This window comes from Periophthalmus magnuspinnatus, chromosome 16, assembly GCF_009829125.3.
Source record: "Periophthalmus magnuspinnatus isolate fPerMag1 chromosome 16, fPerMag1.2.pri, whole genome shotgun sequence".
NCBI lineage: Eukaryota > Metazoa > Chordata > Actinopteri > Gobiiformes > Gobiidae > Periophthalmus > Periophthalmus magnuspinnatus.
Genome location: NC_047141.1, coordinates 16268058 through 16412236, shown reverse-complemented (window position 1 = coordinate 16412236; position 144179 = coordinate 16268058). Strand labels below are relative to the sequence as shown.

Sequence of the window (144179 nt, the reverse complement as noted above, 5' to 3'; positions counted from 1 at the left end):
GTGCCCATCACAGCTCTCACTCTGCAGCCAATATCCCCCCTGTCAGTCAGTTATAGTCCGGACCACGCAGGCCAGCTTGTTTGTAAATCTCCTTTGTGGTTTTTTAATATAGTTTTTCAGAGCTGCCTGTGAAATCGGCTCAAATTGGAGTCCAAAGACAGCGCCTCCTGAGCTGGAGTAAGCGGATGGAAATTTGGATTTTGAATAATTTATTTCTTTAAAAAATTGAATTGAAATGAAAAACATCAACATCTCCATTGATCATAATAATAAGAGGATCTGGAATATGTTGAGGCAAACCAAGCACAATTTTTTATAAAAATATCAGTAATAACATTATTATTATTATTATTATTATTATTATTATTATTATTGTTGTTATTATTATTATTGTTATTATTATTATAGTTGATATTATTTTTTATTAGTATTATTTGTAGTATTATTAGTATTATGATTATATTTTATTACATATTTTATATAAATTAAATAATTATTCAAGACCAAAAAATGTTGCCTCTGTCTTTTATTATTACCTAGAATAAGTAGAGTATTTTTAAAAAAAGTAAGTTTATTTTATATTTATTTATTTTACAAATCCTTTCAGTTCAGTATAAACTTTAAATAAGTTAAATAACAAAAATGTAAATTATATATATATATATATATATATATATATATATATATATATATATATATATATATATATATATATATATATATAATTTGTTAATTTGAAGTGAAAAAAATGGTTTATTCTTCAGTGAAACTACAACAAAAATACACTAAATGTGCCAAATACGATCTAATGGTCATATTTTGAAGAGCGTGTTCATCCAGCCGTGCCCCACAAGTATAGCCTTGTTTCTCTGTCTTCACATGTATATATGTCTCCTTACCACATGAGTGATAGAGGATCGATGCAGTCAGAGTCAGGTGGCGTGGCTGTGATTGATGTAAATAAAATGAGCTGCCATTAGAAAAAAAAAAAAAACAACAACGTGGAGGCCCCTTCACCCCCCATCATCATTGGGGCTTTCCTCTCTCAGTAGGCCCGGGACAGTGTGCGGAGTCAGCAGGCTGTCAGGGCTGAGGGATGGACAGCTCCAGTGGGACGAGGGGGCGTGGTGGGGGGGGGTTAGGGGAAGGGAGTTTGAGTGGGGTGAGACTGGGAGAGAGAGAGGAGTGAGCTTGGGTGTGGCTTGGTGGAGGAGTGTGGTAGCCGACAGACGAGAGATGGATTAAATGTAAGTTTCTATAAAGGGACTATGCAATTATACATATCGTTTTCTGATGATTAATTCATACGTTTACTTTACATTTACTTATTTATATTCAGTTTATTCACTTTTTTTATTCTGCAGGGTTGCCAAACAGTTAGCTAATAGGATAGATTTGTTACTGTCATTCTTTCACTTGTTTTATGTAATGAGACAAGGGCTAAGCTAATTTTAGAAAGCTACCAGGCTACAATTTTTACATTTATGTCTGATGAAAAATCCCGACTAGTTTAGATTCCATTTTATTTCTCCCAAATTCTCAAATAAAAAGATGTCAGAAATTACCTTTCATCCATGATACCTGGTGTAATTGTAAACTAAAAACCATTTACTCAGCCAATTATCTCTGTCAAAGTAAATGAACCTCTTTTCGATCTTGCGCATTTATCCGAGTGTGAGTGTTTGTGCAGCACGTTGCAGGTGTCAGACGCTTTAGTGAGAAAGTGTAATAAAAGCTTGTTGAGGAGGGATTAGATTTCTCCACCAGGGATCGGAGGAGGGATATTACTGTAGCAGACAGGTGCGCTTTGCCTCAGTCCTCTGCTGCAGGCTCCTTTTGAATAACTCTGCTCCTTATTAAACCAAGGAGACACAAATCTGCTTATAGACCGCAGCAGTTTGATACGCAGACACTTTTTTCATATAGGCTTTTTACGTATATTTGTTATACGTATGGCAATAACAGGATGTACACATGTACTGCTTTAGGACCTTCATTACAAAGTAGTGTTACCAGTTGTGGCAGTAACAGCAGCAGAAGTACTAGGTGTTATAGTACAGATGTCATACACAGAAAGCTATTGATTACATGCTATTTTCAATCCAAAATTAACATACAGTACAGTAATTATGATTGTATTTTAATCTAATACCTCTGAACTTAAAGGAACTGTCTGTAGGCTGCGCTTGTACAGGTTTAAAGGAACTGTACATGCTCTCAGTGTTCTATAAAAGATATTACAAGCACAACTGATCTTGTGTTGCCAGTGCCTCCAAGTTTATTTCATTCTCAGTATATAGACCGCACGTAATGCAACAGCAGAGGCTTGCACTGATTTATGATTTGCTGCAGGTCCCGTGGTTTAGGTAGTGAGGATTTAGATCAGAGCGAGTCCTTCTAGGTCTAAACCAACTGGATCATGTGAGTTTCATTCTGCTTTGTGATGGATAATTGTCTTGAGAACCTAAAACACCAAGTTATTACATATGGTTCCTTTAATAATTTATATTCACAACTCGCTAATTATGTTAACAAAAAATAATTTCCCACAAAAATGTTATAGCAAACTCAGTAATTAGCCCAATGTAAGTAGCATTTATAATAGTGAAGTAAGTATGGTACTGAAGCTTTCACCCAAGAATATAAATACTGCTCCATCTCCATCCTCCTGGCCATTTGTGCCCCTTTAAAACTATATTCTTCACATTGTATTAACCAACATGCAGGCTTTTCTGACTTTGTTCTCGTCGTTTCACACAAACCCTCACCATATGTGTCCAGCTGTCCCCAGCAGTCTTCCCAAAGTCATGGTGTAAGCAGAATATGGTGATGAATGAGGAGAGGATAGAGCAGGCCCAGAGCTGTCCGAACTGTCAAAGGCTAGACTGGTTTCCCCACAAAACACGATTCAATCACAGGACAAGATGGAACTGAGGGGGAGAGCTGGGGGTGGAGAGCAGGAACGGTGGTGGTAGTACTGGTAGTGGTAGTGGTGGTAATAGTAGTGGTAGTGGTAGTGGTGGTAATAGTAGTGGTGGTAGTAGTGGTGGTAGTAATAGTGATGATTGTAGTAGTAGTAGTGTTGGTAGTGGTAGTAGTAGTGGTGGTGGTGGTAGTAGTAGAAGTAGTGTTGGTAGTGGTAGTGGTAGTAGTGCTGGTAGTAGTAGTTTGGAAAACCTATTTGTTCAGGTTTATATTTTCAATACTGCAAATGTTGTTATTATTACAACACTTTACAACTACACTATTTACAGCATTAATAAAACATGAACAAATAGTTTATTAAGAATGATTCAACCTTATCTTAGGGTCAACCAAGCCTGAATAATTTGAATTATAAACTATTCAGATCAAATAAATAACAATATATTTTTCAGAAGATGTGTTATATGGAATAATTTAACTATTTCTCACACTTCTAATCATGGTAGTAAGTATAGAAATATTATAGAAGTACAATCTAGTGATAATTAAGGACTAGTTTAAATGGTATCTGACATAAACCGCACCATATAAAATTAGCTGTGGAGATGAAACAGATATGATAGAATTATACAAGGAGCGGTATAAAAGTAGTATTAAGAGTAGCATTACTTCGGCACAAAGACACCAGACTGTTTTTTTCACAAATACATTTCAATCCAAAGTTGACAGACAGGCCCTCTATAGCGCTGTATTTGGGAGATTGGCTAGAGCAGGCAGCAGACATGGAGCTGTCAGCAGGTGGACATCAGCAGCTCAGAAATGGGAACGTCTAAATTTAACCGAGCTAAGAATACTTTTGGAAATGCAATTGTTTAAATGGGTTCTGACAGATGCTTTGGTCCGATCCTCAAATAACAGGCCGGATCTCTGTCTTTAAAGTAGTATAGTGTGAAATAAAACTGACTGTTTCTGCCTAATGTGTATAAAAAAGCATTGAAAATAGCACTCTCTCTTACTAAATGTAGATTTTTATTGTAACTAGCACTGCAAATCATATTTTGAATAAGTTAAATGTAAAATGCACATGAAGCGATTTTAGTAAAACATAGAAATGGAAGGTAAAAATAATATAAAGTAAATATATATATATATGACCATGTAAGACTTGACCATACGTGAAACTTAAATAAGGTATTATTTATATAAAGCTACTTTTTTTAATTCAATTGTGTGTGCTGGTAAAAATGCCGTGAAAATTATTATAGTAAACATGGTTATTGAGACGTGTTTCATCAAAATCTTCACAATATATTATTTTTTGTTTACTCTCCTTTAATAATGCATAAGGTTTTGTGAAAGCTTATGAATGCCCTTCGTCAGGTTCTTTACGATAACAGGGTAATGATGGTTTAAAATATCCGTGTTTATGATCAGTTTGAAGGTTACCCCCCAAATGTTCCCAGTCCATCAGCTGTAACAGTGCACACCTGGGTCTAAAGCAGGATGAGTGCAGAGATTGACCCGGCTCAGCGCTGCCTCGTGTGGGGAGCCAGGGAGATTTGTAAAGCTGCAGGAAAGCCGTCAGATCAATTCTGACATTTAGACCCAAACCAGAGGAAACACTGAGAGAGGGAACAGTGTGAGGGGAGACAATGCAGACCTGTGTGTGCCATTGACTCTTGGATATATCTAGTTATTTATGACTAAGACTATATGGCTTAACATGAAGGCAAAGCCGAAGAGCCCAAGTTAACTAAAGCAAATTGATGAAAGCTGTGTTTCAGATTAAAATGTAATGAAATGTAGTCGTTCAAATAGCTTATTCACACCAAATTTGTTCTCAGTATAACACAGATTTGAAGAGGTAGGTTTTTTTTTTTTTCTTCAAAAAACTTTGTGTGAGAGTGAGTAGCGTTAGTGCCTGGGCGTGCTGCTGCAGACGTGTGCTGTCCATTATGTGCGCTGACATTCTTTGTGAAGGACACTGGCATGGGGCCAGGCCTCACTTGGCCGGCCCAGCCGTTTAATTGAAAGCGTAAAAGAAGTTTCTTTGGGCACAAAAGCCCTTATGTGGGCTTTGTCGCAATTAGATTGAGCAGAAAGGCCCTGAACCTGATAAAGGGGATTAGGACAAATGTCTTGTGGATATAATGTGGAGTGTGGAGGACGTGTTAGAAAAGGCTGAGCCGGCGTGGAGCGGCTGACAGCCCCACACAACAGTGATTAATGCAGCGGTCAAAAGCCCAGCTTAAAACCCCATTTCACAACAAGAGCCTTTTCTGTACTGTTAACTCTGCTCTCATACAGTACCGTTTCTGTACTGTTAACTCTGCTCTTATACAGAACCTGAGCACAGGCCTCCAGAGACACCACCACACAGGTCTAACAGCTTAACTTACTTTAGGTCTAACTTCAGGACATTTAAAACAGTATCTTTGTTCTCTTTGCTTTAGATGAAGACTGGTTTTAGACAAACATTTAGCTCTGTTTGTATTCATAATGTTCCAAATGCTTAAGTATTAACACAATGTTAACAGAATTTAATTGTTACATTTGTCATTGGTGCCTTGACACACTGAATGTGTCTTTTACCTTCAGACTTAGTCTACCTTCCCATCTCCTTCCTCACATTCTTCTCCCACAATGCCTTTGGACAGCACAAGACACTATCTAAGAGTGAGTGTGACATGAACCCACTTTACCTCGACACACTTTCCTCACTGTGGGCTGTTTCAAGGTATACTCAGCTTATTCTCAGCTCCATCACGGCCCTGTCCTCGATACAAGCACCTGAAAATATCCAACCCAACGGAGCACACTATGCCTATGTCACATCTCAGTACTTTTGCATAATATTACAATACTCAACAACTTATAAACTTGTATGATTTCTTAAACTGCATATTTTGTTGAAAAAATTTGTCATTTCTAACCTGAATGCAATGCTCCTCTGCTGTCTTGTTTTTTGCAGGTTATGTCAGGGTGTGTCACTCTTGATGCTGAGCTCTGAATGTCGCTGATGTGGCCACACTGCCCTCTGGGTGATGGTACAAGAACTGCATGCACAAACTGTACTGTGCAAAGTAACTATGCTATAAGAATACCATTGTTTTAAATCAAACAGCAGGTATGTAATTTGTTTTGTGTGTGCTGATGTTCCTGAGCCTATTACCAGACTGCATTCATGTCTGTTTTACTTAAATGTTTATCATTCTTTCATTTTATTTTTGCTATATTTGAGCAAAAAAAGTATTTGTTTAATCATGGCATTGCAACTTTTTCATCAAATGTATTAACAGCATTTTGCAGGTGTATATAGTTCTTTGTAATGTCTCGGGTGATTGGGTGAGGCGGGTCAGCTGGTGTTGTGAATCAGGCCGCTGCACATTCACACACGGCTTCTTCATAACACCAGGGTCTCTCCACACCACGCACTGCTCACAGAGGATGAATAAATGTAAATGTTATATTTAGAAAGTGATGATGTCATACTCCTAAATCGGGAGTAAGGGACAGTTTTTCCTATTACATTTTACTTTGACATGAAATATCTAAAAGGTGAATTCACAAATGTTGAACTTGATAATTTGTATTAATGACTAGACCCCAGACTCACTATATCATGATAATAATCTGCATTTTAACAATATTAATTTTAGCTTTTATTTGCCTGTAGAATGTTGTGACGTCAACAGAAACCCAGCAATACAACTGTACATTTTTATAGCCGTTATATGGATGTTAAAACAGCTAAACTACATCTATAAATGTTCATATGCATGTTTATACAAAATAAATTTCAATAAAATGTATGAAAATAATATATGTGTTTGGTCTGTTATTAACACTCCCCAAATGACAGATTCACACTGGTTTTGTTGCATTGTTCTGTATTTAGGACATTTAGAATAGGCATCCATTGTGTACTTCATGCTAAATATAACTGTTTGCATTTGAAAAACAAACCTGGTATAGAAATGAAATAGTCTTTTGAAAATCAGTAGCAGATTCATCAGATATTATGTTGAGATGTTGAGATATCGAGGTTCCTGCCAGGAAGCATCACACACTCTTTTTGATCTGGGCTACCTCATGTAGGTAGGCGATGAATAACTTGGTTCCCTCGATATAGTTGTATCTGAAATCAAAAGAAACTGTGTTAATAATGTGTTTCTGCTATGTATAAAAAGACAAATTTGCCTTTTAGGAAATATTTACAAGACACATTTATGTAGAAAGTCAGTTCATGTCAGTCATAAGATGGCATACTATTTACAACACTTTTACATTTATCTGTTTTTCTCACAAACAAGGATCAACTATAGGTTAGTTTTTCTTTTCCTCAGTTCAATGGGATGGTAAAGGCTCTGTGGTAAGAGTGCTCGGCAAGACAAGCCAGTGGTTACAATGCATGTGTCTTATGCATTTCTATTAACAACTAAATAAACAAAGAACACTGACAATTTCTTAAACACAGTCTACGTTTCAGATTAACAACATCTGTAGGCAAAAGTGAGGGTGAAAATGGAAGAAATTGGACTTATGGTCAAAAATTTAAATTGAGAAGGTTTGGCAAATGATAAACACTCAGATACTTGTAAGTGATACCAGAGGCTTTAAGGCATTTATAATTTGCCTACTTAATAGAAAATTAACCTAAATTAAACATTAATCACCTTTGATGTATGAAAAATCATGCTATTTAGGCTTTACAGGACAATAGATTACTGAAAGTTGAGTTTACAGTGGCGTTTTATTGTACCTAAAACATCACATCCTTCACCACAAATTATAATTTTTGTGAAGCTCAATTACAATTTTGAGGCAAAAATGTATATATCTAAATTTTCTATCTTTTTATTTGTGAAACAAATGAACTGACACATTAACTAAGACAAATTGTTGCTTATTTTTTGTCATAAAGATTTAAAACCCTCAGCATTTAGATCTGATGTCAGTTAGTCGTTAAAACAGCATATGGTCTATTTCAATTTGCCTCCGAGCGGCTCCATGCTGGAATTTGATTGTGATGATATAGCATTTTAAGGGGTCTATCAACATTTGAGGTTGGCTGTTGTGAAGGTCGAATTGTGAAAATGAACATCGATGAACATTTGCGTAAATCTTGGGATGGTTAGCACTGCACCTGCTCATCTTCTCGTTCTGGGAGTGCAGGCCGTCGTCAAATCCTCCGATGGGCAGCATGATGATGCTTTTCCCTGTCACATCCTGGAACGTGCGAGCAACGGGGATGGTCCCGCCCTCACGGATCAGGTCTGGGTCCACGTTAAAAACTGGAGAGAAGATATACTTAAAAACTACTATCAAGAATTGACAAGCAAAATAAACATAATAATTGATATAGAGCAGTGGTTTGCAAACTGTGCTATGTGAGCTTGTTCTGGAGGTACACGGACTCCTCATCAGTTCTAGTGGTAACCTAAAGGTGCACTGTGTAACTTTTCCAGTAAAGGGTCTCTTACCTGCTTGTGTCCATAGAGATATTGTTTATCTGGAAAGCTTCAATGTATCATTCTCACATTTATTCATTCACATGTGCTTCTCTTGCTCAAAAATAACTTGAAAACCACATGTTCGCCTCTCCACAGACCTAACCTGTAACTTTGCCTCGTCACATACTTGTATCCATGGAGAAAGGTAAGTTTATGCCATACTGTGAAACATTCAAGGCAAAGCAATAATATCTCCAAGAAGATGACGAACCCTCCACCAGAAAAGTCTCAGTAATTAGCGGTGTAGTTCATACTGGTGGTGTATTTTATTGTTTGTCTGGAATATTCCTAAGTATGGCATTATTATTGTACCTATTTTGCATGTATTAATTTGCATGTGCTTTTATTGCTCAAAAGTAGCTTGAAAAACATTCTTACTGTGAGCGGTGTAGCTTTTCCACAGATCTAACCTGCAACTTTGCCTCATCACATGCTTGTAATGTATGTTTAATGCCATACTGTGAAACATTCAAGGCAGAACAGAAAAGTTACATAACGCACCTTCAAGTTAGTCTTAGTAATCAGTGGCGTGGTCCATATTTCTGACCTGGTTTGTCCCTATTTTAGACGTGTTATCCAACTGTTATAATTGGATCAAGTCTAAATGTTTTGTTAAATGGTTATTGGGGTGAAAAGTTTGAGAACAACCGACATAGGACACATAACGGCTTTAGAGTGATTGTAAAATTGAGCTCTTTGGCCGGTGATATGGAATGATGGTGCATATAAAAAGGGTGTTTTAATGCTAAGATATAAAATAAATATTATGATATATTAGTACAAGCTGTGCAACTTAGCTTTGCATAATAGGGAGCATACACCGTTCTGAAGCTGCGACCTTGTGGGAAATATCTTTAATGTTTGTAATTAAACTGCAGCATAAAAACCATGTGATGTGAACCTCTTTTGACTGCAGCTTTCCCAGCCTGATACAGCTCGTGTTTAGTGTCAGCAAGCCAAGGCTTAGCTCCAATCACCATGGTGACCTTCAGCTTGTTAGGACTCTTCCTCTTGGCAAACACAGAGTGGAGGTAGTCTGTCACCTACAACATAATCACAACATGAAATTTATGTGAGAGAAAATAACAACTCAACCATTATTCCTGTATTTCCTATCTTGTCCAAACCTCCTGTTACTTCGCCGTTGTTATGGGCTAACCACGTAACCAAGCTATGTCGCTGTATTAATCAATGCACACTCTCTCTCCTACTACAATCTCTAAAGTAGGGTTGTCAGAAGTATTACAAATCTGATACTGATTGATACCAAAACTAGTATCAAAGCTAGATACTCATTTGCGCAGGTATCAATACTGAGAAAGTCACATTCACAGCACAGAAATAATGATTTAGAGCTGTATCAGAGCAAGTATAAGACCACATAGACTAGAATACACCTATGGACTACTATGGAACCTACTTGTACGACTGAGCGATTACACAGATATATGGCGACATGGTAACATAAGTGAACGTACTATTATTTAATGTTGAAAATTACATTCTCTTGTTTAGATAAAGAGTGTTTTATAGTATCATCATGGAATCAATTTTTATTGAGTATATTTCTTAGTATAGAAATCGAGTTTGAAATTTTAGTATCAGGACAGCACTACTCTCTAGAGCAGTAGTGTCCAAACTTTTTTTCATTAAGGCTCACATATAAAAACACAGACAAAGCTGAGGGCCGACTGAGGGCCATAGACTGGTCGCCAATACAGTGAATACTTCAAATCTGTGTTATTATTACAAGTTAGACTGAACCACTAGACCTTTATTCATGCTTACATCCTCAATGGGACACATTAAATATTTGATATGGGCTTGTTAAAATAGATTTTCAGAAATTTACAGTTAAAAAAGTACTGTTTAAGGTAATATAGGCCAATTCACCTGGAAGCTTGAGGGCCAAGAAAAATTGGCCCGGGCCATAGTTTGGGCATACCTGCTCTAGAGCAACTAGAAAACATGCACAATGGGTAAAACCTTCCAGCTAAGGTAATCCTGACCGAGTGTTGCTTAAGATCTGGAGATGGGTCCCCTGCATCACCCACTGCTCCTGACACATTGCCCCAGTGGCACTGAAGGATGGGTCAAATGCACAAATGTACAAACTTCCCTACTGTTTGAGCTTCTCCTTGTTTAAATAAAGTAGTATGAAAGTGACCTGCTTCTTGACAACGGCAGGATCCATGTCAGGGACTTGTCTGATTGAAAATTTTGCCGTGACTTTAGCGGGAATGACAGTTTTTGTGCCAGGGTCAGAGAAGGCGCCCTCAATCCCGTGGATGCTGACTGTCGGGTGGCGCCACCTGTGGGCCAATAAATCTACCTAAAAACAGAAAAAATAAAACAAAGTAATCATCAACAAAAGACAAAGACAAAATATTATGGCCAGGAAACCTAAACACAAATGACTTATGCATTAAAACGGAATAAAAAGCAACATCGCAACATAACCTGTGATAGAAGCAAGATAATTGATACAAGTGAACAGCATTCTTGAAACAGGGTAATGTCTCTTACTAAATGGTTAAGATGCCATAGATAGATCACTACAACACAGAATTCTGACAAATAGCGTTGTTGAATTCTATTAGGGTTTCATATTTTATCATATTTAGATTATCAGTCTTATTTCTTGTTTCAGTATACGGTTTAATTGAAGATAAAATATAGTAGGGATGCACGATAATAACAGCCCCGGGTCAGAGGCAGAGAGCAGAGGACGCACATCCCCGGGTCAGAGAGCAGAGGACGCACACATGGAGCAGCTGGGTCAGTGGCTGCTTTGAGCTTGTGTCACTCAAAGTCCATCTCGTGTTAAAGCAGACCACAGTAGACCTGCCCCGTTCCCTCTGTGCTGCACAAAGCATGCATGAAACCCAGAGCAACCCAGAGAATATGGCTTATCTGAAGAATATTGTTAATAATAAGGAAAATCACAAAATAAGACAGCGTTTACATTGTGGGAAGAAGAATTAATGCAGAACTGTATGAAACATTACAAGGACATAGGAAGTCTATAATGAATTTATATTGAGCTTATGAGCAAAATACAACCCAGTACTGTTACTTCATATTTGTAAATGTCTTGTACTTATTATATGTTTTCCTACTATCGATTGAAAATTCCATTATCGTGCATCACTAAACTATAGTAAGGGCTGATATCGGTCATTTGTGCAGCCCAGACACCTTAATGTGCGAAAACTCAATTGAAATTTTAATTGAAATTTGAACTGAAATGTAACTAAATTATAAAAATGAAAGAAAGCATTGCAAATATTAAATAAAATAACCAAGTCTAGCTCAATATCTGGAGATGGGTCCCCTGCGGTTTCTTTACGAGGGCAGGGTCCATGTCAGAGACTTGTTTGATTGAAAACTTGCCCGTGACTAGCAGGGATGACAGTTTTTATTGGGATATAGGCCATCTGGGCAGCTCGGAGTCTGAATTTGAATTTTGAACTGAAAATGAACTCAATTATAGAAGTGAAAGAAAGCATTGGGAAGCGGAATAATAAAATGCATTCTTTTCTGCTTTCAAAATTGTAATTCAGGCACAATTTCAGTTATATTATATGCAGTTTGTAGTAACACAGATATCATACTCACCTTATTATTGTACATGAGGTGGCTGACTCCTATCTTGCTCTTGTAGTGGTCAAAGTCAAACTGGATGTCCTGGTACATTTTCCACTCCTCGTCTGTGAGAGGGGCCACAGCCTCCCTTATCCCCGGAATGAGGATTTTACCACTGGGGCTGATCAAAGTGTCTGCAGCGGGAAGTCAGGATAAAAACAGTTCATTTTTTTGTACTTTGCATAATTAACGTAAGATTAAGATTTGTTAGATTTATGAGATTAGGTTTCCAAAATTAACTTGGAGCGAAGGAGGGCATAGCTTTTTGGATAAGACCCCCACCTACGCAGAGTGGAGCTGAAGGGATTAAGGATTATTAAAGAGTTTGGTAAGTGTGTTGGCCTAATATGTGTTCATTTAATTCCTCTGCTTTTCCGAGTGGCTCCGACTCCCTGCCACGCATCAGATTAGGTTAGGAAGCATAGAGGGATGTAGTAGTTTTAGTGCCAAGTTTGAGGTACAGGGTAAAATCAAATTGGGTTTTTGAATGGAAAAAAGATTTAGAATTTGCGAGGTTTTATTTGGCTTTCGTGAGAGGAGAAGACAATTATTGTCTTCATCAAAGTTCTAACAAAATTTCTAACTGCTAATTGGAGCTGAGTTCAACACTTTGGAGAAATTGAGAAAGATAATTTTTTTTATGTTACATAGCAAAGATTTATTTTCAGGAAATTGAACACCATTTTGTTTTTACTAATAAAAATCTGCATATATGAGGAAAAAACTGTTTTTATTTATTGTTATATTGCCCAGACTTGCTCTACCTCATTAACTACTACTGTTACAACTAATGAGATTGCAAGTACCACTACAATTGACAAGTCCGCATTGATATCTCTGGAGGAATATGCATCTCTGTGATTGGCTAATCCACCTGTCAATCACACCCATCTGAACGCGGGAAAATGCAACGATGACCAGACTCACATCTTTGTAAAGTATTGGACAAGTGTATATTCTGTATCTTCTCGTGTGTTGCATTTTCTGCCATACTTAGCCAACTTATTATTGAAATACTAACGTCTACCTCATTCATTAACTTGTATAATTTCTTTGGTTTATTCTTAAAGGGTCATGGGTGATACGGGGTACAACCTGGACACTAATAATAAGACACAGCTTTAAAATAAATTAATTGTACTAGGAGAGTCTTTATGACAAAATCAATGGTCAGTCTCACCTAAAATGCCAATAAGATCGATCATTGGCTCTATAACGGTTCCTCCGTACACTCCAGAGTGCAGGTCCTGTCTCGGTCCCTCAACCTGCACCAAAAACAACCTCACAGTGAACCGTCCAGACTGATTTTATAAATAGAATTATGAATTATTTTCACTCTTTCGTCTGACCTCTGCAAAGAAGTAGCAGTTCCCCCTGGTTCCGTATGTGAGCGCTGGTCTTTTGCTGAGCCATCCGCAGTCCGAGATGACGATGAAGTCCACGTCGCTGAAGAAAGTGTCTCTCTGAGCTAGAATCATAGCGTCCAGACCGTTGGATCCGGTCTCCTCCATGCCTTCGATCACAAATTTCACATTCACCGGCAACTCCTAAAAACAGCAGGATTTCATTAGATTGTATGGTCCTTTCAGCTACTGTGATACTGCACCATAGCACATCTGTCCGGGATAATGTTATGCAGCTGCTTATAGTTGTCTAATATCTGCCTACTATTTGCTTTTTTGTCACTCTTCAAAACATACCATAATACAGAATCAAGAGTGGGATAGTGTCAGGCAGTTGGTTTCCCATGATTCTTAGCAACAATGTGCTTGATTGGATGAAAAGAAGGTGACCCTGTCCGTAGGTTCAGTACTAAAAGGTTTTTATTCTGCACTCTTCTGTTTTAATGTTAATTTTATGATGATTAATTGTGATTATTTATGTTTTGATTTTTGTGATTTGAATGTCCTTCTTTTTCTGTAAAGCACATTGAACTACTTTGTGTATGAATTGTGCTATACAAATAAACTTGCCTTGCCTAATTATTACCCAAGAAAATACTACATAAAATGAATAGATTATATTTTACTGTCAGTTCTTTTTTTTTTTTTCTATTTAGCTGCTGCGATGTAAAGAGCATTTATCTTGACAAGAATAAATAAAAAATCAGGTACAGATTTAAGATATAGATTTGTCTGTATTAAGATATTTATGTGGATTTTTAAAAATGTATTTATTTTGTCCAGTTGACAGATTTTACTTTGGCTTTTATTATGTATCAGACCTGGACGACTGAGGGATTACACAGACATCTTTGCGTGTGCGTGTTAACATTTTTGCCTGTGCATAAAAGACAACACATAGAGCTAAACATTTGTGAAAAAGTAATATAGCTAATATCTTTTGTACATAGCTTGTTTTTACACAACTAATTGTTAGAGAAATAAGACTATAGTATCACTGTTCATTGTAAAACCATTATTCATTTTCTGAATAGACCTCATGAAAGAGTGATTTATGCAGTATTGCTCTGCATTGTAATTTTTCAATTTTGTAGTTTCTCACCATATTGAGGGCCTGGTAAGCCTCCACAGCATGGATCCAGGCCAAAACGGGAGCTTTGTTGTCTGAGGCTCCTCTTCCATACAGGTTACCTACAGGTAGAAACACATCATCATACATTATTATTAATTTCTAGTTACACAGTTGCTTAACAAATAGGTGCTGTACTAATTTAGTTCTTTACTATTTTAATACCAGTAACATTTAGAAAGGCAAACTAAGTAAAGTGTATTTTCCCAAGAACACAACAACAGTAGTCTATTGCTGGAAGGTAGGAGAGATTGAACAACCTAATTTTATGCTAGAGTCTAATCATTTCTAACAACTAAATCACTGCTTTTATGCCCAAATACGTGTAGGTTTTGAATAGGTTTTCCAAACTTACAACATTATTATAGGAATATTTTAGGCTCCAAATGGCAGCCATTTTCACCATATTTGCTTTTCTAGTGCTATAATGTCATATTGGATAATGTCATAGAGAGGTTTAGCATTAAAAGTGGTCTTGAGCTTAAGGCATATTTTAGTGCCAGTATCTCAAAAGAGGCTCATACTTTTATACATGACATTTTCAAATGTGAAATGTGATATAAAATATGACAACCATTATGGCTGCCATAAATCAAATAGTGATGGCATCTCTATTGAGTGAGGGAGCAGGAGGAGGCATGAAATTGTGGCTATTTTTGATTCATCTCCATTTGAACATCTTCCCTCTGTGTTACTGAAATATTTACAAACTGATGAGTAGAATTACAATTTGTACTCAGTGAATGTAATTTGTTGATATCACTAGACAATTACTATACATTTCTGGTACAGTGTGTTGATCTATTTGTTTGTTTTTTTTCTTCTGTTTGTAACTAGATCAGTGTCTCTCATACATTTTACACCAGATACCATTAAAAAAAGATTGGGCTTTCAGAGATCTACCACCAAATCTAAATCAAGTATAGAACAGGCTTTTTCCAGGTGTAATCTAAGGCCAAACCAGGTCTAAAATCAGACTAAATCATTTCACTGAACTAGTCCGTGTTGTTCCTATCATATATAGTGTGAAATGATAGTTGCAGAGTTGTTACCGTCAATCTCGGTGAGGTTGTAGGGTTCAGTTCTCCAGCCATCCTCGAGCTTGGCTGGTTGGACGTCCACATGTCCATAGATGCACACAGTGTGTTTCTGAGAGTCGTTCCCAAAATGAGCTGTCACCACTTTGGGCAGAGCTAGAGGCTGACCACCAGGGAGCTGCGGTAAACAAAGGCTTGAGGTTTAGACAGCTGCTTAATATTAAAGGCATTTCTATACCATTGCAGAGGAGTGTATGGTAAGAGAAACCACCTCAGATGCTTTGAACAAACATAAAGAACATATCTTATTTTTAAAACTTTGAAAGAGAAGAAAAAAAATACACATAGTTAATATAGGACCATTTTTGATAAATTTACCCAAAATGTATGTTTTGAAATGACTACAAACGTAATTACTGTATGCAGCACTAGAACTACTCTGCATAATAAAAGTGTAATAAGGAAAAAAATATCAATAGAAGTTATTTTTAGACATCCACAACAGTTTTTTTTTTACTACTAACTCATAATTTATAAAGGAGCAGTGTAATTACAGTAAAGCTTCATGTCTTTCCTTTAAGCAGTTGGTTGGCCTAAACAAAATATTTGATTTAAGGTTGATGTTAAAAGTGCAACTATCAGTCTATGTCTACTCAAAATGTATTTAAAAAAAAAAAAAAAAAAGCGCAAGTAAAATCTGTGTGTTTGGTACAGCAGGAAAACATCACCACACACAAAACTACCTTAACCCTGACATTATAAGGTCAGAAATTGTTGTTTTTACTTTTCAGTCTTCCAGATATATCTGTTTGTATTGTATCCACTAATTACCGGCGTGAAACTGCAGAGGGCGCCTTGTTCTTTGACCCCAAAACACACATACGTCTAATGATTTTGGAAATGGCTTTGATGTGGGTCTATAATGAGCAGCCTGCTTTAATCTGGATGCCTCTGCCAGCTTTTTGAAGTTGCCACCGCTGTCCTCCCCGTGCATGCTTTACCTTAGCCTACAGTGAGTAAAGGGAGGATATATGTTCCAATTACGCCCATGGGTGGGATGGGGGGGGTGGGGGTGGGGGGGAATACTGACTTCTTGTTCTCCAATGTCCACCATCACCACATTGCCTCCCATCTCCCTCAGTTTTTCAGCAGTTACATCCATCATTCGGTGCAGATCAGGCCTTTTTAGGATGTTGCTGGAGTCACTCTCAATAGCTACCCAGTCCCGCAGAGCCTAGAAACATACATTTATCAAATATACATCAAAAACAAATCAGACAGTTTTAACCAATATGCCTGAAGTCAAGTTCATTTCAGGACATGTCTGGAAGAAGCTTTGTTATAGCTCCACTACTGCTGCATTTTATTTGAGAGGCACATGTGTCTTCAAAAGTGGAGAAGAGATCAACATTGCCCTCATGTGGTAAATTTTGATAAGGCTCAGTGTAGACAGTATTCTTTGGTCTATGTGCATTCTTGTTGTTTTTATAATCACAACTAACACTTATCTTGAATATTATTACTAGGCAATCTACTATGCCAAAATGGTGAAAAGAAAACGTCATTATGTCCTAGAAACTACATCTGATATATGGAATTTTAAGCCCCTTTGTAAGTAATCCCTAAAGGCATGTACCAGTATTTGCATTGCTACAAATTTGCACATTATCATCTGGAAAACTAAACTCTTGAGGACAATATTATACGATATTATACAACAATATTATAAGTTATTTCAGAACTTATAAACCCTAAAATTTCGAGTCTCATTTAAAGGAATCAGATTTCTTTGCGTTACCTCGACATATTCTTCCTGATGGCTGTCTATGTACAGTGCCAGATCTGAGTACTGGAAAGCATCAACAAAAGAGAGGACCAACAGGAGAGAGGCCACACAGAGGAGAGCCATCTGGAGACAAAGTCATACAGAGGATTACAGTACAAGGATTTGATTAATGACAACAACTGCAAAAGAATTGGCAAGTACAACTAATTAACCAGAAGAAGAGATCCTAATTTAATACTATGCTTTTCCTCAGTATCAAGTAGCCTAACAGATATGCTCAGTAATAAAAAGTATTAATGATTAGTTGGTAAAAAAGTAACAGAACAATGTAACTAATGTAATGTAATACTTCACCTTGAGTTGTGTCTTGATGTGACAGTTTCCACACTCAGGAAAACTGTGTTCCTCGTTTGTTCCTCGGGGCCTTATAAGCTCTCCCTACCTCCCCTCTTGTACGGGTCACTTGGTCAAAAATTTCTGGGCCAATGCCAAAAGGGCTGACCATTAAAGTTTACTGAACTTGCTATAGATAAAAAGAGTCCAGCGTTTTCTGACGAAACACCCAAACTCTATATCTGGACTCTTACCCCCAAAAGCCAATATAGTATGCTACTTGTGTAACACTGTAGGCTCTAAGACAAATCCCCTGTTGTGAGGAACAGAATTGTTCTTGTAGTATTTTCAGCTGGCCCAAAGTCATTTATAATGTAAACAAATGAAAAACAGCAAGGGACATGTCGATGGAAGTGCATCCTGGTGGAGGTTTGTGGGGTAGGGTCCTCTGGGTGGAGGTCTGCAGCCAGACTCTCTTGCGGCTGAGAATTCCCACAGAAACTAAGTGCATCAGCTGAATGCACTTAGTTTCTGAGTTTTTGAGATTGTGGATTATTGTTGCACACAGGGATGTACACATTAACAAGGATAGAAGAAAGCCTGAACCTTTTACCGGACTTACAAAGCTCCAGATTGACGATAGAAATGGATTTCTGCAGCTAAGCGGGCTAACAGCTATTCAAACTGGACATTAATTAAGTTATGAATGTTTGTTTTTTTGTTTTGTTTTTTTAACCATAGTCTCATAACGATTCAATAACTGTATGTTTGTGTATTGTCGATTAGCATTGTAGTCTGTTAATTAGACAGGGTAGTTTAAAGAGAAACAATACAAATTCTTTTTGCTGAACACTAATCATTTTCTTAACATTATTTGACTGCTTAGAAATGTTGATTGTAGAAAATAAAATCACAAACTAAAGCTAAATCAATGTTTTTTGTTTGTTTATTACATTGACATGATTGACATGACATTACTCGGCTACAACATCAGTTAGTTAGAGCACATCAGTTTCACACACTTAAAACTGTCAGTATTAGTAAACTTTATAGGTAAATGGCTTTATAATATATATTTTTCATAAACATCTACAGGGAACCTTTTTGATTATATAAGGTGAATTGTAAACCAAATGTCCCGATATTACAGAATTATGGCAAAATCTATGCTTAAATCACACCTGTGGCAAGGGCCACTAATGTTTAAAATTAGTTTAGATAAATCATTGTCTTTGATTTCATTTAATGACAAAAAAGTCTAAGAGCAGACTTGGTGCCATTCTTCTTCTTCTTTCACTTTCGGCAGGCTAGACGCCTCCAGGCATATTACTTCCTTTCTTTGGGTGATTTTAGTGCTGCAGTAGTGAAGATCAGCTCAAATCGGAAATTAGTGGTAAATAAATTCCAAAGCTGATGCCGTGACTTCATCTATATGATTGTCTGGACCAAGAAGAGTCTTTAATGAGATTTTTGTTATTCCGAGTTCAGTTAATCTTTTGTAGAGGCAGCCTTTTTCTACTTTATAGATTGTGCATTCTATTAAGACCTACCGTCTTCTCTCTCCCACAAGACCAAACCACTTGCTTTTTTCCAGTCAAGGCCAGGTCAGGAGCCAGGCCACAGTGGCCCAGTCTCAGCTTTGTATGACTTGCTCTATTTCTTTCCCAGCTGATGTCCCCCCCTTTACATGTTCCTGAAGTGAAAGAGAGTGATAGTATCTCCCTCTCCTTTCTGTGTCCCACCTTTTCTGCCACTGATGTAACATCTTCCGTGTTACCACAATCTTGCTTTAAAGCTTGGCAACTGAATGTGCAACCTCATTGCCAGCCACTCCGACAGTGCTATCATATAGCTCTTTTGACTGGAATACAAATTTCAAAGGTCAGGTCAGGCAGAACACGCTGCACTCCTGTCTGCAGAGCCATTAGAGCAGAAGCTGAATCAGAACAAATTAAAGCCTGCTGAGGTCCAATTTTGCCCACACATTCTAATACAAGACTGGAACTTTAGTGGTAAATACAGACACATTATCTGGAAGCAGGTAGCCTTGGCTCAAGCCAACCTCAGGAATGTGCACAGCAAAAACAGCTCTGATGTTGTTAGGATCAGAGCTGCTTTTGCTGTGTGCATCAGTATATCAGTATAAGTGCCCATCCCAGTGTTTTGGTTACTTCTTTGACCACATATATTGGGCTTTGCTTCTCCTTGAGGATGTTCAGTCTATTTCTGGATCTGGGGGCAATCATGGAGGAACAGGAACAGGGCCACACCACTCTTGGAGACATATCCAAACCAAATTCAGGGGACTCAGCCCATGCCCTTTTAACAAACGTCCTTCTCCTCCTCCCCCTCTGTCTCCCAACTCTCCTCCAGCAGATGCTTCACAGGGTTACACTGTTCCTGGCTCTGCATTCTTCCAGCATGCAGAAGGCTTAGCTTTTCTCGTCTCAGACTCAGGGGCATCGATACACAGATGCACTCCCATATGCTAAACATTCACAGTCAAGCAAAAGAACAAACCATTACTTGATATATCATTAGTGGTGTTTTTATCTGCACCCCAACTGCTTCCTGAAGGCAACGCATTACATTTACAATTTTATCAAATTTATTTAGGGTCTTATCTACGTGACCTTTCTATGTTAACCTTTCATCAAAGTGGACCCCTAAGAATTTGAAGGTTTTTGCTCTTTCTGGTGTTTTATTATACAAACTTAAACCTATAGAAGCAACTTTATATGGTTATTACCATATGAACTTTTTAAATCATTAACGTAATCCAGGTTAATGAGGGCACTCACTTGGTCTAACACCTCCTTTTACAGAGCATTCCCAAATTTCAACAAAATTGGACAGTGATCACTCCCTATTGCACATGCATCTGAGACAGGGCCGAGTCAATACATGAAAGCCTACATGTTTGGATGACAAATCTTCAAACATACAATCCATTACAATCCATAAAATCCTCAACAACCTCTCCATTAAGGTCTCGCTCACTACTATCACAGAGCGGGTTATGTGCGTTAAAATTTCCCACCTACAACAGTGATGCTCCTACTGACTGCATTATTTTATCTAAGTGCTAATGTTAAGGTGCAAACATGGATTATAGAAATTTACTACACTAACTTTACCCTGTGCACCCAAACCCTTACTGCTACACACTCCGATATTTAGGGATGACCTTTGGTATTGAACCTCTTCTCTAATAAATATTGCACATCCTCCTCCAGGCCTATCGACACAGCCTAGCCTTTCACTTTTATAACCAAGCATCACAAAATCCAGGCATGGTTTTAGCCACATCTCTTGCACACATATTAAATCGGGTGCGTGTTCAAACTCATCTACATATTTTTTAAGCTCTTGTCCATTTGCCATAAGGCTACGGGCATTCCACTGTAAGACGTGGAACTTTTAAGCTAAACCTACCTTAAATCTTCAGCACTTATATATCAGTCCCATGTTAGTGTTGATGATGTTATTCTCTATCTTCTAGAGTGGATAGCGTTAAGGTCTTTGTGAGGATATCGTTCTTTGATTTCTCCAGTGCCTTTAATACATTTCAGCCCTTTCTAATGAATGAGTGACTGCTCAGGGTGGCTGTAAGCTCCTCCATTGTCTCCTGGATCACTAACCCAGGCAAACCATCTGCTGCTTAACGTTGACAAGACCAAGGAGCTGGTCTGACGAGATAGACATCAGGAGGATGAGGACACAAGTGGAGCTCGTCACCATCCAGGGCCATGAGGTGGAAATGGTGGACTGCTACAAGTAGTTACTGGAGATCTTCTACCAGTCTGTGATGGCCAGCTCCCTGTACTTTGCAATGCTCTGCTGGGGTAGCAACACCAGCAAAATGGACATTGGGCAGATTGACAAACTGATCCATAAAGCTGGTCATCATGGACACTCTTGCTCACCCACTGTACCAGTCATAAAGGGACAGAGGAGCTCATTCTCCAACAGGCTCCTCCGACTTTGCTCAAACAGTGAAAGATACAGGACTACATTCATATCACACTCCATACAACTGTGCAACAACTCACTCTTATGTAATAGATAACCCATGTCAATCACCATTTCATCTTTGCACTGTTTCTCCTTATCCACCTCAAGATATATTTTGTAATGACTATATTTCTATATGTTAATTTTTACTTGTACATATACAATATAATTTTGCCTGACTTGACACCAGTCTCTTGCTATGTCTGCTACTTATAATTTACCATTTTTATTTTTACTCTTTGATATATTATATTATATTGTGATGTGTGAGCTACTGTGTCCAAATAATTTCCCTTGTGGATCAAATTTTTTTTAAGTCTAAGTCCTGACAACCTCTGCGTAAGAGACTTCTCAAAATTATCCACTTGTTGAGCTTGGATAAGGGCCACACTTCCTCTATATGCTGTCACACGGTTGCCCTCATAGCTGCAGCATTTTACATCGATATTTGTACATTCTGATTGATCATGGCCCTCACCACTTCCCCACCACCCCATCTCTCCTCACCCCTGCACACTGCTGGAACATGCCCATACCTCTGGCATTTATAACAGCAAAGATGAGGACGCATGTATGGTTTAACCAGATAAGCCATGAATCCCAGATAGTGTCATAGTTCATCATAGTTTCATCTTTAAAGATAATGAACACCGTGGTACTACTCTCTTCAACTCCCTTTTTCCGGGTCTTAAACCTCAACAGCTCCTACTTTCAGTTTTTTCTAAGTAAATGTCCCTCAGAAATGTCAGAAGCATAAATGACTCCTTTAGAGCCTTGATCAGACTCAAAACTTCTTGGACAGTTTGTTTATCCAACTCACTCAGCTTTCATTCTCTGGGCTTCAATACGTTCCCATTTGACAGCATTTTAGCATGTCCCCAATTTTGTCACAATCTCTGAGGATAGCTTGAGCAGGTTAGGGACTTTAACATCATCACAGAACCTCAAGATAACTTTGAATTCTGCCTCATCTAGTCTCACCATTTGGAGACCTTAATGTACAGTTTTCACATAAACATTACACACGTGGACTAGCGGTTTAGAATTACCACTGGACACAACTTCCTGTATCCACAATGCTTCATTACTCCCACTGCTAACTTGGCATCTCTGTCCAATTTAGTGTTGTAGGTGCAGGAGCTCTATGCTATTTACGCCTTATATATAGGTCTATACTGACAGTTAATTATCAGTTTTTTTGTCTGTGACATTTTTTAAACTGCTATTTAACATACACAAGCAGAGCAATGACAACACAAAGTAGGTTCATTTCAAACTAGAAATAAAATCTATTGATGATTAAATGAATGACTAGGTAATAAATTAAGGAAATAGCTAATAGAAAGTGTTGTTAAGTCATTATAAACAAATGAATAATGCTGAGGGACATGTCGATGGAGGTCTGTCCTAGTGGAGATTTGTGGGGTGGGATCCTCTGAGTGGAGGTCTGCAGTCAGACTCTCTTGAAATTTTTACCCTCACCACTTAAGTTAAATTCATTAATGGTCCTTTAAAAACTGTCTTACTGTGATAGACAGGAGAATCCTATCTTATTTTAGTGTATATGTGTATATTTTAATAATTCAATATTTTCTTTTCAAATTAGTTTTAAACTAAAATATAGAAAACTCACTTGCAACGTAGGAAGCCCTTACAGTGCGCAGATATTTTATTAACTAACGTTATATTGATTTGATAAACATTGCGTTTCATCCACGGTGTCATCCCAGTCGCTAGGGGGCAGTGTCGCCAAAACGTAATTACTGAACTTGCACAAAAAAAAAAAAAAAACCCAAACATTTTTTATTTTATTTCAGAGCTTTTGAATGTATCTCTTGCTTGTTGGTGTCATTTGTAATTATGACAATGACAATAATAACATATTGTTGCTTTAAAATTTATCTCGAAGAGCGCTATGTTTTTACGCGGGAGGTCAAAGGTTACAAAACAAAATGGCGAGTCCCCTTGTAGCTGCAGTCACATCGCTCTAAGCAGCCGAGAGGAGGTTTTCTCCTGTTTAGATGTTCTGTTGTTATAGCAGAGTGATCATTTGGATAACATTTTCTACCTAATCGTCTTCGGCCTTATTGGTCTTGACGTTAATATTCGTGCGTTAGATGCAGTGGAAAACATAATGAATGAATGTGTCTGGATACGATGCTTTGACACTAACTGACTTCTGCTCCATTTCCTAGTTTTAAACTTCTTCTCTTCACGGAACATTTGTCTACATTTTAGCGTTTGCATTTAGATGTTTCTGCAGCTGTAATAAAGATAGTTTGTTCGTTTTACTGGAGTGAGCAAGCGAGTATCCTGTAGCGTTTTGGAGAAGTCTGCGGAGCTGTGTTATGGCTTTGTGAAACTTCAATCAAAACACCGGTGAAGATGAACAGGAAAAAGGATAAAGGATTTGAAAGCCCTCGTCCCTTTAAATTATAAGTATTTTTATCTCTTCATGTCCATTAATTAACATGCTATGTATTCTTATAACGCAGCTCATTGACCAATTGTAACAAACCGTACATTACCATACTGTATTTACAGCTGCAAATGTATGAACGAATGAAATCTTGCTTTTGGTGTCATGCATAAAAGGGTTAGAATAATTCTTAGAAGAAAAACTTGGAAAAATGTTCACAAACCATAATTGTATTACTTCTAATACGTTTTATGCTCCCTCTGATTATCAAATTAGTGACATAACCATTTTGCATTATTTTATACGACTCATCAGGTGGTGTGCATCAACAACATCAACTTCCAGAGGAAATCTGTCATTGTGAGTGCAATATAGTGCTTTTATATGTATTACAATGGTATTGCTATTGGCTCATCCTATGTAAAGTAATAATATGATCCCCAGACAGATTTTTTTGCAGTTGTTTAATGTACTGGAATGATCCTTCATTATATTGGTTATCACATTGTCATTCAGTTGTACTTACTTGTGTCTTGCAGGGCTATGTAGAGCTGACCATTTTCCCCACAGTGGTGAATCTCAACAGGATCAAGCTCAACAGTAAACAATGCCGTATTTACCGAGTCAGAGTCAATGATCTGGAGGCTCCTTTTATTTACAACGACCCCACGCTCGAAGTCTGTCACCATGAGTCCAAGCAGTACGTTTATCTTTTATGCATGCTTTCTGTTACTGTCTCTTACCCCATAACGGCACCATACAATTTTTCTCTGTGCATTTGTATATGTAGGAGGAACCTAAATTACTTCTCAAGTGCGTATACAGCGGCAGTGAGTGCAGTGGACCCTGATGCTGGTCACGGGGAGCTGGTCATCAAAGTTCCGTCTGAGCTCTGGAAACAAGGAGATGGTCAGTGATGTGTATATACACACATAAATGTTACTGGATGTGTCTACAGAACAAAGTTAAGCTAAATACTGAAACCTTAGCCTTGTGAAGTTTATATTTATTGATTTATGTAGCCCAATGTGCTGTTAAGCAGAATACAAAGTATTACATAAAAACAATATGCCTAGGTATTTCAAGTGACACATGTTTTGTTATATTGTTCTAGATTTGAAGGTTTTAAAGGTCTACATAGAATTCTCCCTGGATCAGCCTAAAGGAGGACTACACTTTGTTGTCCCTGATGTGGAGGGGAGCATGGCTGAGAGGGCAGCTCATGTATTTTCATTTGGATACCAGAATTCCACCAGGTGCGTTTCAATTTGCAATGATGATTTGCCAATGATATCAAAGTTGTTGTACACATTTTAGCTTGTGCACTATATTTTGTTGTGAGAGCATTCGTAAATGGTTACATTTTAGTTATCTATATTCCAGATTAATACCTTTTATAACAACAGTTTATTTGAGACATGTTATATATGTATTTCATCTCCAGATTTTGGTTCCCCTGTGTGGACTCTTACTCTGAGCTGTGCACCTGGAAGCTGGAATTCACTGTTGATGCCTCTATGGTGGCTGTTTCCTGTGGAGAATTGGTGGAAACCATCTACACACATGACATGAGAAAGAAGACTTTCCACTACGTCTTGCCCATCCCCACTGCAGCCCCTAACATCTCTCTTGCTGTGGGACCTTTTGAAATCCTGGTTGACCCTTATATGCATGAGGTTAGTATTGATGACCAATAGGATGTTCTAGCATCATTGTACAATGTGAAAAAATACGTATTATATACAGTACAATATTGAACCCCATACCCTAACCTAGTAGCTTTGTTTTTAATTGTAACACATTCTTTACAAGTTTATGGTGATTCAGACCTTTGACCACTAGGTGGCCATAAAGTCTTGGCTACAATGATCATGAGATGGATTCTGTCTGTTTTGTCTTTTGCTATATACTATATTAATTTTATTCATAACAAATAAGTATCAACCTCAAATTGTGTTTTATATATACACATTTATTTTGAATATCATGCACCAAATACCACAAACTAGAACTATTAACAACATATCACACATAAAATAATATAAAAGTCATTTTATAAACACTGCAACAGTGTTCTGTATTGAAGTCTTATGTGTCGTTCTTCACAAGTTCCTAGTTTACCAATTTTGTTCTCTGACAATTGCAATAAAAAATAAACTGCAATAAAACTTATTCTGATTCTTATTCTTCTAGGTGACCCATTTCTGCCTGCCTCAGTTGTTGCCTCTGCTCAAACACTCCATGTCGTACCTTCATGAGATTTTTGAGTTTTATGAAGAAATCCTGACCTGTCGCTACCCGTACGCCTGCTTTAAGACAGTCTTTGTAGATGAGGCTTATGTGGAAGTGTCCTCCTATGCCTCAATGAGCATTTTCAGGTAAAGAAGAACACGTTTGTGACTTGCATTAAACAATATACATATACACTGCCTGGCCAAAAAAAGTTGCCACCAAAAAAAAAAAAGACGATAGACGATACTCTAATATTTCGTTGAACCGTGTTTAGCTTTGATCACGACATGCATTCGCTGTGGTTTCGATAAGCTTCTGCAATACCACAAGATTTATTTCCATCCAGTGTTGCATTAATTTTTCACCAAGATCTTGCAACGATGATGGTGGAGTCTGACCGCTGCACAAAGCCTTCTCCAGCACATCCCAAAGATTCTCAATGGGGTTAAGGTCTGGACTCTGTGGTGGACAATCCATGTGTGAAAATGATGTCTCATGCTCCCTGAACCACTCTTTCACAATTTGAGCCTGATGAATCCTGGCATTGTCATCTTGGAATATGCTCGTGCCATCAGGGAAGAAGAAAATCCATTGATGGAATAACCTGGTCATTCAGTATATTCAGGTAGTCAGCTGAACTCATTCTTTGAGCACAGACTGTTGCTGAACCTAGACCTGACCAACTGCAGCAGGCTAGTACCTATTTGCTTAGTTAAATCTAGGTGGCAACTTTTTTTTTGGCCAGGCAGTGTACATGTTATACAATACATTTCAATGATGTACGCAAATGAATGAACAAATTATCTCTCTATGAAAAGAGGTAGTGATCTCTTTTAATGCTCAGTGTTTGTACTTTAGTACCAACTTGCTCCACAGTGCCATGATCATTGACCAGACCCCTTTGACCCGTCGCTGTTTGGCCCAGGCTTTGGCTCAGCAGTTCTTTGGTTGCTTCATCTCCAGGATGTCTTGGTGAGCTCAACATTTCATTTCCATCAATAAAACTTCAGGTGAAGGTTTCAGGAAGAAAAAATGTAATTTATTTTTAGTAAAGCATTGACTGTTGCTAAAACTAGGTTCAGGCCAAATTTCTCAGCCACTATTACTTATAATCATATATCTTAGTGTTGCTTCTGCAATTTGCCCATTGTGCCACTGTCACTACCTAAATCTAGAAATATCTCATTCAGAAACAAAGCAGGTATAGTACTTGTATGACATCATTGTTTACATAGCTGTTACTGCTGCCCTGCACTAACCACAGTACTGAAACACCAGTTATTTTAGTGGTTATTCACCAAAATATGCGTGACTCATACCTTACTTTTTAGTAGGCATTTCCTAACTTAAAAGCACGTTTAATAGCTCAGAAAATTGCGTAATTTCTGTATGTTTTTTTGCCAATTTGTTCTGTCAAAATAAACAAAAGCAATTTCAGTGAACCTGCTGACTGACGGTGAAGTAACCATTTGGGATGTTTTTGTGGGAAAGAAAGCTCTCATCTCATTGCATATTACTAGATCAGTATTATTAGATTGTCTATTTATTTATTTATTTTATTATTAAAGTCAGGTAAACTAGCTCTAGCACAATTTGTTTATTACCAAACATTTCTAGGCACAAACTTCATTTCTGTGATGTCTGGAAACTACTTCTTTTACAAGTGAAAAGATGTAGATGAACTGAAAATGAAATAATTACTGGTGTGAATCATGCTTACCACTCATAGAGAACCATTTCGACTTTGAGAACTTTCATTGGCCTTAAATTTTTCACAGTGTTACAGCATTTGGCCCGCGGTTGTTGTGTATAAAGCAGGTGATGAGAGATTTACAACAAGGCTAACCTCATTTATTAGGTCAGAGTCAGGAGCTAGGCCAACTCTGGACTACTGGCCTAATATACCTAAAGCGTAGCACTACCACTTTGAAGCTCTAAATAATTGTAAGAAAAAGTTGACATAAAATTTTAATTTGCTAAAAATGAAGAATTTTAGACAAGATACTCCCAAATGATTACATTTAGAGACCAAATTTCATTGCAAATGTGTTTATTCTCGTCGTCTGTTTTGGTGAGGTAAATTATGTAATGGCATGCCTTGCTATTACATAATATATATATGACTTGAGTTGTTTCACCACTTAACATTTGAAAATACTATTAAGCTAAACCTAAAATACCCTAAACAATAAACATATATTGACCTGTCTGTGAACCGCTTCAAGTAGAAGAAAGTAGAAATACCAAGATGCATTATTCATATGTGTTTTAATTATTATATTGCTCAAATGCATATTAGTCCACCTTACCTCATTCTCACGCTGCTCATACAACAGTTAAGAAATTGAACAAGATGCCCAGCATTTTGTGCCTCTGCTCTCTGACCTCCAAACTCTCTTCAGATGTGGGGCCTTGTTTTGTTGAGGACCTAAGGTTGTGTCAGAAAAGACCCCACTAACGTCCCTGTTCTTTGATTCTGAAGGAAGCGTGGCGCTGTCTGCGAGCAATTAATCAGAGAAAGGGGCGAGTGGGGGTTGTAATTGAAAACAGGTTGCTGCCAGGAGTGTGTCTTGACCATAAACGACAACACCAAGAAGATCTGCTCTTTTTCAGACTTTATACATAGGCCACACTTTCAATTCAGCCTTATGTTTGGCTGTATTGTCCAGGACATTTGCAAAGCTGAGAATGGTATAGTGCTAAAATCTACAAAGTATATTTAAACCTTTTGGATTTCTTCTTAAGTGTGAAAGATTTTTTTAATTGTATTTTTTGTGATACTTAGTGATACTGAAATTGCGTTTTTTTATATTGCCCAAATAATTGCAGATCTAGCAATTTACCATTTCGCCTTGTGGTATATTGGCACAATATAGATATTTGTTCTAATGAGTGTTATTGTCCACTAAAAGAAATTCACTAAAAGTGTTCTGCCAATCGATTAGCCAACTAAAAAGTAAAAGCTCTCAAAACTGTTACATATCTCTATGTATCTGACCCAAACTGCACTCACAAGATTACACCTGCACAGGGGTTCATGCAAAAACAACTATTTAAATGTACAAGGAAATGGATTTATATTTAAAAACGGCAGATTAAAGTCACTACCAAATCTTCAGGTAACTCACTCACTAATGTCCTCTTATGCTGTTGTCTTATATACATCGTTATTTTTATTTATTTATTTATTTTTCAATTAGTTGGCTAATACAAATTTTGGTCAACTAAGACTCCATTGACCATTCAAGCGACTAATTGACTAAGGGACTACAGCCCCAGTTCTAATATAAGATTTTATCATTTTGTTACATATAACACCTTCATTTAGTAGTGATATGGTCAGCTATATGCCTGTGCGGTCTTGGAATAGGCCTGGCTTTCAAATATATTATTGAGAAAGGTATATGAATCCTCACTTGTGTGTTTTTGAATGACGAGGTAAAGTACAGTTTTGTTGACAAGAAAGAACCAAAATCGTTCTTCTCAAAACATCTTCACAGCACACTCAGCTTAAGCCATGCACAAAACCACAAAAGCTTTGGGAGATTTAGGGAACTGTCTGCTGTAAACCCACCAATGTTGATTATTCTGCTACCGTTTTACAACCTGATTACTTAAAAAGCTGTATTGAGATGCAGTGCCAAATTTCTTGCAAGAAATTATCCATTAATGCAAAATATTACAGAGCAAACCACATATTCACTCACATATTCCTCTTATGAATATTCACATATTCATAAGAGGTCATAGCAGTACAAGCAATGTTTTTTTGAGTGGCTTGATGTCTTTGTGAACTGTGGGTGGCATTGAATACTAAACTAAGCGTAAATCATTATCATGTTTTATAGCAGCATAAATGAAAGTGTGGGCTGCCTAACATCTTGTGTTTCCTGGTTTTGAAGGGCTGATGAGTGGGTGCTGAAGGGCATCTCCGGGTACATCTACGGCTTGTACCTGAAGAAGACCTTTGGAGTCAACGAGTACAGGCACTGGATCAAACAGGTAACTCACACATATGAAAAAGCTGTGTTTTTTACAGTAATTCTTAGACATTGTTACTACTACTGCTAAAGAATTTATATCAACTTTTAATTCTATGCTATTTACAGTGTTTGTGCACTTTCATTTTTTGAGATATGCAAATTTTTGTTGTTGTTTGAAAACTTGAATAAAATGATAATGGTGCAAACAATGGCCATATACTCTAGACAAAATTGACATCTGAAACGAATGGCAATAGCAGACTTTGAAAAATTTAAAAATGAATATAAATGTTGGGAAAAAGCTGTACTTAAAGGCACTGTATTCAGCACATGATCTGCGTCTCACAATCACTGGTAGTAAGGATTCAAATTTTAGATTTAAACAAACTGCATAACAAAACAAACTAATGTGAGGCTCATTCTGCTTTCTCATCGAATAATTGATTTGAGAAATTAAAAGTTTGTTTACTTTGTATCTGGGAACACAGTTAGGTCATGTTTATGGAATTGAAAATGAAAATCTTACATACATTTCCTTTTGTGTTTTTGTTTTCAAGGAGTTGGACAGGATTATTGAATATGAGCTGAAGATGGGAGGTGTTCTGTTGCACCCGACATTTGGGGGAGGCAAAGAGAAAGACAAGTAATAATACACTTCATTACTTTTACTCTATGTACACTAAACAAAATTTTGACTTTCTTGTTTATTCTCTTGTAGTCCGACCCCCCACCTTCACTTCTCTATCAAACATCCACACACACTGTCGTGGGAGTATTTCAAAATGTTTCAGTGTAAAGCCCACCTTGTGATGAGGTTAATAGAAAACCGCATCAGCATGGAATTTATGTTACAGGTATTACTAAGATAATGTATTAGAGACTTTAGATCTTTTTAATCCAACAGATGTATTCACCAACTGTATTTTATAGGTCTTCAACAAGCTCTTGAGTTTGGCTAGTACAGCATCCTCACAGAAATACCAGAGTCACATGTGGAGCCAAATGCTTTTATCCACCCATGCCTTTCTCAAATCCATCTCTAACGTCTCGGGCAAAGACATTGGACCCCTCATCAAACAATGGGTGTATCCTTTGAAACTTGAGTATGCATAGATTAAACATATTGCTTGTATAATGCCCCAAATATGATGATTAGACATATCCCAAGTCCCAGTCAACAGTACTGGTAACAATCGCTTGCTTCGAACATAGACGATATATTTAAGCCTGTTTTTTACCAATTTTTTGGACATTTTTGCCTTAACTTTGTGGTGTTCAGGGACCAGAGCAGTGTGGTAAAATTCTTTGGCAGTTTTGCCTTCAACAGGAAGAGAAACGTTTTGGAGCTGGAGATCCGTCAAGACTACACATCGTCAGGAACTCAGAAATATGTGGTGAGTGCTGAGAAGAGTATTTTGTCTTACTAATATTTTTGTACATGTGGAAGATTCAGAACATTCAGTTTCTTGCATCAGTTTCCTTTAAATGCCCTTTTGTGTTTTTTGTGTTGTTTTGCCATAGGGTCCCATTAAGGTGACTGTGCAGGAATTAGATGGTTCCTTCAACCACACACTGCAGATAGAAGAGAACAGTCTCAAGCATGACATCCCCTGCCACTCCAAGAGCAGAAGGTGCGCACATACAAACCACATAACATCTTCTTTACATATTAAAGTAATTAAAGGAAATAATGTCACATTTGGATTTGGTTTCTACAGGAACAAGAAGAAAAAGATCCCTTTGATGAATGGAGAAGAAGTGGACATGGACTTGTCTGCTATGGAGTAAGTACGAGGAGGTTTTGCAAAGTCAAACAACAAAATGTATGATGAAACCTCGCTTAATCTATCATACAGTTGTGCTCTTGAGCAAAACACTGCCATGGATTTTCTGTAGAATCAAGAAGTGCATCAGGTTTGAACACTTGACACCTCAAGTGTGTGGTTGAAAGGGAGATATCATTTCAAACTAGCCTGACAAGTGTTAATGTTTTTTTGTTTTTTGTTTTTTTTTCTTTTCTTTCAGTGCTGACTCCCCTCTCCTGTGGATTCGCATTGATCCAGACATGTCCATTTTGAGGAAGGTGGAGTTTGAACAAGCAGACTTCATGTGGCAGTACCAGCTCCGATATGAGAGGGACGTAGTGGCACAGGTGGGATATTTGCTGTACTGCTATTGCAGTTTTTTAAAAAACTGATTTTTAATGCCCATTAAATGATTACAATGTCAAAATATTCTATAAGCCTTAAGTGTTTTGGGGAAATGGGGAAAGTTACTATGAAATAACTTGCTAATTAATACAAATGAACATGTTCAATATCAGTGTTATGTGAACCTGAAAAATCCAACACTGACCAATTTGATGTTTTTAGGTTGAGTCTATTGTTGCATTGGAGAAGTTTCCGACTCCGGCCTCCAGACTAGCTTTGACGGACATCTTGGAACAGGACCAGTGCTTCTACAAAGTCCGCATGCAAGCCTGTTTTTGCCTGTCCAAGGTACATTTATTAGTATGCTCATGGTCCTGCAGCTGTACAGATCTATACACTTATATTTTGTTAAGTTTTTAGGAACCCAGCACTTTTGCACCTATGTCCTTGGGCAAATCACTGTATCCCATGCCTACATTAGAAACTGTTTACACAAATCACATTTTTTTAATTGATGAATTAATATTTTTTTACATATAACTTATACTGAATTTTTCAAGGTCATACTAGATAAATAGGAAGGGAGGAGTGGGAATTTGTATCTTGGCAGACAGGTGGAGCTGTGAAGAATAATCTGCATGGATTAGTATATGCAGGGAAGTTGAGGAAGAGGAAGTGAGGCCTAAGGGCGGTTGTGTGAGTTTTGGGAGGTCTGGTGAATGATGTATGGAGAGAGAGAGTGGTAGAGGAGTCCAGTTTGGGGGCTTCACACAGCTGTGCAAAAGTATGACTTGATTAATTTGTGATACTGACTTCATCTGATGTCACATTTACCAGCAGAGTAGACCAACCATACAAACATATAATCTTCAAGCATGAGTCAATTTTTTACCATTTTATTTAACTTTATTCTTTATTTCAGACACAGAGGTTATTTGGTCCATAATTAAGAAAAGACAGTCAAATTATTCCATAAAATTAATGAATGTATTTCATTTCTTGTCATAAAAATAAGTTCAGTATTTCCCTCCAATTAGGCTCAGACTCTGGTGGCTCAGGTTTTTTGTAATTTGTAATGTAAACAGCTAGCTAAAATATTCAGGGACTGAATGAATACTCTCCTAGTAAGTAAAGAATAAAATAATTAAGTAATCAACCATGGGTGAGTCTGACTAAAAGCCAAAAAACAAAGGTATTATATAAGGAAACTGCAGGGATAAAAACATTCTTTATGGCTCGCCCACCAGTTAACCCTTGGTGTACTGAACCCTCAGTAATCCTATTCTGGGACTTAAAGAATTTTTCTCTTCTCGTGATTGTCTGGATTTTGGCCTGTTCCAGTTTTAACCCCCCCTGGATTTCCGCTATTTCGACTTCCACCTGAATCAATATTTTCACAACATGATAAACTGTGAGCTGGTCGCAATGGCAGCACTTCACTGTTTCACTGAGTTGCTGTGTTTGGCCGCTGAGCCTTCGACAGACTCCCTCCGTAATGGCCTTTGGTATAAACTACACATACAGGCTCCATTCGCATAAACAAGGACTCGCATACTCTGGCGTGACCACAAAATGAAATATGACTTCAACCCTCACGGACCATGCGCTATGATTGGCCAGGACAGACTAAATTTGCTTGTTATTGGTAGGAACTGTGGAGTATAGCCTAAAGGGAGGAACACATCACATTCATGTTCAGAAGTCATGATGAACACACACATGCAAAAACATCCCGGCGTGCATGCCCCCCTCTGTTTACCTTCCCAAATGACTACATCCTGTGGCGCTGACCCTTGGCCCCAGTATTACCACATTTGCATAAATCTCCAATATCCTGCGTAGGACCAAAGGCTGCTGGAGCCGCCGGTCGAATACCTGTGTAAAGACAGTGTTGTGATTAGTGTTGTGTTCATCATAAACCATAGGAAGGGCGGTGCTCAGAATATGTTTTCTAACAAGGCAAACTTTAATATGTTCTAATCCTGGATATGTCACATGACTTGTTCCAGCTCTGGACTGCATTTGGTGGACTTTTATCATTCATATCATTTTTTTTTTTTATAAATATATTGGATTATTGTCCTTTTATAAATGAATATAGATTCATGAGATGCTATATTGATATTACTTATTTAGGTTTAATAATACATTTTTAATGCAGAGACACAATTATCTTGGACCTATGCACATAGTAATTAGTACTGTGTATCTTTAAATCTGTCTAAAAATGACCAAACTTCTTTGTCATACATTTTTTCTAATTACAGATTGCAAATTCTATGATGAGCACGTGGCAGGGTCCTCCAGCGATGAAGTCCTTGTTTACCAGGATGTTCTGCTGCAAGAGCTGCCCGAACATCGTAAAAACTAACAACTTCATCAACTTTCAGAGCTACTTCCTGCAAAAGGTACATCCCACAGACCAATGAATTGGCACGCGCAGACAGGGCACTTTACACCGCAGGCTTTTTCCACTTGGACGACGTGGCATGACACTTTCTTTCATGTCTGGTTCAGCATTATTTTGGAGACATTTGTGGAATGTAATGATTTGGATTTAAACAAATAAACTTGATTTAAAGAATGTCTATTTGATGTGCCAAAAATTCATTTTTATTTAGATTTTATCAAATTTTTTAAGTATTTGTTATAATGTCTATAATGTAACTTAAGACATTTACTTGTTCTGAAAGTCCACACAGTAATTGGGCATATCCACTCAGAGTAGTGGATGGGGAGAAGTGTATTGGAGCATAAAATGCCCAATACAACAATGCCCCGTATTAGTAATTTGATGTTCAAATTTATATACTGTATTATTTTTAGTAAAAACCTTTTTTTTGTAAACACCTATATTAGTGATTTATTATTACCTTTAAGTGTTTAACCTAATACTATAATGTGACTTTTTTCAGACAATGCCTGTTGCCATGGCTTTACTCAGAGATGTCCAAAACCTCTGTCCTAAAGATGTCCTCAACTTCATACTCGACCTTATAAAGTACAATGACAACAGAAAGAACAAAGTAAATACCTTTTTTTTTTTACATATACCTCTTTATTTACACCTACTTACAATACACATTTGACTATATAGCATGCAGAATTTCAAGTTATGCTGTGTGATCACAATGCTAGAGTCCTTTGTGTCAAACATTTGTCTTTTGTTGCAGTTTTCAGATAACTATTACCGAGCCGATCTGATTAAAGCTCTGACTAACTCACTCACACCAGCCATCAGCATCAACAATGAGGCCCGGACAGTTGTCAGTCTGAATCCTGACGTCCGCCTCATTTTGGAAGAAATCACACGGTTCCTGAACATGGAGAAACTGCTGCCCAGCTTCAGAAACACCATCACTGTCAGGTACAAGATTCTGCAGTGAAATGATGTCTTCTCTTTAATTGGACTAACTATATTTTTGGTTTGTGTTGTCCAGTTGTCTTCGAGCGATTCGCGAGCTGCAGAAAAATGGTCATATTCCCAGTGACCCATCTCTGTTTAAGTCCTACGCTCAGTACGGACACTTTGTGGATGTTCGGGTGGCTGCACTGGATGCTCTCATAGACTATACAAGAGGTTTGACATTTTACACTGATGGCAGCTGCATCTTTTGCATTGTAACTTTTCTGGTTACAGTCTATTTGTCTCCATTGAGATGTTATTGCTTCACCTGGGATGTTCCACAGACATTAAGCCTATCTGGCATTTATTCAATTACAGGTGCTTTTATTGCTACAAAAGCATGCATTCTCACTGTGAACGGGGTCACCTCTCCACAGATCTGACCTGTAACTTGGTGGTGTCACCTGCAACTTGTCTACATTGGGGCACATATATTTAATGCCAAACTGTGGAACAATCCAGGCAAAGCAATACAATCTTTGTAGAGACAAGCAGGTGGCAGACTCTCCACTCAAAAGAATACATAACGCAACATGCATCAACATTTTAATGGTTATAGTTTATAGAAATTACTTGCTGTCTTATTGTCTTTTAGTTGAGCAGAGTGCAACAGAACTGCAGTGGCTGCTTGACATGGTTCAAAATGATCCAGTCCATTATGTCAGGTCAGTACTATATTATAAAGATCACTGAGTTTGCTGCCTTTTTCCCATCTCCCTGATTTTTTACATCACGTTTGTCTTTCCGTACTGTATTAGCTCAAACATACTATGCTCATAGACTCATTTACTTGTAGCATGTTGCTGTTTTAACTCCCGTTGTCCTGCTTCATTCAGACACAGAATTTTGGGGATGCTGTGTAAAAACCCACCTTTCACCAGAACGTCAGACTCAATCCTGTGCAACGAAGCTTTGGTCGACCAGCTTTGGAAACTCATGAACTCTGGTGAGGCAGTCAAATCCTCTAAATAATTTTACCGGCATACCATTATTCTTATGCTTTCTGAACACTGTTCAGTTAGCCAAGTCAAGGCACTTTATTTATATAGCACAAATCAAAACAACAAAAGTACTTCACCACAAATACACCAAAGAAGCCACACCCATGAGGCAAGACATTTTCAAAGTAGTAGCACTTGTTAAAAGCCAGATCATAAAGGTGAGTCTTTAATAGTTTTATAATGATCAATGGACTTGGCATTCTTTATATACATTTTAGATTAAGAGATAATTCTAAACTTTAGGAGCTTTGACAGAGACAGTAAAATAAATTGTATGTAAATAAAAGACCCATATCCCGCATATTAAAATATTGTCAATTAATGAGTGAATTTTAACACTCCATAAAGAGTTTTCACACCTGAATTGCAAACTAAGTATTATACCTGGATAAAAAAAACTTTATTTGGCTCCAGAAAGTACTGTTGCTTATGGTCAGTAAAATAAACCATGTGTCAGGATTCTTTTCTGCAGTCAGTGGAGCCTAAACCAAATGTGGCACATCATTATATGTCCTGGCTTTATAGAGCTGGTCATCTTGGCTCGATACTCCTGGTTTGGTCATAGTGGCTTCTGCAGGCTGCACGCTTCGCTCAAAATCCAACAAATGAACTAAAGGTTTTGGCGAGATGTGCATCTTTGTTTATTTAACTCTCATAATTACAGCTTTGTTTTTCCTCGTGGCTCATTAAAAAGTACTAATACTCAAAGCACTGTGCAGGATTCAACCACAAATTGGCAAACGAGCTACACGCAGGGATAGTGGTCAATTCATGCACATTCATCAGTTCTAACCATAGACTTTTTCAGCTTAATTCAATTTATCAGAAAATGTGCCTTTTATACTTTTGGTTCAAACTAAATAATAATTTGGTTTTTAACTCTTCTTCTAAGATTTAAATGTTATCTTCTCAATAACGCAAGAAGGCCTTTGGTTGAGGTGGAAGTCATGTCAAGTAAACCACAAAGCTGTTGAACAACCTGATACACTGCTAGGTCACAACTGGTAAATACAGTTATCATGCTACAATGTCAGATTACTTTTATGAATGCAAAGTTATTGGTTTAACATAAGGCTAACAGAAAACTCTAAGATCTCTATTATATTCATTTCATACAGTATATGGCAGTACTAGTGTGTGGTAGAAGCATTGGTGTCTGAAAGTACAGTTTAATTTAGCATGATTCGATGATGAGAAGAACCTTTTTAAGTTTATGAGCTTTTTCATTTAGGCATAGATCTATATAACTTTCTGGTGGAGGGTCAGGGTCTGTCACCGACTTGTCTACATGTAGTGTTATTGCTGGAATATTCCACAGTTTGTCATTAAACGTCTGCATTTATTCAATTACCGTTGTTTAAATTGGAGATTCATCATTGGCTAGCATTGGTTTGGTGATATTTACCATGCCACAACTTGTACATTGCCTTTTTAAAATACATTAAATGATTTGTTTAACTGCAATAGAATTATTTCTGCACTTTCCCAACCCTCATATGTAACCACCAAGGTTCATTTTATTGCCTGGATTTTTCCATTGACAGGGTCTTGCTCCCCATTGTCTACTCATGTTTCACTTTCTTATACTGGGGGTCTTAGGTGTCTCTGTTGGCCTCTCATTCGCTCTGCCAATTTAAATAAGGTTACAACAATACAATATGTTCACTTTACAAAGTTAGGGGATAAATAACTCTTGCGGCAACATTCTTACTGTATCGATTTGACAAGGACAAAAGATAAACTAATTAAGTTGAACTCAATTGTTGCAGATGTCAGTTTATATGTATGGGCCCCCAGTGTTGTAGCCTTAAATAGCATGCTAAAATAGTTATTATATTCATTTCTCTGTTAACCACAACCCCCCATGTGTTAAACAGACATACGCTAGCACTGGATGAAGTTTCAACCAATTCAAGGTCAATGCATTTAAGATCCATAGAGTTTGCATGAAGCCAAAGCCACACAGTCTGTTGCCCCCCATGTTAGCCCCAAACCAATGACATACACTCTCTAACTCATTACCAACTCAAATAACCTGACATTTAATACCACAATGGCACACAGAGCTGCTTATCTTCTTGTATTTATCCTTCCTCACAATGGCTGAGGGATTGTAAAAACTAAACATGTGGTTATTGGCTTGTTCGGTTCTTGTATCTTACTCTTCCTGCGTTTTTCCTAGCCATTCATTTTGGTTTTTGTCTACATCAATTCTTATGTTACTCTATTCCTTTTACAGTTAGCAAATCAAAATCAGTATCTTGATTGAATACACGCTTAAGTTTTATAGTGACTCAAATGCCATATCTCTGTGTTTATTTAATTTTGAGGGTGTCTTTCACAACGCAAAAAAGTAGATTCCACTGACGAGCAGAATTTTTTGCCTTAAAATTAAAGAGACCCTATAATCTATTGAGTTGACTGCACACTGCACTGTGGTTTATCAAATCACTGGTCATCAGCTCTTCATATTAAAACTTAATAAATATGTAGTTGTATACGCTTCTGTAAGTATAAAGTTTTTGAGAAATTTTAGCACTTAAAGAAGCTGTTACAGATTTTTACTGCCTTAAAAACATGAAAAACAGATGTAGTTCATTTTAAAAGGTTTGCTGTGGTCCAAAGCTATTCCTCACTTATCTTTTATATTCTGAGCATCCTAATTTTTTACTACGAGTTTATAAATTGCTTTTACAATGGAGCGGAGTGGAGCAAGAGTTTTGCTGTGGTGATAAAGTGATCAACAACTAGCAAGCAAACAGTGTATTTCCCGATATCGGACAATAAAATGCTTTATAATTAGATGCAGACTTTATTTTGACCGCAATAGCTATACGATTTTTCTGTCGTGGAGCAAGACAAATTTTCCTAAAATACATGGGGGGAAAAAAAAATCTGGTACTGGCCCATTAATGCAATTGGTGGAAGATAAAAAGTCACATATGTTGGTTTATATACAATACGTCACAACACACTGAAACAAAAAACTGAAATTATCTTTTTACTTTTTCTTATTAACATCTATGTAGTTTTTTTCTTGTCTTTACATTATTATATTCTGTGTTGTTCCATTTTCAGGTACATCCCATGACTGGAGGCAACGCTGTGACGCGGTTAACCTCTATTACACTTTGTTTGGTCTGACTCGCCCCTCGTGCCTGCCTCTGCCAGAACTGGGCCTTGTGTTGAACCTGAAGGAGAAGAAAGCCGTCCTGAACCCCACCATCAAACCTGAGCTGGGTGGAGCCACCGTCATAGACACGCCCGCTAGCATCGGTATCCATGGAGTTGGCATGAGCTATACTGCTGTAAGTGTACATGTCCAAGTGTGGACATATAGATTTTATTACTACAAGTTAAAAGACAAACTATGTGAGTCACTCAAAACTTTAACAGGGTATCATAGTGGTACACAGTGACGATACTGTGAAAATGTGTTTATTGCACATGATAACCTCATAATAATGTAAAACCACTTGTACATGAAACATGAAAGTTTCTCTTCTAGTTCTAGTCTTAATAATGTGAAAAACAAAACAAGCAAAAGAGGCTAGCACTGACATCTACAGCGTCTGCATGAGTCACACCATTCACCGTTTGCTTAGTAAAAGTTTATTGCGCCGTCAGATTACCATAGTGTGAATTTCATGATCTACAAGGCCCAAATGTAAATTATAAAACAGTATAAACATAATTTTGAATGACATCACAGAGGCACTCAAGTTTCATTGGTTTGAGAGTCAGAGGTGATGTAAGGAGGTCTCTGCCTGGTGGTCTATGTTTTCTGGTGCTAGATTGTGCATTAAGACGCATAGATGGCACGCTGATATATAATCTTGGGTTTCCCACTGCTGCCAATTCTATTTGGCTGGACCTGTTTCACATTGCATCACTGTAAAAGTTATCTCACCGGTTGTGATTTTGGGCAGACTGCCAGAAATTTCATGCTGTGAGTTTCTCATATGTCTATCCAGCTGTGTACTAGTATTTACAACTTTAATGCCTGCTCCTGTCATACTGTATTAGACGAGCCAGAATGAGTTATATTTGTCATAGTTTTTGCATTGAGTTTGAGGATATATCAAAACCAAACTGATTACATTCATCTTAGATAATTTAATCTAACTGCTAAAAATGACACTTAGATTAGTTTTTGTGTGTGTATTCCAGGTGGATGAGGAGCCTGACCCGGTGTCATTGGGTGTGTGTGGAGTAGGGCAGCCCCCTCCTGGCCTGAAGAGAAAGGCCGAGACCCCTCTAGGCTCACCCCCCGAGCCCGGACAAGTACTGCAGCCACAGGATGATGACACTAGAGGAGGACGCTTCAAAATCAGGGTAAAACACATGTCTGAGTCATGCCAAATGTTAACAAAAAATTCAATGTTATTGATTTGGTTGTATTTTTTTATTTATTACCGGTAGATTAACTGCCAACTACAGCCCAAAATGACAATAAAAAGGATGCAATATAGTGTTAGGGTTATAGTTGTGATAAATTGTGCATGATTTGTTGGCAGTCAATGAAAAAGACAAAGAAAGAAAATATGTTGCCTTCAAGTGTTGATTATATGATTATATTTTAGTGAGTGAGCTTAAGCTTTGGTTTCAAATTTGTTTGAAAAAAATGTTGGTATTTCTTTTAAGTTCAATGCAATGGAGGATGAAGATATTGACATGGAGACTGTTCATGACAGCCAGGCTTTTATTCATCAACATCTAAATCTGTTGGAGAGACCTTCTACACCAGGTAAATAAAATTCATTCACTATTTAAAGGTACAGTATGTAACCTTTTGAATGTGGCACCTCACCTGCTTGACTTATGCCTATTCATGTAAACCACCATTTTATCACCTACCCAGGAAAAGAACCTCCATCAGTGGAACAATCCATGCTGTCGATGCCCGCCACGCCCGCTCCCATCTTCTCCAAAGAGACTACCTCCTCCTCCTCGAAGCACGTGGGCGATCATGGGCACCACCATCACCACCACCATCACGAACATAAGAAAAAGAAGAAGAAACACAAACACAAGCATAAACATAAGCACAAACACGAGAGTAAGGACAAGGACAAAGACCGGGACAATGCACACATCTACAGTAACAGCCCGGCCAGTGGACGCTCCCTTCGATCGCCTTCGCTGTCCGACTGAAGAGGGTTAGGAAAATGAGGGCTTTAATAATCCATTGTGAGTATTTAGAACATAATGGTGACATGGCAAGAGTAAATAACATGTTTTGCCATGTAGAAAGTCCTTCAGTGCTTTGTATTCAGCAATATCCAAGTATGACTAATAGATTCCAAATGGCCAGCTTTGATATAAAAATAACTGAGTACGGTACATTTCTGCGGCTTCAGGACCCCACAATTGTTAAATTACTGTGAATGGGAAAGTGGATGTTAATTTTAGACTGTTTCTGAATGCAATTTAGAGTCATTCTGTCTAGTAATACCATAGCACAACAAAGCTGCCTCTGGATGTTGTTCGAAATGTATACCTTCTAATGTAACTTACAAAGTTAAAAAGAAAATAGTAAAATAGGAGAACAGCTATATTGGTTCAAAAATTCAAGACTGAAAATCTTTGTACAAGACAAACTGAAACCCTAGCCTGTAAAAATCTTAAAAATATGCAAACTTCGTAAAGGGCCTGTATTACTCTGTCTTCTGATTTATGTTATAATGTAATTTCCTCATCAAAAACATACATGGAGATTTGTTTTGTTTCATTAACACACAAACCTTGGATATTTAGACTTCTCTTAGTTCTCTCAAACATAAAAAACACTGGAGCACGTCCTGTATTACCACATATACTGTTTTTAAACTTCATACGCCTTTCCTGGAGTCATTTGGATGATTTCATCTTTGAAAATGCCAAAACTAAATGAACAAAAGGTAAAAGGTAGCTATTAACTTGAAAAATACCGCTTCATGACATCACAAAGTGGTACAGAGCAGCCTAATAATACAGGATTACTCAAATATGTGTGAATGAAACAATATACAAATACGAGTATGTTTTTGATGAGGTAACAACATTATAGGACCTTTAAATTATTTGTTGTGGATACCCTGTTAAACACCCTCATAAAAACCTTAAAATCTAATCTCAAAATCTGGTTTGTGCATTTCACCAAAAAGCTGCTTCGCCACCCCAAAACATCTGTATTTGTGTGTATAATAGCAGGTGAGATGTGATGTTGTTTGGACATATGTTAGCGGCAGGTGCGAGCAGACTACAGCCAACCCCTTGTGATGCCATCAGGAGCACGCCGTAATACATGTCTGACCAGGGCCCCACAAATGCCTACCTAAAACTGAGACTGCAGTGTTAAAAAGGTAAAAACTCACTCACATACATGCAGTTGACGCTTGGCCATTGGAGTTTGTGCACTTTTAACACCGCTTCCAGGCTGTCTGAGGTATTCTGACCACACTGGCCTCTGTCCACACACGGGCTGGTTTTATAGCGCCCCCCCTCAGCGTAGAGACCACTCCAAGTCCCGCGTCACCAGAACCATAGTCCCTGCCGACGTTCCGTGGTCTGAGGGAAATGATGGATTGCAGTTTGAAACATTATGTCTGAACTGGACTGTACCTGAAGTTTCTGCTAAAGACATTTCCTTCCCCTTTAGATCACTGTACTTTTCAAATGAGTCATATGTGGTTTTATTAATACTCTGCCATATTGTTGATTAAAGAGATTTTTGTACTTAGAATTGTTTCAAATGTTCTTTCATTTGTTTTTTCAGTAGACTCCTAATTTGCTTTGGCGTCACTGCAAATGATGGCAAGGTTTGAAGCTATGACCACAGCTTTTAATGGTCTCCAGCTAAATAAGCCAGAATATATACTGCAGGAATAAAATAAAAACGCAAATGACTGTCGACAATATACTTTTATTAATTTAAATAGATTATAATGTGAATGCATGTTATGGCTTCCCTATTTCTAACCAAACTCTTAAGTCTGCATGTTGTGGAGATGCAATACTGACAGCACTCCAAGATCAGAAAGGATGGAAACCTATATATATTATTCCTTGTATGATTTGTACTAATGCAGAATGTGATCGCTACATAATGCATTTCGTCCTTGCAGGCATTACATTTGCATAAATCTTTATAAAAGTTACATGATGCGGTGTCGTGATATACAGGAGTTCTGTATATTTTAGACGTGGTTAACCAATGGGCTCAATAACCAGCCTTGGACTGCTCTGTCAAACCACGCCAGCCTTCACTTCCATTACTTTTGTTTTTATTATTCCTCCGTGTTCAAACGCGTGTGAGTGTTGAAAATTAAGACTAAATCCCTCCTCCGAGCCAACACCAATAAGAATGCCGTGCGCTTTTCGAAGTCGCCTCCCCCTGTGCTCTGTCGTACCTCCGCAGCGGTGGTCCCCCCTCTGTCCCAGTCAGCATCACTCACTCTCGGACCTATAGCACCGGAATCCGCACAGAACCGACCCGGGACTATGTTGCTACAAAAACTGGTACAGTACGATTTTATTTGACCATATTAGTTAACGACTGCGTAAATTTTGTGCGTAAAACGTGCGTAAAAGCAGCCAATTTCATTATTATTCATTCTTAGGTGATTATAATGTTACTATTAAGCTTTCTTTTTTCCGGATATCCCCTCCTCCTTCCTTTCCCTGCTGCTGTGCATTTGCAGAACAATTGTGGATTCATTTGAAACTGCAAACTGATTCGTCAAAGTCAACGATTGTTATGCGCTCCCGGGTGGTCTCTTGTCGCTTTGAACGGCACATGTTCCCAAACTAACGCAATTCACTTACACAAAAACTTTCTTTAAATTAGAACATCTATTATGGTCTTTGGACGTGATAGTTGTAAGATACATTATATTATGCTATTAATAATCACGTGATCTTTCCACTTTTTGGGATATTTTCTAGCTCTTATGGATCCTTTCTTTCGTTTGCGGCTCTGAAGTTACTTTGGGATTTGTGTATGACCGGCCAAGACGCTCAGGAGAGGATTCATCTCGGGCTGACTGTGAGTACAACGTGAACTTAACTGGCTACTGACAAAAACTGTCCTCAAATAACTTGACCCCAAAGCACCTTAGTGCCATAAAATGTCCTTGGAAACGCACTTAGCAACCAGCTGCGTCTCCAGCTGTTTTTGGCATTCCTGTACTTGGCATTTTTGTAACAGTGTGGTGTATTTACAAGAATAAAGAGCCATTTTCTGATCCTTTCCTCAATTTAAAGATTTTCGGATTATTTATTGGCTACTACTAGTATGTCATATTGCAAGAAAAGCCCTGTGTTTTTACAGCATTTCTTCTAGTCACAGTCACATTTGGATTTATTATTCTGGCTTGTGAGCCGCCCACATTTGAAACATATTTTTGTGAGTTACCGGTAGTTACAAAGTTCTTCATAGTAATCCACACTGGAGTCATGTAACTGAGGAAACAAAGGCATGTTTTTACCATTTTCCACAATAACAATCCAGTACTACTCACATTCTTCAGCAAGTACATATTTAACATTTTTGACCCAATCATATCCGTCGTCTCAAGCATGCTCTGAGTTAGTTTTGCAACCTGTATGTGTAAAAACAACAGTCTTCATAGCTATTAGAATCAGAAAAGCTCAGATATGACTCTGCAAGAGCAAGCTGGCAACTCTCACCTTGCATACCACTGCCAGATAGGATTGCTTACTCATTTGCAGCCATGTGGGGACAGCAAGACATTCATTACCATTATAAGTACTATTATAAGATATAATTTAGTATTTGAAGCTCAATTTATAGAGCTGCTAGACTATACTTGATCTTTAAGTTACAGGTTTAAGCAGGTTTGGGCACCTGTACTTTGCAAGTTGGGTAGATGCCTTGGCCTGTGCTCTAACATTTGGAAAATGAAAAATATAGACCCATTATGCTTCTTGTGCATCAGTAAAGGGCAGTAGTAACATAAAAATTTTAAATTTTTTTTGTCAAAAGTTTAAGTCAAATTTTATGAAAAAAATAAATAAAAATGCTCTAAATTAACCAAATAAACATTTAACCCTAGTGTTGACAGTGCTAGTGCGTCTTATTATTGACTCAAGGCAGAGCAGCAGCGAAAATACAGCCCCTCATCCAATCAGAAGTACCCAGCTACAGTGACTTGTTGTACCCCCCCACCTCCTCTCCTCCTCTGGCTCAAACTCATTTCAAATGCGCTGGCAGCCTCTTCACATAGAAAATAAGCCTAGCAAATAAACTAGCAAATTCACTAGCCGACCATGTGGAAACTCCGATCTCATCTAATTACATGTAACTTGTGTTTTGAGGAGCAATTTTCTGCAGCGATTTTGGACGTGTCGCTTCAGTTGACATTGATGTGATTGATTGCACCTGAAGCTCACACGGGGTTAAACTTTGCTCCAAAAAATCGCCACTTGTTTTTTGGCTTGAGTGTTGGATATGGAGCACTGCGAAAGGCATGTCCTACACATAGTTGGCCAAGATACATCCGTGCCAGTCCAAAATACACTTCAGCAAGCCCGCAATCCAGCCAGTGGACGAGGGAGTACCACAGTGAACATGCATGTTGTAAATGTGAGCAGCTTTCACACATTACGGTTATATTTAGTCTTTTTTACCAGACTACCTTTAAAGCCAACAACAAATTATTGATTTTATTTGGTCTGAAATCAAGAATTCAAGTAATGGAATAACATGTCAAAAATTGTCTTAGCATTTATAGTAATGCCAAGTTATGACTCAGTTTAAGTCAATAAAGACTACAACTTTGCTGGCAATGACTACTGTATTGTACCAAATTGAGTTTATGTTTTACAATGATATAAAAAAAAATAATATGATTTCTACTTAAGATTGAACCAGTCTAGGCTTAAATACAACTCACATTGTCTTCTCTCCAAATAGTAAGTAGAAAACATATTGTCCTCATAAGGAAAGAACGATAGACTATCCAGCTACAGAACTATAGGCATGGTTTAGATTGCTATTTAGATTGGATACACTTAGATTTATATTATTTTCAAACAATAATTCAGTTCATTTGTTTGTCTTTAAAGGTTAACATTATCCACTTTTCATTTACCGCAATGTAAACTCCTTCTTAATACCTCATTTCACCATAAATGTTTTAATTATCACAGCCATTGCCTAGCCTGTGTTGACACTCATACCAAAATCCCAACCCACACCCAGGCTAACATCGCGAGCCTATAACCCCACTTCGAATGAGCCCATTGATGCTAAGTGACGTTTTGACACACACTGTTCTACCCGCTGTGCCAGTGGGCTTTGCAGCATAAATAATATTAAAGAGTCCACACCTCAGTGCCCTCATATAGAGCAGCATATGTGTCCGCACAGGAACTGCTGGCATCCTCTGGTTTTCTCAAGCTTGTTTTTTTCACTCGGCCAGTTAGACAAGGAGCGTGTTGTAGTGAAAAGTTCAATCCGTCTCGTGCTCAGATGTGCAGGATGTCTTCAGTTAAAGCTGGGCCCTGGTGCTTGCACACATGGGGGGCCGTGCCAGAATGGGTCTGTCTGTTTCCCGACTCCTCTGCAGGGACAAAAGAGGCATAGTTGTGTATTAGTGTAACTGGAGCATCCTGTAGTGAGCGAACATTAGCATGAGAAGATCCCACCCGCAGATTTGGGTTTGGGTTTGTTACGCTTATTAACAGCTCACCGGCTCATACTGTAGATCAGATTGCTCTCGTTTTGTGCAATCTGCCCACCATAAAGCCAGACTCTGTTGGCAGTCTATGCACTGGGTTGGTGTAATGCTTTCATTTCCTTTGTGGAACTCAGAGTAGTGGTTACATTCACTACCTTTACTTTTTATATTATTACTGAGCCAATGGTTGAAATGACACAGTGTCCTCACATGTACTGCTCATGTCTTGATAATCATTGCCAGATGGAGTTTGTTGCTGCTCCAAAATCTTTTTTTTTTTTTTTAAATAATAGTGCTTACGTGTTTTAGTCTAGAACACGTGCCAAACTCAAGGCCCGCGGGCCAAATGTGGCCCTCCACATCATTTTATGTGGCCCTCGACAGGATAAATTAAAAGGTGTGATGATCTTAAAATCTCATTTTATCAGGAGATACACAGTTACACAGACATATTTTTACATCTAGGCAAATACATATGTAATATTTATAACTTGAATAAGTCATAAATACAAAAACAGTTAATTAACAAGTTAAAAATTAGTTAGATTTATTTTACATCTGGCCCTTTGAGAGCAGCCATTTTGCTGATGTGGCCCTCGGTGAAAATGTGTTTGACACCCCTGGTCTAGAAGATTTTCCTTTTGGTACAGTTTATCAGATGTATAATTAAGTGAAGTAGTTACTTAGGGGAGGGGTTCCTTCTGTATCCCAAATGTTATTGCAATCCTTTACTGTGTCCTTAAGAACGATACTTCACCTCATTTGAAGAAATACTCACCAGCATTCATTGGTAAACACATACATTTCAAATTAGTTTCAGTTTTTACACAAGTGCACTCCAAAAAAAAAAACAACCCAAAAAAAACAAAAAACAAGACAATGTATGGTTTCCTTTCATCAGTTGTTGTATTGCTCCCTCCTCACTCTAATTCTAACTGTCCCACAGCGCGGACATCTCCCTACAACCCCTCCTCTGGCTCCTGTAAGAATCGCTGTTTTGAGCTGGTGGAGTTGGACCCTCCGAACTGTCGCTGTGATAACCTCTGTAAGACCTACCACAGCTGCTGCTCTGATTTCGACCAGCTCTGCCTCAGAACAGGTGAGAAACACAGTACAATTCTGACCAGCACCCCACCCCAGTTTTAAACTCTGAGCAGTTTAGAGTTATGTGATTCATATCAGTGAGCCCACAATCTCTTCCGTACCCACATTTTGTATTTGTACAATGTGTGAAGAATTTGTCTGTCTTATTTATTTGATTGGGGCAGTTTATGTTACTGTAATGAACATAGCTCTGTAGTAGTAATGTAATGTATCTATGAGCTTATCTTGATCCATTATCCCGCCTTCACTCGCACAAACAGACTGTCAAACACCAGTGTACATGGACAATGAAGGGAAGGTGGGTAAGGAGTTTTGCTCAAGGACACAACAACCATGTGTACTAGAGCAGTGTTTTTCAAACTGATGGTATTTGGAGAGCTCTTCATCCATCCATCCATCCATTTTCTTCCGCTTATCCGGGGCCGGGTCGCGGGGGCAGCAGTCTAAGCAGGGACTCCCAGACTTCCCTCACCCCGGACACGTCCTCCAGCTCCTCCGGTGGGACCCCAAGGCGTTCCCAGGCCAGCCGAGAGACATAGTCCCTCCAGCGTGTCCTGGGTCTTCCCCGGGGCCTCCTCCCGGTGGGACATGCCCAGAATACCTCCCTAGGGAAGCGTCCAGGAGGCATCCTGAGCAGATGCCCGAGCCACCTCGGTATTTGGAGAGCTCTTCAGTTTATGGATTTGGCAAATGTATTCAATTTTATCAGCTTTTTGGGCCTTTAGTTGATAATAATTTTGGAAATGATGTAGTCCACTTTTAGACCTGGTTTAGCCCTAGATTAGACCTGGAGTAGTCCTATTGCACATCTGATTTTACTTTGTGCAAACCAAATATTTTCTTTTGTGGTACCTGGGGTGAAAATTTTGAGAGCTACTGCACTAAAGCCACTGCTGCCCCGCTACTGTACCTGGTATTTCCAGTGGTCTCCTATCCAATTTCAGCTGTTGAATCTTTAATATATATTTTGAACTCCTGCACACAATATTACCGTATGCCATTTCCTTCTCAATCTACTTGTACAGTATAAAATCATTTTTCATAAGCTTTTTATTATTCTAATTTTTCACCGCTGCATGTCCTTGTCCCTCAGTGTTGATCTGTCAGCACTTCCCTCCTGCTATTCCCAGTGTTGGTGGTCTGAGCCTGGTGGTCTATGGCTTACCACTGCTTTGCCACTCTCTCCCCTTCTCTCCCCAAAACCATGTTAGACCCATATTTGGTTTTACCCTGACACTGAATCTTGTGCAGTTATCTCAAATGACCTTTTTGAATAAATGTTTTACCATATACCAGATATAATCATTTATTCCCGCAGTGAAGCCTATAGCAAGTGGTCAATGGAGACGCCAAACCACTAGCATTAAACTATCAAATCTAATTTATGTACGTGTGGTTGAACTATTGAAAAATGATCCAGTTGACATGAATTGGGAACACAATACATCGTGACTGTGGATGTTTGTGGTTGTTAATATTTATTTATTGAACTTGATGACATTTTGCAGAGGGAGGATATGAGTGCAGTAAAGACCGCTGTGGAGAGACGCGGAATGAACAACATGCCTGCCACTGCTCTGATGACTGCTTAGCCAAAGGAGACTGCTGTACCAACTATAAGGCACTGTGCAGAGGTCAGCTACTCTTCTGATTTTAACAATGCACTAAATGTTTGATATTTGAAACCTGCATGTTCTGAGTCACTGTTTGGGTATAAGTCATATTTTTTAATTGTGCAAATGACTTTTTTCATCCATGGAACTGGCATTAAATCTATTTAGCTTATATTCATTCAATGTAGGTGTTTTTATTGTAGGAATGCAACAATATAATAATATATAATAATGTAATATAATATTTAATCGTTCACAATACACATTACAGTACAATACACAGTAGTATCCAGTGTGTTAATCCTGACATACTCTTGCAGATACATGAAGAAAACAGCTCCATAAAGGCCTAACTGCTCAATTTAAGCACTAAACAAATAGTGAAATTAAATAAAAAGATATGTTTATTAATAATTACGATGAGAATAACAGATTAAGCTTTTATATTTGTTCTTTTGATCAATATCATGAGAAAACTATATCATTGCATCCCTATTTTATTGCTTTTTAACCTGAATAACATGCCTTTTTACTTATCGCACTTGTAATTATTACAGATTTTGGTATCAGTGAACTTTTGATGCAATAACTCATTCATCCAGGAGTGGCCCATAATGGAGGCAGTCATCTGGACAAGGTTTTAGTGCGTTCACAACAGTTTAGTACTGATGTAGACTTGGCTTGGTCCTGTTCTAGTCCTGGTATAATCCTGGTTCAGTTCAGGTTTGGTTTTGTACTTAGTTCAAATTCCAACTTTAATATGGTGTGTGTGGGTGTAAATGTCACTGCACCCTTAAGCTCAAGACAGTTCAACTTCCACACAATTTTTTTTCTCTCAATTCTCAAAAGCTAGGTTGTGTTTTTACTCTAAGGATAGATTTTTAACACAAATTAATTCCATTATTTTATTTTACATTTTTGTCCCATCTTCTAATGTCAAGTTAGTATCTTGGGCCTTTTTTGATTTTTAAATTATGCAGACAAAAACATACTCTTTTGTTTTTACAGGCCAATCATAGTTTTAGTAATCTTTAAATTTTTTAGGAGACACATTGTGGCTGCAAGATGACTGTGAGGAGATTAAAAGTCCTGAATGTCCAGCTGGGTACGTTCACATTTGACTAGGTGCAAATGATACATGTTTAAATTCATTTGTAATATGGTTTGTTTGTGCAGGTTTATGCGTCCTCCGCTCATTATGCTGTCAATGGATGGATTCAGAGCGTCATACATGAAGAGAGGGAGCGCTGTCATACCCAATATTGAGAAACTGAGTAAGAACACATTACAGATTGACATTATTATTTATTTGACATTTATATTAATTCTAAATACTGTATTTCTTTCTAGGGACTTGTGGAACACATGCCCCTTACATGAGACCAGTTTACCCGACCAAAACCTTCCCAAACCTGTACTCCCTAGCCACTGTAAGCCATTGTATTTTAACAGCACATTTTAACAGCACATTTGACCGTTAGAGAGGGTTAAACAAAGACATAGTATTCATATACATGCACATAAGACCTATGAGATTCAAAATGTGTTATATTGTGTTGTATGAAGCATTTGCAAGATCCACTTCATACAACACACATTTTGGAAGGGATTCATTAAAAAAGGTAAAAATACTATGATTATAAATTGTATTACAAATATTCACTTGTCTCTAGGGCCTGTATCCAGAGTCCCACGGTATAGTTGGTAACTCCATGTACGACCCTGTGTTTGATGCCACTTTCAATCTGAGGAGCCGAGAGAAGCTGAATCATCGCTGGTGGGGAGGGCAGCCTGTGAGTACAATACGGAATAGGCCTTGTTAATAGACTACTACTACTACCAAGCATTAATAATTGACTTTGTTATTTAAAGAAGACATACTATCCAACCCTCTCGAGATGTATTTAGACTTGTTCATTTGAGTAATCATTATTCTCCTTCGTTCATGGTGCCATTGCTCTAAAAATTACTGTTTTTCCTCTACCTCCCACACACGCCCCCTGCTCTGTACTAACTTCATTTTCAGATAGATTTTTTTCTTCAAAACATGGGATAAAGCATAAAGCAAAAAGTCCATTGCTTGCTACTGCGAATTGTAGCTATCTGTAGGCGGGCCTGGCAGCATGGTTTGGCAGTGTGGCACCCGCTGTAATTTAAAGCAGACCTATTTTGCGAAATTTTGTTTTTAGAGCTTTTAACCAAATTATAGTTGTTTCCTTTTCTCATTTATCCTCTTGCAGTTGTATTTAGCATGAATTTGTGCATGTTTGAGTAATCTTTATACTCCTGTTTACGCCATAGCTCCAATTGTCACTGCCACCTGTACATGCCCACTGCTCTGTACCTACTTCATTCTCCTATTTGATTTTCCTAATCTGTGATACGTGTAGGATTTCGGCAATGTTGTGTTGCCATTTTTGCACAAATGAAAAAAAAATCCATGGTAGGTGCTGACAACGTTTACAGCAAAGTCATCTCCTAATGGGCATCGCAGTTTTCTAACACAGAAGTCAGCTGGCTTGTTTCTTTTATTAAGTTGTTTGTCCAAATTATAGCATTATGATCCATGGGTGTCGTAGATTATAACTTTATAGCAGACTCAAGCAGTTCTTTCTTTCTTTTTTATTAATTCTCATGTTTTAAATGTCATGATTGATATTTAAATGAGAAAAATCTGGCTGGTTATCTATTCTCTGCAAATATATCCCATAATACTCACTGTTAATCACCTTGTCCTACTGGTGCTTAATAATACATTAGCGTGGGAATTTAAATGTAGCTTTTGCTGATTTACAATTGATGTAAAAAAGAAAAAAGAAAGACTCATTTCTAGCTTGTCTTTCACTCAGTCCAGTCCTTTTCCACACACCCACATAAACCGGGAACTCCTCCTGGCTTACTGTTTTCCACAACCTTTCTGACGTTCCCGCACTTACAGTAATAATTTTGTAGAATGAGAAGTTACAATTATACATCTGTGCAAGTTGTGTTTGATAAAGTTATGTTGTTTTGCTTTAGATCTGGATAACGGCGCTGAAGCAGGGAGTCAAGGCCGCCAGCTTCTTCTGGCCAGTGTAAGTCAAAGTTTGTTTGAGTAGCTGAAAGGAGCTGCTACTGACAACATTTACAATTTCACCAAAATAATAGTAATAATATACCAAAACCACTTACCTCCATTTGACTCAATCCGTGGCACCTCCTTCTCCAGCTCACTTCGTGCTCCTTATATACAGTATTGTTAATGAAATGAGCTGCAATAAATGAACAAAACACAATTTATTTAACCCTCTACAGCTCCAGTCTTATTATAGTAAAGAAAGACATCAAAAAGTTCCCAACTAGTACATAGGAAAAGGGCACAAGATAAATATAGTGGAGTATAAAAATAATAATTACTGATTGATGCAACAAAATAATTGTTCCATCCATCATGTATCGACCGATAAGTCGATATAGTAATAAATGTGACAAATCTAGTGAGCATGTTGCCAATTAAATTCTTATTACTTGTATGCCATTTCCAAATCAACTTCAATAGGCTCAAACCACCTTAGAGCCATCGCACATAACATGACTTTAAAATAGGCTCTGTACACAGCTAATAGTCACTTTTATTAAAATAAATAACCTTTTAAAATTCAAATACATTAAAATATACACTACCCAATTATTTTTATATGTATAAGTTTATATGTTTTAGTATTTATTATGCCTCAAAATTAGCAGTACTGTTAGCATTGAGGCACAAACATTTCTCTTTCTCCTCCGGTGAAGTACTAACTTTATTTGTGTAGTTTTTAACATGCAGCTCATTGTCCACTGCCTTATCTTTAAGTATTTATTCATTTTAGCGAGACTCATATACATACAAAAACATAAAGATAAAAATGGACAGGAAGTAGTAACGCTAACAGTGAGGTTGCCAGGCAGGAAGTGTGGCTCTGCGCTTTTTGAGAGAACCGGATGTAGCCAGTCCATCTGTACATATTTACCCACAGACTGTTCACATCACCTGCACAGTACTGTTAGAATGTATCAGTATATATTATTCAATCTACAGTTCTCGTTCTATCCTGCGCATTGTCCCATAAGGCCATACACAGTGCTGTTGTACCTAGGCAGGTGTTTTCACTTACTTTTCCTTTGGCCAGAGTCTGTGTGTGGCCAGGGTTGGATTGATGGACTTGCTTTACTGGATCGCTTAATATCGGACAGTGCGCTCTTAGAATTTGAACGTAAGTTTGGCTGATCAACAAGCTTAAGAGAAAACACCTGCTGCAAATCTATATTTTTATGGTTACAGTTCTTACATTGAGCTGAAATAATTGCTCTCTGCTCCAGTGAATATCTACAAAATCAAAAGGCACAATTTTCGGACTTGAAAAATGACCAAAATGCAGTGAAGTGACAACAGTAATAATATTTTGTGCTGGAGCAGTGTGACTGGACCACCCTGTTGCACAAAATGCACAAACCTTGTACCTAGTTTAAATTATTATTAATCCAATCATAGGTAATCATAGGCTCACAGTGCTGCACTTACATTCTTTGTTTTGGTTGGTGTGAAATGGCTGACTTTGGCATCTCTCTTTCGAATTTGGAGGAGTTACCGGCAAAGAAACAAAAAGCTCTCAGTTTATCAACAAAACCCACGGGAGCGGTAGTTTACTGGCATATGCTTCAATAGTGGGAATAAGATTAGGTCATTTAGAAAGCGTCTGCAGTCATATAGAACAATTGCTTGATGGTAAACGTACATGAACAGAATATATAAACACGCTTTATCCTTCAAATGGCTTACGCTTGTTAGTACTCTCACTGTTATAGCTAATCCAGGCACCTGCAGATGTCCCGATGATCCTTGTGAACGTTTGCATTTTGAGTTCATGGTTAGAACAAAAAACATTAAGCATATGCAAAAATTGAATAAAAGCATAGGTAAGACATCTTGATTGGACTTAGAGAGTGTTGCTGTTGTGTTAAATCATATGGAACACAGGTTAGAGTCTTGATATAATTCAGGAAGTCACAACTGAAACTGTAACTAATTGAAGTGTAACTAATTGAATCATTAACGTTTGGTTGTATTTAAAAGTTGAAATAGCTAACTTATATGTGTTGTCCAATCACATGATGAGACAAATGAGATCAACTTAACTGAGTATCTCAATCCCGCACTCTTTGCTTCCTTTGCTCTCTAAAAAACAGCCAAAACACAGCCAAAACAACAATAGCCTTTATAAAAACAATCGCAACTGCAAGTACTCCAATGCGAAACAGATTTTTTAAAAGGATGTAAATGTGAGATTGGAAAAAAACAATCAAATGGCACCATAAATACGTGATCTGATATAAAATAACGTGTAAATTCTACAACTTGTTCACCACATGAGAGCATAAACAAAGCCCTTTCCCTAGCTCTAAATCATTTGGTGTGGAAGGTTTACAGTAGAACATGTCCGATCATGTTCCCACTAAAACATCATCTGACACAGAGCACCCACATTTATCAGCGGCAGTAGGAGTAGTCCGAGCACAGAGGGCTTTTGAGGCAGCCTGCTTCAGTTGTGTGCTGTGCGGCAGCGTGTGGCGTAGTGTTTTCTCTGCAGTTTGGCCTGTTTACTTTCCCCTGGACTCCTCTGTGAGCTGGGGTCGCAGACGTGCCACTGCATTCAACTTAACTGTGGTTTGCTCTGCTTACCATGCACTTGGCACCATAAGATAACATGTAAAGGGGCCTTAAGGTCAAATACGGCTACTTCAAAAAGATTTCTGAAGGTACTTTTTATGCTCCGTTTGAATAAATTGGGTCCATGACATTATAAAGCCCCCATAGTTTCAAATTTTATTATAGTATGTCACTTTCCACCCAGTGCCGTACTAACCGATTTGTTGCTTTATTTAACCATGTGATCAATTGTATGACCTAACTTCACATATTTTCACACCTGATGAAGAGTGTTTTCTATTTGAAATGCAATCAAATTGACTCATAATCATTCATCTACCGGACATACCTCAGAGATTACTTCTTTACTGCAAGATTTTTTGATGCGCACTTTTGTTCTTAAAGAGCACCTGGTACCTGCATGCTAAACCTTTGAGATTCAGAGAGCGCACCCAGCATTCTTTCATCTCTTAGTATTTTCCCCTTCACTCCAAGTCAAACTGTAGATCTTTTGCATGTCGTTCTTCTCAGCCACCAAAGTGAACAGAGGTGACTTTTTAACTTTAATAATAAAAAGGCACACTATTATTCAGCACGCAGGCACGTACGGAGTTGAAAGTCTCAAGATTATTTTATGAATAAAAACGGGTCAGCTTTGTGGATTTTCTGTTTGTTCTTTCAAACGGCAAATTCCATGTAGAGTTATAGGCTCCTGCTCTAAAATTATCACATCAAATCCTCAGCTGTTTGTGATGCAATCTATTCATTAAAGTAACATTAAACAGCCTGATCTTTTAGACCAGTAATCTAGTTCAAATTGCGACAGTGGCTTGGTTGGTAGATTGGTAAACATCATTGGTTGAGTGGTCTGATACGCTGACTCACAGGTTGGCAGTGTGATTCCAGTTCCAGCGATTCCAGATGAATGCTGTTGTTGTGTCCTTGGGCAAGACACTTAGCCCATTTTGCCCCTAGTGTCTGTGTACATTGGTGTCTGAATGTGTGTGTGAATGGGCGAGTGGTTTCCTTGATATAAAGCGCTTTGAGTGCCTTGAACGTGGAAAAGCGTTATATAAAAATGTGACCATTATTTATTTATTTATTTATTTTGGTCATCCATAACAGACTGCCCGGTTTGTTAATATTGTGTAAACTCATTGAACACCCAAAACTGAACAGCCCACTAATTGGAAAAATGTTTCTTATTATTTGGACTGAATGAGGTAGGTGTGATGCAGACAGTGTGAACATGGACATAAGCAATGTGCTGATGTGGAACTACACCCATATCCCACCTCCACCGCTCCCTGTGCCCTCCCTTGAGGCCTCACTGCTGGGTCTGATGGTTGACAGCTGTGGGCCTGGTGACAGCCAGCAGCGTGGTTGGTGGCCTGATCATAACAGCCAGTACACAAGCAACCTTTTGATGCCAAAGAACTTAAAAACCATGAGAGGTCTTTAAACCTGTTACTACTATACACACAACTCCACTTTACAAGCCTCATAAAAATCAATTTGGGTAATGACCCCTTAATTCAGGAATAGGTGAGGCTGGTTCTCAAAGTGTTGCACATGAGATTCTTTAAGGCGATTCTGCGGTTTAGTTAGGGATGGGCGATGCAGTATATTGTTCAAATTGGGTCCCCAGATATCAGTCCCATAGTGCAAATGTAGCCGATATTTGGCATATTTTTCTAATTTGTCCCACTCTTTGTGTGTCCAACAGATTTGTCTTTTTCAACAGATTCACGACTGAAATGAAAAGGGCTATTAGGTTAAAAAAAAAAAAAAAAAAAAAAGGGCTGTGTACACTAGCATGCAACAAATGGTTTAATTTAGTGATTAATGAAAAGTTAATTTGTTAAATTTACTACATTTAACATTATTTTGTAAGCCTTGCTTTCTGAAAATCATAATCAGTATTGACAAATATTATCTGTCAACCAGCAAGAGAAATATCAGATATCCGCTAAAAAAAAAATCCATATCGGATCATCTTTAGTTCTAGTCTACTTTGTTTGGATGTAACACTGGTTTAAACGTGTTATAGAACTGGTTTAGTCCTACTGCTACTTGGAAAGCTAAAGATTTTTCTGGGTTAGACAGTTAAACAGTTATGTGAAGTTGGTTGGCTCATTTGATAATTCTGTGTTTTCAGGGGCATCCCACTGGAGAGGAGGATTCTGACCATGCTGCAGTGGCTCCACCTCTCTGATGGGGAAAGGTAAACTCACTTCTCTCACTTTCTGTTTACTTTTGGTATACACTGAGTGACTCACTGCAAAAATATATAACTGCTGAATGATTTATTTGCCACACTAGAAGATGGTTAGCATGTTCAGTTAAAAAAAAAAGTGTTGCAATAATATTATAAGTTAGCACTGTGTATTAGATTGTTTTAAATGATTCCAAAAAAGGACTTAAGATATTTTAACAATACTCTGCAATTGGGACAGAGATACATTGTGTTTTAAATGTGCCTTGCCTTGTCCTTATGTAACTGTATACTTTAGTGTAGACCTTTTAATATTCCTTCCTGGACTAAATCCCTTTTAAAGCTACCATTACCATTACCATATGATTAAGTGAGATGGTTTGTAGAAAAGAAACAATTACCTTGTTTTCTTCAATTTTCATATATGTTTTAGGCCGTATGTTTATGCTATGCACTCGGAGCAACCTGACACATATGGACACAAAATGGGACCATTGAGTGCTGATGTGGGTATCACATTTTACTTTTAAAAATGGTGATTATACTGTTATTATAATTTGTAAAAACTACTATGGCATTGTGTTCTGTGCTTTATTTCAGTTGAGTAACCCACTGAGAATGATTGACCGAATCGTGGGTCAGCTCATGAATGGACTGAAACAGATGAAACTGCATCGTTGTGTAAACATCATCCTGGTGGGAGACCATGGTACAGAGTTACTAACCGTATCTTATCTGCAGGGATTGTGTTGAGAAAGTAAACGACTTTTGTCTGTCTAGTCTCTTGCTCTGCTGAGTTGGCAAAATATGACTAGATGGTGACATTTCCCCTGACTAAATCTTAAACTGTAGCAAAAGAAAAATTTAATTCTGTCAACTGGACAAATGTTTTAGAGTGAAGACGTTTTGCAGCTCATCCTAGCGGCTACTTAAGTTCTGCTCAGATTGCTGGTGGAGATGGCCTTATATCTATCTGAAGGGAAGAGCTAACTACATTGAAACTAACACACCTATTTGTATACAGTTATCACTATTGTTTTCCTTGCTTTGATTGAGGTCTGAGGATGGAGTCATAATTAGGAGATAAATGATTCCTAAGCACCCCCTCATTCCTGTTCAAAGCTGTTCAAAGACTAACAAAAATAGCTTCTTTAATTCCCCTCTCTACCCATTTCTTTGTCTATGATCTGTACCTCACTATCTTCAAAGGAGTGGGTAATGGGTTTGAGATGGAGATGGACGGCTGATTGGGGTCCTGAGTTGCTCTTGCAATGGTGTTGGTACATTCTCTTATGTAGTGGCTGTTTTGTTTCTCCAATATAATGCTCATTGTAGTCGTCACTACATTGAATGGAGTAGACCACATTGCTTTGATTGTGGCTTGGGGTTTTGTTAAACTGTAAATCATTTTGTGACTCTTTGCTCATTGCTACTTATTAATTTAGAAAAATAACACAATTATGTTGAAGTTCCACTGATTTTTCCTGATTCTTTTATAATCTATCTCTACATAAGTTCTTTCTCCCATTGTGTGAATTCAGGTATGGAGGAAGCCCACTGTGAGCGTACAGAGTTCCTCAGTAACTACATGAGTCACGTGGATGACATTATCCTCATCCCGGGGTCTTTGGGCCGGATACGCTCCCGACATCCCAACAACATCAAGTGTAAGAATCCTCTTTTATCAATATCATGTGAATATTTGTATTTCATTTTTATCTCTGCTCCCCCTTTATTTTTGTAAACTTTAGGCTTTCTCATGCGAATCATCTTTCTTAGACATTGCAAAGATTTGTATTTTTTATATTTTTTTTTGTGTATTGAGCTTGTGGCTATGAGTTGTTGCAATATACATTACATTACAATGTACATTAAAAATGCTTATCTTATATCTAGCTCAAGATCTGGAGAAGGGTCACTGGGTCAAATGTGGAGGAAGAAAAACTGTACACTATTTTCTATTTTATTAGCAATATTCAAGACATTATTGCTAATCCTGTATTATTTTTCTACAGATGACCCCAAGGCAATTGTTGCTAATCTGACCGTGAGTTAATCTAATCTAGTTCATGTCCTAATCTATCTTGCTCTTTCCCAAATGAATCCTAATAAGTGTAATTTTTTTGCAGTGTAAGAAGGCAGAGCAGCACTTTAAACCTTACTTAAAGCAGCACCTGCCTAAGAGACTGCACTACGCCAACAACCGGCGCATAGAAGACATTCATCTGCTGGTGGACAGGAAGTGGCATGTGGCCAGGTACCAAGCCAGAACTATGCATGTATAGTGTATGTGTGTATGTATATGCGGTATTGTGGACCCCAGGGTAAGGCATTAAGGAGGAATGTTATGGAAGGCCCACTATTTGCTCGGCTCAAAGAATGTGCCCATATGGGATTCTGGCTTTGTTCGCAGTAGTGCATTTTAATATAATGTTAGCGATCAGTTTTTATACTAGAGGTGTTTTTGTGCTGTACGCCTTAACAGCTATAAATGTGCACAGGGACAACACTAATATGATCACAGTGAGGATTTGAACCACCTACCCTCAGGTTAATGGGCACATTTTCATTCCAACATGCCACTAACATCTCTTATATAATATTATTTTGGGGTAAATGTGGTCAAAACAACCTGTGAAAGCATTTTTTTAATTAAGAGCAATTAGTTACTGTTAGTTAGTGTGCTTTAGGCTAGAGGACTAAGCATACTTCATTATAATTAATACCCAGGACAACAGACATAAACATGCACATATTTCCCACAGAAGCAGTTGATTCTGCTGCTTTAGAGAGATTCTGAGAAAAGCTACAATAATATTTGACCTAAAGCAATCTAAAAATGCTATCAATTCTGCTAAATATAGGATTTGACCAAAATATGCTGCTGGCTTCCACACGTGATGTTGTGAAATCTTTGCCCTAAATCTTTCACAACGCTCGTGCTGAAGCGTAAATGAGATGCTAATGTTAGTGCTGACAGCTGTTTGATGTAGAGCAGTCAGAGGTCCTCAGCGGTGATTCAGTGACAAAGTAAACCATGAAGTCACCTGGACCCACAGTCAAAACAAACTTACTCTGCTAACCGCGCCGTAGCTGCACATGGCTTTAGCTCCTCTAGCCGTGGGAGAGCTACAATCGCCAGTCTCCCAAGTTCACAAACACGTAGGCCTCAAAATGAAAGCCATCTTTGAGTGCGCTTTTCTGACGGACAGACGGGAAAATTGTTGGCACCGGAGCTGTGAGCGGTGTCAGAGTTTGCACCGTATCTTGCTTTTACATTAGGCTAGTGGACAGTGAAATAAAACACTTTAGTTGGAGCAGCTAATTTACATTTTTAACATGCTTGCGGGTTGGCCCCCTGCACGTGCGTACGCTCACACAGTGCAGACAGAGGGGCACACATCCACAAGTATCAGTAGAACTAGTGTTTGAATGGACACTTAATAAGAAATGGCTGTTTTTCAATTAGTTTCAGTGGCTGGAGGAGAGTGAAGGACTGGGTTGTCCACTGACTGCAGAGTAAACACAGACAGAATCCTGCACTTCACTTTATCTGGAGTTTAGACGGCCAACTGTCCACTCAGGGCGAGGTGGAGTGATGCAATCAGAATCATTAAAATATTAGACAACAAATATCTGTAGTGGATTGAACTAAATGCAAGTGTTAATAAAATTACACAAATATTTAGGCGCAAATTTGCCCAGATCTTCCACCAGCCATCATATCGAATATTACTGGTTTCTTTGTTGTTACTCCTTCCCACCGTGTCTTTACAGGAGGGCCCCTGAAGTGAAGCGGCACTGTGGTTTCTACGGTGATCATGGATATGACAACAAGATTAATAGTATGCAGGTACAGAGTGTTCTTAAGTCTTCAGTTTATCAACATTTAAGTCACATGTTAATTATTGTAAGTAATTGTACATTTATTTTTATCTTCAGACCATTTTCTTGGGATATGGACCCACATTTAAATTCAGAACTAAAGTCCCAGTTTTTGAAAATATTGAACTTTACAACGTCATGTGTGGTAAGTGCGTGCTTTGTTATTGTTTTGTTGATATGGAGCTCAGGATCAAACATCAAAACTTTACTTGTGATCAGATGTGCCAAGCTAGTTCTACTGATACTTGTGATTAGCAAAGAAGTAAACAAAAGAGGCATGAAACAACTTGTTAAACTGCTGGGTTTCTTCTGGTCAATACATTTATCACAGTGTCAGAATACTTTTGAATGAAAGCTATGTTTAATATTTAGCATCTTAAAATCTCAACTGGTTTAATGTAAGGCTAACTTAATATTATACGAGAAATGATAGCACAGTTCCAAGCTCTATAAGATAATTTAAATATATATCCAATTTGATGGATAATTGTGAAAATGCTTACCCATGTCATACTGTCAATAATAAATAAATTCCTTTCATTTATTTATAAGCATACAGTAAAGTAGCCAGTGTCACTGTGGTCTCTGTTTAGTTCAGATATAACTTTCACAGACAGCGATCCACTGCACCGGATTAAAACAAAATAAATAATGTCTTTCTGTAATAATAATCCCAATGTATCTTTTTATATTTAATTTGTTCATTCAGATCTACTGGGACTAAAGCCTGCCCCAAACAATGGCACCCACGGGAGCCTGAACCACCTGCTGCGTAGCCCCTCATTTAGGCCCCTGGTCCCGGAGGAGGTGTCCCGGCCCACTGCCTCTGGTCTGGTTCTGGGTGGGACAGATGACTTGGGCTGCAACTGCGATGAAAAGGTCAGCCCTGAAGACCTGCCGCCCGGGGAGCACCTGTCCCATACACATACACTAGTTTCTGCTAATGCTCATGAGGACATTATAGAGAAACTAAAGGTATCTGTGTGTCCCTGGTTTATCTGCACTCAACTTTAATGAAGAGCAATATGCAATTTAATTCATTCCCCTGAAAGATTTTAGTACAAACTGTAAATAAGTGTGGAAAGTTTAACAAGAAATTGATTCTGATGAAGTATTGTGTTCAAAGATATTTTTTTTGTTGGTTTACAATTTCAGTTAGTGTCATTGGTTTATTCCAGGTTTATTCCAGCTATAGACATTGTTACTTTGTATGTGCAGTTTATTGTTAGCCATAGTTGACAACAGCTCTGTGGTAAAGTTTAATGGTTTACTGGTGGTAGTGGTAGTATAGTATGATGGTGGTGAAAGTTAGCTGTCATCTAGTCTGTCTAAATAATGCTTTTTGATTTTGTACTCTGCCTGGCTGCTTCAATTCTGCTACAAATGTTGTTGAAATGTCTAGTCAGCATATTCTCAAACAGCTTCCTGTATAACTCCAATTGGTCCTGGTCTCAGTACAGCGCCCTCTATAGTAATTACAGTTGAATGGGATTTATTTGACACCTGTCAGAGCCCCTTAGGAACAAAGACACAGCAGTATAACAGAGCAGTGCTAGTTCTGGATGTGAGCCAGTCCTGCACACTGCTCCTCTGTACAGGGCTCTAACATGTGGTTCTGCTTTCACCCTTTAAGAACTCATGAGGGGGTAGCAGGGTATTAAGCATCAGGTTTAGTTTGGCTTTTCACAGAATTTACTTTAGTGCAGACAATACACTCAGACTATAGTCAGAACAGACCTGTTTGGCTTGAGGTGTGGGTGAAAGCATGTATTCCTTACATTCACTTAGAAAAGAATGACTGGCACTCCCACATTAAAATGTTTTATAATTATATGTTATCACATAAGGTTTGGTGTGATCCCTGTTTCATTACAAAGGAAAACAGAACACCCTTGTAATGAACAGCCTCTATTTTGTGCCCTAGTCAGAACTTCACTTCATAAAGTGAATGGGGCTAGGAGATCATTGGCTTGTTTCATTCAGCTTTCTATGCACACAAAAGCTTTGCCATTTCTTTGCTTTCTACTGGAGCCTATTCACCTTTTTAAATAATTCTATAAACCAGTGTCTACTACCTATTGTCAAATTGTAATTTTTGTCAACTGTCAGTTTCATGCAGTTTAATGTGTACTTTGAAGTGTACAAAAGTGAATAGACCTCAGCTTTGCTGTGCCATGTTTTGCTTATACATCTTGAATGTATTTGTGATTCCCGTGTGGATCTCTGGCAAGAGATTGTTTCAATCTCCAATCTCTTTGCAGTTGCGTGTAAAAAGTAGAGGCCAGAGAGGTTTGAAAGTGACCCTTGTACGAGGCTATAACCTGGAGTCACTCTGGCTCTGTCTCTTACAGAACAAAGTGGAGGAGCTAAACCAACGCCTGCGGCAAGCTATGGATGGTCAGTCTCCTGTCTGCTGTAGATACAAATATATAAACTATATTCTGAATCAGTATAACATTCTCCCAACCTTCCTGTTTTACTCTGTCCAACCTTGGGCTGTACTAACTAATACTGGGCCAATGGGACATATTACTATAACTCTACTTTTTGTATTTGATTGTCAGACAGCAGAAACCTTCCCTTTGGACGCCCTGCAGTTCTGTATCGAACCAAGTACTCCATCCTTCATCACAGTGACTACATCAGCGGATACAACGAGTTCTTGTCTATGCCTCTGTGGACTTCATACACTGTTAGCAAACAGGTTAGTGTTTTTCAAACAAATAACCAAGATACCTTTAAAACCAGAATACAACCCACACAGTGCTATAGGATAACGAATTTGTTAATCATGATCCTTACACTTTGGTGATGTGTAATGCCCTCTTCTGGCAAAAAATGTTAACTATCATAATTGCTTTTTTTGGACTGTTGACAATAGTATTTAAAAAAGATTGTTAATGGAACCTGAATATACAAAAACTGAATGTTCACTTCATTGTGCATTTTTCATGAACCTCCAGGTAGAGCTATATCCACTCCCTGATGCCTTATCCAACTGTGTGCGGCCTGATACAAGGGTCCCTCCGGCCTACAGCCAGTCCTGCACTAACTACAGAGCAGACAAGCAGATCACATATGCCTTTGTCTACCCACCACGTAAATCCATTTAAATTCCACCCAAAAAATTGCATCATTCTTGAATCTGTAATGTTTTTCCTCAGAATTATCTTTGCACATGGAGAAAAAATATGATGCGGTCCTCATCACTAATACTGTACCAATGTATCCTGCCTTTAAAAGTAAGCCTCTCTTAACTGTTGTAATGTTCAAAATGAATGCATTGTATTCTTGGGTACATTATGTGTTGTTGATTCTTTTTCCAGGAATATGGAGTTACTTCCAGAGAGCACTAGTGAAGAAGTTTGCCAATGAGAAAAATGGTGTCAATGTTCTCATTGGCCCAATATTTGACTATGACTTTGATGGGGTCAGGGACTCAACCGAAAGAATTAAAGAGTAAGAATTGTTTTTGAGAAATAACTAGAAATGCAAACCTATGCAGCTAATCCTAACTGTACATGGTTACAGTTTAAGCTACATTGTTTTTACATATGTTGCTTTACAGTTTGAATGATAATAATGACAGTGTGATTGCTTGTTTTCTGATTCAGGTTTATGACTGGAACAATCCCAGTGCCCACACATTACTTCATCGTTCTGACCAGCTGTCTGGACTTCACTCAGCCTGCAGACTCCTGCACTGGTCCACTGAGCAGTGCTGCATTCATCCTGCCACACAGGCCTAACAACGATGAGGCCTGCAATGTGAGTAACAAAGTCATAAACATATTTTCCCCATGTAAATCTGACACTGACAAAACACTTCCTAAATAAACAATCGCTGTTGTGACCTAAATCAGATTTTTACAGATCATTAACTATCACTGCTATAAAGATTCAAATGTTCTGAATAGACTCAGGTCTACTTTCAACTATAAACATTTATTTAATGTTTCTTTTACATCTTTTTGAGAATCATAATTTCTAATAAATCTTCTTGGGCACTTTCACTTGCTAAAACAAGGATGAAAGCAAGGATGGGTCAAATGCAGAGGACAATTTATAAATATAAGGTGTATTTTACAGGGACAATAAAGTACACCTTATGCCTTAATCTTAATTACATTTAAACAAACTCTTCCCACCCCCCTGCAGAGCTCAGAGGAGGAGTCCCGGTGGGTAGAGGAGCTGATGAAGATGCACACAGCTCGGGTTAGAGACGTGGAGCTCCTCACTGGTCTGGACTTGTACCGACGAACTAACCGACCATACACTGAAATTCTGTCCCTCAAGACTTACATGCACACATATGAGAGTGAGATCTAGACCAGTCATGTCTTTTGTCTTTACCGTGGTGGATTTATGTGGTACTAAAGAGGTGGTTTCATCTCCAACACACTGACTTTGCGTTTGCCCAACTGGGAACTTGAATTGTGACGTGTTTTTCTTGGATACAACTTTAAAGACCACTAAACTACAGCATCACCCACTTTACATAGTACTGTCCATAATTTGTTTATGATCATGATCATTGCACTCATTTTGTTATATCTTTGTTAAGTTTTCTAAATAACAACATTTGAGCCTCTATCTGCACATAAATGAATACATTGTTGCTCCAAAAAGGCTTTGTACATAAAAAATGGATATAGAAAGAATACCTGATAACTATTTTTATACTTTATACTTACATGGGCTGTACTGTAAATATCAGAGGTGCTTGTACTCGGTGCTTGTACATTGTTTTATTTCATCTTTCAACATGTGAAGTTTTTCAAGCTAAAAAATACAATTGAATATTTCTACCTATCCTTTTATTCTCATAGTAGCTTACATACATGGTAATGACAATTGAAATTGCACTAAAAGGTAATGACATCATATCATTTTGTTTGCCATTGTTATATTACCCACTACCAGTGAGTCAGTATGTTCAATGTATACAATAATATTGTAAATGAGTGTGTCTGTGAATGAGTGACGTTTTGAGATTTTTTTGAATGTTTTTGTGAATGAGTTTGGGATTTTTTTGTGTGCACCTGAACAATAAGGATAATGAATTAATGTTTTGTTTTGCCACCTGTGTGACTTTTATTTATGCTCCCTATACATGTCATTACAATAAAGAAGTGTTTTCTTACAGCTGTGTAGTTTGAGAACTAAATAATGACTCCACGTATATAATATTAGCCTACTGTATGGATCTTTTCTTTTTATCTTTTCTTTTTCTTTTTTTTTTTGCCATCACATGTTTATTTATTTTTTATTTTTTATTTTTTTTTACATTTGTGACACACTATATGCCAGAGCACACTAGCTGCTTAGAATCTCATACTAAAGTGATTGTACATTTCAATAGTCAATCCTGCATCATCTTGTCTAATCTGTTCTCCTCTCACTGAAAAACTATTCCTTTCACCAACACCAGATAGCAGTATTTTATTTTATTTTATTTTAAAATTAGAATAACCTGTAAGATAGGTCACATTGCAGAAGTGTAGCAGTATTTATTGTCACTAAATTAATTTCTTGTTAGCTGAAGTCAGGGGATTAAAAATAGTAGCGAATGTACTTGGCAAAGAATGTGCTGTTTTTTTTCTGACGTTGCACATTGAGAAATTTAGGCGCAAGAGCTGACGTCATGACGCTGTTTCAATTTCACTTCCTACAACAATGTTTCCAAAAGAGCAGTCTTTGCTCAGGGATATTTGTCGCTATCAGAAACATTTCAAAGACCGTGATAAACTACACGTAGAGACTTTTGACACGGGGACAATGGTAAGATTAACTTCTTTGTGTTTGACATTAGAAAGCTAATCTTATCTTTAGCCTGACTTTCTGAACAAATACTTATGAACAATACTGAACAAACATGACAAAACTGGAATCATAGCTGTTGGCTATGTGTGTCTGGTCAGATTTATTATACGTGTAAAGTGTGACTTCCACTGGGCTTAAAGGAAAAGCACTTGTGAATTATTCGTTGTTTGGAAAGTGAAATTTGGGTGTTTTGGCATGATTAATTGATTGATTGATTGATTGATTTTTTTCATTTAATTTTTTTGGCCTATTGCATTGTTGTCCATCATTGCACCCTAATGGCAACAATTTTTTCATATTTTAACTTGAACAGTATGTACACACTAATTCTTCCCCTTGATACAAACCTATACTGTTCATCTAATCAGGACTAACCACGTTACAAGATATATATATATATATAATTATTGGGTGTGTCTGAAAGCTGCATCCACATAGTTTTCTTGCTTCTGTTTAAGACATTATATTTTAATCTTGTGTTGTTGAATCAGCTATGACTCACTAACATGGGTCAGGTTGGAGAGGAGAGTCCGTCTTGCCGCAGCCTGCTGACCTATCACCGGGAGGTGCTGGTCTCCAAACTCAGGAGTATCCAGTGTGTCCTGGACAATCTGCTCAGCTCAGAGTTTCTTTGTGAAGAAGAGGTAGAGGCCGTACAGCGCACTGACACTAAACCCAACCAGGTAAGTGAAAGCGCAAACAGAGGTTTGACTAGCCTTTTGTCACTTTCTGGGAAACAGGACCAGTTCACTTAAAGGTGGGCGTGTGAATATGAGAGGATTGGTAGAAACCTAAACTGGTTTGCAACAAGTGTCAAGCTTTTAACTAACCCTAACCCTAAACATTACATCTCAAAATGGATTCCTAAGGCAAAAAAAGTTTAATGAATACTTTTACAATTATCTTGATCTATAACAGAATTAGTATAAGCTAGTAGTAGTAGTAGTAGTAGTAGTAGTAGTAGTAGTAGTAGTAGTAGTAGTATAATAACTATTAGAATTCTATTGTATAAAATCATTTACATCTTACTATTATTATTATTACTATAATAATAGTAATAGTGTTTCTGCAGTTTGCTGGCATATGAGAGTCTAGGCTGAAAACAACATGGGTACATAGGTCTACAATAATCATGCTATTCCTTGTGCAGGTGCGTAAAATCCTGGAGCTGGCGCAGTGCAAAGGGGAGCAGGCCTGTGACTTTTTGATCTACATAATTTATACAGTGGGAGATGCCTATGTCGACCTGCAGCCATGGCTCAAAGAAATCAACTATGTCCCCAGTAAAGATGTGTCTGTCCTGACAGTAGAGAACACAGACCCCAGTAAGTAGCACCGGTCACTCAATCTCTGATTCTAGGAGTTGCACTGGAATATTTGTGGAGCATTCTGGATTAGGCCTGTCACGATAATTAGACTAATGGTGCAATATATGACAGACTTTTTATGTATTATCAAAATTAAAAAAAGTGAAAAGAGAAAAAAGTAGTGAATTCATGTTACAGTAGGTTTGATCTGTGTAGATTTTTTCATACTGCTACCAACTATATATATATATATATATATATATATATATATATATATATATATATATATATATATATATATATATATATATATATATATATATATATATATATATATATATATATATATATATATAATTAAGCCCATAATGGATGAAAAATTTAACACCCCTAGTATCTCCGTATCTCCTATAATGTAATTGTTTTGAATATTTGTTCTCATTCAGTCAGCAGATATAGTGAAAAGCAGAGGCGGGAAATTGGCCGTGACACCAGCTTCATCATGTCGTACGGTCAAAGAGAAGAAACTCGCCTGGAGGAGCTTTACACCGACACCCTAATGGAACTATTTAATGGTGCCAATGAGAGTCTGGGGCTTTTAGACACTTTAGAACAACTCCTCACCGACGATGCTGTCTTCAACCCACAAGGAGAAACCATCTATGTAGTCGGTGACGCTGGTGTGGGCAAATCCATTCTTCTCCAAAAGCTGCAAAACTTGTGGTCGAAGAAGGAGCTAGTTACTGATGCCATTTTCTTGTTTAAGTTTCGTTGTAGGATGTTTAGTACTTTTAAAGACTCTGAACAGATCTCCCTTAGAGACTTGTTGTTCAAATACAATTGCTTCCCAGATCTTGACCCTGACAATGAGGTGTTTGACTATATTGTACGTTTTCCTCACAAAGTCCTCTTCACTTTTGATGGATATGATGAAATTCAAGATGATCTTGAGAGATATAACGTTCCTGAGGTGTCCTCCCCAGATGAGAAAGCCCACCCATTGCAACTACTCACAAGTTTACTCTCCGGCAAGCTACTTCAAGGCTCCCAGAAGGTACTTACAGCACGAACAGGTATCGAAATGCAACAGAAGGTAGTCAAAAAGAAAGTAATTTTACGTGGTTTTTCGCCGTCGCACCTCAAAACGTACATTCGATTACATTTTAAGGACCAAAGCCAAAGAGAACGTGTTGAAATCCAATTAGACGCTAGCCCTCATCTGTGTGGTCTTTGCTCCACACCTCTGTTCTGCTGGATTGTCTTCAAAAGCTTTACCCATCTACACACCATGCATGATAGCTTTGAGCTGCCAGAATCTTGCATAACATTAACAGATATCTTTCTCCTCCTATGCGAGATGTATTTGACTCGTTCAGCCCCGCCTCCTTTGTCCATTCAAAGGAGAAATGCCCGATGCACAGCAGAAACGTTTAAATCAGGGCTAAAACCACTTGCAGGATTCGCCAAACTAGCTCTACAAGGGTTTGATAAAGGGACTTTCTATTTCAGCCAGGACGAGTTGAGGGCTTGTGGGTTAACCGAAGAAGATGAGGCATTGGGTTTTCTTCGATCTGTTAGCGAATATGAAAACACAGAAAACCCAGCAACTTTTGAGTTCCTCCATTTGACATTACAATCTTTCCTTGTTGCATTTGGGCTAATTTTGGATGAAGATATGCCCCTAAACACTATATTAAAGTTCTTTGCAGAGTGTAGCAGGAAGAAAAAATCATCATGCCTCCCTTGTGACTTTTTTCACAATCTTTCCCCAAAGCCAAGCGGTACCAGAGGATCCCAGACCAACGAGCATCTACAATTCACAAACTTATTTCTTTGCGGTTTGCTGTCAAAACCAAAAACTAGCCTCATGGAACAACTTGTTGCTCCAAAAATGTTGAAGGAAAAACAAGCACTTCTCAAATCCTACTTGTCAACAAGTGTTAAGTCACATATACATGGCTTACCAGTCCACGAGACTGATGAAGGCAAGAAAGTCCATGTTTTGCCTAACTTTTTGTGGATGTTGAGGTGTATATATGAGACAGGGAGTAGAGACATAGCCAAAATGACAGCAAAAGGTATCACAGCTGGGTTTATCAAGCTGGGATATTGTAATGTCTATTCTGGAGACTGCACAGCTTTGAACTTTGTGTTGCAACATCGACGCAAGCTGCTTGGTCTGGATATGGACAATAACAACATTAGCGATTATGGGGTGAAGCAGCTCAGGCCGTCGCTGTCTAAGATGACCATAGTCAGGTAACAAAGCATGTGTTCTGTTTAATATGTTGTTTTGCTTTTGGCTAAAAAGTTGTTTCTTTCAGATTTTGTGTTAATTATCTATCAGACAGCAGCATTGAGGTGCTCGCAGAGGAGCTGTGCAAGTGCAAAGTTGTGGAGGTCTTGGGGTGAGTGTTTTTGAAAATTGTTTGAAAATTTGCAGTTCTCGGTCAGTATCTATTAGGGTTGTCAGAAGTATTGAAAATTAAATGCTAATCGATACTAAAACTAATATTGAAACTAGATTTGAGCAGGTATTGATACTAAAAAAGTCACGTCAGCAGGACAGAAATGAACCTTTTTTGAATAGCTTTAGAATTATTTTGAGCTGTACCAGGACAACTGATTACACAGATATAAGACCTCATGGTAATATAAAAGATTATTATTATATATTTTTTATGTTGAAATTCTACTGTCTAAATAAAGAGTGTGTTCTATTATCATTATGGTATCGGAATCATTATTGAGTATTGAGTCTATCGTGACACTAATATCTATGTTTATCTTGTATCTTATTTCAGGCTCTATAACAATTGCATAACAGATGCTGGGGCAAAACTTGTGGCAAAAATAATTGAGGAATGCCCCAAGCTGCGAATTGTTAAGTAAGTAAAAATTCAATCATTCATTTGTGTTTTACATAGTTGGTAAAACTGTTTGTTTCTGTTAGGCTTGGTAAAAACAAGATCACACCAGTGGGAGGGAGATATTTGGCCGATGCAATCAAGAAAAGCACGTCTATATTTGATGTTGGGTAAGGCAACATTATTCCATGCTATTCTCATGCATAGGTATATGAAGCCTGTAGCATCAGAAAGGGCATCTGGGAAATACCAAATATGTTAAATGGCATATTTATTATTAGCAAGTTATTATATTGATCCAAATATTTTAATACATGAAATTTATGTGTGTATTTTGTTTTATAATTTTAGGATGTGGGGAAACACTCTTGGTGACGAAGGAGCCTGTGCGTTTGCCGAAGCTTTGAGACACCATCCAAGTTTAACCAATCTCAGGTCAGCAATTTCCCCTCCACCACAACTGCAAATATTTAATACCACTACTACTACTGCTACTGCTACTACTAGTAATGCTTGTACACCTTTGAGTTAAATTTGGTTGATTTCTTATAGTCTGTCAGCCAATTGCATCTCTTCAGAGGGAGGGAAGAGTCTTGCCTCAGCTCTTAAAGACAACAGCACCCTTAGGATCTTCTGGTAAGACTGCAAGTAAAATATACTAGTCAAACAGGTTTATCTATGAACCACTGTACATCTTTGTTTGTTGGCGTAGGCTGGTGCAGAATGATTTATCAGATGACTCTGCCCAACACTGGACTGATTTGGTGCGAGCCAATACTGGACTGAAACACCTTTGGTAAATACATGTTGTGACATAAATTTTTACCGCAATATTACCGAAAGTAATATTCACAGTAGAATAAAGTAAAATGTACAGTGCCATAAAAGAAGGGTATGCAGAATGTTTTAAAAATGATCACAAATCTATCTTTGTTGGATACATAGTAACTGTTGTAGAATAAATAGTAGCCCAAGTTGAACATAAGAGGCATGACCCTGGAGGTCTAACGCAGGGGAAGTTTATTTATCATCAGTCTAGTGCAGTCCAGTCTGACCATGCTTTTGTTGTAGGGAGTATTATACCTCTGATGACTTAGGACAAGATAACAAGGAATGAGCTGGCAGTGAAAATCAAATTCTAATGTTGATTTGTTCTTTATTACAAAAACACTGTATATGATGGCTAAGCTATTGATTTGGGTCTCAAGCTAACTGTCCAACGAGAAAGACTAATGAGCCTCAGACTAAGGGTTGCCAGATTCTGCAACCATCAGAAAATAAACCAGCTCTGGCAGCCAATCATTTATCAGTGCTAGTGCAGCCTCTGAAGCTCAGTGAGTGAATTCTGGAGGTCCTAAGTTAAGTTAAAATACTTTATTGTTCCAAAGTCATGTTAGTAACACAGCTTAATATAGATATTTACATTTGTGTTTATTTTAACTTGAGTCACAACTGTAAATTAAAATAATGCTATTGAAATATCCAACAGTGGGCCAGGATCAAATCTTTTCTCATGAAGAATGCTACATGATGGGTAACTCTTGTTTGCCTTTAGGTTAATCAACAACAAGTTCACTGTGGAGGGCATCCGAAAACTGGCAGAAGCACTTCCTGAAAATAAACACCTTGAAGAAATTTGGTGAGGATTTACCCCACCCTAGTATAATCCTAGTGAAACTGTATCAGGCGTCAACTTGTCTCATTTATTACACAATTATGGAGTTATAATAAGTCTAAGATTGCCCAATTAAACTGAATGATTGTTTTGAATTGACTTTTAGACTATGCAATTAAACATTTAGTCCTAATTATTTTTGGTTGTACTAATAGTTTGTTTACTGCCTTTGTTTATGAAATGCACTATATAAATAATCAAAATTTGTTTTTTCTGTTGGTGATAGTGTAAAGGGAAACCTATTGAGTCCAGTAGAAGAGGAACAGTTTGTGGAGGAGAAGAGACTTCGCTTTCACTGATGGGGCATTGTCTTTGCTCTTACTGTGACTACATAAAACCAAGTGGGAACTGCACACACACATGTGGCATCTGACTGTTGACTTTTTTATAGAAAAGTACTAACAATGAGGAAGTGATGCCCCACACTGAAAATTGAAAACTTCCTCTATAATTAAATGAATGTGACTGTTACTATTGGTCTCGCAGGATAGTTGCAGTGTGGTTCCCTCCCCCTTATGTTACAATGGGTTGCACCATCCAAATATTTTAATGTGAATTGTGCCTAATGCTGTCTAGGATCTACCTACAGCTGACAACAATGAGCAGAAGATAACTTAACGACTATTTAGTATTCTTAGTGTAGTTTCAAAAGTGTATCTTGAGTCTAGGTAGAGATAGCATTTTAACTCTTTTCCAAAGGTACTTTTTTTTTTTACACATGGGCTGTTCGTGTTAGGATTTTGAGTGTAAAATAGATTTAGGGACTTAACTCCTTTGCAAAATGTACATTGCTAAAAATGGGATAGGGCAATGTTCAATGTTTTTGATTTGACAGGCCTCCACACCATTACTCTTGAGATGTCTTTTGGTTTGATTTGATACGTTTTCAAATGTTATAAATCAATGTATTTTTGGCATGAAACATTAATTAGTCATTTATATCACAATACTTTTTAACTTTGTTTTTAGACTATTTGTATTGTTTACTGGATTACCTACCTTTTGGAATTTTACATGTTAGTATAAGGTAACCCACAGGATACATGTAAAGTATGATATGGGACGCATTGTGTTTCGTATAATGTGACATGGATGTAAACTATTTGGAGCCAAAAAGCCCCTTTGGCAAATGTCATTATATTGGAGAGTTGTTCTATTGCATGAGGCAAAGATGTTGTGCTTTGGAACAATGTCTGAACGTATAATACATTTTTGTATTGCAAGTGTTTTGTTGACTTCTTTAGTACTCACATTTGTGATTCAATTCTGGGATTGATCAGGGTTGTTTACAACAATTTGTTTTTAATTTTTAATTGCAGTTTAAAATGGCTAAATCAAACAGTGGTCTATTAACCCTCTACAAAACAGGAAGTTGGTTGCTCTACAGAAGTTGCCAAATAGATTTGGGTTAATTTCAACATACTTGTATCATCTTAAGGGGATTTTGTAGCTGTTCCCATATCCTTGAGTGGACTTTCTCTCATGAACTTTTGACAAACTCTTTTGAGGATTTCCACATTTTAATTTTAAAATTGATTCCTGATGATGAAGTTTTATTCTTTTGATTCTGAACTTGGCTCTTACTTTCCTCCTCAAGTAGTATTAGTAATAGGATTTCCCTCAAATTCCCTCAAAGGTTATTTTTGTGATTTGTTTTTGTGAGTCTTTTCCGATGGTAAGGTAAAATTGGTCTATTCAAACAGCATTTTGACTTTCAAACATAAGCTGAACAAACAGGCACTTTCCTTTTATTACTTTTTTTGTAATTGATACTATTGATATTTTCAATTTAAACTTTGCATTCAACCAATTCATTAATTAATCTCAAAATTGTCAAAAATTGTCAAAGGACAATTTTGTTGTCAGGGCAACTGTGTATGTGTCTGAATGAGTGGCTCTACTTAACATTGAACATAACTTTGAACTATTCTTTCACTTGAATAATGATCTATCTGATCTGTTATGTCAAGCAGCTGACACAAAGAACCCAAACACCACAGGTGAATGTCATATTTCTATTAAGGCCAGAATCATTGCAAAATCTCAGAGATCACACAGGTATCAATCACCATCTTGTATTTGAAATGAAATGTAAATTTGAAATTAATAAAAGGAAATGGTACAATTTTAAATGTCATGTGAAATTGCGTCTTCCTTAGAGGTGAAATGTGACGTTCTTGTACCGCCCTCATGTGGTGAAACTGGGTATTACATGGCGTCATTACCTCAGAATAATCTTGTACTCAACCTGAAACTCAAATTAATTGCTGCTTTTTAAGTTTGTTGTTTTAACTACATTGAATGCTTAATTCATCTTTGCGAAACAAAGACAAAAACAAAAACTTGAGGCCAGTAAAAACAGATGTGGTACTTTAACTTTATGTCATACATTTCAGGGAATATTTTATGCATCACCATGGTATATTATTTGTGATGTACTTTATAACAAGTTTAAGCTTCAGATTTAAAGGTGCACTGTTTATCTTCTCCAGTGGAGTATCTGTCTCACAGAGATGGTATTGCTTTGACTGCAATGCTCTTCAATATGGCTTTAAAACCTTTTTGCATTTATTTAATTACGGGGGTGGGGAGGCGGAGGTTCACAGATCTGACCTATAACTAGGCCTAGTGAAAAAATATGTTTAATACCATACTATGGAAGATTTTAGGCAAAGCAACAATAAGTCCATGGAGACAAGGAGATGACAAACCATTCTCCAGAAAAGTTACATAGTGCACCTTTTACTAAGCTTTCCGATCTCACACCGAATTGAAGTTTATGGCAGTTTGAATGTTTATTAATTACCAGCAAATTTTGAAATGTTAAGTGATTATATTAGTAGATTATTGTACAGTGTTCGTAGCACACAAGCAGAACCCTTTTTGTTTTGTTTTTTTAAGCTGCCACACCCAAGACACTCTCATTTTCTCATCACTGTTGAAACACTGCTTGTTTGTAGCATGGTCCATTCATTTTTATTGTCTCTTGAAGGATTCTTAAAAACACTGAGCCCTAATTAATCTGAGCTTCAACATCTGTATCCATAAATAGAATGTCCTAGTCCAAGTTTATAGTCTAGTTTTGATTGATAATATAATTAGATTTTAAATTCAACACAAAAACATTGGATTCAAGTTTCATATATTTTCCACAGATCTGAAGAACAGTTTATTGCTAAACAAGACAAACATGTAAAAAAAAAACAACAACCTAAAACTAAAAAAACTAAACAAAACCAAAAAAAAAAAAAAATTGATACCTGTGGTCCCTAAAGCTGCAGGGGAATATTCACTTTATTTTCATTTATACAATTTAAGTTTAAAAAGAAACCTTGCATCTCATGGTGTGTTCAGACCAAAACAAGAAAGCCAGCATCCCTGTTTAAGTACAGTGTGGAAAATCATTTTCATAAAAATATTGTTTTACTGATTACTGCAATGTGTTAATATTAAAATGTTGTGCTTCCCTATAGATGACAAGTGGAGTTTTGTGCATTCAGTGTGTTTCTTTTATATTTACATTGCGGCAGATAATATATTGTGTGATTCATTTAAATAGAAATGTTTTCAGTTAACCTGTGTTTTTCTGTTTGTTTTTTTATAAACCTTTTTCAAATGTGGCTTTTTAATGTAAGTTATGGCTTTAAGTTTGGACCACCTCACAAAATCCTTCAGTTAAAGAAGACATATTAGGCTTTTGTCTGTTGTAAAGTTATAATCTATGGCACGTGGATCATTATTACTATTTCTGATCATGTTTTGAATGCTTGAATGACTATTTGAATATGCGTTAATCAGTCTAAATACAGCTTTGAGTGGATAAAGAAAAGTGAAAACAATTATAACATTCTGAAAACTCTAAAAACCTCTAAAAATGTGCATAATATGTCCTCTTTACTACTGTTATTGAGCATGGCAAAGGTCCACTACAACAACTATAAGCCTGAAGTGAATACAATCTGGAAAAGCCAGTGGAAAAACAAAAACGTAAGTAATAATCATAATTTTGCTAAATAAGAAATTCTCCTGATACTGTCTGTTGTTGCATATTATTTGACTTTTATCCTTTTGGCCTGAACACACCATATTTATGATGGCTGTCGGGTGAGTTTGGGTATTTTGTCCCTCCTGGGCTCAGGTAGAATGTCTTTCTTGATTGGCTACAGGCTTCTCTCTCCGGTAATGTCCACAATTCAGTTCATGATTAAAAAGCACTGATGATTGAGAATATTCACAGTCGATTGGCACCATTTTTGCAACAGTTCTTGAGGAAATGTTTAGTCTCCTTGTTTGAGTCTTTTTTGTAGCTTTTTATCTCTCAAATGCAACAATCTTTTCACTGTATGTCCATTCCCGTCCACATCCAAGCATCCCAATTTCAACAAAGGCACTGGTAGATGCTAAAAGTTGAGGGACATTCCGCACCACACCCGTCCCGCCGTGTGATTGGTCCAGCCTGCATCATGTGACCACACTGGAGGATGTGTGCAACTCAAAGACAGACGTTGAACTTTGTATCCCTGAAGATTGCTTTAAAACATGAGATTTGGCACACTGCGGTACTACATTTTTATTGGTGGAAGGGGAGAAGGGGACAGGGTTTACGGACAATCACAGTGGTCCAGCAAAGTCTCCTGGAACATTGGAGGGCAGGGCATGCTTATGGTGTGGTACCTAGAAGGATATAGAAGGTGAAATAACAGGTAATAAGCCATGTTTAATAAATAAACATTGATTCTGTAAGATACTCATACCTCATACCTGTGCAAAGAAAGCTTTAATCAGATGGATGCTCTGGACATGATCTGTTCACTTCAAACCATTCATCAATACATCTGCCACAAACAGAACAGAGAGATATGAGTTATCATAAAAAAATAAGGTTAGAGCAAATATGAAAAATGAATGCGGTCAACAATTTGAGGTAAAAAAGTTAATTTAGCAGTGATTAAAATCATTACTGTGAGCATGTCTTGTGGACATTACAGACCCCTAGTGGTTATCAAGGTTTATGCACTCCACAGGGAATTTAAATGAGGATTTTATATATTTAAATGAGGAATATAGGAATATATATATACATACATATATATACACACACACACACACACACACACACACACACACACACACACACACACACACACACACACACACACACACACCTACATATATATACACACATACACACATACATATATATATATATATACATACATATACACACACACACATATATATATATATATACACATACACACATATATATACACATATATATATACATATATATATATACATATATATATATATACACATATACACATATACATATATGTGTATGTGTATACATATACACACATATACATATACACACACACACATATATATATATATATATATATATATATATATACCATAATTTAAACTTTTTGAATCCCCACTTGGAAGATAAAAGTACAGTATGTAACTGCAGATACTTTGGAAAATTCCCCATGAAGATAGATGCATTTTATGCCATACTGTTGAATATTAGGGCCAAAGAAACAACATTTTCATTAAACAAGCGGGAGCAGTCACTCCTCCAGGCCAAATAAGAGTCAGGTTTGTGGAGATGCAAGTCCTCTCAGAGTAATACAAGTTTTTCAGTGCAATAAACACAATCAAAATGAAAAAAAAAAATGGGTAAAAGGTTACATGACTTTTAACAGACCTAGATTAAAAAACATCATCTTCACAATAAAATAACAAAAATATAATATAACCTAAACTTTTAAGCTATCCTCCTCATCCTCCTATGTTTTCCGACAACTTCAGTGTCATTTCTAGAGCACGTCGGATAGCAGCACTGAGTTTCTGTGCACTATTCCGGTCATGCACACTGATCTGCAACAGAATCAGGCCACAATCCATCAGCCATAGGGTTGTGTCTAACATTACCTTACACTAGACAAATTGCATGGGACACTATATTTGGGTCTTCCCTCGGGGGCTATACCTCTCCAAAGCAGCATTAGCTTACACACAGAATACTGAGTACACTCAACTACTCACGAGGCGTAGTGTAAGACTACTTTAGATTTTCTGAATAGACTGCACAGTGAGGGAGATCCGGTATGAAGAGATGGAAGTAGTACTGCAATTCCGTACTTCCGTATTTTTAATTTGTATATATGCAAGTTTTCATAATTCAGGTAAAAAATAACTGTAGAGTGGTATGTTTGTTGAACTCAAAATTAACCTATTACTTACCTATTGCAGACTTTACTGGTGTTACTTTTGCTACTATAACGTACTAGCCAGAGTAACATGGTCTAGTTCTTAACTGCTTCTACAATTGTTGCTACTGTTTGTGCATTATTACCACCACCACTACTGTGACTGTTACTTGAATAAAATTTTATGTTGCTTAAACTATCCATGCTTTCTCAAACAAGTAACTTATAGCATGCAGATGCTCATTTGTATACTTTTTGCGGTATATTTTGCAGCCTTAATCTCTAATTTACCCAACTGGCAAATACAGGAACTAGGTTTGCATAATTTTGCACTCTAAACAACTCCAGGATCATGAACATTTAAAAAAAGACAGAAATATGAAGATGTCTAAGCTACAGGTACAAGATATTTCTCTTTTAAAAAGTATGCTTTGTTTTCTTTTGCAGAGGACGTTCAATTATCTAAATAATTTCATTGTACAGGAACTAAATGTATAATGTATAGTTGCGAATAGTTTTTATCTTCCGCTCTGAACTACTTCACTTTAACTCTAGACTCTGGTATAAAGCCTAAGCCTGCGGTGTTTTAAATGCAGAATACAGGAGCACTGCAGCATGACTGTATGCTTGAGATAAGCCCCTGACTGCTCGCCCCTGTCCAGACTTGGCTCGTACCCTTTGTGGTAGATGCAGAGGCAGGGCAGGCGGGCGATGGTGTCCCCCTGTGTCAGCTCTTCCAGGCAGATGGCACACTCTCCTGCATCCTTGGTCAGGACGTCCTCTGTATCAAAGAACAGCACAAGAGAAAGCAACATGAATAAAAGGGAGACACAGTTGGAGACAACTGTAGTTTTACAATAATTCTCAATGGTTTGTAGTTTTGCAGTAGTTCAATCTATTGAGGATCTTGACCTGTAACAGCAAGGTCCTATTCCATGTCGGTGTTTGCATATTCTTATACTATGATGCTACTGCAATATTAAGCAAGGATTTCTACATTACGTGTCAAAAACAAGAGTGTGTCTATCCTGTGTCGATCTGTCTCAAGTCATCTCAACACAGTGGGCTCCTTTTCAGGGCCCTTGTGTGTAAATTTTGAATTTTTAAAACAGATGTGATCACATTCTTTAAAGTTCATAAAACAACTATTTACATCTAATCTTTTTACTGGTAGAGTTTAACTTCCTTTACAGTATGACATCACTCGCCCGCCTGACACACTGTGACTGCTGTCTCCTCTTGGAATCGAAGATGACAGAACTAGAAAACCACATCTCCTTACGGACTCAAACCCAGAGTCTCATGAGCAGCTCCTTGACTTGGTGACAGTGGGAAAATCTAAGTCCATGTCCATCGCCATGATGAATGAATTAGATGTGACCGTAGCTGGTGTAAATTTCATTCCTGCGGCCGTGGGATGCACCCAGTCAACCTCTATCCATGTTCAACATGATACATGGGGCTGTCATGGTGCAGCTAAACCAATGGGTCCAACTTTGTCTACTCCCTCGGACAATTGGTCCCTTGATACAATTAGTAAACAAAAGGGAAAGTTCTCATATCATCATGCAAGTCCTAATCAGAGGCAGCCATTGGAGCTGTTGAATAGTTTAACCTTCTTGACCTGAACAAGTTTCCATTTCTATCAACTCACGAGGAGTTACCATCTCCTCTTAGATCCTCGTGGAACAACACAGCGGCACCCACAGCATAACGACAACAAAATCAGAGTAATTTCCATGTCCATAAAGATACTACAAAATGTGGAAAAGAGGACAAAAGTCCTCGCTGTAACATGTGATTAATCATCAATCCCACGGGCTGAAACCAAGTGCCACCCAGGAGCTCAGGTACCACACAAACACTGTGCTCACAGATGCATTGTTCTATCGTGCATATACGATTGGTCAACATTCATATTATATATATATATATATATATATATATATATATATATATATATATATATATATATAAAGCTATTTGATATTGCTACGTGTAATTGGCTCTAGCCGATGGGTTTAAATTATTATTATTTTTTTTTTTTTTTACATTAAGCAACAGAGTGCCCAAAGGCTCATTTTTGGGCCCACTATTATTTATTAATTTGATTGGTTGCAATTTAAAAGAAAGCCTCAAACATTTATATGCAGGTGATTCTGTTTTGTATGCAAGTGATTTTAAAACTGCGGCAAGATTTTAATGAAACCCAGAATTCCCTCAAAAATTTAAATTTTTTATCATTGAATGCATATAAAGTATGAAGTAAGTGTTTTTTTTCTAAAAAACCCAAAAGTGATGTGCAAACTAAAAATCTTTATACACTAAATGATACATTGATCGAAAGAGTTGCCACCTATAAATATACGGTAATCAATTATCATTTTATTATAGATCACCTATATCCCATTAAATTGTGGAAAAGAAATTGTTCAAGCCACCTTTTTTGTACTAGATTATGGAAATGTAATACACATGTAGACTTCAGCATCTACTCTGAACCCTTTAGATACACTCTTGGTGTGGTGATAAATTTAAAACCCATCCCTGTACACTACATGAAAAGGTTATTTATTTTTAACTTGATAGACTGCTTGAATATCTCCCTTGCTTGTTGACCTTTGACATGGGAATTTTTATTCCAAGATCTCATGATTATCTTTATTTATACATGGAGAAACAAAGAATGAAATATACATGCTGCAGTTTTCACCACCAGCAGTCCAGATTTACAATAGTCATAAAGTGAGGCGTGAGATATGGATATGCTCGCTTGACCCGATCTGAGTCGCACCATTTAGGCTTATTTATTTATTGCACCGTGATGCCTCTAAACTTCCATAATGCTTTAGAGCGCTCCGCTAATGTGACGCTTTATTGCTCCAGTGGTTCTTTTATTGTTCGTGTATTCTCTGAAGATGTTTTTAGTATAATAGCTTAGTTTATGTTCTTCCAAATTGAGGATGAAAGAATGTTTCAAAGAAACTCACCCAAAATGGAGATGATTAAAGTATGACAAATAGCCACAATATTAATTTCAGTCTAATTTATTTGTATTTTTTCATTATCGCATGCTTCAAGTTTTCACTTAAAATTCAGTCATCCATTTCAGCAATCAAGTCCAACCCATTTCATTCTGTGTGAAGTGCACTGTATAGTTAGTCATTTACTTTTCTTTTTTCTATGAAGAATTATTTAATGCCATTATTCATCATTCATATCATTCTTTGATTGCAGAAGAACTGCAACAATTAAATTGCCCCAAATTATGTATACCCTAAAAATATGTGTCCCTTTTACCATTGAACTGTTTCTGACTCATTTGTAAGCTGAGAATATTTATATTATATATTTTTTTTATGTAACCTGGCGCCAGACCCTCTAAATTTGTCATTTCCCATGTGCTTCAGCCACGCTGGACACTTCAAACGATCCACCAGACCAAATCTGCCTCACCTTAGTTTTTTGATGCTCTGAGTCTCCTTTGTTCTTTGTGCTAATTCACTCCCCCTTCAGAGCTCTATCACAATGAAATTGGCGTACATTCCGTTAATGAAACAACTGCACATTGCATCAGGTTTGTGACGCTGTAGTGTATTGTTTAGTATCCTGCTTTTATATATTTATGGAAAATTGCCGTGCAGGAGAATGGCCGACATAGGCCTGTGGGCCAACCATGGACAGAATCATACTGCTAACTGCAATGAGGGTTCGAACAGGGCTTGGGAGCGATCGCAGGATTACTCAAATGTGCATGAACGACATAAAACCTCTTCCAGCATGTTTTGGATGAGGGAAAAATGTTATTACATAGTAGAAAGTGCCAGACTGAGTTTGCATAATACCCCCTCCCCTCTTTAATCATTTCAAATATTTATCTTTTAAAAGGCACTGTACCTTATTTCTTCTAGTATAATCCAAGTGAAAGCAGCTATTTGTGGAAAAAGAGGCAAACTACATAGAATTTACATGTTGGATGAGAGCCATAAGGAAGCGGTATAGAAACTGTACCCAGTTAGAGACACTGAATGAGAACCACAGGGAAACAAGTGCTCTGGGAAGAATATCTGGAAAGATTGTTTGCCTGAAACCCAGGAATCGGTACTTTAAATCATTGATATTCTCAAGATTCATGTTGACAATATTGGTCACTACTAATTCCCACACTGCATTCTCTGGCAGTCAGAGTTAAAGTGGAAGTCTATGCAGCATGAACCATCACCTGCAGCCAAACAGTGCACAGTCATTAGAGCAGGCTGGAGCTTATGTAACGGTGGATTAGCCCACATAGGCCTGGAAAAGCCAGTTATTATGGACCACTGTAGTACATGGCAGCTCAGCTGAAGAGAGAAAACATGTCTAACACAGTGACAGCGATCGGTCAGACGCAAAGGGACAGTCAAAGCCCATGGGATTTCACATAGGCCAATGGAAAAATACAGAGGAGGGATGTTCATTTTCTTTTTTTTCTGAATAATAACTGTGCCCTTGCATTCACTTAATACATCCTAGTAACTCATTTGCCGTTGCTTTAAAACAAGTCTTGTATGCTTCCTCTTTTGTCAAACTAACACATTTGATGCCTTGTTTTATTACATCCCATTGTCAAAAAAAAATTGCAGTATCTAATTCATGTGTATCATTTTAATATAAGAAATAGAGAAAAAGAAAGTATTCTATTCATCCCCTAGAAGGAGAAATTCAAGTAATGTAATATTCAATGAACAGTCTTTTTCAAAAGACGACATGGTACATGAAAGACTACTATGCTATTATAAATCTTATTGCATAAAGTTACAAGACATAGTAGCATTCGTCAATAGGCGTATGTTGCGGTGTAGAAATCTATATCAGGTATCAAGCTTTTTCCTTGAAATTCCCATCCTATCCTATTTCCTGGCAATTCAAACTTCCGTACCTTTTAATCCATATATTCACTATCTTCCGTTGTATACGTCCAAAACATCTGACTTTATCCCCATGAAACATCAGCTGTCTGTTAGATGCGTCTCGTACTTCTAAAAGAAACTGAACATTTTAAGCTGCAGATTCCAGCCTACTCACAAATTATTCATAAAATGTTTTTTTTTTTCCCCATGTGTACATATTTAGCCTAGACCAGTGTTTCTCATAGTGTGGAATGTGTACCACTGATGGTATGCAAGCTCCTTCACAAGGTCCTTGGACAGCTCTTTAGTATCTGGGTTTGCCTAGTTTTGATCTGCTTTTTAACCTAGAATAGTCCTGTTAGATACTTTATTTAGATGTGGTGGTACTCTGAATGTCAAATATTTTCTTTGGTGATACTTGGTGTGAAAAGCTTGAGAGCCACTGGCCTAGACAAAAAAGATTTAAGCACTGGTTAGTTGCTCCTCGTGAGAAGCCATAGTTCTAGATATAGTTCTATAAAGCAAAACAAATAATCTAAGTAGTTTATGTATTAAAATGCTGAGAAAAACAATGCTGCTATTAGTTATATGTTTTGATCCCCAACAGCATACTTGGAATATTTTCTATGTGCAATTTGTTTTTATAATAAAGTCAGCCAAATTAGCCTAAATAGAAACTAACTATAAGAATTTGAGCTGAAAAAAGATAATACTGCCTTACAGTGCAGCGCTTCTGTATTCACAACACAAACCCATGTGACCTGCTCTCAACTTTAGCTCCGGTTTAAATGACAAACGTTTTAGGTCCGAAGTCCTGCGTGTCACTGCCCTCCTGTTGTCATGTTGTGTACACAGACAGCTGTACAAAACATTGGATATATTTAGACACAAGAGGCCAGAGCCAGAGGGTGGAAATACACACTCTCAAGGCTGAGCCAAAGAGGGTTCACCTTCACTCATAAAACTGTAAACACATCACTGTTCTGGCCATTGTAACAGCAGAGTGAGGAAGTCTTCTACACATTTGTATAGGATAAACTGTTGGGTAACAGTGGGTTAGTGGTAAGAGCATTGGTCCTCAATCTGTTGTTGTTGCCTTAGGTGTGACAGTGAAGCATTTCCTGACCCACTGACTTTTTTAACAAATGGGAGCAAAATTCAGATGTAAATTGACAAATTATACAGTAGCTTTGAAGAGGAGTGAAAAAACCCCCGACAATTTATACTTTTGAAATGCAAATACTATTGAGGTTTTTTACTATGATTCATAATATGTATTAATGTAAAAAAAAAAAAAAATTACGTAAACAATAAATAAACAATTCCTCCTGGTTGGCATGGATTAACCCATCCTCAGTGATATAATCTTTGACAGTAAAAACACAGTTTTGCCTCTGACTGACCCCAAAGTGAACATATGGGAAGCCGGCTAAAGTTTCCAATCAGGATTATCACATGGTCTGTGGGAGCTGGTGGAACAGTTCAAACTGAAGGCATGAGCGTGATGGGAGTTAGCCTGTGTTATCGCTAATGTTTGAATAAAATGAGAAGCAGACAGCGCTACCCACCGTGAATACAAAAGAACCACTCACCTCACTGCACCTGTCTGAGCTGTTGTGTCTGTGTTTTGTAGTTTGTAGTGTGGCTATTCATTTTGACCACTTTAATTACAACCATCGATTCATCTTGATGTACAATGCATTTGATATTTGGCTCATTAATTCAGAAATCCTCCTTTGCTTTTTTGGATTAGGCACTAGGTGATGCAATTACTCATTTTACGCCAGTGATTCATATTCTTTTGGCAGGGTACTCACTGACATTGGCCAAGTTTTGTGATTTTTAAAGCAAGTAGACTAGTTTTTACTGCATTTGGGAATTTTGTAACATTTGTGAATTCTAACGCGAATGTCGAACACCTTTGTATCCATGGAGATGTTACTGCTTTACCTGGAAAGTTCCACAGTGGCATACACATATCTCCATAGAGAAGTAGGCGACACCACGAGGTCAATGACAGGTCAGCTCTGTAATCTAATATATGCAAGATGAGTTTAACACCATACTGCGAAACATTCTAGGCAAAGCAGCAATATTTCCATGGAGAGGCAAGTGACAGACCCGTCGCCACAAAAAATTACATACAGCACCGTTAAAATTGTGAATAATAGTGCCAAAAAATCCAATACCAACTACAATCTCTGATATTTGACTTTCTAATTCATCTCATATCTTTCACCAAATTTCCCAACGCCAAGTCACAACAGCTTCAACCATGAGCATTATTTATTTATTTATTTATTCTCTGCAACTGTCCATTGACCCCGGCTTGCCTGTGCCTTTGTGAGCATACAACACTTTAGATGCCCTGTGGAATGACAGTAGTGCTCGGTGTTATATAAGCTCATGGATGTATTATGTCACCACTCATGCTCCCCGTGACAGTGATACGTATGTGTCCGAGTGACTGGACAGGGTCACTGCAGAGACAGAAGGAGGGAAAGACACGTAAAAAGAGCGGGGTGGGGGTAAAAAGAGGGAGAGACAGAGAGAGAGTGGAGTGTTTACAGGTTTGCACGGTCGTTGGAGAGCAAGAGAGGGAGAGAAAAAGAGAGAAAATTGGAGAAAGGAAGGGCAAAGGGTGCTTACGGGTCTGCAGGGCCACTGGACCGAGAGAGGGAGGGGGAGAAAAAGAGAGAGAGAATTGGAGAGAGGAAGGGCAAAGGGTGCTTACGGGTCTGCGGGGGTCACTGGACAGAGGAACAGAAAAAGATAGAATGAAGGAAAAGAAAAGGAGAGAATGAGATGTGTGATAAGGAGTGCTGCAGCGTCTGTGGGGACAGAGGGAGAATGAAATATACAGAAAGCTATATATCGGATTATAATAAAAGGCAGAGCAGCACAGGGGAGCAGCTGGGAGCGCACATTCAGTGGAGTTAACACATTATCATGAGATCAGAACTTGCTTACGGCACGACTTTACACCAAGTTTTTTTTTAAACCCATTCATATATTGCAGCTGATAAAACGGTTCCACTTTATACAAATCACACCTTAATAAAACATGAACAAACACGCAATTCATAATGAACAAATAGTTTATTAAGAATGATTCAGGCTTAGTAACTACTTAAATAAGGAGTTATAGTGTTGGGGTCTTAACTAAGCCTGACGATTCTTAAATAATAATTTGTTCATTACAAATTAAGTCTTTGTTCATGATTTATTAAAGCTAATTAAAGTGTAGTCATACTAAGTGTTACAGATAAAACATACTTGTGTAAGTCCTACTGAGAGCGTGCTCCTCCAGGCTACCGATTGGTTGGGAGCATCTGAGGCTTCCTCCCACTGAATCTGGCATGTGTCCCGTTGGCTCGGGTTGAGAAAAAGGCCTTTGTGTATTAAAGTTATTATTACTGCCATATCGGCCCTGTGCAGTTTGTGTTTGCTCTGCCACACACACAAATGTAGCTTTTTATCAGCTACAATATTCACTGCCAGTTATTGCGTCCATAAAGTACGTAGTCTATTAATAAGCTTGTACAATAGTGGAGCAGAGGTCCAAAAATGTGTCCATCCAAAAATGTAATGAATGGATTTTTAGGAACAATTTGTCTGCTACAAAAAAGAACCAAATGATAAATCTTGGTGTGCATCATTATATCCAAACCATTTAAAAGCATGAATTACAGTGTGGGATCTTACAATGTGGAAAACAGAACTAGTTCATTTTAAACTGTTTGCAGTGGTCCAAAGTTATTACTCACTTAGCGTATGCATTCCGAGCATCCTAATTATTCACTCCGATAAGTTTATAAGCACTTTTCATAGCTGTCAGAGACCAAAGCAGAGTTTAACATAACGACAACTCTCAAGCTAACAGTGCATCTGATTATAGGACAATAAAACGCTTCATAATTAGATGTTAACAGCACACAGTCAACACGTTTTAACTCCAAGAGCAGTTTATGCAATACATCTGTACCGGGGCGAGAAATTTTTCTCTAATACATGGAGAAAATCAGGTACAGAGCCTTTAAGTAGATGGGGTCTGACCATCAATAAAATTTTATTTTTATTTATTTTACCGGGCAAAAGAGAGAGAAGAGAGATGGCCACTAAAAGTTTTATTCAGTGATTTTAGGTAAAAGGTTAATCTTGAAAATGTGTAGATTTATAGAGTTTGTTGTGAGCAAAGGTTGTAGTGAATGGTTAGCTAACACATGAGGTTATGTGGTGATGTCAGCAAAATGTGTCCAAAACAAACTTTTCTGCGACAATGTTTACTTCACTGCAGCTGGGGAAAATCTCCAGCTAGTCAACTTTTATCAGAAATCAAATCTATTCATGTTTTTTTTTATAGTGTGGGCATTTTAAGGTACTGCAAAAATGTCAAATTATTAAATGAACTAAATACAGATTAAAAATAAGAAAGATTTTTTTTTTTTAAATGATAAAAAGAAACCACGCCAAAACATATATAAACATCCAATATATAAAGAATTCTATGTATTTCCATTAAAATGCATAAATAAGTTAGTCAAATGAATTTCCAATGAGTTCTCTTCTCAAATTATGCATTTGTATTTAATGCAAAATAGACCTTCAAAGGCTGTTGTGTAACAGCTCAATGAGTATTACAGATCAGGCACAATTTATTCACAATGTGTTTCACTGAGGGCAACACAACTAATAGGTTTCATAGACAAATATAACTATATACCCGGCTAAAAAAAAAATAGAGGTTTAAGAGAAGACTACAGCAAATCTCCTTATGATCTGAGTACATTTAATAGATTTTACTCATGGGGTTACAATCTCAAGTGTATGGAGCGGTCTTTGGTAATATTGCTTATATCAATACTCTACAGACATATATCAACTTGTGTTACTGTGACATGCCTAATAGTGCCTTTAAAAATGTTACAGACAACAGACAAACAGTTAAAATGCTTTTAAAAAGTCATTCATTTGACAGTCACATGCTCCATCATCACCTCCAGATGTTGCCACATATTGAGTGACTCCATTTTGCACAGGCATGCAGAACAATTTAAATGGACCAAAACAGTGTAGCATAACTAATGTGATCGCATGACTTTAAAATAGGAAGTGAAACAGGAACTTGGCCCAGCTGAACAGGAAGACATAAAGGAAACCTAAAGCCCCTATAGAAAAACATGAGTTGTGTTTTGAAATTGTTGTTGCACTTCTGGGATTATAACTGTATTTAAAAGGTGATCCATCTGAAAAAGACAGAACTAGTTTATTTTAAACATTGATCCAAAATTATTCTTCACTTGCGTGCATTTAACTACTCACTGCAATGAGTGCTTTTCACGACTTTCAGAGTCCATCGTGGAGTTTTGCCATCACGGTAAAGCTAACAATGACCAGCGTCCTAACCTCGCATTTCTACTTTGAAAAAAAACCCTCAATCAGTAGCAGTAAATCAAAGTTACAAGCTTGAGAAATATAGAGGTGGCATATTCTTATACTATGATGCTACTGCAATATTAAGGGAGGATTTCTACATTATGTGTCATACACACCAACAAAGTGGGCTCCTTTTCAGGGCCCTTGTGTGTAAGTTTTGAAGTTTTAAAACAGATATGATCACATCTGTTTAAAGATCTGATCTTTTTAGTGGCGGAGTTTAACTTCCTTTATAGTATGGCATCACTCGCTGGATTGACAAACTGTGACTGCTGTCTACTCTTGGAAGCAAAGATGACAGAACTAGAGAACCATAACCCCTTATGGAATCAAACCTAGAATATCGTGAGCAACTCCTTGACTCAGACTTAGAGGTAACACTGGAAAAATCTATGTCCATCGCCATGATGAAAGAATTAGATGTGACCATTGCTGTTCCCGGTGTAAATTTCATTCCTGCTGGTGTGGGATGCAGCCAGTCAACCTCTACCTACGTTCAGCATGATACATGGGGTTGTCATGGTGCTAAACCAATGGGTCCAACTTCGTCTACTCCCTCGCACAATTGGTCCCTTGTTACTATTAGTAAACACAACGAAAGTGCTCACATCGTCATGCAAGTCCTAATTGGAGGCAGCCATTGGAGGTGTCAAATAGAAACTTGTTCAGGTCAAGAATGTTAAATCTATGTCTATTAAGTCACAGTTACCATCCCCTCTTAGGCAAGGCAAGTTTATTTGTATAGCACAATTCGTACACAAGGTAATTCAAAGTGCTTTATAGAATAAGAAAGACATTAAAATCTCACAAATCAAAACATAAATAATCACAAATAAGCATCATAAAATTACCATTAAAACAGAAGAGTGCAGAATAAAAACCTTTCTAAAAACCTTTCAGTCATATGCAAAGAACTGCTTTGAGCCTGGATTTAAACATTGTCAAGGTAGAGGCCTGTCTCACATCTTCAGGGAGACTGTTCCAGGTTTTAGCTGCATAAAACTGAAACGCTGATTCCCCCATGTTTAGTCTTGACTCTGGGCACCAGCAGGAGGCCAGGTCCCTGAAGTCCTCAGAGTGCGAGATGGTTCATATGGCACTAAAATGTCAGAGATGTACTTTGGGCCTAGGCCATGGAGAGACTTGTTCACAAGCAGAGCTGCTTTAAAGTCTATTCTTTGAGCTACAGGAAGCCAGTGCAGAGACCTGAGCACAGGACTTATGTGCTCATACTTCCTGGTTCTAGGCAGGACCTGAGCAGCAGCGTTCTGGATGATCCTGGTGGGACATCACAGCGGTACCCACAGCATTACAACAATAAAATATGAGTAATTCCCACGTTTATAAAGATACAAATAACGGGAAAAAGGACAAAAATTACTGAAGTGCTCTAGGAATTCCGTTTGTAGACTCTGGAAGAGTATTAATGATCTGGAAGAGGAATTGCCTGCGATGGCATTAATTTAAATAGGGTTGGGGAAAAAATGACTCCTTATGCATATGATAAACAACATCTCATGTGACTGTTGACAAAATGAGTGCTCACCGGCTTAGATTCTGCATTAAACTAATTAATGTACAGATATCATGTAAAATATTTTACAGATGTGAAAGAAATGATAACTTAACATTGTTAATGTTGTTAACATTATTATTACTAGTATTACTAACAAATTAATCCGAAGCGTCAAATCACTCCTGGTCAAACTCAAATAACCCTAGTATCCCTATAGAGTCAGGCCTATTTGAGATGCAACACAATAAATTGAACTGAGGTATACAATTTGATACAAAATAATAGGAATAAAAGTAACAATCAGCCACTACTGCAGCAGCCAGTTTTTGTCAGTGAAAGATTGGAGCCACAGTAGGTCATGCAAATGTGTTAGTATTATAAAAGCGCTTTTGTAATGAACTGCCATAAAAGTCCAGACTGAGTAAAGGTCATGTGGTAATACGTGTGACTAGACCATCCAATCTGCAGGTGGGACCCGATCTCACCCAGTAATAAAACGTTCAGAACCAGGGCGCTGTAAAAAAAGTCCTTAGAGAGTTTTATATCTCCTTTATGTAATTGTTGTGGTCCAAAATGGCGGAAGTTGGTCTCCAGTTGCAGTGACTGTGCTTGTTTTTGTGGGCATAAAATGGATAAAGGCAAGCCGAAAGTGCAAGTGTAGTAGATATGCGCTGTACTTTGGGTCACACCTGGGAAATTAAGTCTTGTAAGGTAGTTTTGTGAGATTGAATTTGACTCTGGAGCCAGGCATAACAAGGACAGGAGATGGCTCTTTAATGCAGACCCTGTGAGTTCAATCAGGCTAAAACAGTATTTGGTCTGCTTTCATTTGAGACCAGAGTAAACAGTAGGTTGACCATCCATTATAAAGCATTTCTAATTTAGTTGAGGAGAGAATACAAGACATATGTTAAACCATTTATTTATTTTGGGAAATAATTAGGTATTGTCAGAATTAATGGTTTTAAATGCTGCGTTCCTGATCCTAAACCGTAAGTGGAGAACATGTTTCAGAATGAACTATAAGCTCCAAGATATTTTAGTCCCCTCTCTTAATGGTGAACCAGGACCATCAGAAGAGCATTATAAAATCCAGTAGTAAGCATCGTGTTGATATCTATAGAAATCTTACCGTTGTACGTGACTCTAGGCTTTGTTAGACACAGGACAAGGTGCAGATCCATCTCATCCGACGAGACAAACTTGGAGCAGACTGGGCACTTGAAGCCTGAAAGAAGAGGAAACGTATATTTAAAAATTTTGTCAACATAAACATGAAATGGAACTTTGTTACATGGTGCTTCTAATCATGTGATCAATGCAATTATTGTGAGTTATAATTTGTCATCTAACCACTGTTCATGTCCCACCACAGATACAAATTCAGCATACCAGATGTTTTCAAGGACTCAGAATGAACCATATAGCAATGAAGTGGTTAAAATTGAAAAAAAAGAAAATATATATATATATATTTTAGAGTAATTTAGTCAATAATACCACAAATTCACACATAAGTTCACATGTATCAAAGTGTCAACAAGATTTCAAATGGAAGTAAGCAACAATAGTAAAACAAATGAGGCAAAACCAGGCATAACTGCACACTGTCATCAGACGCTTGTTGTTTACCGAGGGCCATTTGTTTCAACCAGATCTGAAACACAACTCAATCTGAGCAGGAAGCACCACCCACACACACAGTAGATTCACACACAGAGCAAAGCAACTATCACAAAGCTGCTTCAAAGATGGTTCTCCACACTGCCATAGGAACCAGGCAATCACCATCATTATCTAACTATACAACAACAACATTATACACAGAGGTGTACTCCCACCTGAGTAATATATATGACAGTGGCAGTGACAATACTCTCAAAGCCCACCACACTCTACAGGATTTTACAGTTTTTAAAGATTTAAATGTGCGACAAACAGCGCACACCACAAACAGAATCTTATCATCCTCCAAGCGCAATGACTACAGCGGACAGGCCACACACCACAAGCGAAAAGTTGTGAGCCTTGAAAAATGTAGTGCACCTCACGTCCGCTGTGTCCTGTCTACAGTAATACGATGGCTTTGAGACTCAAAAATGTTCCAAAAAGCAGAGCACAGCACTTGAAATTGGATACAAGTCAAAACTGTGTTGTTATTATTATTTGAGAAATGTGGTGCAATAGTTCAGATGAATGCTTCTAATGCACAGAAGGCTGATGATAGACTACACAGGAAGAAGAATCGTGTTTATTATAGCAGTACTTTCACTCTGTTCCACGCTACATTGATGAGGAGGATTTATGCAAGAATCTCTCCCACCTTTTTAGAACACCTCAAAGTGGATAAACAATGCTGTTTGGTGGACTGGGTGTTATTATTTGTGGAGGACTCTAATAGATAATATGGATGAGAATGCTGCAGTTTAACTTTACAAATTTACGAGAGATGAGTAATAAAGTCGCCTAATTATTTTGACTATTTCTATCTTGCTCCTCTGTGTCCGCCACTCTGTCTGCCCCACGTTTTATTGGCTGTTGCCGTGGTGATGTTTTGGGGTTACAATATGACAGGACAGCTCAGACATCGGATTAAAGATCGCAAACAAAGATCCAAAGTCAGGTCACGCTTCCCCGAATACGCGGAGAAGCAAATTAGACTTAATTCGGGCAAATTATCCTGCGTGTGGTGGCCCTCACTTTAGTAATGGTTTGGTTACTCGTACCACAATGGTTAGCTCTACAAGAGACAAAAGTTTAATCTGGACAAAATTAAATGATTTGAACATTTGTGCATTCAGACAGGGTTCTCTTAATTTTTTACTCTTACTTGAGTAATTTTCTGGAAAGCTACTTCTAGCACTTCTTGAGTAGCATATGATTTTGAGGTAACTTTAGTCTTACTTAAACCTACTACTCTACCCATCCCTGATTCTGCACCACAGTGCTTTTTTAATATATATTTTCAGAATATCAAAAGCCTTTAAATTGCTAAGCATCGATTCAACGCATACCACCGTTCAGTATAGGGCTTATCATAGTGAAATGTGTTGTAACTGTAGCACTGTGAGGCAAGAAAATAGTAAGATCAGTCAGACCTGGGGGAGATAATCGCAGCAGGTATAGTGCTTTGATTCCAATGTGCAGTGAAAAATATGTCCGTATTTGGTAGGGGGAAGATAAAGTCAGTCATCCAGATGAAGGGAAAGAAGGATACCATAGATCTATTTGCATGTCATTAGCTTGAGTACATAATTGCTCCTGTCATTTTTGGCCAATTGCACCCTGCATTTTTGTGTATTGGGAAGTTCCTGAGTATCAAAAGACGTTATTGCTTTGCCTACAATGTTCCACAGTATGACATAGATCTGTGAAGAGGTGACCATGCTTACAGTTAGAATGCAAATTTTTCAAGGATTTTTTAGCAATAAAAACTGTAATGACAAAAATGCTAGAATAGATAAATATGTTTAATGCCATACTGTGGAACATTCAAGTCAAAGAAATAACATCTCAATGGAGACAAAGCAGATGGCAGATCCCGTCTCACCAGAGGAATTATTGTGAGGGTTAAATAAAGAAACAGTTCTCATTTTCCCAAACTGAATCTATGACAAAAATGTGGCTTACATTATTATCTCATAAAATACCACGGATCCCTGCATGTGACCCTCGTCGGCCTGCCAAAATATTCTGTTGGGAAATCTTCAGGCAAGTCTAGATATAGAAGATTGGAAAATTGACAGTAATATTGTTTTATATTAATCTAGTAAATTAGTACGATCCCAAGTTCAAAACAGATTAAACCATATATTATAAAGACAGAAAAAAAAATATTACAGAGAGAAACATGGCCACAATAGCTATTCGATGTATTTCTACCAAGGGAATTTGTCTGAGCATTTTCAGCTCAGGCAGAACACAACTGGCCAGGATACACACAAAACAAAGTGTCCCCCGCGGCACTTTTTCCCACCAACAACATCTCCTACAATATTTTTTTCAGGAAGACTAATATTACCTCACACTGAAACTTTGCCACCACTGCACCTGCACTCACTGCTACCTGCTTACCAATGTATCACTTCTCCAAATCTGGAAAAGTAAAACCAAGATTCATCTGGACTACTTCTGTACAGAATATACAAAGGGCACCCAGAAAAATGTATTAATTCAATTATATGGTTTGCAGATGGATGAAATTCAACTGTCTCTACAATAAAAAATAACCACATTGTGATAGTATTGTATATTCTAGTCCAAACTGGTCTGGCTATGCTTCTGTTGTAGGGAGTATTATATGGCAGTGATATTATATGGCAGTGTGGGACTGGCACAGCACAGAAATGCTATTTCCCTGTCACCAACTTGGCGAAAAATTTGTTTTACCAAGCAGCTCAAGTTTACCACTGTGTACTATGCAGGGGTTATACTGATGATGTAGTTTGGGCTGGGTCCCATAAGTGGTGTCGGGAAAAAAGTAATGGTATTTGTAGTATGGAATAAATGTTGGTTGCAAAATGGGGTACCCAAAAAAAACTATGATATGTGTTTTAGATATGGTTAATTATCACTCTAAAATAAATTATGTAATATTGATTTAATAGTCTCTAAAAACTATTTGGGGGATAATGATAAACACTGCATAGGTAATGTAGAGTAATGTAGTGTAAACAAACTGGTATTAAACTGGTACAAAGAAATGGGATGTAGAGCACATAATTATCAACAGATTACTAGTTTGTTTTTTGTTAGAGGATGTAATGTTCACTGTTGTATAATTGCAAGAATCTCATCTTATCTTATTCAAACAACAAGGAATCTATACCAAATCAGTAGGAAAATCACAAGAAGCTATGAGGAAAAACAGGAAAAAGCTAGAATAAGCAAAGTATGTATTTTATATTCTACTCTGAAAGTGCACAGACATGCATGCTTTACACATCTGTTACAAGGCAAATAGAAACCAGCCCTAAGTTAGCAGAAAATTCTATGTCCATGTTCTGACATAAGGCTAATCTAATCATCATCCCTGTGACCTGTGTGCAACCCCTGCTGCTTCCATTGACATCACTGTCCCCTTCGTCATGGTAACCGCGCCCTCCCATGATGCATCGCTCCGTACTGAACACATCCAGGTGACGCACAGGGGCTAAACCTGTCGATGAGAGGCCTCCCTAATGCAAAAGCTGTCACCGTGGAGATACCGATGAAGCCATTAGAAAACATGTGACCTATTTAAAAGACAGGCAGGAAATGTGGTTCTGGTTTGGGCAGTCGTGGCAGTTGTTAAATGCTAAAACTGTGATTTTATGTCAGTAAATAGTATACTTCAGATCACCCAAATGTATATATTATTTCAAATGCATTTAGTTTTTTAAAGGGGCAATGTGTATCTTGTCTGGGGGAGGGTATTCTACTGGCTTGTCTCTATAAGAAGTGCCATTTTTTGCCTGAAATGATGGATGCACTAGCTATAAAATATATTTAAGTTACGTAATGCAGATTTAAATCACTCGGTCTTCAATTCTGCAATTACAGTCACAATCCTGCTAACAACCAATCAATTTGACCAACTCACAGAGGCAAGGTGGGTTAAGTCTTGCCAAAAGATACAACAACAACAACAACAAAAACATACACTGAACTACCAACCTTACCAAAGATAGCAGGAGAATTACTCTGCCACCTGAGCACTACCTTTGACTAGATTATAGTCGGCGTGTTTTGTTGTACTGTATTTGTTGTTATGAGCTACAAAACTTTAAACAATTACTGAGAATTGCTCAAATATGATACCAATTTATTCAACTTTGAAAAAAAAAAAAAAAAAATCAAGATACATTTTGTGGATTTAATTGACAAAATCATCATCCTAAATGCAATCAATCACATTTTTTAGTACAGTGCATGGGATGTTTAAAAGTGTGGATTGAAATCTGGTTTCTTGTAGTTGGTGTTGACTGTGAGAGTGAATCCCGTGCTTGGCTGCTATGACTCATCCACAGAACATGACAGGAAGCTCTCTCCAGGAATCCTAATATGCAAAAGTCTCTTCTACTGCTCCTACTGCTCTGAACCATTTGTATTTGCCTTCACTCTACAGAAAGTACTAGAACTAACCGATGCATATCCTAATGCAAACAATAAGGATAAGAGGTAAACACTGTATTTGCATTGTAATGTGTGCATTGAAATCAGTTCTTGAGCTACACAACTTTATCAGATAAGTGAAAAATATGCGGTAAAAATAGATATTCCCAGTTTTGTCTTTTAGATATGACTTGAATAAGCTTGTATGTGTTGATGAATAAGAAACAGAAAGTGAAAGTAAAGCCCACGGAACAGTGCATGTTAATTTTTTTATTTTTTCTTGCTTTCTTTTTGACAGACAAACATAAAATATCATATACAGTGACAATGGGCAATAAGACATGCCAACATATACCAAGACATAACATGGTTTGCAGATGTAACAGCTTTTAACAATTGTATGTGACAAGTTTGTGTTGTGTGACATATGTGTGTGTGAGTATGAGTGATATTTCCGTTTTTTTGGGGGGGTGTAAAGCGGACAGCAGATGAGAATGAAAGTACTGGTAATTCGAATAGTGAGAAAAGACGCTATAGAGCAGAACTAGAACCATGCATTGTAAAAAAAAACTTCTTGTAAAATACCACGAACAGTATTTATCAGCTGAACCATTATGTGTTTTTTCTGCTAACTGCTTTTTTTACACAATTCATCAGAAAACAAACGTGGCCATTCTAGTTGAGAACTAGCTTATGCTAAACTTTATCATAAACTGCTAATGTGTACTATTGTTTAATAGCGAGAGCTTGATTTATCATCAGAAAACAATGGGATCTTCATGTTGTGAGGTGATAGAACAAAACTTTGCTTTCTGTGCCATGAGTGCATGCCAAAGTAGGGTAGGGTTTATAAATTGGGAAGGGTTTATAAATGATACGCAACCATTTTCAACAATAAAAACACATAAATGGAATATTTTTGGAGAGTTTTGAACAGCCATGGGGCCATTTCTATTATGAAGCTGCTTTAGATCAATAAGGCCGTGAAATAACCAAACTGTAAACTCATGATCTATGCATGCATGTCTTCTTTAAGGAAAGACAATCTGAATGAAGCATTTGGTTAATTTTGCAACTAATCCCCATTTCCTCATAAATTATGTATCCCGCTCTTCTCACTTTCCACAATCCATAAAAGAATCAATCACATGCTGCATATTTAAATGTTAACAGTATTGATCGATAGTATTTAAAGATCCCCCCAGCCCCTTTCCATTACGAGCCTCAGTTGTTTGCCCTCACATCACCGTTGTCCTGACCCCAGACAGCAGGGTCACGTGATCAGACAGTTTGGAAATATCACCGCAGATGAAAAAATGTCAGCAAATTCAAATGGTGTCCTTAAGAGACACCAGCACATAAGGTCTGTGCCAAGAATAACAAGGACAGTAATGATTTTCAACACTTCACTCCAGAAAATCCACTCCAAAACGCTTTTATAGCTGTAGTTTAGCGCTGTCAGAACTTTGGATCTGTAATCTCGCTTTATACAAGGATATAGTTTGTAATAGAATAGGGAAGATTGCAAGGTGATAAGTCAAATTGAATTCAGTTACAGCAAAATGGATGAAATTACACAGAGAGCACAAGAAACTGGCCCCATCTCACAGTACATATAAACACGTTCCTAGAATTCAAACAAGCAATATTGGGATATTCAAACTCACACATAAATGTGTCATTTGTTGACCTAAAAAGACCTCTCTCAGACAGATTAACAAAAAGCTCTTTGGTTGAGTTATATTTTGCCCTGTTTCGCAATAGCCCAGAATATGAAATAGAAAGAATCTGAAACTCAATTATGAACTAAGTGCAAAAATGAGCATACATAATAATATACATTTAAAACGATATGTCAAAGATAATAATGGTAGCAAAACAATTGTTCCATCAGTGTACTGGACTTGTGTTTACAGAGCTCGTTATAAACTAGCGTCACACCTCATTAGGTACACACTGCAGTGGACAATTGTGGACAAATATGATACAAATATAGGCATTTAGCATAACTTATTTGCAGTGCAGTGTTTGGGGTTATTCTGGGAAATGCGTTGTTATCAGGCACAAAGGACTCTGGGTAATGGCAATCAGACTTTCACTTCTTATATCATGGTGTCACAAAAGCAGAACGGTCTATTGTATGCACCGCTCAGGCTGGGGTGAGAAAGGTCCTTTGGGGACAGATCATAAAATAAGTTTCAGTTTTACATTCGAAGCATGTTTGGGAAACTTTAGAAACAACTGCCTGTGCAAAGTATACAATTTGTATTTTATATTTTAATCAAATGCTAATATTTTTGAGAATGTTTTCAAATGTGAATGTGCATAGAAAACAGATTGTACTGAAATGGGACATACGCCAGGCCATAGGTTATAATGGAAAATATAGTGCCTTGTTTTGCAGATATGAGAGGACAAAACCAACAGACTGGCATGGATAATAAGATATAAAAACCTATTAAGTTTAACTACAAAGGCTAGTGTCAGCACATAACATTACAATAACTATTTTTAATGGGGAACATGCTCTGGGGTAAGAAACGGTTTACAAAACCTTAACAGCAAAATCACATCAAAGAAAAAAATATTATTCACCGGTTTGTATCATTGTTTGGTCTGACTAGTGCATATTAATGAACTTAGGCCTACATGATATGCAGGCTGTAAACACTATCATTCATACACTAGTGTATGTGTACACACTGGAGGTGAGGTGGATAAAGGTGTCTTGGTCTAAGGGCACAATGGTAGTGTGCGCTGGTCTGAGTGGGACAGTGCTCCTACAAATGAGCCAGTACTAACCAGGCCCAATCGAGCTAAGCTTTAAAATTTTACTCATTTCAATTTTGTGCGCATGTATTCTCTCTTTCGAGCCTTCCTTTCATTCCTACTTCTTTTCTACTAGATTTTCTTCATTGTCCTTAAACGCTCCCTTGACTCTCACCTGCTCTTTACAATCGGTGGTACCATTTGTCCTGCCAAACTCTCCATCTCTAGAACAGGGCTGACATCTTGTATAAAACCAAAGCCAAACACGAATTGATTTTACTTCCACTCTGGACTTTTCACTCCAGCTTGCAGCTTTAACTACGAGGGACCGCTGTTCATCGCACAAATCAATTGTGTTTTCACTTATTTTTGTGCTGACTAACAGTTCTCCAGGCAGGCAGCTTTAAGTTCAGCTACCAAGTTAACACAAAATCCCTTCCCATCACTGCTGCGCTCTAATCTACCATTTGGAGAGCATTCAAGGGCACCACCTTCATTATATGCACTGCTCCACTCCGGCTCCGCTTCAGCACATATTGCGCAGGGAGACATTATACAGGATTTATGAATCGTCATATTATTGATCAGTCCGTTGATCACCGGCCCACGCCAAAGCTGCAGCCCCCGGTCGCATAAACATCTATGGAAACACGCACACAAGCATTTTAAACACATTACAGATAGGACTATAGATCATAACTGGGGGTACCAGGAAATGAAGAGGATGAAGGGTTTCTCAGAACAGAGGAGGAAGTTAGCCTATTATAGTTAGCCTACTATAATGTGATCAGCGCAAGATTGAAATGAGCACCTCTGGTTTTCCTGGATTTCTTTAAGGCAGTTGGAGTGAAATTTCCACACTCATCTAAGAAAGGAGGACAATAGGAGTCAAGTATGCTACATGATTAAAAGATTGAAATTTTGAAATTAAGTATTGACGTAGAATAATCAAGACTAAAAGATCACATGCCTCAAAGACATGCCTCAACAGATATTTTGTGAACACTCTTCTTCCAAGGCTCCAGCATTAGGCAATTGTAAAAAGTAATCATTCTGACATTATAAATTGTCTTTTTCATTTTATATAAGATTTTGTCATCATCACAAAAAAAAAACAAAAAAACATCAAAAATAGAACAAGTGTGGAAAAATTTGCACTTACTGAAATAGCTTTCATTACAGATGAGACACACAACAGACATATATTTGCAGTTGTGGATAAAAATTTTCAAACTGCTTAATAGATCTAAGAATGTATTTTTAATGCATATTTGACTTGATAAAATGTTGACAACCTGTTGTCATTTACACTATGACTTATGCAAAATCAACTTAATAGGTGAATGGCAAACTATAATAATCAGTCGTCTATTTGCATATGTCTCCAAGTATTAAACCTGATTGATCTGTCACTGGACTCACTCTGCAAAATAGAAAACTCTTAAGGAATAGCACACGAAAGCACAAAGTAATAGCAACTCAAACTGCTAACTCCACACTAATCCTATTTCTATGGCCGCCCACCTTGTCATATTAAAATAAACTGAATAACTTAACTCAAACTCCTTCACGCCTATAAATCTTCATTGGTGTAAAACTATTTTTCACTCCCTATAAAACTGCCCTCTGGCTGATTTATAGGTTGATTTTTAAGGTGGTTCAAAGCTCACATGCTCATCAACCCCATTCATTCCCATTATATTTATATTCTTTCTGCCATTCCACATTTGGCAGGTGTATCCTGCACTTCGATCCATCGCACCAAGACAATACCGCTGCCAAGGGTTATCCTATTGATAGACTAAATAGAGATGTTGCATGTATAATTCATATCAACTTCAATTATTCATATCCCTTTTTTTAAATGTGGAGGGGATGGAGAGTAGGCCGGAAGAAAAGGGGCATATAAAAAACGTGCGCAAAAACATAAGGATATTATGGGGTTGCGTTTTCAGATGGGAAGCGGTGAGGTGAATAATAAAAGAACCTCTTCAGTTCAGTTAATGTCACACTCCACTATATAGAGTATTCCAGCGGCGTTTCTTATTGCCGACTCTGCAAATATTAGGCTCAAGTAGAGAACTGTGGGTAGCCGTGAGGACGAGAAAATGGTTACAGGGTCGAGGTGAGGACATATTAAAAACGAAGGTGTTTGAAAAGGAAAGAGGGGACTATTTGGCTTAATTAGCGAGAGTTAATTTACACTTGGATATAAAGACGTAATGTGTAATGATCTAATACACTGTCATTAGCTAAATACTGGGCAGTTTGCAGTGTTAAAGGTTAAAGATTTTAATTGGCGTATTTAATTAGCTTTTTCAGGCTTGTAGGATCCCATAGGTTGCATAAGGAAGTGGACTAAGTGTGATGTCACCCATAGCGTTTGGCTCCAGTCAAATGAAGCTCGTCGAGGCTAGAAGTTATGGAGCGAATTTGGAGCTGTGTTTCGACCGTTAGTATCACAACAAACAAAGAGCTAATCTGGAGCAAGGCTGTAAGGTAACGCCCCTTCCCACCGCTGGTTTATAGCATGGAACAGGCGCTTAGTAACAGTGTCAAACAAACCTGTTGCTAACGCTAGTGGGAGCAACCTCGGGGAAAGGGGGCATCTGATTGGTCTATTATTAATGTTCATATCTTGATTTATGGACAAAACGGCGAAATAAAAACACCAGGACCATGTAGAGTGTGTTAATACAATGATTTTAAGACCAAAATGACAAGGCTCACCGCAGCAGTTACAGAGAGAGGTGACAATATTTCAATGTAAAAAGAATGGGAGCCAGAAGCATGCCCATGATCACTTCTTGTTCAAAAAGCGGAGGTTAGCAGGTCCATATATATCCGTTGATAGAATTCCGAATTTGTTTGCTATCTCAATGTCTATATTTTCAATTAATTGTGCATCCCAAATATACAAATAATGAAGAATAACCCTTAATATTCTTACACTAATTTCATTTAATGGTAAATCTGTTAATTATTCTGTTAATCAGATAATTCAGCAGGAAGTTGACCGAGGATGTCGACTTCCCTCCCCCTGGCCCTCGGGCTTGAAGTGTTGAACCACATTTTAATTACCTGTCTCTAGTGGCACAGACAAGAACAAAACCACTGACGTCACACCTGCTATATGTATGAGCTTCTAGACAACAGTGTTTAGCACTGGAGCGAGAGAGAGGGGGAGAGAAAGAGGGAGACAGACTGGGAGAGAAAAACAGATTTTAAACAGTATTGTGTCCATCCAAACATTTTGCCAAATGTTGTGAAGAAAGAGAGACAGACACAGAAAGAGAAACAGAGAGCGGAAGAAAGATGCAAAGGAGAAAGAGGAAAAGACAGAGAGAGAGAGAGAGAGAGAGAGAGAGAGAGAGAGAGAGAGAGGGAGGGAGAAACAGAGAGAAACAGTGAGGAGGAGGGAGAAAGAGTGAGAGAGAGAAAGATGGAGAGAGGGAGATTAGTGATAGCTGGTTGAGTTATTCTGCAGCTCATCTCATCAGGGTAGATTTGTGCTAACCCGGGCTGACTAACAGTGGCTTAACCTACTGCTCCCTGATCTCATACAGGCCTAAATACTGAGCGGTTCCCAGGAGCCAAACCGGGCCGTGCACTTCCATGTGTTTTCTCATTACCTGATCACACGTTGACCGCAAGACTTTGTGGGATATTTACAGCTGACATTTACATCAGTTCTCCTGGGTCCAGACAAGACTTGAAACTTGCTTCCTGCTTGATATGCAAAACACATGCGGAGATAAACCAGGACTTCAGATCATGTTGAGATAATGTGTTAACTGTGCCAGTGTAGAACATTTATAGTGTCTTCCATTACAAAGCAGAGCTGTTTTCCAAAGATGTATGGATCAAAAAAGGGACTAGCGGTACATGCTTAACGAGGTTAGCGGATATGGTAAAAAAAAATAAAAATAAAAAAATAAATCCTAAAACTGTATTCATAGCCATTTGATTTATAATTATTTATATACACTTCATAGATTGTAGCTTCATTGTCCCTTTAACATGTGACAACATCTTCTGAGTTCACACTGTGATTACATTTGCCGATCACACACGCAGAGCATGACACAGACAAACAATAGCAGGATACAGTCTAGACCTATAATCCACAATATGAACACAGAATTAAGGTAAAAGAGATTGAAACACATGGTAACACTTTATAATAACTGCATGCCAGTTGATGCATTTGTTCGTCATGACTTTAACCATCAACACATTGTGCGTTCACCAGGAATTCACATAAATTTGCACGTTTTACTGTGATGGCAGTGGAGATACATTAGCATGCTGTTGGGATTATCAGTTGCTACCATCACTGTGAATGAACAAATGCATTCTTTTTATATGCCTTTGAACCTCAAGTGCACATCAGACAATATGATAATGTCAACCTTGAGAAATGTTATGGTACAAACACACTAAGATTACATCTAAACATTATTTTGCAGAAGACTAGTGGTTTGGTTCTATGTGTACTGCGAAATCACTACAATATCATCCTAGAATTACAATGACTTCTGCGCTAATTTGTTTTAATGGCTTTGTCTGAGCCTGAAAAGTTCAAACATGTGTATCATATCTCTCATATAAATATGAAATGGAATAGTTAAAGATCTCTTGAGCATATACAATTCCCTTTCATAATAGCATTTTGAAGTAGAGATATTCTATAAAAAATAATAAAGGCTAAGTATTTTTTATTAAAAAGCATGCATTTGTCTGTAGTAAGTGATTGAATTGAAGCCTTCCTCCTAATAACTGTTACTGTCAGTCAATCACATCCTACTACCCTCTTAACCATAGACTGTGCCACAGAAGTGTAGACTGTTCCACAGAAGTGGACAAAGTGAGTGTGACGTCACCCATAGCTCATCAAGGCTAGAACTTATGGGGCGAATTTGTAGCCAAGTTCCATATTTGGAATTGCAACTGCAAATATCATAGCAACCAAAGAGCCAATCCCGAGCAAGGCTTCCCACCCACACAGCTGATTTAGCACAAAGTGGGTGCTTAGCAATAGCTAATGTTAGTGGGAGCGACCTCGGGGAAAGAAGACACCTGATTTGTCTGTTATTAATGTCCACAGCTTGAGTCAGGACACAATAGCGAAATAAAAATACCAGGATCATGTAGAGCCAGTCAATAAGAACATTTTAAGACCAGTTACAGTTACAGAAAGAGGGGCGACCGATGTAAAGTGAATTGGAGCCAGAGTCGAAGGAGCAGGAAGCGCACCCATGATCACTTCCTATTTGTAATGTGGTGGCTAGCAGGTTAGCTATGTCCAATTATATATACAGTCTATGCTCTTAATCAAGCCATTCATATAAATGCTTTCTCTCTTCTCTCTGCCATTTCAGCTCAGTGCCATCACCCTCTTTGCCTCATCTCCACCGCAGCGACACATCCACTGGCCACCTCATGCTTTCTGCCAAACACCACCAGCCTGGTGTAATCATTACATTTTAATTTAATTACTTACTTAATTACTGAAACTATTCATTGTACCACACTTTGACAGTGGGTACATTTACATGGTCATTAAAAATCTTAGACTAGAATAATCAGATAACCCAATAATTAGATCTGATTGTTGGTTTGTTTACATGCTCGAGAGAAATTAGATCATCAAAACACCTGATGATATGTGACACTTAATAATTTTTAGAGTAACTATTAAATTAAATTTCCATTTCAATATTTAAGGAAAATTATTTCCCAGAAATCAGATAATGATCAGGATTTTTTATGTAAATGTAAAGTATAAGGCCACTACTTCATCCTCATTTTCACTCCAAACCTGAAATAAATTGATTACCGAGTCACAGTTTATAAATCCTGCCCCTGTCTCCTCTCATGCGTGTTAGCTCCAGTGTGGTTCAGGCCTGTCAGAGGAGAAAAAGGATGAGCATGCTACAGATGGCTCACATCAGCCAGCCGGAGAACAGACATTGCTCCTGCTGCTTCAAATCAAGAAATAAACAGAGTTGCAATCGGAAAGAAAAGACTTGACCTCCAAATGGCTAGTGACTTACAAAATCCAATAGCTGATAGTTATCTTAGCAATACTTAATGGAAAATTCAAGTCTATACTTTATAGTCCATATTAATCGATATTGATTTTTGATTTATTTTTCTTTCTCAAAATTAATAAAATTCTAGATCCACAGCAATCAGGTTTTAGACCAGACCACAGCACGCTCACGGCCGTCACTGCAGTGGTCAATTATGTAATTCATGCCTTGGACAAGAAACAACACTGTGTGGAGCTCTTCGTTGTCCAAGGCCTTTGATACTGTAGACTTGAATATACTCCTAAATAAACTTATAATAAAAGCTTTCTCTAAATTGGTTCACCTCATACTGTCCAAATAGATGACAATCAGTAATAGATGGATGCATCTTCATGGTCAAAAATAAAAAAGGGTGTTCCCCAAGGTTCAATCCTTGGCGCCTTATTTTTTTAATTTGTATATAAATAATATTTTCCTGTCATCTTCCTATTGCACTGCCCATTTTTATGCAGATGACACGATTTGTATTCTATCGCACCCACTGCTCAGGAAGCACTATCCAAATTACAAAATGCATTTAATATTTAACTATGCACTTCAGATCTCATTGTCACGGGTTCTTACAATCCCATCTGTACTTTAAATGGTGACCTCATTGAACAAGTCCCTCCTTATAAATCCCTCGGTATTTGGTCGGATAGCAGGCTGCTGACAACCTTTCACAAAAATTTTAAATTCAAATAGGCTTTCTTTACAGGAATAAAGCCTGTTTTTCATATAAAAATAGGAAAACATAAATTAAAGGTACAGTCCTTTATTCACTTGATTATGGTGACATTATTTATGGTCACGCAGCAAACAGTACCTTAAAAAATCTTGATACTATTTATCACAGCGCACTTTGTTTTCTTACTTTTGACAATTACTATACTCACCACTGTGATCTGTACAGCAGGGTTGGCTGGACCTCACTGCAGACCTGCAGACTTATATACACCCACATTTTCATTTACAAAGCTATCCTAGCAAAACTTCCACATTATCTCACCTCTGATTTAATTCAATTCACTTCATTCCCATACCAGGTCTCAGAGGAGACTGACCTTAGCAGTACCACAAATCTATACAGAGTAAAGGAAAACTGGTTTTAGATTATATGCCCCTCATTTATGGGACACTCTCATAAACCAAATAAAACTAAAGCATGTCATTTCCTAAAGTAAATTTAAACACACTATATCTGTCATCTTTTCAGACCATTGTAATTGTTTTAACTGAAGCCTCTGGAGCTCAGGTTCAGTAAATATTTAAATGTACATTTTACTATGCATTTTTTAATTGTATGTTTTAACTGTGTACTCAGGACTCCTTTGGAAATAAGATGCACGCTCAATGGAAAATAAAATAAATAAAATTGCCTTTCAGTATTGACTGAACATTAACAGTACAGACCTTTAATCAGTGCCATTCATCACAAAAACAATTTCCTCCTCCAAAGTCTTAACTCTGTTCCAAACCACATGCTTTTGCTGACAGGACTGTGGACCTCTCAATTAAAAAGACATCATCAAGACATCAATGCACAGACTTCAGCTATAGGATGGGCTTTGAAATACTAGACAAGATACCTCAATAATAGATTCCTCTGCAATTCTACAACCTCATTATTTGGTAGTGATGATTCCATAGTTGGATTTGTCTATAAGTCTCAACACGTTTACAAATACCTGGCCACTATGAGGTTAAATTCCACCAAAGGTTGCTGCTCTCTGCTCAAACACCATCACCAACTTTTCCTATTAGTTCATCTGTGTAAGGCTTTGAGTGAGTGACGGCTCATAGTATGTATGAAATTTCAATGCCATGGAATGACTCTTTTAGTCGATTAAGCGATGCAAAGAACATGTCTTATACAAACATGAATTTCTGTAGTCAACTACAGCCCTACTGCCTACACATCCCAGTTAGCATATTTGCATTCACTGCACAAGTAGTAGATAGTGAGAGGTTAATTTTCATGTCCCTGAGAAATACTTCACACAGGCCACTGATTCAAATATAGTATACTATATAGTCTATAGGTAGCTATATTACACAATATGGGAAGTACTTCGCATCTCCTCTTGAGTCTTTCTAACCATTCATCCACCACTACTGACAATCATTTGAATATGAAATAGTACATTAACAGGAACTTGGGTATATTTGATGGAATTTAAAAGTTGATTGATGAAAAGTGAGGAGTGAAAAATGCAGTTACAACACATTAGATTATGTGATTTACAATTCAAATGTTTAGCTGCAAGATTCATCTCAAGTGGCATAATATTACACAGTATTTTCCTTGGTGGTTTCTTTATACACCCGATCAGTTCATTTTCCTGTTTCAATTATAAAATAAATATTATAAGTTTTAAGGTAACTTGCCAAACTTAAGGCTGTCCATTTATGGAGAGAATAAGTAAAATACAATATAGGCTTTAGATTAAGATTGATGCCACAGGTCAGAGGGCTAACTACTCTGTCACCGTGTACATAAATACACTGTACACTAAAGCGTTTACCCCCCAACCACCACTGCAACATTGAACCAGCGCCTTGGTTGAGGTCTTAGTTTTCTACAGTTGCAAATTCTATTAAACATCTTTAAAACTTTAGGAGATGTGCCTTACGCTTAATTAAAAACTAAACAAAGCTGACTTAGTGCCTGCCAGGAATAACCACAGTCGTTAAAATCAATAAGAACTTTATTCAAACATCCAAGCGTAAGTAATAGCGGTTAGATCCAAAGAGGCCATGTCATTAGCTGGCCTAGACTCTTTCGAGTGATACGGATAGTGTGAGTTGAATGTATTCTGTCCATATGTTTCAGTGTTATATGCATGTTATATGGATCCCAGCTGTGTGAAGATGATCCCCGTATGTTCACAGTTAAATCAGCACGTTGTCATTCACAGTCCATGGAGCAGCGTCAAGGTCGAGCTTTGTTTGACTCTCAGATCTAACTCACTTCTAATACGATCTGAACTATAACTTCCATCCATGGAGATAGACAAGTTTAAGGCTATAGTGGAACATTCCAGACAAAGCAGTAACATCTCCTAGGAAACACTTGGAATATTTTGTGCTCTGTAACTTCTCAATTTTCACTGTGGTTAAAGGGTCTGTACTCAGTTTCTTTCCCATGTATTGGAGCAAAATTGCCTTGCACCAGCACAGATATACTGTATAAGCAGGTTTTGATTTCAAAACAAATCTGCTGCTTGTTGTCTGTATCCAATAATAAATGTTATTGTCATGAAGTGCACGTTATCATGATAGTTGTTGTAATGAGTATGCTCAGAATGCATAAGGTGATTTACTGGACCACTGCAAACTGTTTAAAATGAACTAGTTCTGTTTTTCATATACGTAAAGAGACTGTACCTTATTTTTACTGATGATATTGATATCATTGCCGTAAAGAAAACTAGTTTTACTGACATACAGAGTATTAAAGATGCAATGATATCTTATTATATTATACACTCCTCTTAAAAAGGCGCAAAGGATTATGGTCTATATACTCAATGGCCTATTTACCAGGTATCAGTATGAGTGCTTTGGCAGTGTATGTTTGCAGGACATTCTCAAGGTTATAATGATTTCAGTTAATCTGAATGCTATTAGCAGAGTCTGTGGATTCAATTTCACCGAGGATCTTCTCTTTAAATCACTCCCAGACACCACATGGCTCAGCCCTTGAAAACATTTCTCAAAGACCAATCAATATCATATTTTTACATTTATTTGTGACTGTTTCTGGTTCAGCTCACACTGCACTTGTCACTGAGAAAGTCAAACATAACATGTATAGTGCTACGCCAAGAGCAGAAAATCATCAGTTAATGCAGGCCAAAGGACAGGATATCAGAGACTTTAGGGCTGAATTATATGAGCAACTGAAAGGCTGCAATTATTTAGATAAAAGAATGTTCTCTGTTAAGAACACATAATCTTCTATTTTTATAGAAAAATCTTGTCATACCTGTAGTTTAGATCTCCTTCAACATGTTCTGAAATTAATGGGATTCTTGTATTAGTTAATCAGTCCATATTTCAGTCTTCTTTCAAATATTAATGCTCTTTGTCCTAGAATTGTTTGCAATGAGCACTCTAAACAGAACGAAAAAAAAAAAAAAAATCGTATTTATATATTTTTCCACAATCAGTCAGCCCAACATACAAAAAAAAGTTTAAAAAAGTGAAAAGATGTGTTACTAGAGCAGCAGTAATAAGTAATAAATATAAAATAATATGAAATATTTGTAAAGTATGTAAACAAGAACTACTACTTTGCCTTCTGTTTTCCATTCATCCATGACCTTCGATCCTTTTAAACTTGGTTAATTTGTCTTTTAATTTAGCTCGCTGAATCATGTTTATCCCAACATGCATTCAGCCAACCGCATTGTTTGTGTCCCCCAATGCCTGCTAATTAGCACGTTACCAGCCTATTTAAAATGCATAATGGTGCTTTTTCCCATGATTAGACTTTGATTAAACATTAATATTCACACAAGGAGCAGAGTGTTGTTGTTGATGGGGTTTTTTTTTGACCTTGTGAAAATCACTATGGAGGGAAATGCATCTGGTTCAGTTTAGGTGAGAAGTTATAAGCCTTAGATTATAGCTACAGACATTATTAATCTCATGTTGTTAGCCTATATGGTGCATTGTAAAGTAAGGCAGATTAGACAGTTTAAAGTTGTGTCATGGAGAGAAACGGTCTTAAGTATACTTTGGCAAACATTACCATTACATCAACCCTTTGACGATGCTATAAACAGAAAGGGTCCAGGATAAATAGAGCTGATTGGATCCTTTAGAAATCTTCTCTGTCAACTGCATTAAACTTCTAAAAGTGGAAATGGATAGTGTATAATGAGTATTGATCATTATTAATTATAATAATGGTAGAGAGGGGCCCATATGGATTTTTTTTTTTGGGGAGCAGATACCGATCCAATATTTTGCCTACTGCTATTGCCAATATACCAATATACGTAAAGATCACAAATTAACTTTTCATTTCTGTAAAAATAATAAAAAATAATAATAAGAACACTCTTCTACCTTCTGTTCAAGAAGGGTACACAGTCATATCCGACACCAATATTCATTACCAATATTATAAAGTTATACAAGAAATTAAATCTGGATGGTTTCAAGCCCGACTGTCTTACCATATCCGGACAGGTAATAATACTGTTGTCTTTGTTCTGTTTTCATCAAGAAGGTCAGAGTTAAACATGGAAACTGGTGGTGAAGACTTGTGCTTGAGGCAAAACGTGAGAGTCGACTTTCTAACGGCTTTATTCCCATGAGGCTGCAGGAGATATGCTCATTAGATCAGAACGTGTGATAATGACAAACAGCAGTTCAACAGGAGTGAGGCAGAGTTCACAGCAGAAGAGGTGAGACTGATGCTACAAAGTGCACAAGAAAAAGACCTGCGATGTTGGTGTCAAAGGAAGAAGGAATTTATCATTACAATTTATAATCAGCATTGACACATTATATAAACAGTATATGGAAATCCTTGCACGTAGGGGTGGGGGATATTGATAAAAATAAATATCTTAATATCATTTGGGATTATATCAAATTATGGCAGTCCACCAGACACATGCGAAAGCATAGGCCTGAAGTATTATCCAAAAAACATGCAGATATATCAAATTATGCTCTTTGAAATATTACATGCCACACTTCGAAAAATGCTTATGTTGTAGCCTTTGAAATGTATATTGTTTACAATAGACATATACTTAATATTCCAGTTTTGCATACCTCCAAAACAACAATTGCGATATTATAAAATGTTCGATAAATCTCCAACCTCTAATTGCAAATCTAGCTTTGAATGGACACTCCACATGAAACATAGCCATCTTTGCCATGTTAACCTTTTAGCACATTCTTTACTCTCAAAAATCATGCCTTTCCAGTTATTTAACCTTACATTGTCCCAAGCTCCAACACAGCAGCAGAGCCATTAGCCGACTCAGTTTCCCTTTGTCCTCCTCTTTACCACCAACTGTGTCAATGCTCCCAGGGCAGAGAATTCTCTGACAAATTATAATCTTAATTTGCTAATCTGTAAAAGCATATTTTAATTGTATACAGTAACACCTTTTGCTTGCGCAAACTGAAAATATAATACCAGAAATATCTACACCACCATTACAATTTTTCTTTATAAACTGCGTGAAATGACTTTCCACTGGAGCAGCAGTTCTGTAGAAAATCTGTAGATAAAGAGCGGTGAGCTCCTCTGAGGTGCACAATCCAATCTCTCCAACTCAGCCTACGTCCACAGAGCCCAGGAAACAAATCCACTTTTTAAAGTTTAGTCAGCCTCTGAAGGCAGGCAGCTGGACCTCCAGAATATATAATCAAATGGCATTAAAATAACATTAAGAATTTTTTTTAAATGTGCTTTCTTCAATTAACCTTTATGTGTGAATCACTGAGATGAAAGGTCATTAAAGGTCATTAAAGGTACAGTATGTAACTCTTTGGAGGTGGCATGTCACCAGTTTGTTAAAACCAAATTTCAGAATATTTTCTATTAAGATAAACACATTTTATGCCACACTGTGGAAGATTATAGCTAAAGGAACAACATTCCCATGGAAACAAACAGAAGTCCATCTGTGTTTAAAAACATGCATGAAGTGGAAAATTTTGTTGCTGGGAAAAAAACTGCAAAATATCACTGAGTTTCATGAGGATGATTTGGATGAGACCAGACAAATGTTGCACCTGTGCATTGACTTGACAAAACAACAAGGAAATAGGTCTGGACATGTTTGATGATTCTGTAAACTTCCTAAAATGCGACAAGGAAAACTATGTATGCTGCCAGAGATGACCATACTGATAAAGAGGGCTATCAGAGCCAGTTTTATTTCCTGCACATCTGAGAGGTCCTTTTCAAACCTACGGTGACTAAAATCCTATCTACGTTCAACAATCGGACAAGCCAGGCTGAACCATGCTACTTTGGTAAACTGCCACAAAACTGTATTATGTCAACAGAGACTGGATGACATTGGCAATGACTTCATCAGGTCGTCTACAGCGAGTAGAAGACACCTTCCTCCTCCTGTGACAATCGGACTCCGTGAGTAAAGATTGGCTATATGCCTTTGGTATGGTTTCTTATCCAAAATTAAAAACAGACTATTTTTGACTATGTGTTTGTATATTATTTACACATAAAAACATAGCACATTGTTACTGAAGTTGAGGGGAGGTACCAGATGAGATCAACCTGAAAAAACATAAATCAGTGCCTAAGTTTGGAGTTGTCTTTTGTTTCATTCACGCATGTTTAACACAAATCCTGCTCATTTAGGCTGAGTACCACATTTCATTCTGTTCCACCTTGTGATGTCATTTGGGAATACAGGAAGTACTTTAGTGTGTTTTTAAACCCCATACACTACAATGATTTGGATAAGTTCAGCCCTGAAACCAATCTCTACTGAACTAAAGGTAAAAGGTAGCAGTTCACTTGAAAACTACCGCTTCATGACATCATAAGGTGGAACAGAGTATTTTGAGCTTTGAAGATGTAGACAGACTAAAACATATGAGAAAGACACGACATTCTAACACGGCTTAAAGCTCACAAGTATCCATTTTGTGTAATATAGGACCTTATAACTCTACATAAAAGATCTTTGAACCATTATCTCAGTCTAGCACAAATACCATGTTTGCCCATGCAGGGAAACTCCACTCCACACTCCAGCTGGCACAGTGTCACTTTTACATCACTCTTAAAAGGAGGTTTTGAAGGCATACCCCGCCTGAGGGCATCTGTACCGGTGCACAAGGGGATTTTGGGCTTTCAGATGCGGCGGGTTGCTGTTCATATCTTCGAGACAGTCAGACACTGGATAGATAATGTCTGCTCTTCATCTGTAGAGCTTTCATTTTTCTTTATTACAATGTCACATCAAACACATGCAGACAGCAGTGTATTTTGGTGAAGTGAAGTGTATTTTGGTTGTTCAACTCATTGTTGTACCATGATAAAACATTAGCACTTCGGCCATAGCAATTTAATTTAGATATTATTCATTTGGAAGTCCCCAAAATGTCACTTATAAACAGGAGGCTTAAAATCCATGAAGTGCTTAAAGCTCTAGATGCCCTTTTTGAAATAAGTGGGCAAAAGTGAGCATGGCATCTTGCAATATCACAATCTTGTCTTAAACCTGAATTCAATTAACTGATATGTAATATTTCATGTTAACAGACAAACAAGCCAAAATACACCTTATTTACACAACTAAATTTGCTTAAGCTTAGACAGCAAAAAAAAACTTGAGTAAAATAGATTGGTACCACCACACTGGAACGTTAGCTAGACACTCAACGGTTATTTTCAACTCATTGTCAAATATTCTGAAACTACAGTTAAAATACTGGTTTCATGTTTAAAGAGAAACAAATCTACATCAAATATGTCAACCAAGTCCGACATGCGGAAGTCAAGCACTTGTGAAGGACTGAACAGATTAAAATGGCCGAACAGATTAAAAAAGACCATTGGCCAGATATTTTCACTGATAAAATATTTATATCTGAGAATAAAACTCATGTGGATGTCACATGACAGTTCAAAGAGTCATGGAGGAGGATCTGTAGAAGGGTTGACACAGCCAAGACTGAAACCAGCCCACTCCAACCATAACAATATGTCTAAGGATGGCTCAGGCCAACACCAATATCCAATATTTTTCTTACTGGAAAGCACAAATTGTTGTGTCCCTTGGCAAGACACATCTACCCAAGCCTACTCTTGCTAAATCATTATTGCAAGAGTTAGGGCATCTTCTGGCAAATTACTGTGAAACTTGCTTCTTGTGGCAACCCTGAAAACACATTTTATTTACTACTTTGGTGACAACTGGTCCACAATGAAAAGTGCCACCCAGTCCAGTCCCAAACATGAATAGGTGAAAGAAAATATGGTACAAGATGCCAAAAGACCTATCCAAGTCGTCTGATATAGAGCTAGAGTAAACAAAACCAAAAGTAACTGAATTGACACAATGGCAGTTGCCTCAGAAAAAATGTTGATTTGATCATCAGAAAACAGAACAGAAAATGAAACAAGGAAACAATCCATTTTCTTGTCTTTCACTGACCAATGGCTAAGTGAGCTACAGACTGTGATTCATCCTGGTTTTCTCAAGACTGCATATCACATCATCTTCAATATTTCCTCCAACACTTCCAAGGACCAAAGTGTACCTGGAACACTGCTGCTCATCAAGTTGTGAAATAGATTTGTGTGGTGTCTTCCTGCTTTGTCAACAGCATCAAAACACAGTGACCGCAGATGTTTGCTTAGCCGCGATGTTATATTTCACACAGTGGGGGCCGTTCTATCCAGTCTTTAAATAAAGCTGCGGCCCTGCTAGCGCAGACAGAGAAGAGGCAACACCACCTGCTAACATCCCACCATCACATATGTGGCCGTCTGTGCACGAGGCAGCATGGTGGAAATGGAATGAGATGATTATTATACAACTACAAGTATATGCAGAGTAGCTTTAACGCTCTCAACACACGCAAACGTTTTACAACCAGTAGACACATAAGCAAGTACATGTTTATGCACCACGTTCTGGGACTGACATTTAAAGTATGTATGTAACTTTTCAGGTGGTGGTGGTGGGGGCGAGGTCTGTCATCCACATTTTTTTTTTGTTGCTTTGCCTGCAATGTTCCAAAATACAGCATTAAAAATACCTTGAAAACGTGCATTCTTACTGTGAGTGTCCCCAATTCTCTACAGATCTGGTTGGTTTGGGGTCGCAATCTGCTCGTCTCCATGGAGATAGACAAGTTTAAGGCCACACTGTGGACCATTCCTGGCAAAGTAATAATATGGAGACAAGCAAGACCCTTTTATACAGAAACGTTACACTTGATTTTACTTAATAAAAAACTATTCCTTCTTGACTTTTAAGTGTCAAGTGTGAAGAGCTGCCTTCACAATTTTGTTCCATTTTATACAGATATTAATGGGTTGAAATTAAATTAAATGACTGCATAAGAGTGAGAATAGTAAAACCCACACTGTGCCAACTTACTGCACTACTATACAATATTAACCTGCCATATGAATACAATAGATGAGAGCTGCTTATAGCACAAAGCACATGCACATTATACACACATTATGCCTCTGGGAAACACTGGGCTTTCCCTAATCAAAAGAATGAGCTGCTTTTATTGTGTTTTGGAGTGTGACAAAAAGTGCACTAGGTATTTGTGCCTATACCATCTGTCTGTAGCAAAACATCATTACTGTCTTAAATTCTGAGGCTGCTAGCGAAGGAAACATTACCAAATCAGCAAACAAGGACTTTGGTTTCATTTGAAAAGACGCCAGTGGCTCTTCAGTGCTGCAGCTCACACGTTGTTTTTCTCAAGAGTTGGTGCTAAGATAATTCATTGCAAAGTTAATGCTGGGTTTTTGCTGCTGTGAAGATAGGAAAAAGACACTGGGGGACTGGCGCAGCACACCAGCAATGTGTTCAGTTTATTATGTAATTAGATGTTACATTTAAATCTTTTAAATGTAACAGTTGGACAGTTTGTTAAAACTTAAGTGTGGTTCAAGTTAATGAGACAAGCTTAAGAGGCAGAGAATTGCACCAATATATTTAAGCATAAATTACAATTGTAGATTATCTTTGTGAATAGAAACACCAATATTACATTGTTACACCTATGGACACTTGAAGGAAATGTTAACACATTCACACTCAAAACCACACACATAAACCAATATTTGTGCACAGACATTGGTGGCAAGTTTGTAAAGTGTCTTGCCAAACCATACAACAACAAGATTCTCATTCAAGATCTGGGGAGGGTCCCTGGACACACCACTCCTGGCACGTTGCAGGTGGCATCAAATTATTGGTCAATTCAGAAGTGAACTATGCCACTTTTAATGAAACTCCCAATGCAGTGGCCAAATACAGGGTTATTGAAATGTATCATATTGTTAGTTATAGTTCTTAAAAAACATGAACGTAAAACCAAAATGACTGAAAGGATAAAAACATTTGTTATATCACTATTTTGCTGAGCTTTGTTTGTTGCAAAGATAAATTGTTTTTTGTTACTCCACTCATTTTCCATTACGTCTTTGTCTGGCTTGTGAAATCTAGTCTGTCAGCCTAATCTCTTAATGATGGATATTTTTTGCCTTGTGTCTGTTAACAGCAGTTCAGTGATTTACACCTGCTGCTTAACCGCTTCCATCGAGTACAATAGAAAGATGACGCAAACTTAAACGACCTTCCACCATTCATCTCCATCTAAAACCGAGATTTGCTTATTGTTACTGTGGAGCCTCGGTGGCGTCTGGGGGCGAGTTTGATGTAAAATAGATTGGCTGGTGGGAGAGAGAATGCATCATGGGCCTGTTTAATCCCTCATTCACAGCCATTTCACGCCAATGCTGATGACTCAGTAGCAGCTCTCAGATTGGTCTAATAGATAATATTTCATTAGGATGCGGTAATAAATGTCGCCGTGCCTTCCCGAGCTGCCTACGCTCCCTGACTGGACATTGGCCAGCTACACGTCCTCCGCCCGCTGCCTCTGCTTTACAATCGGCACACTGCTTCTCTCAAACAGGCCTATTGTCCCCCCATCAAATGCTCACTATAATCAGAGTAATGTTTGTGCAGAAAATTCCAACTTCAGTACATATTTGTTTGTCTTATATTGTCTTCAGAGGTCTTAGTATTATCATGAGAATAAAACTATCCTGAAGTTATCAAAACAGTACCATTTTAAACTTGATTTCAATACTGAGGCTCGATGTTGCGACCCCCATCCAAAAGTCATTTTCAAGCTGATGGTAGTGGTCTGAGAAAACTAGGATTTCCAGGCATTAATACTTCAAATAATGTGGGTACTGATTATTTTCACAACGCTATTTTGGGATTTGGGTGCAAGGGGTTATGTGGAATTAATTTTGTTTTCTTCAATTTTAATATGTGCATTGAAAAAATATATATATCAGGGTCAGACATTTTAATGCTTCAAAATTGACAGATATGTTTAGAAAAACCTCTGACGATCCAAAGCTAACTAATTAGGTGGCGTTGTGCAGGCTTGGTGGATAGTGTTGTCGTTTACACACAGATAAGCACCATACAGGCAGCATGGTGGACAATGATAATTTACGGAAAGCAGCGTCACTGTAAACAGAGCCACAATGGAGAAGACTAGGTTTATGTACACACTGGGCTTGTTTATAAAAGAAGAAGAGGAGCTTGTTGTAGACAAGATGCAGGCTGAAAGAGAAACTAACCACACAGACTGTGCTGGACAAAGAGGCACAGATGGACCAGCACTGAAAAAATACACTCTTCAGTCTTCTCTGCTCCAAGTCAAATGTGTGTGGACTTGAGTGAAATAGCTTTTGTTTTTGGGACAGTGAGAGCTTTACCAAAGTACCAGCTGACCGTAAAATGGAACTCTTAAACCAAGCAAAAGGGGACAGCATGTTCATTTATCCTTAAAACTGAACAATGTTTTACTCATAACTATGTGCTCCCATAACTACAATCTCAAGTCTTGTAGAATGGCTGCGGGGGGGCTAATTATAATCAAATTAAGCCTGCATCTGAACATTATAGCTGACAAATAAGCAGAAATAAAAACTGCATCAAAAGACAAACATGTTATGATTAGCAAAACCTTTATTATGATGATCTGTGTTATGGACAAGAAAGTAGCATTAACAAGAAAGTAGCATTAAAAACAATAAAAACCGCTACGCTATATTTTAAGTAGAATTACCTCAATTGGTTGGCAACAGTCACTCACACTGTAGTTGTATCACCTAGTAGTGTCACTGGGCAATACATTTCCTTATCTACCTTGACTGGAATATTTGCATAATGTTACAATGTCCCTTTTTGTAAAATGATTTCAGTACATGCCCAAGACATGATGTAGACAACTGCATTTGAATTCACATTGTCACATTAGCTGCTACCTGCTAAATGAACTAAGAATAAGATACTTGTGAAACAACATCATCTCACTCACTCACTCTTGATACATAATGGGGCTAATCACAATCCAATCGAAATCGCAATTAACTTCATTAGCAAATTGAAAAGGCTGCAAAGTACCATAATTTCCTCCACAAACAATTAATTATCAGGTCTTATTCTGTACAAAAATTGCTAACCTGATAGACTTCAGAACATGTTTACACAGATCTAAACTGATTCTTGTTCATATTTGAGACTTTTTATCAATCACAATTAGATATTTTTCACACATTGTCCAACCACAGTACAAAACAATTACCCAAACCACTGTATTAGTAAGCCTAGGACATCCATCCATTCCTCTCTATTAATCTGACCATTGATTGAGGGTCACAACGTCCCGCCCTAATGAAGACAGCTAATTAGCCAATGAGTCTAGTCTGCATTGGATTTAAGTGGTAGAGACAAAGTGCCACGGAGGAAACAGACCGCTCACGCCTGATCAATGAACGAGAAACATTCACACAGACAGTGTGGGTCTCCTCAGCTCCCAGTGAGTCAGACTTGTCACACTCTGGAGCCATGAAAGACAGCAGCAGGCAGGAGGCCAGCATCACCGAATCTCACTCTCAGCTACAGCGTCTGTGCAAGTCCTAACAGCCCTCTGCCTTTTTACTTTCACTAAGGCATGTGATTGTGCTACATGCTAGGGCTGGTGTGACCGAAACAAGCAATTTGAGGGAAGTATGTTAAGTATTTGTATCGTTTGCTGTGTTTGTTTTTTTAGATTCTTGAAAGTGGTGATTTTTTTCTTATTTTAGAAAACAAAAATGAACCATGGTCCAAGAATGTTAATCCCAATCACTTAAAATAAAAGTAAAATGCTCTAAACATGCCATATTTGTCGAGCAGCAGTCATTACAACATAGATGTATTCTGCCATCTGAAATACAGCAACTGATTTCTGAGTTTTGTTGCTCCTTTATAGAGCTGCACAATATCTCAAAATTCAATCAAAATTGCAATTTGAGTTGGCGCAATTATCAACTTGCAAGGGCTGTAATTATTTAGATAACACGATGTTCTCTGCAAAGAACAAAATATCCTGTCTTTTTATAGAAAAATCATGCTGTGCCTGTAGTTTACACTTCTACAAACATATTCAAAAAATCATGGTAGTCTTATCAGTTCAGAGCTCTTCTCTCAAATAACCTGGAGTTGTTTACGATGTATACTCTGAATCCTACTTTTCCATGTTTATATTGCATCAGAAAAATCGCAGTTAGATTTTTTTAACACCCAAAATCAAAACTGTGATATAATGAATCAAAAAATATGAAACTACAAAGATAGACAATCTCATGGCGCTTTCTGTGGAATTGGTCTATACTGTCAAATATGGTGCATTTTCTCTTATGTAGAACAAATGCCTAATTCTTATTCAAATCTTTACAGACTAAACCAGGACTGGAACAATGCAAGCTTGGGGAATGCATTAGTAGTAATGACATTTTATATACAGTGCCACCTATAAAGTACTGCTAATATTGCAATAACTGTACGTTTTCACCTCACTGTGCAGCACTAAAGTACTTGCAGACTTTAAAACAAGGTCAGTGGCTGTTGTTTTAAGCTTGGGGGAAAGCTGGCTTAGTTATGTCACGATCTTTAACAAAAGTTGGTTGAAGACTTGGAGAATGCAGCTGTAATTACTCCAACAGTCATAAGAGATCCCTTGTCTGAAAGACACATGGGGCTGACTGGATGCTTTAATGAGTATGAAATTACAGGCAATTCCCCTGACTGTTAGCAGATCTGGGCCTATTTGGACACTTAGAAATTTCATTTTCAATTGCCTTCTTTCATTTTCTCCTGACAAAACCATTATTACACTGCATAGAAAGGGACTTGTTATATATATTGTAAGTAGTTATAATGTACGGCTGTGAAATGAGAAATATGCCATATTGCAAATAAGGAAAGATTTTTTTTTATCCAATACCAAAACCCAATGTCCAATGTCTTTGTGCTGTGGCCAAGCACTCATATTTGATAATGATATTACTCATATTTTAAAACTCATAGCAAAAAGTCCCACATGTTTATGTTAGATTATAGTTTTTAACTTCTCACTTCTCACCGTTTCTCAAAAATTAAAGACAATATATATTTTTCTGGGGTATGCAATCATTTGTTGCATGATTGTGTAAACACACAGCTTTTTTATCTTTATTGCTTTTCTTTATTAGCCTGTTCAGAGAGACAAATTGGTTGCCTGGGATCTAGAAACTTTTTCAGTACTTCAGTATGAAGATGTGAGTCTAGTCACCATTAATCTCACTGCTTTCAGAGGGGCATGATTGACAGGTGGATTAGCCAATCAGGCACACATGGTCTGTCTGTATCAAAACAAATACAGCTGCTTATGAGGAAAAAGATATACGTCACAAGGAACTGGAAAAACATCACGAATTTCTTCAAAATCAATGAGTGAAGTACTAAATGTCATTTTGTTAGTAAATGATAGGTGACCAATGGGCTCCTTCGTTTCACATGCTTTACTGAAAAAAATTAATCTGATTGCACGATCAAGTTTGGTTCTGGCACGAGACGTGACTGAGAGCGTTACAGACAGACTGATAACCATCTGTATAAAAAATCCAGAGAGATATTCTGGATTTTAGAGGCAAACTGATCTGAACAAAATCTGATGCACCAAAAACAATCTGGAAATGACACAATGAAAAAAATATTAGTGGCAAATATCAGCTAATCTATACCAATATCTGGAGAAAACCTGAAGATATTGCAAATACCGATATTTGAACCAATATACAATAATAACTCCCATCCCAATAGTTCTAAAATTGCAAACATATTTTGTACTAGTTGGTTGATCGTTTTTAAAATTAATAGAAAATGGGTTTCAGGATGTGTCCACTGTTACTATTTAAAGTTTGCAAAGAGCGACCAGCTGTAAAATTATACCTTCAAGCTTCAAATCATGTGCAATCTACCCTCTGCATCATCCTCCCTCACACCAATAGCCTTCACCCAGTCTATAAATCTTCTCTTTGGCCTCCCGTCTGGCAGCTTGCCTCAGCATCCTTATATGCACTACTCACAGTATACATTCAATATCCCTCTTCTGTACATGACATATTCTTTCATTCTCTCTGAACGCAAATCACTAGACTCACTTTTCTCTTCCCACCGCACAACATCATCTGTATTTTTCAAACGAGAAAGTGATGCCATACAATTATCAAGAAGCGCCGGCTCTATCAGACATATCAATAACCTCTGAGGCTGATAGCGATCAAAGAGTGATTATGGCTAATGTAATTTCCTTTATGTCCAAAACCTATTTTCAGCACAAGCCAGTGCAGACAATGTCCTAATTCACTTCAGACATCTTTGGATCAAATGCATTTAAAACCAAGCAACAGCAATGACGTCACATCTTGACATCAGTTGGCCTTATCTGTTGTGAAAACACGATGCCCCTATCCTGTATTGAGCAGCCCAGATTAAGAACAATAAACAATATCATTATGAGTTACCTCCAAACAGATGAGGAGAGAGGTGTGCTGGTAGAGATCCTATGAGCAGCCGAGGGGCTTCTTGTCCTGCAGTGCCAGACCTTCCCCCCCTCTCTCCAGACGCTTCCTCTGGGGAGCTGCCTGCAGACTCAGGGGAGCTGTACACCCCACTGCTGCTGGGAATGTTGATACCGGATTGGGCTCGGGCACCGGGGCCTCCCATGGACCTGAGGGGGAGGTAAATGTAATGCAATATTCAAGATTTTGTAACTGGTTGAAGGGGGGGTTTAAAGAATACTTCCCTCATACTTAGTAATAAACAATAGCATATGCAGTTTACATTTTGCTCATTGTAAACTTAAAAAATAGATATTTGTATTGTTGAAAAATGGCTACACAACATCTTTTAACCCAACACAGATTCTGTTATTGTATGGAAGTGGGCGGGGATAGGGGGTAAGTGCAAAACAGACATTTTCTGAGCACTCAACACTCAAATACAGAAGAATATATATGTATTACTCAAACTTACTAGCGGGTCACGTGCTTAACCTCCTAAATTGGTAAAGTGTAGTTTTGTTTTGTTACAGTTTTACCTGCTCCTGCTGGTACTTGCTGATGCTCCAGATGCCCCGGCCGCCCCGTACGCATGGTACCTCATCCCTCCCGTAGAGGTCCTGCTCACTCCGGCCCCATTGGTGCTGGAGGTGCTGGAGGGCAGGTCCGAGCCCGAGTATGCCCTGGTCCGGCCGTTAGCAGCTGTGTTGGCCGTGGGGCTGCTCTGCTTGGCCCCCATCAAGACCTCCAATAGTCTGTTCAAATGTAATAAATGGGGCGACTATGTCTCACCCCAAAGTTAATTATGGCCCTTTAAGCCTAATAAGTTTTTCATTACTATAAAAGTTTGTGGTTGTCCCCTTTTATCAGTTCCATTGTATATAGTTATTCATCCACCATTACCTTCCATACTCATAATATTGTACTATAGAAAGTCAGATATTCAAGCATTTTGGAACTTCTCTAGGCAAACTCTAAAAAGTTGTACATACATTACAGTACAAGATCTAATGGAAAACAGTATTAGCGCTGGGTGGGATCGTTTGCCTTGCAGTACCGCGATTGTCCACAGGTCGCACTGTAGATGGGGCAAGGGGGGGCGGTATCCTAATCCGTTTTCATAATACATCCATGTACAGTGCGTAGATGAGAGCAGCTGGCTTTAAAAACGCGCCATGGCCCCGTCCGTGTGAGCAAACCAAGCAAAGCGTCCCTGGGTGCAAAGTTAACCTGTCCATATGTCACCACAAGTAAAGAGGAAACTTTGGAGGGCGTCATTGTATTCCGTCAGTGGTGCACGCGCTGTAGACTCGTCCCGTGCAGACCCCGCTCTCCTGTCCACTGTGTCCCCGCTCTGCCGTGCCTCGTCCCGGGCGCAGCTCCTCTCTGCTCCCCGTCCCGCTGCTGCACATCGCTCACGAGGAGGAAGTGATGGAGGAGAAAGTCCCGCACGGAGCGCTCTTATCAGCTGCTGCAGCCACTGAGCGGAGGGCGACAAGCGTCCACGTGGCACGCGCACTTCCGCCGTAGACCTTCACAATAAAGTTACGCATTACGCATTTTGTGAATGAACTGCAACACTGCTGCTAAAATAAGGAGGGGTGACCTTGAAGTTTATAGCACTTACCTGATCCTGACCACAGCATTATTAAGATGAGTTTAGTCTTTAAACCTGGTCGCTTTCACACTGCCTATTAGAATACAGCCTATTGATTAAGACTAAGAAATGTCCAAATAATTACATACGCACACATTTAAGCCTGACCATTGCTTCAGATGACATCATTACAACATCCCATAGGAGGGTTATAGATGGTACCGGGCAGGGGCATGGAGATTGTTATAATTCATTTTACCCTTGAAGCTGCCAACCATAGTTTCTTAAAATACAGTTACAAACTTTGTTAATGGGTAGACCTTATGTCGTCTTCCTTCACCCAAAAAATAAACTTAAAAATAAAACTTTAAAAAAAATCACACGTATTTTATTTGAGGTGTTTATATTGCACTACCATGAAAAACATGTTCTTACTGTGCCACCTTCTTGATTCCACTGAGAGAGAAAGTCAGTGCTTTGACTTAAATGTCTTAGAGCAAGTTAAATACAATGGTGAAAGTAAGAAATTGAACACAGAACAATTAAACTACACCAAGAGTGAATGCCCTTTTTTCAAATGTAAAACATGGCTGTTTTTATATAGTTTAAGTGTCCTTTGTCAGTAATGCTCTTGTGATACTGAGAAGTGACTCACTGATTTCATTGTTTCCCTGTATCTCTGTTGTGCACGTCTCTAATGGAAAGTTGTCCATTGTTCAGTGAAATACAGTTAATTGTTTGCTGTGTGTATTTATTTGATTCAGCTTTACTGGTTTATTCAGTCAACAAAAAACATTAGAGAGCAGAATTATCAAAATGTTTTATCTTTATAACATATAATGTATTTGTATTTCACCACTGAGTGTGGTTGTGCAAATGTAACTGAAAGTCAGAATCTCTACATGCTTTTAATTTTTAATCTACAGGAGCTTGTTGTGTGCAGAAGAGGAAACTTGACCATGTGGACCAGCACGTCTGGTGACGTCAGAGGCAGCCCCATGTCAATAACAACCCAACTGTTTCACTGCACTTTTAATTAAGAGTACACCTTTTGTACAGGAGACAAGAATCCTAAATGTGTTTTTATAAAAATGGTTTGAATGCTTGTTTAGGTGATTAGAGGATAAACTGCAAAGCTACATTTGTTCATCAGGTTGAATTAACTGCACTTGGATTGTTTTGTATTCCACAGGTTTGCAAAGGAGAATGGAAATTTAAATGGGTGCAGGTTCTTGGCTCTAGCCCAGGATGCTCAACAATAAAAATGTTTCCCAGATGTAAACAGAGGGAAAATGACAGCGAGGAAAAGTGTTTGTGTATGTGTGAGAGAAACTAAAAGAGAGAGAGGGAGTGAAGGAGCAATGACCAACAGAGGTAATGTATCCATATCTCCAAACATCTCCAAATCCAACACGACAGCACACAGTCTGCAGCTTGTGTTGACAAGAAACAGAGCGGAGGAGTGTGCTCAGTGGGACCTGCTAATCCTTATCTGTGAGCCAAGCACAAACAAATTAAAGTTTGACAATAACTCTGGAGAGAAGTGAGGTTCCACAGACACAAGCTGAGTACAATTTTAGCATTGCATTAGTCCAAAAATACAGTAATTGGTTATGGATCAATAGAGCAGTGGCAGGTTTTCCAGCTGTATTCTCGCTATGACCCTGTGCATGTTGTTATATCAATGGATTTAGTATGACTGCATGAAGTACATATGACAGGTTTTCATGTTTTTTCTAATTTTAACTTGATTTGGTGGGATAGTACCTGTGGTTAATATTTATCACAGTTTTACTTCAGTTAAGTGGCAGTTTGTCGGAGGTAAAAAGTCGAGAAGAAAAGTACAAAAATACAGGAAGTAGCAGTGTGTTTTAAAAAGAATTCATGAAAAGACATTGCCAGTTTGTGCAATTTAGACACGTTTTGGCCCTTGTTAACATTATGGTTGCTGGGTATAGGTTATGGATTCACTGCTAAGTATGTCATAACTTTTAGTATAATGTTGTTTTTTCACAAAAAAACACATCTGGACTTGTGCTTTGTTTTACACAAGTAGTTTAACACAAAAAACCCTGTATACTTAGGCTGAGTTCTTCTTTCAAACAGAAAACACTCTGTTCCACCTTGTGATGTCATGCGGTAATACAGGAAGTGCTCCACTGTGTTTTAAAACTCCATACACCTTTACTTGAATCCTTTGGATAATTTCAGACCTGGAATTGACGAACCAAACTGAACCAAACTAAAGTTAAAAGGTAGCGGTTAACTCGAAAACTGCAGTTTCATGACATCACAAGGCGGAACAGAGCATTTTGAGCTTTGGAGATGTAGACAGACTAATAATAAAGGATAATATAAGGCCTTTAATGAGTAGTCCTGCCATATGCACTTTAATACCCAACACTATTGGATATTCCCTTGTCTGGATGATCCTGTTTTCCTTATACAGTACTGTACTTTATGTTACCAAAATTACAGTAATAATAAAATAGCTCATAATCAACATTCCTTGCCCATATTTTCTCTGCATACACATTCCTGCAGTAGGATGTATTGGCCGGTCTCACAGTTGGCTGCTCTAATCCGTCTAATCTGTGTCAGTGTCTGGAAATAGCCCGGGTTTATCTGCTGGTGGCACCATCAATCACCTCCACCTGCAGAAAGATGCTACAGGACCTGTGACTTCAGGATACCGGCTAAACCACAACTACACTGTGGTCTCACAGTAGTCTGGATAGATCAAGTGTGGTCCTGGTGGTAAAAGGGAATATAAGGGAGGAGCTAGAAAATGAACAATGATCTGAAGGTTAGCGGAATGCTGTTGTTGTGTCCTTGGTCAAGACGCTTAGCTCACGTCGCCCCCAGTGTCTGCATAAACTGGTGTATAAATGTGTGTGTGAAAAGTGCTATATAAAAATGTGACTATTTACCATGATGGGACAAGATAAAGTTATAAATAGTTATAATATAAAATACACAAATGAAAAAGCGTGCATTTCCATTTGTTAGTCCATAGAAATTTTAGGGGCTTTGACTTGATATTTGAAACCAGTTTTGATGCCACTTTAAAAAAGTACACTTTAAATGAACATAAACACCCGTCCTGCCATGAGCGATGTCTTCGTACCATCTCTCTGTTACAATCAGTATATGTCCAACTACTTTCACTGTGTGGCAGGCCTAGCATTAAACTTCTTAATACCGCCTGAGTATCTAGTATCAATACTATCAATACTAGTTTTATTATCAAAATTATCAGTTAAATTTTTTTAAATAATTAGCATTTCTTTAGGGATATAAGCAGTCAAAATGAGTTTCCTGCCACAAGATGACTGGGTGCTCCCTTAAAAACAGGGTGAGGAGCTTAGTCACACAGGAGGAGCTCGGGGTAGAGCCGCTACTCCTCCACGTTGAGACACACTGAAGGGATTATGTCACTCGGAGCTGAAGTGTCTGGGGTGTGGGAAGCCTGGGAGTCCCTGCTTAGAACCTCGCGTGACCCAGCACCGAATAATGAGAAGAAAATGGATGGATTATTTTATTATCAATTAATATCCATGCCTTTTTTTTTATTATTTTTGACAACATACATTTTCTGTAAGGGTCTTCTCACCACAAAATACTGTGATATTATCGATACAAGTTGAAAGTAGGGCGTGGGAAAACTACATAGTAACTGAGTAAATGTAAGCCCACTGCTGAGAATACAGATGTGGTTACGTAACACAATCTGTAGAATCTAGTAAAACCATCAGCACATAATCGATGTAATGAAAGTGCTGCATTTCCATTAGACCTCTGATCACAGACAATATCCCCAAATGTGATTACATCGGACCAAAGATAAATCACTGCCCACACTGCCCTCCTGTGCCATCAGCTGAAAGGTTAACTGTTTACTGCATCAGATAAAAGAGATACCATGCAAATCCAATATAATTCTATGCTATCACTATATCTTTGACAATCGCCATTTAGTTTATTCTAAGCCATTTTCATTCACGTCGTTTAGTTACATTAGAGTGTAATTCTGCAACAAGGCCTGCAGATATCCCTTTGGCCATTTCGAGCAACAGAGACATTTATACATGTACCTATTACGTAAAAATACTAGAAGAAACTCAAAGCTGGACACATTAAAAACATCTCAGTACAGGATAATATGTATAGGTTTAGTTACATGAGACATACTAATACTTTATGAGCTCATTTCACTGTTGAATCAAGTTGTTTTTCAGTCTTGAGACCTTTGATTTTATATGGCCTATTCGTCAGAGTTGGCAGTCGGACACGTGACTGTTTCACACAGGGATTATTGCTAATTGGATTTGAAAGTTGATACCCAGTCAATGCATTATAAGGTCAAAGGGCCTGTATTGTGCTATTTTCTGATGTATGTTTTAATATTGTTTCCTCATCAAAAACATACCTGGAGTTTGTTTTATTCACACATGTTTTACGCAGAAACCCTGCATATTTAGGCTAGTTCTTCTCTCATACAAAAAACACTGTTCCACCTTGTGATGTCATCATGTGGTAATACAGGAAGTGCTCCACTGTGTTTGCTCCATACACCTTCACTATAATATTTTGGATAATTTCAGCCATGGAATTTCTGATCTTTACTAAACAAAAGGGTAAAAGGTAGCTGTTAAAACTACCACTTCATGACATCACAGCGTGCAACAGAGCATTTTTAGCTTTGGAGATGTCGACACCCTAATCCTGCAGCGTTACTCAAATGTGTGATTGAAACAAAACACAAAACTCTGGGTATGTTTCTGATGAGGTAGCAACATTTTAACATTAAACCTTAGAAGAGTCAATTTTGCAAAATATAGGACCTTTAAGGTGCACTTTATTGTCCCCGTACAGTCATTGGAATGATGTTTTCTTCCCCCAATACCATTTCCAGTCACAGTAGATGGAATTTGGAAAAGCAGTTTTTTTTTGTTTTTTTTTTCAACTATACATTTGCCTTGATGTCCTTATTATTATTTTTCACTGAACTGTCTAAAGCAAACAGACTTTTTAAATACCTGTGTAGAACATCTGGAGAGTCGAGAATGTACAGACAGTTATGTACCCCACGGGAAATACTAAAATCAGTCATAATTTACCACATAAATCAAGTCATTTTTAGCCTTAAGCTACATATCTCCCACCAATACAACACTGAACGCTTACACGCAGCTATAACCTTGGAGATTCCTCGAAACCTGTCTGACCCTGACCTCATTAGCAGACGCTGACCTCAGAGCAACAGCCAATAACAGAGCGATAACAGAGATAACAACAGCCAATCAGAGAGCAGAGAGAATTCCCCCTGGGTTGAGGAAGCAGATCAACTACAAACTCACAAAGCCTTCAGCAAACAGCGTCAGATAGGGCCCTGGCTTATGGAGACCTCAGGGCGGTTTCATTGAGAACAGAAAATGGAGGGACTTTCAAACGCCTGGGATGTGCTTTGAAATATGTTGTTTATCTTCTGCATATATACTGAAATGACTGAAATGAAAATAGCTGTGATTCAACAAGTTTTCATACTGGATGCCCTTTCTCTACTGTTTAGTAATGAGATGTGCAATGTGTGATTCAGCTTTTAACCCATGTTCCACTGTTGCGCTGCTAAAATTACAATTACATGCATTTTACTGTGAATGAACTGGCCTATTCATAGGTCTGACCTGTAACTTGGCTGAGTATGTACATCTGCTTGTCTCCATGTAGATGTAAATAAGTGCAATGCCTTACTGTGGAGCATAGTGCACCTTTAACTAGTAATAACAGTAATAATATGTAAACAATTACCATTCTAATAATCTAATGAATGTAATATGTAAATGTGTCTAAAATATAAAGGTGCTGGCTTCCTCCTTCAGTGGACTAGACCCCAACACACAAATGTCCAGAGCATCCCCGGTGTTTCATCATGTGGAGCTCACAGCAATCTGCCTCCAAACTGCCCTCGCTCCAAGGTAAAGCCCATAAATTCACCCCTGTTTCCCGTCTCCCTGTGCCCCCGCCCTGCTATACCACTGTCCCAAACACCGTCCATCACTCCTCCACCTACAGACACACGTGTACCAGGGAGGAAAGCCAAAGTCTGAACACAGTGAGTAAAAGTAGGTCTCTGTCTCCACCTGCTGGTCATTACAACGCATTACAACCTAGTGTCTGCGGGAGAAAATAAGAGTAGGCGTATAAAACAGCGTAACTTATTTTTTCTTTGGCTTTTTAAATGCAGAAAATACTATTGAAATAAATTGTGCATTCGTTCATCTAATAAAGGTCCTCTTGCTGTTGTTATTCATTATTATATAGGCCTAAAAATAGCTATACATTTTCATTACAAAATATTCCTATACCCTGGATGCACACAATTTTACTTACTTTACTTGTTTTTGTTTTTATGTTTTTGTTTGCCTTTTAATATCAGGAAATTAAATATCAAAAGTTTTTGGCGCAGTTTAAAATTTCACCACTAGGTGTCACCATTGTCAAATACTGACGGTCTCAACAGGTTAAAAAAAAAAAAAAAAAAAAAAAACAACAACTGTAAAAAGGGTCCCAATAGTAACTTTGCTTAGACAAACGTTACATGAGGAAATTAAGTTAAAAAAAAAAAAAAAAGAATTAATTAAAGATCAAAAACTACTGATTGAGCTGTGCTTCTCAGAGTCTGGGGCAAAGCACAAAATATAAAAACAAGAAAAAAATAAAAATAAATAATGATAATAATTTGAAATATTTCCCTAAAATTATTTGTGAAACTGCCATTCCTCCACATCTTGAGAACCAGAGCAGCAGAACAAAGCCGATATATCTGATGTCCCTGTACATGCCCAAACACAAAGGGGAGGTTGCTCTGGCAGCTGTAAACACAACAGCAGAACACAGCATACCTGAGCCTGTGTGCCACCCGCTCAGAATAGACTGTACTGTTTATGAGATCCAGCTGAGATAGTGTCCACTGTCCACTATCAGAGTGTAACATCTGAAAAGACAGAGGGACAGGGAAATTCCAAAAAATCCTCATAGTAATAAAAACATACAGATTCTGAAAATTCAATATTGTATGTGACTGTAAAGTCTCGGTTGAGTTAGTATGAAAAGATACCCTTCTGGCCCATTTCATAGATGACCTTCTTCAACCGTCTTGTACTCATCTGGTTTCTATCTAAATGAAAATAAAAAGTGTCCAGTACTGTAGAAACCAACATGTTTTTTTTTCTTCATATAGCACGAAAGAGGTGCCATTATTCAGTTACACAGGCAGGACTGTTGTCAGACGAAAGAAATTTAACCTATTTAGATTTAAGAAAGTTTATACAGTTAATCCAACAATAACAAAATGTACTAATGAAAAACCCAAACTGTTTTATACAAACTACATTCCGCTGTGTGGTGTCAGATCAATATAATCTATTCAATTCTCACATATTTTAATATATTCTGGGGTATTTTCACTTCCTCATCCCACTTTCTTGTGAAAATCGATATGGAGCGGTTCCACCCACTTTGAAGCCTGCAGTGTTTTTGAAGTAAATTTCTCATTTATTTTCAAAAAGACTAGTACAATCAAATAAATAAAAAAAAAGCCTATTAATAGTTTAAAGGCACAATCAACTATGTAGCAACTAATGTCCATAATGTGATTGTTTTCAGTCTAAAAATCACATTTAAAACTTGTCCCTCCCTTGCCCCAGTACAGATATATTGTATAAGCAGCTCTTGAGGTCAAAATGAGTCTGCTGTGGGCTGGCTGCATTTAATTAAAAACATTTTATTGTGCTATAATCAGGACGCTCATGGTGGTGAATAATTAGGATGCTCAGAATGTATAGTGAGAACAGCAGTCTGGGTAAATCAGGAATATCAACCAGGCAAACCAATTAAAATGAACTAAATCAGTCTTTCCATGTTTTTAAGACAGTAAAATCAAGTACAGTGGGAGCCTATTTAATTAATGTATTTATTTTTTGAGCATCTATGAAAAAAAAAAAAAGAAAATTTACTTCCAGAATCAAACGCTGGTCGGGCACTTTTGAGCTCCTTTGTCACTGAAGTATAAACAAACCTAAGACCACAGTTGTGTTTGACTTGGACTCTTAGTACCATCTGCTTCTATCCATCAGCATAATAATAAGCCCACATACCCTCAGCCCCGTGTGGTATGGTGTAATATGTGCCTTCATATGTGGCCCTGGTTTACTCACACATACACACATTATCCCATTACACAAGTGACCAGTGAATGACCTCTACCTCCCCTGCACCCCGCCTCTCTGTCTCCGCACCGCTGTGAGCCCGGACACTGCAAAAGGACTCAAATCAGAGGGGAAAATGCACTTAATTAATTGCCTGACATATTTTACAGTGCTTCTCCCATGCAGCCAATTTAGCCGGAGATGTCAATCAGGGGGATTAGGCCTGTTTTCCTGTCAGCCATGCGCATACAGACTAGCTAGCATGATTAAAAAGAGCAGATTATGTGACAGTGAATTTGTGTTGATATCATTAAACTTTCATCGTGGACTGGGTTTAAAGCTCTAAATTGCTTATTAAGTCTGCTTTTTGTGGCTATGCGCCTATCAACACTTCAAATGAGCCAGATACCAGAAAGGGTCCACCCAAGCCAACGCAATCTCTCCCCAAGCACTGTGCAGAAAGATGCAAACTGTGGAATAAACATAAGATGCATATGTTGTTTATTTATGTGCTCGTTAGTTTGGTTATATGAGGGAGTTGGTGAATGCAGAAAACAATGCAGTGGTATTGGTTCCTTGTTAGTTCATTCAATGTCACCGAAAAAGGAAGAAAAGATATGTTGAGCTCATAAGTTCACAATCTGGAGGAGTACTTTGAAAGAGCTGAGTAAAAAGTCAGAAAAAAGACGAATACTTTACAATTCAGAAGTCAGAAAAAAGATGGATATTTTAGATTTAGATGTGAGATGAGGCAAGTTTATACACTCAGACTGTGTGTATTTAGACCATTATTAGTATTTCTATCATTTCTATAAAGTGCGAGTCCATTATGCAAAATCAATTTCTACCAAAAACACGCCTGAAGAGGTTTTAGATGTCATATTTTAGCTATCTATTCAAACCCTGCTTACAGTTAGTTGTAAGATTCTGCGCAAAGCTCAACCCACAAGTCTATGTCATCCATGCTCCCACACGACAATTCTCCATGAATATACAAAAGCGTGATACAAAACTGTATACAACAACTTGACAAACCTGATGCAGTGCAGTAGTTTCTTAGGGGATGTAGCTGATTGTGTTGTGTAGCGTTTTGAAGGAGGGGTGACTTAACAAGGAGAGCAAAGGGAGGGGAGCGTCAAAAATGAAAGTGAAGCTTATAAAACATGTTCATATGTTTTCAACAACTGTATTGTTAAATCAATAAAAGGTAATATGGTGATGTAAATATGTGTTAACAGTTAATACCACATAGAAGTAAAATACACCCCCTTTTATATATTTCAAGGGACTCATTTTTTACTTGACCTTGTCCCTTTTTTCTTGAGTAGAAATAGGCTGGAGCTTTGAAGCTCTGGTTCCAAAGTACATTTCATGTTTATTTTTTTCATACAAAAAATTCAAATATGAGGCGTTTACTACCAAGTTACCATCTGCAAGTTTATTTAATTGTTTTACTAGTAGGTAGCAGATTATGAGATTAGATGAGAATAGATCTGAGATTAGGGCTGCTAAGCATGAAAACATTGACGCAACTATTTCCTTGAAACAATTATTTCTGTATTGTCAAAAGATAACATGAGGACGAGGAAATGTTAACTCATTTTAATCTCTTGTTATGTTAAAAAATAAAAGTGATAGTTTCAATTATTAACTTTGCAACAGGTTTAGAACGGCAAACCGACCACCCATTTACTTTCAACAGGATTTTTTCAATGATTGAAGTCATAATTGTAAATAAAAATAAAATTTAAAAAAATTTAAAAATACTATGTGACAGTGTCAATAAGGATTTAAACCTACAGTGAAGAGGAGGAGAAGGTGAGGCAGCTTATGGTGTTACTGCTGCGGTTATAACTAATATTTATGACCTTCCAAGTGCGTGCGGTGGATGTTGCCTGTGCGTTTAAATGACAGGTATTTCCTAAAGTAAACAGTTCTTATTTTCACTTGACTAATCCTAACGCAGGTAACATGCAATTAGCTGCAGCAAGTGCTCATGGGAACTCCCTGTGTACTATGTGTACTGCCTGCAGGCCCAGGCTACGTACACCATGGGAATGGCTCATTGTTTGCTCTGTCAACACCTCATGTCATCACTGACTTAAGACAAGGCAGCAGCAGAGCTCGTTCTGTCCTACCTCACAATGTGTCAACAGGACTTTACCATTACTCTAATCTGACATATTTGAGTGACACAATTTTACGCAGTTATCATTTAAAACACAAGTAAACAAAATCAAATTCATAACAAAAATCAACAGTAACGTGTTTTTGTAAATCATATGCAAATGATTAAAAAAACAAACAAACTATGTAACTCGGCACTGGAAAATCCTCTTTGTTCAGTCTTTTCTTGCTACTGTAAAAGTTGGAAAATTGTACATAAATATGCAAATATCCTGTGATGGTATTATATTTTAGATAAATGAAGTTTGATTTTGTTTTGCTTTATTTAGTTTTTTGTGCAACAGTAGCTCAGTTGGTAGAATGTTTGTCCACTGATCTGAAGTGGACAAACATGAAAATGCTGCTCTTGACATTTGCATCATTGGTTGATTGGTCAGATCCACAGACACATAGGTTGGCAGTGCGATTCCAGCTCCCACAAATGAATGTTGTTGTAGTGTCCTTGAGCAAGCCACTTAACCCACCTTGCCCCCAGTGTCTGCGTACATTGATGTGTGAATGTATAGACAAGTAAGAGCTATATAAAAATTCGAGTTTCGTGAGCTCTAAATTTGAAAAAAAAGATGACTTATTATTATTCCTTTCCATTAACTAAATCGCTCCTGAGAAAGAAAAAAAAGCTCAAAAACTCTTGAACTTGAAAATCAGCACAAAATTAGAGACTCAAATTTAAGATACATAACGTCACCAAGTTGCAGGATGGCTCAGTGGCCCCTCTGGAAAATTAAAATACATTAGGAGGGGGCGGAGACTATTATTTCTCTGTGCACATAAAAGTTGACGGGCACATAGAGCATCTCGAGATGGACAAAAAATTATATTACGACCCCACCCTAAACCACACAGGAAGTCAGCCATCTTGGGTCAAACTTGAGATGTCCAAACTCTAGGCCTTGCAAAAATGGTCATGTCTGGATGGACTCAATGTAGTGTTTGTGAGTTTTGATAATCTGAACATAACGTTGTGTGAATTAAACTTGTATCTTTAAAAGTGGCTCTCCAGCGCCCCCTGCAAAGTTAAAATGGGATGGAAGAATTTAGTTTGTCGTAAACAAATACAATTTGGCACACAGACCCTTCTGAACAAAAATGCCAATGAAGCCAATACCCTGTCTACATCCATATTTGCATGGCCACGCCTCAAAAAAGTCAATGGGAAATGAAAAAGAAAAGTTTGTCGTAATCCAATGAAATTTGGTAGACCCATTCTTTATGTGACCTTAAGCAAAAAAGCCTATGGGGACCACACCCTATCTCCAACATGACAGCGACCATTTTTAATCAAAATATTCAGATGTCCAAAAAACAGATCTCGTACTTTAACTAACTTGCCCTACAGTTTTTACCTGACAGACTTCAAACTGAGGCAGCAACATCAGGACATACCTGGGAAGTCATTAAAATTAATTTGTATAAATCTCAGGGTGTGGTCATAGCGACCTCATAATGAACGGCCATTTTGAAAGTAAAAAATCCCTTGAAGCTTTGCAAATATTTTCAGACTGTCCAATGTGGTGTTTTTGTATTTTAATGTCCTAAATATTATCATATGCAATTTAAACTTCTATCTTTAAAAATAGCTCTCCAACGCCCCCTGCACAGTTGTAATGGGGCAGAAATTTGGTATGCACATCCTTTATGTGACTCACACCTTAACACTGATGTGTAGGCAGCCATTTTGCATTTAACTATACAGACATCCAAAATCTAGCACTCATACTTTAACAAACTTGTCCAAGGGTTTTTATTCAACAGACTTCAAACTAAGGCAGCATCAGCAGGACATATATGGGGTCAAAAGTTGTTAAAATAATTTACATAAGTGTCAGGGTGTGGTCATACTAAGCTCTTGATGCAGCCATTTTGAAAGCATTTTGCAACTTTTGCAAACATCGTCAAATGCAGGCAAACCCAATATAGCGTCTGAGTATTTTAATGAGTTGGACAAAATGATGTGTGGATAAAAATTATATTCTTAAAAATGGCTCCCTGCAAGGCTGGGCCATAAGCATTTATCTCCAGCATGACACTGGCGATATTGAACCACATGTCGAGCTAAGGTTGATATGCAGCTCTCCCACTGTGGCGTGCTTTTCCGTGGTCACAAGGGTTGCAAGTGCCCTTTATCAGTGCTTGCAGTTTTAATTATTAAAGTTATTTAAGACCCTGAATGAAATGAGCTGGGGCCACAGTTAAAAGCCAACACTGCTATAGAAACAACGTTCAGACTTTATAGTTTAAACTTCTCATCACTTGAAATCTTTACTGAATTTTCTGCAGCTGTACATGTCACCATTGTAATTACAATCAGCAGTAGATACCTTGAATTGTCTATGAAGATGACTCATGTTATTGCCTTTGCTATGTGGCACTATCCCCATTTTTCTGATCAAAACAGAGCGCACTCTATTCACCACAACTCAAACATTGCAGTCTCAGTCACCATGTCATCTGTCACCAATTTTCCATCACAATTATTGGACATAATGCTTACATTAGTGTTAAATGGTTTTAACTGCTTTGTCCGTGTGAAAAGCGTTGATAAGAAAGGCCTCTTGTGGCGCATCCATTTAACCACTAGGAACTACATTGCCTGGGCCAAACGGCATCCTGCAGGGCCTCCTTCAGCTTTAATTTTGAAACTAGCGGTCATTTTTTTTACAAGGTGGACCAACTGCCTTTGCCGCTCTGCAGGGAGGGATATGAGCTTCGACTAAAGGACAGTGAGAAGATTCCACTGCTATTTCCACTGCTATTTTTTCCAGACATTATATTGAACCGATGTGTATTTTCGCGTGCACTGGGAAAACAAGGCATCAATAATGTGTGAGTGAAACACTGAAGACATACTCTATATAAAGCAACAAAACTACCATAGAAACTCTTGGGACATTGTGAAATGTCAAGTAAACAACATACAACACATTATACAAATCTATGAGATTTTGACCACCATCTGGTATAAACTAGGGTAAATTTTAAATAAGATTCCAACAAATGCCAATAAATCAAGAGGAATGTGTATAAGTCTTCCTCCTAATCTGGACATAATGTTGTGTGAATTAAACCTGTATCTTTAAAAGTGGCTGTCCTGTGCCCCCTGCAAAGTTAAAATGGGATGGAAGAATACAATTTGGCACACAGACCCTTTATATCATTCTGAACAAAAATATGAATGAAGACCATGCCCTACATCGTCTACATCCACATTTGCATGACCACACGTCAAGTCAATAGGAAGTGAAAAAAAAGGTTTGTAGTAATCCAATGAAATTTAGGACATTCATCGTTTATGTGACTGAGCAAAAAATTCTATGAGCACCGCATGCTATCTTTAACATGAAGGCGGACATTTTTAATCAAAATATACAGGTGGCTGAAATCTAGACCCCGTACGTTAACAAACTTGTTCTAGGGTTTCAGACTCCAAACTGAGGCATTCAACATTCAACATCAGGACATATGTGGGATCAGAAGTTGTTAAAATAATTTGTATGTCTCATGGTGTGGTCATGACCAGCTCAACCATGCGGCCATTTAGAGAGTAAAAAAGTCCCTTGAAATTTTGCAACGTTGTCAGATTCAAAATGCCCAATCTGGTGTTTGTGTATTTTAATGACCTGGATGATATGCAACTTAAACTTCTATCTTTAAAATAGCTCTCCAGTGCCTCCTGCACAGTTGTAATGGTCGCACTGGCAACACTGATGTTAAGGCAGCCATTTTGAATCTAGTTACACAAAATTTAGACCTCATATGACAAACTTGTCCTAGGATTTTTATCTGACAGACTCCAAACTGAGGCAGCATCATCAGGACATATCTGGGATCAAAAGTTGTTAAAAGAATTTACATAAGTCTCAGGATGTGGTCACAATGAGCTCTTGGCGAAGCAGCCATTTTAAACGCATATAAATTGCTGTAAACATCATCAGATTCAGACAAACCCAATGTAGAGTCTATGTATTTTGATGAGCTGGACAAAATTATGAGTGGATTAAAATTCTAAATTAAAAAATGGCTCTCTAGTGCACCCTGCAAAGTTACAATGGGCCGTAAACATTTATCTCCAACATGACACTGAAAATATTGAATCACGTCAAGCTCAGGTTGATATGTCCTTCTGCAGTCAAGAGGGTTGTGAGGGCCCTTTATCACTGCTTGCAGTTTTAATTTATATTAATTACTAATTACTTATTACTAATTAATTACTGTGATACTATCATATTAATATTCAATTGTAGTTTTCTTAATACAGTTTTTGATAACCCTTTTTTTCTGCTGGTCAACTGCATATCAGTAATGGAAAGAAATGGGGATGAATAAAGTCATTCTGATTCTGACACTTGCAGGTAAACTTACAAGTTGTCAAACGCTCACTGTGATTTCATAAAGAACATATTATAGATGTATTTTATTGCTGTAAAGCTATGTAATCTTATAGCCCTAAAAAGCACATAGCTCCACCCCCTGCCCCTGCCTATCCCAGCAGCCCCCTCTTTTTGTCCTAGCAGAAGATGGGAGCACCCCCTGGCCAGTCCCGAGGATGTTTTCAAACACAATGTAAGTCCAGAGATCGGAAACCGCACCATCACCATTATTTGACACAACAAAAACCTTTTGTGACACTGCATCTCAGTGACCATATTACAACTTTTAGCCGACAATAAGTCCCATCACCTGATCACATGTCCTCACACCTGCACAACAAGGCCGTGTCAATGCACAGGGCACAGAAAGGGCTCAGTGTCTGTGCATGACAGCTTCTATGAATACAATATTGTTATGTTTTCAAGGGTTTAGTTACGTTAGGCTCATGGACAAAAATGTGACAGGTCACTGTGTAGAAGGGATCATGATGTGTGTTATATTTTGGACAATTTAACCATGTAGTTTTGTGTTTTCAAGTTGTGTTTATCTAGATGAAAAAAGTAAATGTGACAAAGCTCTGATTTCAAGGCACAGAAAATGCATCTCTCTCCAAACGGGTTTGAGGGAGTTACTGCAGCCCTATACTCCACCCAGAGCCCTGAGGTCAGTTGACCAGCTCCTGCTGCTGTGCCCAAAGCCAGACTCAAGACCAAAGGTGACCAAGCCTCATCTGTGGCATCACCTGCCTGTCAGATTCCCTCAGGCTTTAATGCAATTTAAGACTAGACTAAAAACCCACTTCTTCTTCCTGGCATTTAATACTAGCTAAACAGGATATCTTGGCGTTTTATAGGTATTTTATTGTTCTTTGCCTATGTATTGTATTTTCTATCTGTATATTTGTTTTTTGTTGACTTTATGTTAAGCACTTTGGGCAGCTGAAGTTGTTTTTAAATGTGCTAGATTTAAAAAAAAAAGGAAAATTGAATTGAATTGAAAAAGGAGAGGTTTAAATAAGGCTAAAACAGTGACGTGGCCATCAGACAATCTAGTGACAGAAATTTGAGAGAGTGAATGAAAGGCAAGTGTGATGAAGTTACATAAACTGTACACAAGTATTGTGATAATCTTAATTATTGCAGTATTGGAGTGTTGCATTGGATCAAAACTTAAAAATGCAGGTGCTCATCAGTGTTTTAGTGGTAGTCAACAGCCTTGTCATGCAATCCTACATGTTATAAGTGCAAAAAGCAAAACACAACACACAGTAGATAACATACAGAGATTATACCATTTGTTTTTAAACTTTCAAAACTCTTTATTTGATCAGTGTCAAAAACATGAATCCTTCTTTTATAATGAAAAAGTTAAACACTATCAAAAGTTCATTCACCATATGTATACAGTATTCACACATGAACTCATCGGTGCATACAGCTTATCTCATCATAGAATGAACCTGTTGTGAAGGTTTTTGGTTTGGGCTTTGGAATACATGGGGAGTTTGCAAGTTCTCCTCACGTCTAGGTACTCCAATAATTGCTCCACCAGAACAGGAATAATGCGGACATGATACACACTGACACCGCTCTCTGTCAGATGTTTGTGTTTGGTTGGTCAGTGCTGGGTGTTGTTGAGTCAGTGGGCTGTCTCTGGCTCAGTGGGAGCTGTCAGTCTGAGCTCTGTGGAAATAAAGGTTCAGTCCATAGTTTTGCAATGAGACTCATCAAACATGTGTCAAATCTCTCACAGACACAGCAGGCCCCTACAGTGATATACACAATCAGAAAACACAAAGAGCCATGCCAGTCTGCAGGGCAATTTACACATATACAGCCTGCACGCATCACCCCTCAACACAAGGGTCCAGGGTGTTTACAAACTGCATGCCCTATGAACAAACTGTTAGTTAGGTTCATGTCTTGCGCAATGACACAGTGGCAGTATGTTATTCTAGCCATGACTTTGAACCAATTGACTTTTTTACTTCTTGCTTACAGTTCAGCAAATAACTACGTTTAAAGATCAAGTCAATATTAATTGCCTCTGGTGAGGTTTAAGCCTTTTTACCTCATCAAAAACATATCTGGAGTTGTGTTTTGTTTCATTCACACAAGTTTGAGTAATCCTTTATTATTCGTCTGTCTACATCTCCAAAGATCAAAATGCTCTGCTTACCTTGTAATGCCATGTAGCGTTAGTTTTCAAGTTAATAACTACCTTTTACCTTTTGTTCAGTAGAGATTTGCAGTAACCAAATGATTCTACTGAAAGTGTATGGAGTTTAAAAACACAATGGAGCACTTCCTGTATTACCTGATGACATCACCAGGTGGAACAACATAACATTATGTAGTAAATCATGAAATAGCATAATGTGGGCCCTTAAAGGTTGTAAACTCTTCAAAAATGTTTATATATCAAAGCCGCAATACCATAATCAATGTAGGTGAATACCCCAAATAACTCTGCCGACCTGTCATCTCATTCTGTTTTTAGGGTTGTGCAGAAGTCTGACTTTCCCTGAAGCAGCGGCAGCTTCTTTCCTTCATGTCTTTTTTCTCTCCTCTCCCCATTTCTGGCTCTTCTCCCAGGTCTCCATCCTGTCTGTAGAGTTGGAATATGGGAGCCTTATTTACATTCATACATCCATCCTCCGGGAAGAGCAGTGGGAGAAGGCAGGAGAAGGAGAGACGATCCTGGCTGGCTCCCTGTCCTCATTAGTGCCTCGCTGGTCTGTTCCATGCACTCTTTCTCTCTTTCTCTTTTTATTCTTTCCTTCTTTCTTTACATGCCACCATCTCCAGCTCTAAACAGGCCGACAGTTTGAAGATAGGCCCACTGCGCTGCACTGTGAGATGAGAAAACCCAGGAGTAAAGGAAGAATGCAGCCTTGTAATTGGGCCGTGCGTATCAGCTGCCAAATATCTCCCGTTAGTTCTCCGTGTAGTGTTTTTTTTCTTTTCTTCATCCCTTCTTCTTCTCCGTGCTATTACTATGCTAATACTATGCCATCTTTGCATGTAAATGAGACAGCAAGGGCACACTTGGTGGAGTTCCTGCCCTCGGCTCCTCTCTGTCACAGTGAAAAGAGCGGTTAGCTACTCCAGCGCTGACACAGAAGTACACATATACAACCTGCACGCATCACGCAGCAACACAAGAGACTAGCACACTTTGAATAGCATGCAAAAGTTGAACGTGCTTGTTTTAGACATAAATAGCTGATTCTTTTTTGTGTATGTTTTATATCTATCTATCTATCTATCTATCTATCTATCTATCTATATATATATATATATATATATATATATATATATATATATATATATATATAGATAGATAGATAGATAGATAGATAGATAGATAGATAGAGATATAGATGTCTCTCTATCAACCATTGTGAAACTATGTTAATACAACCATGTAATTTGGTCATACTGAAGTAGTGTCATATTGAAAGTTTCCCTTAGAATCAAGAACATAACAGCATCTAACTCTAAGGTTGAAGATCTGCTGCTTTTGAAAAAAAAAATAATAATAAAATAAATAAATAAATAAATATATATATATATATATATATATATATATATATATATATATATATATATATATATATATATATATATATATATATATATATATATATATATATATATATATATATATATATATATATATATATATATATATATATATATATATATATATATAGGCATGTTGGCTTGTAAGTGTTGTAAAATGACCATACAACAGTACCATAGAAATCTGTACATAAGTAAGTCTATAAATGTTTTAACAATGTTAATGTTTATGTTTAAATGTTTGCTTATCCATTAACTGCAAATGGATAAGAAAACACAACAGATATACTGTAAAGGCAGCTCTTAGAGTCAAAATGAGACTGCTGTGTGCTGTCTACATTTAGTTATACCGTGTTTTTTATGGTTTGAAAAACAGGAAGTAATGCTGGTAGGCTTTTAGCATGTTAAGTGTCTGTTATTGATTTGTTTTATGTATCTCAAGTTTTGGTACTACAAAGGGCGAATTTTATTATATTGCATTTATTTGTAGTTCCAATTATCAATTAACAGCAGTTTATACAATGGCCTGGTCAACCTGATGTCCTATTTTCATATAAAAGTTAGCCTTAGAAGCTAGATATACAAGATACAAGATAGCAGTAACTAATTCTCAATGGTGAAATCCAGACACCATGCTTCTGCTTTGATGTGACTATTGAAGAGGTATTATTCAATATCCATAGGTTAGTTACATTTATATGAAGGTTGGTAGTTTGACCCCTGTTCTCTGTCCTTAGGCAAAACACTCCACCCATAGTGTATGAACATG

At 37.8% G+C, this 144179-nt stretch overlaps 5 protein-coding genes across 8 annotated transcripts; 3 read left to right on the top strand and 2 right to left on the bottom strand.

Moving 5' to 3' along the window:
• Nucleotides 1–6798: 6798 nt before the first annotated feature.
• Nucleotides 6799–17890, bottom strand: cndp1 (carnosine dipeptidase 1). The gene is made up of 12 exons (XM_033981048.2): nt 17793–17890; nt 17451–17561; nt 16743–16886; nt 15668–15830; nt 14589–14677; nt 13433–13630; nt 13264–13348; nt 12057–12217; nt 10606–10770; nt 9340–9481; nt 8072–8219; nt 6799–7063 (listed from the first exon to the last, which is right to left on the bottom strand). Exons 2-12 carry the CDS (start codon nt 17559–17561, stop codon nt 6988–6990), a joined length of 1482 nt encoding a protein of 493 aa, XP_033836939.1. The 5' UTR covers nt 17793–17890; the 3' UTR covers nt 6799–6987.
• A 5837-nt stretch (nt 17891–23727) lies between these two features.
• On the top strand, nt 23728–43700 carry taf2 (TAF2 RNA polymerase II, TATA box binding protein (TBP)-associated factor). The gene is made up of 27 exons (XM_055227803.1): nt 23728–24220; nt 24510–24564; nt 24744–24904; nt 24995–25113; nt 25319–25460; nt 25649–25880; nt 26398–26582; nt 27295–27408; nt 30339–30438; nt 30977–31062; nt 31138–31273; nt 31350–31504; nt 31699–31813; nt 31941–32050; nt 32138–32203; nt 32445–32571; nt 32792–32917; nt 34837–34977; nt 35485–35595; nt 35743–35936; nt 36010–36149; nt 36571–36640; nt 36812–36921; nt 40055–40284; nt 41147–41311; nt 41621–41723; nt 41838–43700. Exons 1-27 carry the CDS (start codon nt 24171–24173, stop codon nt 42128–42130), a joined length of 3636 nt encoding a protein of 1211 aa, XP_055083778.1. The 5' UTR covers nt 23728–24170; the 3' UTR covers nt 42131–43700.
• Nucleotides 43701–44290: 590 nt separating this feature from the next.
• enpp2 (ectonucleotide pyrophosphatase/phosphodiesterase 2) lies at nt 44291–67137 on the top strand. 3 transcript variants are annotated; one of them, XM_055227909.1, is made up of 25 exons: nt 44291–44476; nt 44903–45002; nt 48605–48757; nt 50271–50396; nt 51420–51480; nt 51552–51649; nt 51726–51805; nt 52049–52168; nt 53394–53449; nt 58202–58267; nt 58692–58764; nt 58859–58967; nt 59800–59925; nt 60274–60305; nt 60388–60515; nt 62036–62111; nt 62201–62288; nt 62853–63118; nt 64405–64540; nt 64708–64847; nt 65107–65242; nt 65308–65385; nt 65470–65602; nt 65758–65911; nt 66302–67137. In XM_055227909.1, exons 1-25 carry the CDS (start codon nt 44459–44461, stop codon nt 66470–66472), a joined length of 2724 nt encoding a protein of 907 aa, XP_055083884.1. In that variant the 5' UTR covers nt 44291–44458; the 3' UTR covers nt 66473–67137. The 3 variants fall into 3 exon arrangements, with proteins under 3 accessions (XP_055083884.1, XP_055083885.1, XP_055083886.1); XM_055227910.1 differs by having other exon boundaries at nt 44292–44476; nt 62853–63022; XM_055227911.1 differs by having other exon boundaries at nt 44293–44476; nt 62853–63022; nt 64495–64540.
• Nucleotides 67138–67792: 655 nt separating this feature from the next.
• nod1 (nucleotide-binding oligomerization domain containing 1) lies at nt 67793–76169 on the top strand. Its single transcript, XM_033980433.2, has 12 exons — nt 67793–67924; nt 68458–68649; nt 69117–69291; nt 69720–71532; nt 71598–71681; nt 72078–72161; nt 72227–72310; nt 72492–72575; nt 72693–72776; nt 72853–72936; nt 73696–73779; nt 74042–76169. Exons 2-12 carry the CDS (start codon nt 68473–68475, stop codon nt 74112–74114), a joined length of 2826 nt encoding a protein of 941 aa, XP_033836324.1. The 5' UTR covers nt 67793–67924; nt 68458–68472; the 3' UTR covers nt 74115–76169.
• A 2185-nt stretch (nt 76170–78354) lies between these two features.
• Nucleotides 78355–124974, bottom strand: znrf2b (zinc and ring finger 2b). Of its 2 annotated transcripts, XM_055227706.1 has the most exons (7): nt 124454–124942; nt 124001–124216; nt 123426–123631; nt 93007–93102; nt 80709–80814; nt 78577–78650; nt 78355–78489 (listed from the first exon to the last, which is right to left on the bottom strand). In XM_055227706.1, the coding sequence occupies exons 1-6, from the start codon at nt 124588–124590 to the stop codon at nt 78593–78595; spliced, it is 819 nt and encodes a 272-aa protein (XP_055083681.1). In that variant the 5' UTR covers nt 124591–124942; the 3' UTR covers nt 78355–78489; nt 78577–78592. The 2 variants fall into 2 exon arrangements, with proteins under 2 accessions (XP_055083681.1, XP_033836325.1); XM_033980434.2 differs by having other exon boundaries at nt 124001–124974.
• Nucleotides 124975–144179: the final 19205 nt, after the last annotated feature.

Coding starts and splice junctions, on each gene's coding strand:
- enpp2 (XM_055227909.1), top strand. Junction 53,450..58,201: donor GCCAGCTTCTTCTGGCCAGT/GTAAGTCAAAGT, acceptor CTGTGTTTTCAG/GGGCATCCCACTGGAGAGGA. Junction 60,306..60,387: donor CAATTGTTGCTAATCTGACC/GTGAGTTAATCT, acceptor ATTTTTTTGCAG/TGTAAGAAGGCAGAGCAGCA.
- znrf2b (XM_055227706.1), bottom strand. CDS start 124,590: ATGTATTATGAAAACGGATTAGGATACCGCCCCCCCTTGCCCCATCTA. Junction 93,103..123,425: donor CTCTCCTCATCTGTTTGGAG/GTAACTCATAAT, acceptor CTCTTCTTTCAG/GCTTCAAGTGCCCAGTCTGC. Junction 78,651..80,708: donor CTCTGCATCTACCACAAAGG/GTACGAGCCAAG, acceptor TGTTTGTGGCAG/ATGTATTGATGAATGGTTTG.
- taf2 (XM_055227803.1), top strand. CDS start 24,171: ATGAACAGGAAAAAGGATAAAGGATTTGAAAGCCCTCGTCCCTTTAAA. Junction 32,204..32,444: donor ATGGACTTGTCTGCTATGGA/GTAAGTACGAGG, acceptor CTTTTCTTTCAG/TGCTGACTCCCCTCTCCTGT. Junction 36,641..36,811: donor GATCCAGTCCATTATGTCAG/GTCAGTACTATA, acceptor TGCTTCATTCAG/ACACAGAATTTTGGGGATGC.
- cndp1 (XM_033981048.2), bottom strand. CDS start 17,561: ATGGCTCTCCTCTGTGTGGCCTCTCTCCTGTTGGTCCTCTCTTTTGTT. Junction 8,220..9,339: donor GAAAGCTGCAGTCAAAAGAG/GTTCACATCACA, acceptor TCTTCTCTCCAG/TTTTTAACGTGGACCCAGAC. Junction 7,064..8,071: donor CAGAACGAGAAGATGAGCAG/GTGCAGTGCTAA, acceptor TTTTGATTTCAG/ATACAACTATATCGAGGGAA.
- nod1 (XM_033980433.2), top strand. CDS start 68,473: ATGGGTCAGGTTGGAGAGGAGAGTCCGTCTTGCCGCAGCCTGCTGACC. Junction 72,311..72,491: donor ACGTCTATATTTGATGTTGG/GTAAGGCAACAT, acceptor TTATAATTTTAG/GATGTGGGGAAACACTCTTG. Junction 73,780..74,041: donor AAACACCTTGAAGAAATTTG/GTGAGGATTTAC, acceptor TGTTGGTGATAG/TGTAAAGGGAAACCTATTGA.